Genomic DNA, 129,886 nt, shown 5'->3' on the forward strand with positions numbered 1-129,886 from the left:
AAGATAATTTTGCAAGGGATTTTTTTTTTTCTTTTGAAGAAATCTGATTGCTAGTTCTTAGAGTACTACAGAGCTCCAACAACTAAGTGAGAAACAGACTGAAAGATGAATTTTCAGGGAATGAAAATTCAAAAAGCAACAACCACACTTCAATTGTTGGTATAAGATCCTAAAATGCATCTTTATAGAAGACTGATTGCCTAGGATTTCAGTTAGGAACACTGTCAAGGAAAATGATTTTTAAATGCTTCCCCTTATAGGTTCTGTGACAGACCCTTGCAGTTGAGTTTTTCACTGCTCTTTCTCTTCCTCAGTATCTCTTCATCACTCATCCCATCTCCTCTTCACTGTGTGCTTTCTTTTGGGGGGGAATTTCATGTTTAGATTTTTTTTTTTTGGTCTTTTTTTTGCTATTTCTTTGGGCCGCTCCTGCAGCATATGGAGGTTCCCAGGCTAGGGGTCGAATCGGAGCCGTAGCTGCCAGCCTACGCCGGAGCCACAGCAACGAGGGATCCAAGCCGCGTCTGCAACCTACACCACAGCTCAGGCAACGCCGGATCGTTAACCCACTGAGCAAGGGCAGGGACCGAACCCACAACCTCATGGTTCCTAGTCGGATTCGTTAACCACTGCGCCACAACGGGAACTCCCTAGATTTTTTTAAAAGTATGCTAAAAATAAAATTAAAATACATTATTACTTAAATAATTTATTTTCTTGCATCCAGCTCACTCTTAACCCATTTTACACCAAGTTCTTGGTTACGTCCTGAAAAAGCAGCAGGGACCTGGCTGGAGAGTATATGAGTTAGGTGAGTATGCATGTAAATAACAAGATAGAGCGCTGGCCACACTCCACTGACTCTACAAGACAGACGTAGGTGTAACATGTCCTAATGATATTAATGTCCTGGAACGTCTAAGACAAATTCATCTTCAATAGGACTTAAAATTGATTAAACAAGTTAAATGTTTCCTCTATGGCAAATACTACGTAATAGAAGAAATCATACTCAATATATACATCATAAGTGTTGCCAGTCCACAAAATCTCTTATAAAATAGTTACTTTGTGGATTATATGAAGCAAATTTTAATGTCAAAGAGATAATTTTCAATCACTCAGTTTGCATCTGGGTCACCTAGCCTCCTCTTCTGTCAGAAAATCTATGTTCAGAGTAGGAAATGTATCTTAACAGTTAAATAGTAAATGTACATAGTGAGGTAAATCTAGCAAGAAAACTCAAGTAGTGTTTTCCAAAACAAATACAAGCGATATTTTACTTATCTAATATATTTAACCCTTTGATCCAGTAGCCTCCATGTAATAGCCTACTTTACCAGAAGTTGAACATATGTAGGTTTAATATGTTTGGGTTTCAAAAGGTAATGTGTTAAGAAGTTCCTGTTGCAGCTCAGGTGGTTAAGAACCCAACTAGTAATGATGATGCGGGTTCGACCCCTGGCCTCACTCATTGGGTTAAGGATCTGGCGCTGCCACAAGCTGCAACATAGGTGCTGTAACTATGGCAGAGGCCAGAAGCTGCAGCTCCAATTCAGCCCCTAGCCTGGGAACTTCCATATGCCCCAGTTGTGGCCCTCAAAAAAAAAAAAAAAAAAAAAAAGACAGAAAAAAAAAAGGTGCTGTTACGTCAAATGCCAACTCATAAGTTGATACATTCACCCTCACTAGTTTTACTGAAAGCTTTAACCTGATATGTGCAGTTTCTGAGAATGTCTTTGTTTAGTGTGGTTTGAAACAACTCAATCTTGGTCTCTCCTTGCTTCAAAATCCTTACAGAAAATTATTATAATAAAGTAGTTTTCCAAAGAATTGGGCTTATAATGCTTCCATATTTTTAACTTATAATTTGGTATTATTAAAGAATGTACTCTATTGATAGTAGCTTTGAAACTTTTTTGACTTCGACATATATAAAAATAATTTTACATTATAATTCAGTATACACACAGAAGTGTGTGTGCACGTATGTGTATGTGTGTGAAACAAAAGATATTCCATGAAGCAATACTTACATTGCATTTTGGCATTTTTCATTCTATTTCTTTAACTTTGTAAAAATGCTGAGAAATCCACACAACTGATTTTAGAATTCAGTGATGGATCTTAACCTGCAGTGTGATCTGTTTAGAGAAGGACAGCCTTACCACATCAGAGTAATCCAAGAATCAGACCTCAGTTTGATTACCTGATAATCTCAGCTTTGACTCAGGTGCTACCCCACTCTGAGAAACAGAGAAGGCTTATATTCTTTCCTGTTTTCTTTCTTCTGTAATAGTCTCAGATGCCACATACTGTAGGCAAATAAAAAACATGCCAAAAGATAAGATTGAGAAGCCATGTAGCATCAGTCACAGGCTTAAAAAAAAAAAAAAAAAAACAACTCTCATCTTGAACATAAAAATCTATAAAATTGGTAATTATGCCATCAGCAATCAAGATAAGGGAAAATATTGAAGGAGAAATAGTCCCACAAAAGCAAAATACATATAACAATCTGCCTCCCTCTAGACTCATTTTTTTTTATCCTCTGTCCTTCCTAATGTCAAATTTTTGGCTCAGTGGGTGGAATGTGGTTGCCTTCTTTGCCCTAATGTCTGCTTTCCTTCCCAGAAAGTTGCTTTTTTCATAGACACATGGCAGCCTTCCAGGCACTCTCCTCATCCTTCTCTAGCCCTCTCTGAATAATGGAAGCTCTTTTATTCATTCCAGGGCACTAGCTCTCACCTGACTCCTCACCACTTATCACTCACTCACAGCCCAAGGATTCCCAGTAAAATCTGGAGCATTCATCAAACAAAGGTACATGATTACATAGCCAATCGAGGTAAGAACAACACAAAAGACGTGTTTAAGATTTTTTTAAAATTTCATTACAGACAACATTGTAGTCTACTGAGTAGATATAAGTTGCTGTCCCTACCCAGCATAAGATAAAGACTTTATTTCATTTGCACAGGAATTAGGTGGTGTAATTGAGCCACAGGGATTCCCTGCCCCAGCCCTGGCAAGAGAAAATTCCTTTTAGTGATCTTGGCTGTTTAACTATACATATCACCTTGCTAGTGAGGCTGTGTCACTTTTAACCTTCCATCTCATCACTTGTGGTTATTGTTAATTATTTTTACTTCTCCTGCAATGACTCTTTTCCTGTTACTCACATGACCAAACTAAATACAAATTAAATTTGTAACCTAGAGGTGAGTAGAACCAGTTCATCAGCTTTCCATCCAAAAACATTGTTTTGGCATCTGCTATGTCATCTTTTTGAAAGTCATGTTTTACTATATCATCCCATCTAAAAAAAAAAAAGATGGCTAATTAACATTTAATATCAGGTGACAAAGCTCAACAGAGCAATAACCTGCTTAACTCTTTATTGTTTTCCCCTGGTTTTAACTAATAGATATCTATATAAAATTTTTTCCCAATATAATATAAAGGTATAAAGATAAAAGTGAAAATCAACCATCATTCTACCACCTAGAATAACCACTGAAAACACTTTGGTACATATCCATGGATATATTATTCCCATAGATATGTCATACACACATTAAAACAAAATTTTAGAAAATCTCAAAAGCAGTTGCCTTTGGGTGGTTGGACTAGGTATAATTATTTTCTACTTCTTTACATCTTTCTCGGCTTTCCACAGTTTAAAATAATGTCCATGCACTGGTTGCAAGTCATAATAAAAGAAAGTAAAAAACTGGAAAGACTAAGCAAGGAGCCACCGCGAGGAGAGAGGAGAGAGGTCATGTGGGCCGGATGGAGGTTGGGGCAGGCAGGCCATGGGCATGGGAAAGGAGTGCAGGTGGGACTGGGGCAGGGTCTGCAGAGGAAGGAAGCCCCAGCTAATCACCCCTAGTTCTCAGTTCCTGCTGTTGTTCTCAGAACTTTCACACTTGGGCAACTTTACAGTCACTTTCACATGTTTATATTTCCCAGGACTTTAGTAAGAGCGGATAAAAAGAAAATTACCTAAATCTTTTGCCAATGTCAAGAAGTGAGGAATAATTTATATGTTTTTCCTTCACTTCTGCCATTTGGATCACTATGAAAAACCTAGCTCATAGATAGGATGTAGCTGGCAGGAAAGATGTGATGATTATGCGTGCTCCCTCCATCATGCATGGAGAGGAGGAAGTGCACACATCTCTGCAGGGCTCAGACTGACTCCCCAAAGGCCACTATTTCAGTGCAACTCTGTTAAATTACAATCCTTCGCCAATCCCTGGAAACTCCCGTCTTTCCCTAATGAAGCATTCATCACCCTTTCTACACTGAATCTACAGCCCGCTCCCTCTCCTGCACCTTCATAATCTCAGCCCCATCCATCTCTTCCCTTTGTTTTACTTTAGGAGGGAGGCTTGTTATATATTGCTTGCATAATGCTTTAATCATGGATATGGGTTGCTTTACAGCTCCCTGAATGCCTTGGCAAGGACTCTATATAAATAAAATTATTATTATTAAAGTCAATTAATCAGAGACACAATTCACTTTTCAGTGCCTGACATCCTGAAAGCTTACTGATGCAGAAAAGACTTTTTGTTCGCCTCCAGTGTAACAGTATTTTGGGGAATCGATAATATAGAACATGGGACTATAGAGGTTCCTTAATTAGACTGCACTTTGTACATACATATGGATGCATTTCTTTTTGTTGACCTGTTAAGGATCAGTGATTGATCAGCAGTAAAATAAGATGTGCTACTGAGTAATTACGTTTAGGAAGTGCTGGTGAGGCTTGTCATATAATTTGCAAGCTATTTTAATTCATACTCAGCAGAAGAAGGGAGAAGCAGCTCCTTGAATAATTAGAATCTCTCACCCACCTCTATTTCTTTTGATAGATTCTGTCTGGAGTAGCTAATTATTTGATTTTTCTTTTGTAATTTTAGTAAACTTTTAATTAAAGCATACAACATCTATACAGAAAAGTGCACAAATCATAAATGACAGCTCAACAAATTTTGTCCATTTTTTGTGCAATGGAAACACAAAAAAGTACTACGCAGCCGACCATGGGAAGTGGCCTCAGCTCCACCAGGAGCTACAATGCCAACCATCAAATACACCACCACCTCATCCTCCAGCCAGAAGAGCTACAAGCACTAAAGCCTTGCCTTCGGCTCAATTCCACAATGTCTCAAGACCCCTCTCAGCTGTACTGCCCTCTCCTCCAGTGGCTTCCTCTTTACTGTATCCTCCTTTTCTTATTCCTTGAGTTAGAACTGCAGTTGCTGGCAGTTGCTGTGGTGCCACAGTGGAAACGAATCCAACTAGTATCCATGAGGATGCAGGTTTGATCCCTGGCCTCGTTCAGTAGGTTAAGGATCCAGCATTGCTATGAGCCGTGGTATAGGTCACAGACATGGGTTGGATGCCATACTGTTGTGGCTGTGGTGTAGGTCAGCAACTGCAGCTCCAATTTGACCCCTAGCCTGGGAACTTCCTTATGCCATGGGCGCAGCCCTAAAAAAAAAAAAAAAGAGAAAAAAAAAAGAACTGAAGTTGCTGAGTGCCCTCGTCGCCTCTCTTCCAATACCAGCTCCACCTGAACTTCCACTGCTCACCATCAGAACCTACTCCAATGAGTCCCACTTCACAACAGGGCAACCCTTGTTGGGTCTCCCCTTGTTGGTCTCCCCTTGCAGTGATCATGAAAGAACAAATGACTAGTTCTGTGATGCACAGGGTCTGTGTCCCTCTGATGCTTGCTCTGCTCTTTACTTACTTGTAATTGCTAAATAAAACAGATGTATATCTTTTATATATTTTTTAAAGCACTACCCACCTCAAGTGACAGAACAGCATTACTCCCCAGAGGCCCCCTCACACCACTTCCCAATATTACCCTCACTCAAAAGTAATCCTGACTCCTTTCCCAGATCAGTTTTGCTGTACTGGGACTTTCTCTGCATGTAATCATACAGGATGTATTCCGTATCTCTCCAGTGATTTGGTTTTATGGTACTTAGGTTTTTTATTTTTTAAGTCCCTGTGAAGAGGCAGAAATCATATTAAGGGCAGGGACTATAAAGGCCTATTAGAGACAGTTTTTGCTCTTGACAACTTTTCAGTTCTGGGTGGTTGAGGGAGACAGACTGAACACAGATGGAGGTGGGTAACCATCAGCGGCTCTGTGAAGGAAGACAGTGGGTCTCCAAGCAGATGGGGTTCAATCTCACCAGAGTGCAGTAGGTAGGTTAAAAAGACTTCCAAGACGTCTGTCTTCCTTTCTACAGCCATACCTGTGGCATATGGAATTTCCCAGGCCAGGGGCTAAATCAGAGCTATAGCCTTAATCCAGGGAGTGAGGCCAGGGATTGAACCTGTATGCTCACAGAGACAATGTTGGTCCTTAACCCACTGAGCCACAATGGGAACTCCCCAGACATCTATCTTCATATCTATTATAAATCTTAAATTTCCCTAGGGACCTAAAGACAGAGTAGGAAGGCACAGTAGTGTTGTTTGGACAAGTTATTCTGGAGGCCCTTTCTGGTGGTTTTTGGGCGGGGTCCTGCCTTTGCGGCTCATTCCATTCCTCCTCTCCTTCCTAGTTTTTCCATCTCTGTCCTCCTTTACTTTCCAGGTCTCTCAACTCTCCTTCTCCCCTCTTTCTCGGTTTCCCTTCCATCAGGATCAGGAGGTTCTCTTCCTACATCTGCTCTAGATCCTTCTCTCTTGACTGACCCTTGTTTCCAGGTGAGGGAAGGCAAAAGATGGAAGCCTCAGTGCTCTTGATGCCCACACACTGTGCTCCCTCACCTTTCCGCATTTAATTCTTTAGGGTTAGTGGGCTCAAGGCACTGCTGGTCGCTGAGGAATGAGCAGGTGGAAAGTAAAGGGAAGGATGGGTGTGGGTGGAGGATGAACAGATCCAGTTCAATCCATTCTTTCTGGTTTCCCACTTTGACTCCTGTGGTCAATTGAATTGAGTTTGGCTGGCCTGATATTTATTGTGCACCTTGTACCATCACCAAGCACTATTCAATTTGGGGTGCTGAGGTGGAACAGTTTTGTTTGAGTTTTGTTTTGGCTCCCGCAAGTCCATCTTTCTCTCTGAAAATCCAAAAGATGGTTTATGGCCATTGCTCGTCTATCGAGGGGATGCTGCTCTTGTGTCTCCTGCCAGAGGAATGCTCCCTGTTCTGTGTCAGTAGGAAACCATTTAAAACAACAGCAAGGGACTTGGACCTCCTGCTTCATCATTATGCCAAGAATCACCAGCCTCTATTTCCTTTTCATCTATTCCGACAGGGTGGTTTTTGTATTTTGCCCACTGGCTGCCTAAATTGGAAACTTGGCTAAAAATGAATTGGCTGACATTCAATCCAAACAAGAGAAGTGCTCAGGGTTAGTAAACTATAGAAATTGGAAGAGATACCCTGGTCCCTCTTTACATAGGATTTTCCACAAGGAGATGTTGGAGTGTCAGAGGAAGGAAAGTGACTACCCTTTGGCAAGGGTTAGGGTGTGTTAAGAGAGAGAGTAGCGGGTGATGGACATCAAAAGTCTTTGGATCCAACCATCTGAGTGACTGCATCAACTAACTGGGTGACCTTTGGCAAGATGCTTAAACTCAAAGCCTGTTCTCCAGTCTGCTGCTTAGGATGCCAATGCAAGCCTCAGAGGTGATGGGCTGCAGTCAGGATTATGCATGTGCAGGGCTTCCACAGGATCTGGCACAGTTCCCCTGGTGAGTTGTGTCTTTATCTCTTCTGACTGGGATTCTATTTTTAAAACCAGACGATGCTGATGTCAGAGTCCTAGGCTAAACAGGCAGATTTTTGAAGGAGCTAGATTTCAGGTCCAAATGATGTTTTATTTCAAAAGGGACATGGCTGAAACTCCAAAAATGTAGCTCTTCAGTTTGCATGCCTGATGAACAGATCTTACATAATGCCAAACGTCTATTAGTTCCATCACCTCCACAACAGATAATGTGTGAGGATCTTCTATCCTCCTAAAGAACTATCTCCTTGTGCTTCCTCAAGCTGGGAATTTCATTAAAATCTGGAAATAACCGATAGAGCAGCTTAAACTCTCATTGGTAGGTAAAACCCAATGAATAAGAATCATTATCATATAGACACTGGTAGAGATATTTAACAGGTGGCAAGGAATAACTTGCTGGGGTTGTTATTGTCTCAAAAGAATGTATGGGAGAATTACATGCATGTATCTTATATGTAAATGAAGTATTCTTTTTATGCCATAAAATATATTTATAGCCTATCTCGTACCTGAAATTATGTCTTATGCTAGAGTCAGAGATGGGAAAAGACACAGACCTATTCCAAAGGAGGCCACAATCCAGTGTTTGAATTCAGGGCTCATCTATGTAGTTTTTATAAAAAGAGAGAAAAATCTCATTGAGGAAACACATCTCTGAAGTTATAATGGTAAAAAAATAAGACTTGAGACCAAAACAATTGATTCCTTTTTTTCTTCTTATATGCTTGTATGCTTGTCCCCCATAGGTCAGGACACCTTGTTAGCTCTACCATAAAAATATAACGAGATGTCATCTACTTCTCATCACCTTTCCTGTTACCACCCTAGACCAAGCCATAATCATATCTCATTGGGAATAGCCTACTAACCGGAACTCCATCACACTCTATTCTAAACAAAGGGGACTGAGTGGCCCTTGTAAAGCATGACACCCCTATATACTCCTTGGCTCTATGCTTTGTGGTTTCCTATTTCACTTAGAGTAAAAGCCAAAGTTGTCCTAAGAGACCCAGCTTCCCATTCCTTCTCCAACCTCATCTCCAATCACCTCCCCTGGAGTACTCTGCTCCAGTCCACTGTCCTCCTTGCTGCTCCCTCACCCATCCTCCCAGCTACCCTACCCCAGGGTCTTTGCACTAGCTCTCCCTCAGCCTGGAGCATTCTTCCTGCATTAAGTGAAACGACTATGCCTTAGCATTTTCAAATTTTTACATAAACATCACTTTCTCAATGAGGCTTACACTTACCACAATATTGTATATTCTAAATGTGCTCACGTGCCCTCTCTCTCTCTCACACACACACACACACACCCCCCAACTCTGGCACTCTGTTACTCCTAACTTTCTAGCTTGCATTTCTAACATTGACTTACTGTTCCACATTTGTATAAGCTGTTTATTATATTTGTTTATTCTTTACCTCCTTCACCAAGCTGTAAATTCCGTTTATGTTATCTTGTTCACTAGTGTATCCTAAGTACTTGGATCATTTAACAATACATGTTTGTTAAATGAATGGACTTATTACATAAGCAGAGTAGGAAGATACCTTCGAAATAAAAAATGAACACTCCCATTTGATGCCTCAGACTTTTCAGGAATTGTGCATCTAATACAGAAACTGAAAACAATCTGTACTTCTATGCTCTAAATGAAGTTCTGCTAAGAATCCACTCCTTGGCAATGGATTTATTTACATAGTTCAATTTGATTTCAACCAGTGCTTCTAGATTATCTGCAGTGAGGCACCTTTTTTTTTTAAAGAAAAAAACCCAATCCGCAGAGGACCAATACTTTTAAACATTACAAAAAAAAAGTATTACTAGACATAAAAAATAGACATATAAGAATAATAAAGTTAATAAAAAAATATAATGTATTATTATTAGTTCAATGGAAATAGTTACTCTATCAAATTGCTATCAAAAGCCTGAGCACTTGCTCTTAATTTCTATTCTTTTTTTTTTGTCTTTTTTAGGGCCACCACCCATGGCATACAGAAGTTCCCAGGCAATAGGCAGAATCAGAGCTGCAGCTGCTGGCCTACACTATAGCCACACCACCACCAGATCCCAGCTGCTTCTGCAACCTACACCACAGCTCACGGCAATGCTGGATCTCCAATCCACTGAGAGAGGCTGGAGTCAAACCCGCATCTTTTTTTTTCTTTTCTTTCTTTCTATTTTTTTTTTTTTTTGTCTTTTTGCATTTTCTAGGGCCGCTCCTGTGGCATATGGAGGTTTCCAGGCTAGGGGTCTAATCAGAGCTATAGCCGCCGGCCTACGCCAGAGCCACAGCAACTCGGGATCTGAGCCACGTCTGCGACCTACACCACAACTCACAGCAACGCTGGATCCTTAACCCACTGAGCGAGGTCAGAGACGGAACCCACAACCTCATGGTTCCTAGTTGGACTAACCACTGAGCCACGACGGGAACTCCTCAAAGCCGCATCCTCATGCATACTAGTCAGGTTCATTACTGCTGAACCACAACAGGAACTCCTTAATTTCTATTCTTACCTTGTGGTGGGCAAGTAAGGACAGTTGCAGAAACATGCTTTGAAAAGCACCAGACTAGACTACTTCAGAGTTCACTCTGCACTCCCGTCCTCCCTAGGCTCTCAAACGCCCTTCCCCTTGTACCCCTGGGTGAAAAAGGTTGGCCTATGTGTTTTGCTAACTCTGTACATAATTTCTCTCTGGGGAAGGACTCCAGAGGCCTCCTATGAAATCTTTACACTTTCTAGTTTAAAAGAAGCCCAATGCGCTGAACTCTGAAACATAGGGATACAGCTCTATCTTTCCAAAGTCATTTATTCTTCTGTTGGGGAACAGCAAGGCCACTGTTTTTTCAGTTTATTTTATAGTTCATTATGCTGCTATTAAAAAACATATTTCTTAAAATGCAATATGTTTAGCACAGTGTGTACATTTGTATGGTACCTGAGAACTTCTAAAAATAAATCTAAAATTTCATCCATACGTAGGAATGTAATAAACGATGTATTTCACAGCAGTTAATAGTCTATTACCTGGATATGGTAAAAATAAGAATTTTATCTATTAAAAGAAGTGCAATCATTTTAATGCTGCTGAAAATGTTTGGGGGAGATGAAGATGAAATATAATTTGGAAAATAAAAAAGGCAGTAAACTCATATTTCCCTAAACATTTAAAAATCTGATACATGCAGCAAAGTTCACATTTCAGTATGTAGCAATTTCTCCCTTTAACAATACCCTGATTGAGCTCTTGTAAACTTAGCAGGCATTTGTTTTCAGTTTATATACAAGATTGCTCCATGGAGATACGTCCATAACATGAAGGCATCCAATATAGAAAATGACATGCAATGCCTTTATTCTTCCAGTTTAATTAATGCTGTGACAACCACTTGGCAGAGACTACAGTGGAAAGGAGGCCTCTGCAGGGAACTGCAGGTTATAAGCAGTAAGGAAACTGTCAAACTCTTCCTGGGATCCAACATACCAAAACCTGAAGCTTTTTTTGCAGCATCACTGGAGATAAATTCCAAGGAGAACAAGAAACATAAAAAATTGGGTTGTTCAGTCTAACAAAGAAGAAAGTTGATAATGATATAAGTTGTAATTTTTTACATATTTCAGATTTCTAGATAATGGTTTACCACCTTATAAAAAAATTCTGAAACTAATATAATAATATTACAATCAACTATACATCAATTTTAAAAATCCTAGTATCCATTCAAGCTATAAAAGTCCTCAATGCCCTGAACACTTTGCTTGAGAAATTCCAGTTTCTTTACTTCCTTCAAGGGGGATATTGAGTCCCAGCACAGAGCTGGGTACAGAGGTGAACACAACAAAGTCCAGGCTGCCATGAGTGAGCTGGAGGCAGAGAGTGACTGAACCACCAGATACAGGATAGGTGAAGGAAGTACGAGTGCCACTGCAGACAAGGGGTCAGGGAAGGCCTCTCTGACGTTTGAACTGAGACTAAAGGCAAAGTGCTGATGCAGGAGCCTGTTGTTGAGAAACAGCAAGTGGCCATTGTGGTGGGAGAAGAGGAAGCAGGTCGAAAGTGGCTGGAGGTTAAGTGAGAGAATTAGCCAGAGGCCCATTGCTCTTACAGCCCCAAGAGGGTTCTTGAATCTACAAAACAAAAGCCTCTTTCATATAACAAATGTTTTCTAATGGCCCTTTTTACTCTCTTACAATAAAAAATCCGTAAATAATATAACCTTCACTAGTAAATTAAAAAAATTAATATAATGCCCCAACTCCAGGAAGAAGTAGAAGGCTTACAATAAAATATTTCTCTCTCAGGCATACTAGAAACTGTAATGAATCAGGATCCTGTACCTAGACATCAAATCATTGTGAATGCGACAATAAACTGATACCAGAGTGTTGGGAACTCAATAGCATTATGTTGTTAGATATTTTCTGACATGATGAGTACTGTTTTTTTGTTTGTTTGTCTTTTTAGGGCTGCACCTATGGAAGGGCAGCATATGGAAGTTCCTAGGCGAGGGGTCGAATTAGAGCTGTAGTCGCAGGCCTACGCCACAGCCACAGCAATGCCAGATCTGAGCCTCATCTGTGACCTACACCTCAGCTCAAGGCAATGCTGGATCCTTACCCCACTGAGCAAGGCCAGGGATCGAACCTGCGTCCTCATGGATACTAGTCAGATTCGTTTCCACGGAGTCATGACAGGAACTCCTGGAAGGGTGAGTACTCTTACAGTGTTCTGAACAAAACAAAGTAAAATATCCCTTGAGGTATGCAACAGCTGCATTCTTGGATAATGAAGTGTGCGGCAAAAGCTTGTAAACATTAGTTTGTGTTTATGTGTAAAATGGAGTTAGGATCTAGACTTGGGTCACAATTAAGAGATTTTAGGACTTTCAAAGGTCTTGCTGGATACAGAACAATTTTTGCACTATGTGAAACTATGCTAAGCATTGCACAATGTCTGGCATTCCTGGACCCCACTCACTAAAGGCCAGTAGCACCTCCACATACTTCCCATAAGACCCCAAATGGATAGTACCATCTCCTTGGAAGCCACTGGGACAGACCATGACAGAGGCTTTGGATCTTATGAGAAGGTGTTGGGGGTTTTGAGTGTGAATATAGACTAGTGCTGTCCTACAGAACTTTACATAATGATGAAAATATCCTGTATCTGCCCCGTCCAATAACATGGCCACTAGCCACAGGTAGCTACTGATGGCACCACAAAGGTGTCCACATCCTATTCACCAACACCTGTGAATATGTTGGGCTTACATGGCAAAAAGGTCTTTGCAGATATGATTGAGTTAAGGATCTCGAGATGGGGAGATTATCTTGGATTATCTGAGTGGGCCCATATAATCATAAGGGTTTACGGGGAAGGGGGAAGCAGGGGTGGCAGAGAAGAAGATGAGATGATAGAAGAGGAGATCAGATTCAGAGGATCTGAAGAAGCTCTGCTGTTGGCTTTAAAGATGAAGGAAGTGCTAAAGCAATGAATGCTGGGAAATTCCCATTATGGCTTAGCAGAAACGAATCTGACTAGTATCCATGAGGACACAGGTTTGATCACCAGCCTCGTTCAGTGGGTTAGGGATCCAGTGTTGCTGTGAGCTATGGTGTATGTCACAGACACAGTTCAGATCCCACGTTGCTGTGGCTGTGGTGTAGACTGGCAGCTGCAGCTCCAATTCGACCCCTAGCCTGGGAACTGCCATATCCCATAGGTAAAGCCCTAAACAAACAAACAAATAAACAAAAAAACCTCCTTCATCAAACAATGGGTCAGAAATACAGTCACTCCTTCTCTTAATGTGAGAACAAGGAGAGGAAAATTCTGCAGAAATAGAATCAACTGGAATAATTACATGTCCTCCATACAAAGGCCCACATCCCTGCCCCAAGTATAACCTGCTTGGATAGCTACTGTTCCCCTGTGTGATGGTAGGGTCAATTCTCTGTTCTCCATTACCCAACATATACTCTAGCATTACAGTTTCTGGGGCTTCTTGCATTCAACAAATACATATTCAGTAGACTTGATTATAAAGGTACTGTCTATATATAGGCAACATATCTGAATTCAACAAAGATATGGCTGGATGATCCTTTAAGTAAGTGACTGCCAGATGGGGAAACACTCTGTGATGGATATTCCCATCTTTTTTTTTTTTTTCTTTTTTTTAATGTTCCTGTTGGTTGTTATTTGTATCAGTGATTTTCCACCTATAATGTTTTCTCCTGTCCATTTAATTTTTTAATTTTGTTGATGCTGACACTGATTTGTAACCAGAATAATTATAAATTGTCATGAATGTACCATTGATCCCACGGAGAACATTTATAAATCTACTTCACATATGAGTCCTAACCTAAGCCCTGGCTTCCAGTGAACACTCCTCAATCTTCAGCATGCTGCTACTGAACTGTACTTGTATGAAATTAATATTTTAATCAATACAATTCTATATGTATTAATTTATAAAAACAAGTTTAAGAAAGGCTTTTTTCAAATGATTTTTTAAAAAATAGAGAGCTAACAATTCTTTTTTTTTTTTTTTGTCTTTTTGCTATTTCTTGGGCCGCTCCCGCAGCATATGGAGGTTCCCAGGCTAGGGGTTGAAGAGGAGCCGCAGCCTCGGGCCTACACCAGAGCCACAGCAACACTGGATCCAAGCCGCATCTACACACTACACCACAGCTCACGGCAATGCCGGATCATTAACCCACTGAGCAAGGGCAGGGACCGAATCCTTAACCTCATGGTTCCTGGTTGGATTCGTTAACCACTGCGCCACAACAGGAACTCCTTTTTGTTGTTGTTGTTGTTTTCCTAATAATTCTTATAAGTCTGTGAATCTATAGATAGAAGGCTAGGATGTTCAGGAAATAATTTTCAAACTTTTACTGGGTTCTTAATAAATCCATTGCATTATCTCAGCAGCACCAGTCATAGATACTTAGTGTAGTATGCTGTGCTCGATGCATCTTTTCTTTCCTTTCACTGTCAGCATTTAAAACAGATTGATTCCCATGACAACTGAACCCCACAGGGTCCTCACTGGCTGCTCATGACTTACTAGAAGACTGAAAACCCAGTTGAGCTTGACTGCAGGTTCACGGGTTTCAGCAGCAGCCCCTCACCATAACCCAGGAGCATTTACAGTGGGGAAGAAGACGTCTGACTTAAGTCTGTCAGCACACCCGCCCCTTTCCCATACATGAACTTTCTGGCCTATACTCTCCCTCTGAGCTAATCAAAAGGAAAGCTTCAAATGAGAAACAGACCAGTTCCTCGTCACAAACATTTGTGAGCCCCTTCAAATACAATGTAATGCAAACATGTTAACTCTGCATTTGTCAAAAATAAACTAAGAGACCCTGAAATTGATGTTTGTGGTGTCTACATTCCCATTAGCTAGGATTTCAATGTTTATCTCATGGATTTAATCTGTGACTTATATGCAGTTGCAGAGAACACAGTACTGAAGATATACTGATCAACCTACTCTCACTAAAACTGTAGTTATGATACAATGGTACAGTATGGCTTGAGTTTGAAACCTGGCTCTGCATCTTACTTAGCTGTGCCAAGGAAATACCTCTTAATCGCTCCAAAGCTTTGGTTTCCTCATGTACCTCCCTGAACACTTACTGAAAATACAGCAGAGTTTTTAAAAGTGGGAAATTTAAACCTAGGGTTTTATTCTATTATTTTAAGCTTACTATTGATAAATCAATTTGAGAATAACTGACATTATAACAGTATGGATTCTTTTAATCCATACATATTTCTTTGTCATTAAAAATATCTGTCAAGTTTTGTAAATATTTTTCAGCTGAGGGTATTGTGAATCTTTTGCTATATTCATTTTTATGCTCTTAAATGGCATTTTCATTTTCCAGATGTTCATTGCTACTAAATGAAAACATATTAGTTCTAGTATTGTATTCTTTTATATTTTCTATATACACAAGCAAATAAAGACAACTTTACTCATTTCTGATCATTATAGCTTCATTTTATTTTCTTGCCTTACTGTGTAAACTTGGTATTATTACTTCTTTAAGTGTTTGGTAGCATATGCTAGTGAGGCCACCTAGTTTTAGAATGTGCTTTTTGGAAGAGTAATTTATAAAAATGATTTATTCAACAGGTATTTGAGTAAGTGTATTTTTTCTTATTCTATCAGTTTTGGAAAGTGATTTTGTTCAGTTCATCTAAGTTGCTGAATTTATTGGCATTAAGTTGTTCATGATATATATACTCTTATTATCTTTTTAATGTCCATAGTCTATAGTGATGTTCCCATTTTCATTTCTGGTATCATTAATTTGTGTTTCTTTTCACTTTTCTTGATAAGCCCTGCTGGAAGTTTGTCACATTTTCCCAATCTTTTCAAAGAACTGCATTTTGCTTCTGTTGATTCTCAGTTGGTTTTTTAAAAAATTCTTTTATTAATTTCTACTCTTTTTATTTACTTGAATTGAACTTCTAATCTTCTAGCCACCAGTTTAGATCTCTAATTTAGAATCTTTTTGTTTTTTAAATGATTTTTATTTTTCCATCATGGTTTACAGTGTTCTGTCAGTTTTCTACTGTACAACAGTGACCTAGTCACACATACATATATACATTCTTCTTCTCACATTATCATGCTCCATCCTAAGTAACTAGATATGGTTCCCTGTCCTATACAGCAGGATCTCATTGCTTACCCATTCCAAAGGCAATAGTCTGCATCTATTAATTCCAAATTCCCAGTCCATCCCACTCCCTCCCTATCCTCCTCGGGGACCGTTCTCCAAGTCCATGATTTTCTTTTCTGTGGAAAGGTTCATTTGGGCTATATATTAGATTCCAGATATAAGTGATATATCATATTTGTCTTTCTCTAACTTACTTCATTCAGTATGAGAGTCTCTAGTTCCATCCATGCTGCTACAAATGGCATTATTTTGTTCCTTTTATGGCTAAGTAGTATTCCATTGTGTATACAGACCACATCTTCTTAATCCATTCATCTGTCTATAGACATTTCGGTCCTTTCCATGTCTTGACTATTGTGAATAGTGCTACAATGAACATACGGGTGCATGCGTCTTTTTCAAGTAAAGTTTCGTCCAGATATGGGCCCAAGAGTGGGACTGCTGGGTCATATGGCAGTTCTATATTTACTTTTCTAAGGTATCTTTCTTCCTTTAAATTATACGCATTTAAAAGTATAATTTTTTGTCTGGGCACTTTAATGCAGTTTCTTAAATTTTTTGTTATTTTAATTACATCTAAGTTAAGAACATTAGTTTTCATTGTGATTTCCTTTTTGACCCATGGATTACTTAGGTTTTTGTTTTTTTTATGACCACACTTGCAGCAGGCATATGGAAGTTCTCCGGCCAGGAGCTGAATAAGAGCTGCAACTGAGGCCTATGCCACAGCCACACTAGATCTGAGCTGCTTCTGTGACCTATGCTGCAGCTTGTGGCAATCCCAGATACTTAACCCACTGAGCAAGGCCAGGGATCAAACCCACATCCTCATGGACAACATGTCAGGTTCTCAACCTGCTGAACCACAAGAACTCCACATTTAGAAGGTTTTGATTACTATCTAAATAATTGGGGATTCCCAATTACCTATTATTGTTTCCTTATTAAATACTACAGTAGGCGGAGAACATACATTGACTGCAGTGCTTCACAATTTGTGAGACTGTGATCCATTTTGGTGAAGTCTATGTGAATTTGAAAGGAATGTGTAACCTATAGTTGCTAAATACAGTGTTCTCTAAACTTTAATTTGGTCGAATTGGTTAAGTGTATTGTTTAAATCATCTATAATTTACTGATTTGTATACGTGTGTGTGCTTGTTTGAAAACTCAAACTGTAGTGTTAGGATTTTCTTTTCTTTTATTATGACTTTTTGGAGTCAATCCAATTGATGTTATCTCACGATAAGGCTCCTACAGTTCTGCCTTTTCTAAAGAGCCACAGAAATGTAATCATACAGCATGATTCTGGCTTTCTTTCACTTAGCATAGTGTACTTGACTTTGTCCATGTTGTTGTATGTGTTGGTAGTTCCTTTTCACTGCATAGCACTATTACATTGTATAAAAGTGCCACAATCTGTTTATACATTTAACAATTAATGGAGAGTTTCCAGATTTTTGCTACTGTTAAAACCACTACAGACATCAAATACTGTTGTTTCTCTGTTTTTGTTTTCTTGGTGGACAGAAGTTTGCATTCCTCTTGGATAAAACCTCAGGTTGTGTGGTATGTGTATGTTTCACTTTTTAAGAAACTGGCCAACTGTTTTCCAAAGTGGTTGTTCCATTTGGCATTGTCAGCAACACAAACACCATAAAAGAGTTCTGGTTGTTCTACATCGTTGTCAGCACTTGGTATTTTCAGTTGTGTTTGTTTGCCACCTTTAATTAATCTAGCATATGTGGGATAGTATTCACTGTGGTTTTAATTTCCATTTTCCTACTGATTAATGATGTTGAATGTCTTTCAAGTGTACCAATTTTGCATCTTTTCAATAAGGTATCTGTCGAAGTATTTTTAATAAGTTGTTCATTTTATAATAATTGAGTAGTGTGAGTTCTTTATATATCCTGGATACCAGCCCTATGTGTTTTCCCAATACGTTCTCCCAGATTGTGGCTTGTTTTTTCACTTTAACTGTGTCTTTTGAGGAAAAAAAATCTTAATTTTGATGAAGAATAATTTTTCTTTATATGGTTATAGTTTTTAGTTCCTAATAAATCTTTGCCTAACTCAAGATCACAAACATTTTTTCTTCTGTTTCCTTTGAGTTTCATAGTTTGAGGTTTTACCAAGGTTTTTGTTTTGTTTTGTTTTTTTCTTTTTAGGGCCGCACCTGTGGCATATGGAGGTTCCCAGGCTAGGGGTCTAATCAGAGCTACAGCTACCAGCCTATGCCACAGCCACAGCAACGCACAATCTGAGCCACGTCTGCAACCTACAGCACAGCTCACCACAATGCCAGATGCTTAATCCACTGAGCAAGGCCAAAGGTTGAACCTGCATTCTCATGGATCCTAGTTGGGTTCGTTATTGCTAAGCCACAATGGGAACTTAAGCTATTCTTCACATATGGACGTCCAATTAAATGAAAAGACTATTCTTTCTCAGCTGAATTAACTTGGCACCTTAGTCAAATGCCAAGTGATCATAAATAGGTTTTATATACTTACAGAATATAAATGTATATAATTAACTGATGTTTGACAAAGGTGCCAAGATAATTCATTGGAGTTTATGTTTCATTGATCTATGCATATATACATTTTTGTGGCCATGCCCATGGTATGTGGAATTTCCAGGGCCAGGGATTGAACTTGTGCCACAGCAGCAACCCAAGCCACAGCAGTGACAATGCTGGGTCCTTGACCCACTAAGCCACCAGGGAACTCCAATGCATATATACTTCTGAAAGGAACTACCTTAATCACTTAATCACTGCAGCTTTATATTTAGTATTGAAATCTGTTAGTATAAATATTCCAAATCTTCTTTTTGAAAAAATTTGTCTATTCTAGTTCCTTTGCATTTCCATACACATTTTCTAATAAGCTTTGTCAGTTTTTATTAAAAAAAATCATTCTGGAGTTTTGAATGGCACTGCATTGATTTATAGATAAACTTAGGGAGAAGTGCTATCTTAGCAAACATGAGTCTTTCAATTCATGAACACAGCATATATTTCCATTTATTTAGGACCTTGATTTCTCAAATCATTATTCCATAGCTTTCAATATACAAACCTTTTATATATTTTGTTACATCTAAGTATTTCTCCTTTTGGGTGCCACTGCACTATTTTTAAATTTCAATTTCTAATTTTTCATTTCTAGTATAAAGATGGTTTATATTAACCTTATAATCTGCAACCTTGCTAAATTCAGATGAGTTCCAGAAGCTTTTCCGTACACACTGTGGGATTTCTTACACAGTAAATCAGGTTTCCACAAAAGTGACAGTTTTATTTCTTCTTTTCCAATGTGTATACTTTTATTTCCTTTTCCTTGGTTATTCCATGGGTTAGAACCTCCAGGATATTTAACATACTTATCAGATATATGTTTAATATAAGTGGTGAGAGTATATTTTCTACACATATTGAGAGTAGACATCTTTGCCTTATTCCTGATTTTATAGGGAAAGCATTAAGTCTTAATATTAAGTGCAACGTTAGCTGTAGGTTTTTCACAGATGTCCTTTATTAGGTCGAGAAAGATTTCTTTAGTTATTTGCATGGAGTTTTTAAAGTGAATATATGTTTATATAGTTTTTAAGCTGAAGTATAGTTGATTTACAGTATTAGTTTCAGGTGTAAAGCATAATGATTCAGTATTTTTATAGGTTATACTCCATTAAAAGTTATTACAGGGAGTTCCCTTCGTGGCTCAGCGGTTAACGAACCCGGCTAGGATCCATGAGGATGCAGGTTCAAGCCCTGGCCTCACTAAGTGCGATAAGGATCTGGCAATACTGTGAGCTGCACTGTAGGTCGAAGACGTGGCTCAGACCCTGCATTGCGTGGCTGTGGCTAGAGGCTGTAGCTCCAATTCAACCCCCAGCCTGGGAACGTCCATGTGCCGTAGGTGTAGCCCTAAAAAGCAAGAAAAGAAGTTATTATGAAATAATGGCTATAATTCTTTATGCTATATAATACATTCTTGTTACTTATCTATTTTATACATCGTAGTTGATATCTCTTAATCTCATATCCCTAACTTGCCCCTCCCTCCTTTCCTTTCCCACTGATAACCACTAGTTTATTTTCTATATCTAAGTCTGTTTCCGTTTTATTTTTTATATTCCTTACAAGTGACATAATATAATATTTTTCTTTCTCTGACTTATTTCACAAAACATAACATTCTTTATGTCTGCACATGTTGCCGCTAATGGCAGAATTTCATTCATTTTTAAGGCTGAGCAACACTATATTATACACATACATGCATGCACATACACACATGCATGCATGCACACACAGTGGTGCACATGTATCTTTGGAATATCTTGTTTTTTCTCCAGATATATACACAGGAATATATGGCATACGGTAGTTCTGTACTATTGTCCATAGTGGCTGAACCAATTTACATTCCTACCAACAGTGTATAAAATTCCTTTCCCACACCAGTATTTGTTATTTGCAGACTTTTTGATGATAGCCGTTCTGACAGGTGTGAGGTGATAACTCACTGTTGTTTGGATTTGCATATCTCTAATAATTAGTGATATTGAGCATCTTTTCATGTACCTCTAGCCATCTGAATGTGTTCAGTGTAAATATGTCTATTCTGGTTTTCTGCCTTTTTTTTTTTTTTGTCTTTTTGTCTTTTCTAGGGCCACACCCAAGGCATATGGAGGGTCCCAGGTTAGGGGTCTAATCAGAGCTGTAGCCACCGGCCTACGCCAGAGCCACAGCAACGCCAGCTCTGAGCCGCATCTGCAACCTACACCACAGCTCACATAATGCCAGATCCTTAACCCACTGAGCGAGGTCAGAGACGGAACCCACAACCTCATGGTTCCTAGTTGGATTCGTTAACCACTCAGCCACTACAGGAACTCCTGCCCATGTTTTGATTGGGTCATCTGTTTTTGTGATATTGAGTTGTAATGAGCTGTTTATCTATTTTAGATATTAACCCCTTATAGGTTGTATCATTTTCAAATATTTTCTGCCACTCAGTAGATGTCGTTTTGTTTTATCAATGGTTTCCTTTGCTGTGCAAAAACTTTTAATTAGGTACCATTTGTTTATTTTTGTTTCATTTCTTTGGCCTTAGGAGACAGATCCAAAAAAACATTGCTACAATTTATGTCAAAGAGTGTTCTGCTTATGTTCTCTCCTAGGAGTTCTACAGTTTCAGGTCTTATATTTAGGTCTTTAATCCATTTTTAGTTTGTTTTTGTATATGGTGTGAGGAAATGTTCTAATTTAATTCTTTTACATGTAGCTGTTCAGGGTTCCCAGCACCACATACTGAAAAGATTGTCTATTCACCATTGTATAATCTTGTCTCTATTGTTATAGATTACTGACTATAGGTACAGGGGTTTAGGTCTATACTGTTTCACTAATCTTTGTGTCTGTTTTTGTGCCAGTACCATGCTGCTTTGACTACTGTAGCTTTGTATTATACTCTGAAGTCAGAGAGAGTGATACTTCCAGTTTTGTTCTTTTTTTCAAGATTGTTTTGGCAATCTTTTGTGGTTCCAGATGAATTTTAGGATTATTAGTTCTAGTTCTGTGAAAAACATCACAGGTATTTTGACAAAAATTGTATTAAATCTATGAAATGCTTTGGTAGTATAGCCAATTGAAAAATACTAATTCTTCCAATCCAAGAGCACACGGTATCTTTCCATTTCTATGTGTCATCTTCAATTTCTTTCATCAATATTTTATAATTTTCAGAATATAGATCTTTCATCTCCTTGGTTGTTTATTCCTAGGTATTGGAGTTCCCATCGTGGCTCAGTGGAAATGAATCTCTTATCCATAACGACACAGGTTTGATCCCTGGCCTCTATCACTGGGCTGAGGATCTGGCATTGCCATGAGCTGTGGTGTAGGCTGCAGATGTGGCTTGGATCTGGTGTTGCTATGGTTGTGGTAAAGGCCAGCAGCTACAGCTCCAATTCGACCCCTAGACTGGGAACCTCCATATAGGTGGGTGCAGCCCTAAAAGACAAAAAAAAAAGTTTATTCCTAGGTATTTTATCCTTTTTGATGTTATTTTAAAAGGGATTTTTATTTTACATTCTCTGATAGTTCATTATGAGTACACAGAAAAACAACCGATTTCTGTATATTATAACCTGCATCTTTACTGAATTCATTTATTAGTTTTAATAGTTTTGTTTTTTTCAGCAGAGACTTTAAAGTTTTCTATATAAAGTATACTCCATCTGCAAACAGTGACAGGTTTACTTCTTCCCTTCCAGTTTGGATGCACTTTTATTTTTCTCATTTGATTGCAGTGGCTAGGACTTCCAATACTACGTTAAATAGAAGTGTGTTAAACAGAAGTGGGGAGAGTGGGCAACCTTGTCTTCTTCCCAAATTTAGAGGAAAGGCTTTCAGCTTTACACCACTGAGTATGACATAAGCTATGGATTTGTAATAAAGTCTTTATTATGTTGATATGTTACCTCTACCTCAACTTTGATAACAGATCTTGTAATAATTGGATGGTGAATCTTGTCAAACGCTTTTTCTGTGTCTATTGAGATCATCATGTGATTTTTATCCTTCCTTTTGTTAATATGGGGTATCACAATGACTACTTTGCAAATATTGAACTGTCCTTGAGTTCCTAGAATATATCCCACTTGACCATGGTTTATAACCCTTTTTATATATTGTAGTGTTGGGTATGATAATATTTTGTTGATGATTTTTGCACCTATATTCACCAAAGATATTGACCTGTAACTTTTTGTAGTGTCTTAGATTGGTTTTGGTATTTCTTCTAGGTTGTCCAATTTGCGAATCTCTTACAATTTTTTGTATCTCTGTGTATTGGGTGCTATTTATCCACTTTCATTTCTTATTTTGAGTCCTATCTTTTTTTCTTGGTGAGCCTGCCTAAAGGTTTATCATTTTTATCTTTTCAAAAAGCATGATCTTGGTTTATCTTTTTTTTTTTCTTGGTCTTTACAGTATTTATTTCTTCTCTGATCTTTATTTGCCTCCTTCTGCTAACTCTGGGCTTTATCTGTTCTTTTTCTAATTCTTTTAGGTAGTAGGTTAGGTTGTTTATTTTAGATTTTTGTTTCTTAAATCTTTTTTTTTTTCTTTTAGGGCCGCACGCACAGCATATGGAGGTTCCCAGGCTAGGGGTCTAATTGGAGCTGCAGCTGCCAGCCTATACCACAGCCACAGCAACATGGGATCTGAGCCACATCTGTGACCCACACCACAGCTCACAGCAATCCTTAACCCACTGAGAGAAGTCAGGGATCGAAACCACAACCTCATGGTTCCTAGTTGGATTCATTTCCTCTGTGCCATGATGGGAACTCCAGATTTTTCTGGTTTCTTGAGTAAGGACTGTATTGCTATAAATGTCTTAGAACTGCTTTTGTTACATGCAAAGGATTTTGGACAGTTTTTTTCCTTTTTCATTTATCTCAAGGTATATTCTGATTTCCTCTTCAATTTCTTCATTGACCCATTGGTTTTTTAGTATTATGTTCTTTATTAGTCTTCACATGTTTGTCTTCTCCAATTTCTGTAACTGATTTCTAGTTTCATACTGCTGTGACTGAAATAAGTGCTTGATTTAATTTTTATCCTCTTAAATTTGTAGACTTGTTTTGTGGCCTAGCATGTAATCTTAGAGAACATTCCCCATACACTTGAAAAGAATGTGTATTCTTCTGCTGTTTTTGGATGAAATGTCCTATAGATGTCTATCAAGTCTAGCTGGTCTATTATATTTCTTAAGACCACTGTTGTCTTATTGACTGTCTGGAGTACCTGTCCATTGATGTAAGTGGGGTGTTAAAGTCCCTTACAATTTTGTATTATTGTCAGTTTCTCACTTTATATCTGTTAGTATTTGCTTTATATATTTAGGTGCTCCTGAATTGGGTACATTTATGTTAACTTGTGTAATATGCTTCACCTGTATTAACCCTTTTATCATTACATAACACCCCCCTTTTCCTTTCATTATAGCCTTTGTTTTAAGGTGTATTGTGTCTGATATTAGTATTGGTATCCCTGATTTCCTGTCATTTCTATTTTTATTTATTTTTTGGCATTTCAGGGCCACATGTGCAGCATATGGAAGTTCCCAGGCTAGGGGTTTAATCAGAGCTGCAACTGCCAGGCCTCACCACAGCCACAGCAATGTGAGATCTGAGCCATGTCTGAGACCTACATCACAGCTCACAGTAACTCCAGATCCTTAACCCACTGAGCAGGGCTAAGGCTCAAACCTGCATCCTCACAGACGCTAGCAGGGTTCATTACTGCTGAGCCATGATGAAAACTCCTTCTTGTCATTTCTGTTTGCATGAAATACCTTTTTCCATCCCCTCACTTTTAGTCTGTGTCTACAGCTCTGATTTTAGTTTCTTATAGGCAACCATTAGATGGGTCTTTTTTTGTTTTAGTCCAGTCAACCATTTTATGCCTTTTGATAGGTACGTACTTTCTGCCATTTTATTAGTTGTTCTCCAGTTGTTTCTGTAATTTTTTCTCTTCATTTCTTTTTGTTCTTCCCTTGTGTTTTGATGATCTTCTTTAGCAGTATGTCTGTGTTCCCTTCTTTTTGGTTTTTGTAATTTGTGGTGACCATGGACTTCATACATGTTGACCTCTATGAACATGCCTTAAACTGGTTCAAACACATTCTAAAAGAGCTATATTTTTTGCTCCCCTCCCCAACATTTTGTGGTTTTAAGGTCATATTTTACATCTGACATGCATGGTTTCCAAAGAGAAATCAGGTTTATGGGGGAATCCCTTACATATGATTCTTTAGTTTTCTCTTGCTACCTTTAGAATTCTCTATTTTTAACTTCTGCCATTTTAATTATGATACATCTTGGTGTGAGTTTGGCTTCATCTTATCTGGGACCCCCTGGGCTTCCCTACCTAGATATGTTTCTTTCTCTAGGTTTGGGAAGCTTAGAGCCAAAATTTCATCAAATGTATTTTCAATCCCTTTTTCTCTCCCCCTTTTGGGACTCCTATAATGCAAATGTTAGTATGTTTGATGTCATCCCAGAGATTCCTTCAATTGTTCTCAATTTCTTATTGTCTTTTTGCTGTTCTGATTGGGTGATTCCCATCCATCTTCAGATCACTTTTGTATCACATAGTCTGCTGTTAATTCCTTCTAGTATATTTTTCATTTTAGTTACTGTATTCTTTAGTTCTGACTGGTTCTTTTTTTATATTTTCTAGTTCCTTGTTAAAATTCTGTGTTCATCTGGCTTTTGTCTTTTTAGGGGCACACTTGAGGCATATGGAAATTCCCAGGCTAGGGGTCCAATCAGAGCTGTAGCCACCAGCCTACGCCACAGCCATGGCAGTGCAGGATCCCAGGATCCAAGCCACATCTGCGACCTACACCACAGCTCATGACAAAGCCAGATCCTTAACCCACTGAGCAAGGCCAGGGATCAAACACATGTCCTCATGGGTGCTCCTCAGGTTCGTGAACCACTGAGCCATGATGGGAACTCGCATCTGCTCTTTTCTCTAATTCTGTCACCATTCTTTTTTTTTTTTGGTTTTAGGGCCGCACTTGTGGCATATGGAGGTTCCCAGACTAGGGGTCAAATCAGAGCTACATCTGCCAGCCTATGCCACAGCCACAGCAACACAGGATCTGAGGTGCATCCACAACCTACACCACAGGTCATGGCAACACCGGATCCCCAACCCACTGAGCAAGGCTAGAGATCAAACCTGCAACCTCATGGTTACTAGTCAGATCCGTTTCCACTGTGCCACAATGGGAACTCCTCTGTTAACCATTCTTATTATTAATGCTTTAACTCTTTATCTGGTAAATTGTTTATTTATGTTTCATAAATTGTTTTTCAAGGGTCTTTTCTTGCTCTTTCAATTGAAGCGAATTCCTGTCTTCTCATTTTGCTTAACTTTCTGTCTCTCTAAAATGGTTACCTATTGCAGTCTTAAAGGAGTGTCCTTGAGTAGGTATGACCCTATACAGTCTGCCCCATCAGTGAGAAAGTTCTCTTTAATTCATTGGCATAGTTTTTTTAAAGAAATCATAAATGGACCTTGTGAATTTTCTGCATCCATTAAGTTAATCACACAGTTTTCTTTTTTAACCTATTTACATGATGAATTATATTAATTCATTTTGTGTTAAATCAGTCTTGCATTGCTGGTAAAACGTCACTTAGTCATGATATATTATTACTTTTATATACTTACTGGCTCTGATTCATTGATAATTTGCTGAGGATTTTTGTGTCTATCTTAATGAGGGATATTGGTCTACCAGTTTTCTTGTTACATATTTGTCTGACTTTGGTATCAGTATCATGACTGTTATCACGCTGGCCTTGTAAAATGAGTTGAAAAGTATTCCTCTTCTTTTTCCTGAGTTTGTGTAGACTAGGTATTATTTCCCCTTTTCGTAATTGTTATATTCTCTTATCTATTTCAATGTCTTTGAGATCAGTGGTTACATACTATAATAAAGTAATTTGTGTGTTCTTTTTTCTTGACTAGCTTGAGCAGAATTTATCAATTTTGCTTACCTTTCCCAGCAGTAGGAAAGTTTTTTTCATTCTTTGGTCATCTTTCTAATGTCTTACTTCTTCCAAAGAGCTAGCAGGACCTCATCTGCTGCTTCACATCTTTCTCATCTTCTGCTCGTAGTTGCTCATCAATATAATTTCTTCCCTAGAAATTCTACTGTATGTTGTTGAGTGAATGCATTATTTCATCCTCACTATATACATATTAGAATGATATTTACAGTTTTAATCATTAGATAGGGCTGTCAATCTTCCTCTATTCTGCCTCCTACCACTTTCTTGCTAGTGAATGACATTCTTCACAATGGGGGATTAAAAGAGAATCAGTGCAAACCAATCCATCATTTGGAGCCACAACTCCAAACATGTCCTCTACTGAGTTTAATTCAGTGGTGGACTTAGCATAATTAGGGTAAAAAATTTAAATACAAAAGATAGACAGATATTTACACACACACATACACACGCACACACACACATACACAGTTACCAAATATTACAAACTTAGATATACTTAGAAGGAACCTTTATTTTAATGAAGAAATTCAGCATATTATCTCTTAATTTTTACTTCTGAAATGGAGAGAAAGCAAATTCCTAGTAGTAAGACCAGCTCTAAAACTATGGGCTTTTGAAATTAAGTAGTATATTCAATCTGTGAACTTAGTATTTAGAGACCATTCTGTCTGGGCTAGGCATCATGCTATATCTAAATTTATGACCCACTCACCTCTTTCCTGTCATTTTTCTTTTTAATGTTGCAAGGACCATTTTAAATTTTAGCATTAAAGTTTAGTAATTTAGTATTTGCAATTTTAGTATTTAAAAAAAGAAAATTCCAATTGTATCATCAATCCCATCTTGCCATGGAAACTGAGCAAAGGTACCTTACAATTTAGAAGCAACACCCAAGGGAGGGGGTTTATCTTCTAGAGGAGCTCTGAATGCTCCTAGGCAGGAGCTCAATGAGTAGGAGGTTTCTGACCCAGAAGAGCTGGCCGTATTTCCTTCATATACACATTTCCCTTCTGTATTCCCAGTTAGACAAGGACAAACCCTCAATTTATATCTTCAGCCTGGGCTTCTACCCTGAACTCCAGACTTGTCTAAATGCCTCCTTGATATCTCCAATTAGGTAGTACCTAATAGAAATCTCCAAATTATCGCATGCACACCTAATTCCCTGATCTTATCTCCCCTTCGCACTTCCAGATGTTCAGGTCAAAACCCCTGGAATCATCTTTGACTCTTTCTTTCACAAGTGACATCCAATTAGTAAGTCCTGAAGACATTTCTTTCAAATTACATCCTAAATCTGACAACTTCTCACCACCTTTCCTGTTAACACCCTTATCTGAGCCACTCTTATCTCTCACTTAGATTATTTTAGTAGGTTTCTAACTACTTTTCTTGCTTCCATTCCATTCTTCTCTTTTCTTTATCTTTTTTTTTTTGTCATTTTAGGGCCACACCTGCAGCATACAGAGGTTCCCAAGCTAGGGGTTGAACTTTGAGCCACAGCTGCGGGTCTATACCACAGCAACAGCAATGCCATATCTGATTCACATCCATAACCCAAGCCATAGCTTGCAGCAATGCCAGATCCCTAACCCACTGAGTGAGGCCACAGCTTGAACCTGCATCCTCATGGATGCTTGGCTGGGTTCTTACCCTGCTGAGCCACAATGGCAATTCCACCCACTCTATTCTTAATATAGTTCCAGTGATTCTTTAAAAAAAAAAAAAAAAAAAAATCTAAGCCAGATCATGTGGCTCCTGTGCTCAAAACTCTCCCCATCACACAGAATAAGAACCAAGGTCCTTCAAGGTCCTGGACAATTACACATGACCTGGCAGCCATTATTTCTCTGATACCATCACCTACCACAGTTGCTTCCTGTTCTCCAACCACACTGGCCCCTTGTGCTTTGAAAGAATGGAGAAGAGACATGTGGTGGGGTATGGGTACAAACAACAGTCTGTCACACAAACTCTTATTTTGAATGGACATAAAATACACTCCATCTGCATTACATATTATTACTTTGAGCTTTAATTTCTGTGTGGTGATTTAAAGCATATTTGCAAATTATTTGACACTCTTCTAAGAAGAGGTTAAGTGTAATTCCTTTCCCTTTAAACACAAGGACTTAATCACTGTCTTAATCACACTACTGCAAAAGTGACACTATGAAACTTCTGAGGTTTGATTAGAAAAGGCCATGGCGCATCTGCTAGTTTTTCTTGGAATGGTGACTTTCAGGACCTAGTTACTATGTCATGAGGAAGTGGAAAGAGCACAAGGAAAGACCACGTGTGGGTGTTCAAGATAGGAATCATCAGCCTCCAGACATGAGTGAGGAAACCAGCCCTCAAGTGATTAAACTCCAGTCTCACATTGCCCCCAGGACACTACATGGAGCCAAGCTTTGCTCAGACTGCCAATTCATGGTCAAAATAAATGATTGCTGTTCTTAGGCCATTAAGTTTGCAGTGGTTTGTCATCTAGCAAGAGATAACTGGAAATCCATTTTTTCCATGCCATTTTTGATTCCTATTTCTCTAAGTTAGCATGTACTTCACTCCCCTCCTCCTTCCATACTTCAACTTTTGTCTCTCTTCCCTTACTTGAGTGTTTCTTCTGTTCTTTCTTCCATTTTAACATAATGGCAAACATTTAAAATAAGCAATTCTATTAAAAGAGACATATTGGCCATACATATTGGAGAAATGATTTTTGATGTTATATCTTTGAAATACATTGTTTTTCATTATGTTGATGTGGGTTCACATTTGACTACTTTTATGTAAGTCATTTTTCTAAAAAAAAACTGTTGTCTAAACATTTTTGATGAAACATTAATCTTAAGTCCTACCAGTTATATTTCACAGGCTGCTATGAGAACCATTAGTCTTCATCTGGTTTGTTGTACCTCAATATAAAAGACACAAAGTTTTTCTTTAAACTACAAGAACAATATAGTAACTAAAGTAAAGTAAATAGTAATCAAAGCTTTTACTTACAGAGGTTATCTCTGAATATTGCTAACTGGTGATTTTTACTTCTTCATGATTTCCAAATTTCTGCAGTAAACATGTGTTCCTTTTATAACAACCAAAAATATTTTTAATTTATGCATATTAGCATTTTTAAAAAGTTCTAAATTGTTTTATCTTTAAACAGGGGTGGGGTTCATCTAATATTTTTTTTTCTTCTTGTTTCTTTTCAGTTTAACCCAGAACTTTAATCATAAAAAAAAATTCAGGTGAATAGCCCATGTTAAAGGGAGCTGTGGGCAGTTCCAAAGTTTATTCTTTTTTTTTTTTTAATTAATTTATTTTTTTTGTCTTTTTGCCATTTCTTGGGCCGCTCCCGCGGCATATGGAGGTTCCCAGGCTAGGGGTCCAATCGGAGCTGTAGCTGCCAGCCTACACCAGAGCCACAGCAACGCAAGATCCGAGCTGCGTCTGCGACCTACAGACCTACACCACAGCTCACAGCAATGCCGGATCGTTAACCCACTGAGCAAGGCCAGGGACCGAACCCGCAACCTCAAGTTTCCTAGTCGGATTCGTTAACCACTGCACCATGACGGGAACTCCCCAAAGTTTATTCTTAAACTAAGCTAGGGAGTTTCGTCATAGCTCTCCTAGTCCAGTAATCTAAGAAAATTTCTTTTTACTGGTACATATTTTATTTCTCCCACATAACTTTAAGTTAACAGTATCACAATAAAAAACAATTCAATTATTTAGATCTACTTAATTCCTTTCTCTGTAGGTCAGTTCAGCTTATTATGTTTTTATACTCAGGGATTTGTAGCAGCTGCTTGTTCTATCCTTCCTCGAGCCATGTGGCTCTTTCCCATGTCTTTCCACCCACTCAATGACTAGGCTTCAGTTAGTCAAGGTTTTTGAATTAAAAAAAAAAAAAAAAAAGACCAATGTAGGAAAGAGAGGGTAGGAATTTCAGCATCCTTTCTCATGGATGCTTATGGGGGTTAGCACACCCCAGTTCCTCTAAGTCTCTCTTCTTTTTCAGCTGGATGAGTCCCCATAAACAAGGAGGGCTGAATGTTCCTTCCCAGAGAAAGTGAACCTAAAATGGGTTCAGAAATTCCACCTGAGCCAGTGCAATGCCTCTATTATTATGAAAGTTGGCCCAAAGTGATGAAATCATGTGTTTGGATTTTACATTCTCCCCAGCACTAAGACTCTAAGTGGTCTGACTTTTCCTTCTGGGACCAGATACCAAATGGGACTTAGTCCAGGTCTCTTAGTATCTCTTCATATACTGAAGGGAATGGGGTTTCTATGAACAGTGAAGAACTGTTACTTGAAAAAGTGAAGTTAACTTGCAGTTCTTTGGTGAGTGGGAAGAGTTTTAGTTGTGATGACCTTCTTATTAATTCATTTCAAGATGATTTCTCCCTTTCCACACACTTTTTAAAGAACTAATAAGACCTCTAATTCACTAATCATCTCTATTCTGATGACCCCTACACATTTATGTTTGGCAGTAACTCTGATCTCTACTTCAAATTTCCACTTGGATAGACACCTCCAAGTCCCATGTTCAAAATTGAACTTAGGATCTTCTTTATCCCATAGACTTAGTCCTCCTCTCAGGATTTCCTCTTTCAGAGAATGGCTCTGCCAATGCTGATAGCACCTATTGTCCAGGACACACTGTTGTATCTCCTACATTCAACAAAATGCCTCGCATATAGCTGACACTTAATATTGTCTTGAATCTGGAATACTTTTATGGTGAATGCCATTAAGACTCTCAACCTTCTCAAAGACCAATAAAATGGATTTATGGTTCATCCAAAAATTCAAGCAAATATTTTTTTAAAAAATTTTTTTAGGGCTGCACCTGTGGCATATGGAAGTTCCCAGGCTAAGGGCTGAATCAGAGCCACAGCAATGCTTGATCTGAGCTGCGTCTGTGACCTACACCGCAGCTCACAGAAATACCTTATCTTTATCCCACTGAGTGGGGCCAGAGGTCGAAACCACAGCCTCATGGATACTAGGCAAATTTGTTACCACTGAGGTACAACAGGAACTCCCAAGCAAATCTCTACTGCCTCTAAAATCCAGATTCTTTCTTTATGCCAAAGCTACCGCTATTTACTAAAACAGTTGAATGCCTTCTAAAATTCCCATCATTATTGTGCATCAACATGCAGTTAAATGAATGAATTGATTATAATTTTCTCTGCTCTATCAAATTTCTACTTCTCAAACTGTGCTTCATGAATGTGTCACTGCTGGAAAATGAACACTAACTGTGCATTCAGGGCATTTAACAGCAAATTTGAGTGAAGTGTTGATATCTTGATAGGAAAGATTTCTTTGAGCTCTACTAAGCATTTTTGAAGGCAAATTGTGTCAGCAGACTGAAATTACATGCAAAATTATCTAAACTATTTTACATATGCTAGACAGTCACACTTTATAGCAAATGAAGCTTTCAAAATGGAGGGTATGAAGCTGAATAATATCAACCTCTGGTTAATTACCTCCAATACAGGTCTCTACTCAAGGATAAAGGCATAAAATGCAACTGTGGTATACAACAGTGTGAGACTTAAGGTAAAAATTGGAGGATGTTATTACAGCCCCCCATCACACACATGGGGCAACTGTTATATTTTACCTACTATTTTACGGATTTATCAAGTACTTAATGTTCTACGGGATGCATTATTCCTGGAATTGGTCCATTACTTTACTGCTCTTTACATAGTATAAGCAGAGTAGGGCATACCTTGGAGGAACAAAGGAGGCTTCCTCTTATGCTGAGCTTTCTTTGCTCCAGATCACCTTAATCACATTAAACAGTTGTTGGTTAACTAAATCCGTTGGCAGTATACCACTAATTGTTCAGTCATCACACCTTGAGGGCAAATAATGTAATTTTCTCAGTCACCTGCGCTCTGATTTGACCATTCTCAGCTTTTGCTTTTGACTATTCAACAAGATCCTGAAAAATAAGTAATGAAATCTGCATGTGATACAAAACCCAGTAGAAAATCCTTCAGTTCTAAAAATAAAAATCCAAAGTATTGTGTCCATTTGAATAATCTGAAAATTTTCAACAAGAAATATGTCTCTTAGACATGGTTAGGTAAGAGAATACCTCCTCACTTTTTACTTGGAATGTTCCCACATTCCCTCACTTACTCTTTTTCTAGGCCAGAAATATTTCATGATAATAATAATAATGGCTAATTTACTGAGCAGTTACAATGTGTCAAGAACCTTATTTAGAGCAGGGTTTCTCAACCTTGGTTCTACTGACATTTTGGACCAGATAACTCTGTTGTGCGACATGCATTCAGGATGTTTAGGAGCATCTCAAGCCCCCGCTCTCCCAGACTCCACCCACACCCAGTATGACATCCATAAACATCTCTAGAAATTGATAAATATTCCCTAATGGGCAAAACTGCCTCTAGTTGAGATTTACCACCTTAGATATATCAATTTACTTAATTCTCTAAACAACTCCATGAGGGAAGTTCCACTTTCCAAGGTATAGGTGAGAAAAGAGAGGAACAGAAAGATTCAACAATTTGCCTAAAGTCACACAGCTCCCAGGGATACAGCCAGTATTTGATCAAGGTAGTCTGACTCCAGAGCCCTAACCCTTAACTGCTGCTCTAGAAACCTAACCTCTTTTTGACTTTTTAGGGCTTAAAGAAATGAGGCTTGTTGGATCAGCATCCCTTCCAAAGATATTTCAGGGTGAAGGAAATGCTTCAGCAATTAAGATTGATTTAGGAATTGAAACTGACTTGAAAGTAAGAGGGGAATAAGGTCGTCACTTATATCTGAGTCATGGTAACTGAAAGATGGTTTTAAATTGGAGGATTACCCACGTATAAAAAAAACTAAAAACCCAGAGCTTGGTAACTTTGTTCTTCTACCACCTAAATCATTTTTAGATCTAAGTAGAATAGATGCCGAGTATAATTTAAGCACCTCCTCTTAACGGCAATGTCTGGCCCACCAGCCAGCATAATTCTCATCATTAGATTCTCTCCTGTAATTGGAGATTTATATCTTCCAATTAGAAAATTCATTTGCAGATGACCCTTGTTAAAATGCTAATATCCATATTAAGCTCTGTTAGTCTTCGTTTAAATAAATTAATCAAATTAGTTAGTGAGTCATTTAGCAAGCCATTAGTAAGTAAATTACAAAACATAAAGTTCTGATGGCCCAGAGGCAGGGAAAATCTGGTTACAAGATGTTTTGCAGAGAAGCCACACATGGGGCTGGTAGGACCATGTGGGGCAGTACAAGATAAGCAAGGTGCTGGGCAGGCGGACAGGCTTCCAGCAGTGAGGAAGCATGGAGAGTCACTTACAAGAAAACTTGCCTCCTTTCTGTCTTCCCTAGTTCCCTATTATTGACAATCTCTTTTCCCATGCGTATTACAGAGCTCTTTTCTCAAAATGCAGATTGGTTCCAGGTTATCCTAGAAGGCTGCACAGCAGACCTGCCACTTTTATAGCAAACTTTGAGGGGCTGAAAATGCCCCCAAATGGCACTGCTCTTCCTTGAATCAGCTACTCAAATTTCTTTCCACTTGAATGATACATGGTTTTCTATGTGCAAGAAACGTGAGCCTGAATTTGCAATGTATATGGTTTTTCCATGGTCCTGGCTTCTCCAAACATCTTGTGGAAAACACAATTTCACCATCTTTCATAGGACAAGGGACAGAGGGTGAGGGTGCTCCTTGCTGTCTTAGGTAGGGAGGCAAAAAGGAATTTCATTCCTTCTCCCTCTACTTAGTATCTCTAAATAAATGCAAGTAGACACTCACTTGTTTTGATACAGAAAACATCAATCACTACATTAAAAGGTTTCCTATCTGGGAGTGCTCATTGTAAGAATTTTTCTTCAAAAAAAAAAAAAAAGAATAAATTGCAACTGAAATCTAAACTAGACTCTGTAATTAAGCAGTTTAAATCTGCTCAAAACAATTTTCAAGTATTTAAATGCTAACAGAAAACTTCTTCAAAAACATGAATAGATAAGGAAATGGGACTCAAGGTTCATAACTGATACAGCAAGAAAAATTTTTATTGTGGAACTATTAAAGGACTATGATTTTTAAAAAGAAAGCCATCATGCAGATTAAAAAGCTAGGCTGGGTGGTTAACTGCAAGAGTGACCAGATAAACCTCACCTAAGCATACCACAGTTATCAAGTAGGCTTAGAGATGGAAAGTTGCCCTACCTCTGATCAAACTACCTGGCCTTTTGAAAAATCAAGGTGAAAGATAAGCATATACAAACTTGCATTTTTAAAAAAAAAAAACAACTTCTATTTATATTTTGCAACTATCATCTTTTAAAGCCGTGGCCTTAGGAAAATCTGCTTTGGCAAGCGACTGCAGAGGCTCCTGTGGAGAGGAAGTGAAAAGACTGGGCTTATATACAAGGGCTGCTGGCACATTCAAAGCGCAGGGGATAGTTCACAGAGCAAAATGTAGTCCTAAGTAAATGGGTTTCAGGCAATTTCAGTGTTAAGATAACATCATTAAGAGTAGAACAGATTGTGCTCAAACCCTGCTGTTTATAATTAACACGTTCCTTCCAAATACTCCAGGGTCCCTGGTAAATAGTCTTCTGCTCACATTCACCCAGACCAATCAGAGTATTTTCATCAGATTCCATGCTGGGCCAGCACCTGTCTGGACAAATCCAATAGAGCCAAAGAACTCCTCTCCCTGGCCAGCTGAGTTGCTGGATGAACACAGCTTGGCTCAGTCACTGTCACAGTGTCCATATGGCTTTGAAGCTTGTTTTCACAAGAAATCATACAAGTATTTTATTATGTCAAAGTTCACCGTCCTATAAACAAAAACAGATAATATGTTAGCATCCTTGTTCCCTAGATTGCTCAGCTTTGTATGTATGATTCCGAGAAGCACATGAAAAATAATTCAAAATTAATGCTAAACAATCCTATAATGCTGTCACAATAGAATAGACATTAATTTTTAAAAATATTACTAGGAACAGAGTTTCTTTAAAAAGTTTTTTCCCCAATGCATAAAGTTTGCTTTTCTAAAAAAAGGGAACAAAATTAGAACTACTGAACATTCTGTATTTCAATTGTACTACAGAAAGTTTGGATTTCACTTGAAAGCTATTTTCTTTTGGTCTAATACCCAGAATAAAGTAATTAGAAATGCAGAAGTATTTAAATCTTTTTTTGCTTTTGAACATTGTTTATCTTCCAAAACACCTGTTTTATCATTATATAATGCATAGCTCATCTGTCCTCATTTGTAGTTTTCATTCTTTTCAGTCTTTTAACACTGGCTGACCTGTGTGTGTATTGTAACTAAATCTGTACGATCCAAGAATACAATACAACAAACAGACGATGTGAATGTTTATTTTTGTACTCTGATGGCAGGCAGAATAAAATAGCAGGAGACAGAGACATGTAATTATTTTCTTTTCTCCCAACTCATTCTTCACTATAAATATTCAGATTTGGAGGTTTATTATTTGAATAAATGGTCAAAATAATTAGATATAATGATCTAGCAATAAGTATAAAATTAAAGCCTTAAAGTATTCAATTCTGCAAAAATAATCATCCATGTAAGAATAGCCTTTTAAAGATTCACTAATTGCATGCTCTTATTTATTAAACCATCATCAATTAGTGTTTTTGTCTATCATTTTGTAATACACTTTCTAAAAAAGTTTCTAAGCAAATGACTGACATAGCAAATATTTTTTAAAATTTGGAATAAGGAACCATAGACATTGCTTATGAAAACACATTTTAAAATAGCTCAAATGAGATGCTATGGCTATTGTACCTAATGTTGGAATGAAGACTATTTTGTTTCAGTACAACAGTGCCTATCTGAAGAATACTAAAACTTTCCAAATTGTCTAAAAACACTGCTAAAACAATCCTGTTATCATTAGCAGTAATAAAACAATTAAAGATAGTTACTAAAATTAAAAAAAAAATCTCAGGTATAAAGACACAAAAGGTACAGTTGTTATATCATAGAGCTATTTATTTTTATGTGTTTTCCTTTCATTCAACTCTAGAAACACCCTCCCGCCCCCAATGACTAGTAACAAGGTATCACTAACAAATAATTTTTAAAAATTATGAAAGGATTTTTCATGATTGGTTGAAAAATTGTTTTTAGAGGATCTTAAAAGGACAGACATAGGCTATTTTTATCATAGGCAAAAAGGAGAATTTGTATATCCCTTCAGGCATATTTCCCCAGTATGACTTTTTTTTTTTTTTTTGGTCTTTTTAGGGCCATACCTGAGGCACATGGAACTTCCCAGGCTAGGGGTTCGAATCAGAGCTATGCCATAGCCAGACAACAATGGATCCAAGCCACATCTGCGGCCTATACCACAGCTCATGGCAATGCTGGATCCTTAACCCACTGAGCAATGCCAGAAATCAAATCCAAGTCCTCATGGATACTGGTTAGTTTCGTTACTGCTGAGCCACAATGGGAACTCTCCCACTATGACTCTTGGTCTTAAGGTTATAAACCTAAAGTGACAAGGTATAGCGAACTTAAGTTTTATTTATTTATTTATTTTATTTTTAGCATTGAGTGGAAAAGAAGAAGTTTAAAAGAAGTTACGAGTGGAACAAAATTCCACCACGAGTGGGACTAAAGGGCATTATTTGATAGACAATTACAAAGCCACATAAAATGATCAATACGAAACCATAACTACAATATTAAGAGGGGAAAGAACAGAGAATTGCAACTATGTTGTGATAGCTGAAAAGAAATGTTTGCATAAAAGACTAGTACTAGAATATAAAACAAATGAAAATACTGTGACTTGGTAGCAGTAGGGACTACTAGTGCTGAACAGTTTGTGCAATAAAACTTGCTTTATAGAATCTCCTCCATAATTTTTTTTTTCTCTTTTAGACTCAACTGAAAGTTGGCTCTTCCTGAAGGACCTAGCCTCCTCTTCAGCCCAGAATTTCTAATGAGATTATTAGACTCTACCATAGCCCAAGCAGTCCTGTCAGGTGGGGTTGGTATCCTTGTGCAAGAAGCTTTTCCTCAGACCACTCCACTAACCAACCTTTATCCCTGTGTCACCACCTCTTAGTCAGTGAACAATGCAGTACCCAGTTCAGTCTTCCTCTCCAACCCAAGATCTGCCTCAGCCTTGGTGATTTCTTACCTCCAATGGCCTTCTACTCTCATGGTCACATTCAGAAATGGTCCACCTCTAAATACAAATTCAGACAGTCCACTCTGATCCCCAGTCTCTCCCTTCAAGTGATCTGGAACACCTTGCAACAATCAGTTCATAAACCTTTTCACTTTTTCCAGATCTATAAATAAATACTGAGAGAATTCTGTGCCAGGAACTGAACTATTAGCCCTCTACCAGCTTTTCTTCCTTCCTAGCTTAGACTCCATGGTTTGTCACTTCAAGCATTCACTTGCTAGCATCCACTGAATTCAGCTGGCAAAACCCCAATCCTATGTGATTTCAATTACACCCCTTTGCTGTCCCAGTACCCAGCATATGGAATGATGCTGGAGATCACAAGTTTCACAGATTGGTGCCACTGTAAATTCAAGGTCAGGAACGTCAACTGGGCCCTCAACACTCCCAGCAAGTTGCTTTCCCTCTCAGCACTTTTTTCCATTCCCCATAGCAGCAATTTCAAATATCCCTATTATTCTCAAACTGCTAGTACTTCTGTCCTTAGTCTCAACTTTGTCTCCTCCTTTACAGGCAACATAGAAGACATCATATCAGACTTCTTTCAACTTCTTGCCACCAAATCTCCAAATTCAGTTACATCTAAATCCACTTTTTCCTCTCAATCCCTCTCTCATCTAGGGTTATTTCTTTAGTTCATGTTTCTAAATCCCATGTTTATATAACATTTTAAGGACTCTGCTTTAACTTAATATCTCTCTCTTATATCATTAACTCTCCCTCATTGCAAGTCCATTTCCATCACCATTTAAATATGCTCAAATCTGGGACTTTCCATTGTGGTGCAGCAGAAACGAATCTGACTAGTATCCATGAGGATGCAGGTTTCATCCCCGGCCTCGCTCAGTGGGCCAGGGATCCAGTGTCGCCGTAAGCTGTGGTGTAGGTTGCAGATGCAGCTCAGATCCTGTGTTGCTTTGGCTGTAGTGTAGGCTGGCAGCCGTAGCTCTGATTCAACCCCTAGCCTGAGAACTTCCACATGCTGCAAGTGTGGCCCTAAAAAGCAAAAAACAAAAAAACAAAAAAAACCTCAAATATTAAAAAAATAATAATCCCACACATGACCCCACAACATGTTTAGCAGGTAACAATCCTTTCTTCTTCTTTACAGCAAAAATATTATAGAATACAGGCTCATGAGGATAGGATACAGATCTGTTACACTTCTCACTCTACCCCCAAAACTTAGCGTAGTGATTTTAACAGGCAACATGATAAAGTGAATAAAAAGCATTCTATTTGCTACATCAACTTTCTTATAAGCACTACTTAATGCACTATAACCTGACTTCACCCTACTGTATCCCTGAAAGTGTTTCTGATAAAGTTACAACAAATGACTGCTTTATCATTAAATCAGATGGACTCTGCCTGATTTCTTGGCAGGAACTAACAATTTTGACCATTACTCCCTTCCCTTAGGTTTTTATACTTTTCTTGCATACACAACTTTTTGTATCACTCTTTTATCCACATAAGCTCATATCATGAGTATTCTCCTATGTTTTTATTCTTTAATATTACAATTTTAAATAACTGCATAATGGATTTTTTTTTAACAATATATAATAAATTACTGATCTAGTCCCTTATTTGGGATGTTCAGGTTGTGTCCTGTGATCTAACTGTACATTCTCTGCCACAAGTGTCTGGAACTAGGGCTACATTCTTGGGATCTCTCATCTCCACCAAACCTCAATTTGGCATGAAACTGCATCAGTAGATCCCTTCTTCTTGCTGCACCCACAGACAAGTCCACAATTGTTCCCTTTTCATCTAAAGTTTTACTGGTAATCACGATTTTTAAAATGCAGTATTTTGTACATTTAGCGGTTTAAGTTTAAAGCACTGTGATAGCTTTGAGGAAAAACAGCAACTGACACACAGTGTCTACTTGAAGCTTCACGGACTTACACTGTAGGAAGAAAGATGAGTTCTAATTATTGAATTAATTATTTAATGGAGTCCCCATTGAGGCGCAGTGGAAATGAATCCGGCTAGGAACCATGAGGTTGCGGGTTCCATCCCTGGCCTCGCTCAGTGGGTTAAGGATCTAGCATTGCTGTAAGCTGTGGTGTAGGTTACAGACGCAGCTCAGATCTGGCATTGCTGTGGCTGTGGCATAGGGCGGCAGCTAGAACTCTAATTCGACCCCTAGCCTGGGAACCTCCATGTGCCGTGGGTGCGGCCCTAGAAAGACAAAAAGACAAAAGAATTTTTTTAAATTTTAAAAATTAAAAAAAAATTACTCAAGTAAAACAACAAGCCTCAGAAGACATGGGGACTGAATAACTGAATGGTATGTATGTGTGGAGAGGGGGCTGAGGAGAGCCATAGTATGTCTGAGATGGTTTCTTCAAGGAATACATTTAAACTGAAATCTAAAGGTTAGGCAGCAGTGTGCTAGATAAAGGAAAGGAAGAGTTGGAAAGTGCTGCATATGCAAAGAATGGTGAATATGAAGAATTGTTAAAAGCCAGAGTGGTTAAAGTGAAAATACCTAGTGGAGAAGACATGTTTGGCAGGTCTGACTGGGCATAAAGGCAAGGGCCAGATCACTGGGGCCTTGTAGGCTACTTTAAAGATTCTATTTTTTAATCCCAAGAGTTATGGGAAACTACTGAAGACTTTTAAGTAGAAGGGTGACATTAAAATTGCTAACATCATTCTGGCTATAGTGTAGACAACAATTTATAAGGGGATAAGAGTTGACAGAAGATCAATTAAAGAGATGATGATGATGGCTTCATCTAGAGGGGTAACAGTACAGATGATAAAAGTAAATGAAGCTGAGGTATAGAGGAGGGACTTGACAGGCTCAAAAGGACTAATACTTAGATACGGGGAGTGCAGGAGTGGAACATGTCAAGAATGACTCCCAGGTTTCAGGCCTGGGCAACATGACAGACTGCAGTGCTAATCACTGAACTGGGGAATGCTGGAGGAAAGTTGATCACTGTTTTTGTTGGCAGGCAGAAACAGGGAAGAATTCCTGAGTTCAGTTTTGGAAATATATTGATATAGGTGGGAAACATCCAATAAGGGTCAAGAATCTTAGAAAAAAGGTCTGGCCTTTAAAAACTGGGGAGTAAGATTAGGATATAGATGGCTGTTGAAGTCAAGGGTAAAGCTAAAATTGCCTAGGAAGAAAATATAATATGGGAGAGAAAAGGATCAGCTACATTTGAAGGTCAGGTGGACAGGATAAGCTCGCAAATGAGCTTGTGAAGAAACAGCCAAAGAATAAAGATGAAAAGGAATCATGGGCTCTAGGAGAAGAGAGTTTTGAGAGAGAGCGCGCATGCACGAGCGAGCATGGTCAACAGTATTAGGTGCCACTGAGAGAAGAAATAGCATGAGGACTGAAAAAGGTTTCAGCAAAGGGAGGAGATGGAATTCAAAGCAGAAGTGGAAGACTCGCCCTAGACACAAAGAGGGACTCCAAACTACTGCAAAAGGAAAGAGAGAAGATGGGCATCAATGTATGTAGTTGAAGGCATTCTCAACTGATGAATTTTTGTCCTGTGAAACAGTGAATGTTGAACAGAGTGAATATAGACGTTAGGATTTGTGGTTTGAATAGAATCAAGAATCTAGGCTGAAAAGAAACCTATGAACCATGTGCTCAACTGTTCAATACATGAGGAAGAATGGCTAAGAGGCTGGTAAAAGATAATCTGTCATTAGGAGAAGAGTGAAATAGAGCCAGATTGCAAGAATCTCAAAGAAACCCACATTTTCATAAGAAATTGTGGGGAAGTAACAATCTACAAGTGGCAACAAGAAGAAAGGAAGGTACTTAAAGAGGATCCAACCCTGAGAGATTGAGGTTTGAGAAAACAGAGGCTGCTGCCGGAGATTAACTCTAGGGGAATAATATCTCCAGGTAAGAATCAAGTTTTCATTAAGATAATGAGGAAGCAAATTAGGGAAAGACAGAATAGGGGAGGAAGGGCAATGACGACAGGTTAAATCAGCACAAAACAAGTGTAAAACATCATGGGGATGAGAGGGTGGACGAGGGCAGATGTGGAAAGAAGGTGATCATTCTTTGGACCCTACCTATGGAAAGTAAGGAAAAGTAGAGAAAACACTTAACAAAGTAAGTGACAGAGTTTCCTAGCTCTATGTCCAAACTCCAAGCCTACAACTCCTGCTCCCTTCTGAGGTGGATGGAAGTGCACCCTTCTGGATGTGTCTGCTATCACTGATGCTGTGCATTGTAACACCCAGGTCAGTTTGATCTGCTGCACAATCCTCCTGTGGGACGTTCACAACCACTGTTGTCTACGTGATCATGATGGGGCACAACTCCGCGTACAGAGTAAAGATAAAATGCCTGAAGTAAAGACGCCTCATTCAAAAGGCATGCCTTTCAGAGGCTCTTAAGATAGAGAGCTTTTAATACTACTGTTTAGAAAAAGAAAATTACTGCTTTATGGTCATATTGAATACATTCCAAAAATGTTTCTGCTCAATTTCCTCTGTGTAATTTGTTCAGTTTCACCATAACACATTTCAAAACCCTCATTTCAAGTTTCAGCGTCTACATGCTATCGAAATTTGTCAAATACCTTCATTATAACATCACAGAACTTTTTTTCTTTTTTGACTGCATCCGCAGCATGTGCAAGTTCTCAGGCCAGATACTGAACCTGTGCCACAACAGTGACAATGCAGGATCCTGAACTGTTAGACCACCGGGGAACTCCATATCAGAAAACTTTTAATTCAGAAAAGACTTCAGGACAGGACTGCCAACCTGTGGGCCTCAGGAACTCCAAGTAGTTGTAAAATTCATCAGAGGAGATCTGCAAATCCATACCCATGTCAAGCACTGGTTTCAGGTGAATAAATCATGTTCCATGCCTATATATTATTAATTTTGAAATATATGTACATATATTCATGATTAATTTTAAAAGGATATTAAAAGGGAATCTTCATATTTGAAAAGGCTGGGAAAGCACTGTCTTATGGGTTATCTTGTTCCACCTACCAGACCACCCACGCATTACCTCTTCTACTATGAATCCTGACAGATTGTTATCCAGCTGCAGACATAATGGTTGGAACATTTTCCATAAAGGCAAGTATACCTCCTCTCCATGAGGAAACTCATTACATTTTCAGATAGCTCTGATTTTGACAGACATACTTTCTTCTATAGAATTTCTAATGCTCTAGAATTACTGAGAATTAGTCTCATCCATTTCGCACGTGACAGTCCCTGAGGTACCTGAGGTGGTTACTGGATCCTTCCTAAGGCTTTTCTCTCACACCTCGCCCCTCACTCAAGGATGTGACACCATTCCTCATTCGACTCCTCTCCTCCTGTCCCCTCAGCACGTACGCATTTGCCAATCCCCTGTCTTAAAACTCCAAACACAGCACACAGCACACCAGATTTGATCTGCCTGTGGTAACACAGTACACTTATTACGTCCCTTGAATGAGACACCAAGATTTTTAAAACCTTGTAGTCATCTAAAATACAAGGTCTCTTCCACTGTGTTTTAGTACATATGAGCTTTTTTTTTTAACTGCGATAACATCATTTTATGACATTATATAAGTTTCAGGCGTAACTGTATTTCAACTTCTGTACACACTACAGTAAATACGAATTTAGAGTCAACTATCCATTAATCTTACCTTGCTACTATAGGACAATTATTCCAATCTGTCAAGGTCTTTCAGAATCTTTATTTTTGCCATATAACATGTTAGCTAATTCTCCCAATTTTAGGTCATTTGTAAATGTGATGAGAGGGTTTCATTCTATAGTGAAACTTATTCATTCTTGGCACTTACATGAACCTTCCTTGCTGAAATGGCTAATGATGTTACATTAGGAAGAAGACAAATTTTTATATTTAATGTATCATTTATATAATTCAAGACATTTTACATTAACAATTATTCTATGCTTACCTAGCAACAGCTCTGATGAAGTCTAGAGATACTGTGCATTTGTATTTTGGTCCATCAAGTTGATCATCATGGCCAACCAGGGTTAACAGCTGAAGGGTCACTAAAGAGGTAATCTAAAAATAAGAAAGCATCTTTATGAGAAAACTGTTTAATAAGCACGATGTCCTTGTTTAAACATTTTTAGTTCCTTTGATAAAGATATATAACTGAGTTCACAAGAACATCTGCAAAGAACATGACTATTTTGAAATTTGTATATACAAACTTATACGTATGCTCAAAGTCCTAGTTAATTAACAATCAATCTTTAAAGAATCCACTAGAGATAGATTTGTTTCATTAATAACTCACACAGATGACTGCTAACTTTAAAAACTATAAACAAAGTACATTCCTTCTCTACATAATAAAAATTTTATGAAGCTTCCATCCAAATACCTCAGAATATCAAATGCGCACTCCCTTGAGAACTGAGCAGTTAAAATGTAGCAGTATACCTTTTTCAGAGTTGGGAAGCTGACTGAACAAGAGATAAGAACATACCCTTCAGACATGGGCTTTGTCTTGCTTTAAAACTGACTACCAATTAGGTAGTTTAGGCACTGCCAGGAGGTGTAATAGTGGCAAAATTATAAGTGCATTTGGACAGGTCAAAATCAAAACACAAAATAACTTCACATTCATAATGCCAACAAAAGTATTAAGTGCTCTGAAATCCGAGAAAGACAGCTGACCCAAGAGCTGAAATTCTTTGCCCATTCTCTTCTTTTAATTTCTCATTCTATCTTCTACATGCCAAGAGAAAAGAGGCCAGCAATGGCAAGAAGAAAAGATCTGGAGACTTGGTGATCTGTAACTGCCAGCAGCAATTTAAGAGGTAAGAGTTATAATACCCATAATACCTAATCCTATATCTTAGGAATTAAGAATCCTCACTTATTTTGTGACCAATACTTTGCATATGCAGTAAACATTCTGAGTAATAAAAACAATCGTAGTAATTGTGATTTGCTGGTACCAAGTACTTATATACCGTATCTCATTTATTCCTCATGATCCTAGAAGGTGGACGTTATTATTCTCATTTTACAGATGAGCCTTAGTGATTTTCCTCAGGTCCCAGAACTGGTATTAACTGGCTCAGTAAGAATTTAGACTTAGAGTTCATGCTAACCCTATTATGCTACACAGACTCTGCTATGTTTCCCATTACAATATTTTTCGGCTGCACCTGCGGCATATGGAAAGCTCCCAGGCCAGGGATTGAATCCAAACTGCAGCTGTGACCTATGCCAGATCCTTAATCCACTATGTCAGGCCAGGGATTAAACCCAAGCCTCTGTAGCAAACCAAGCCATCACAGTCGGATTCTTAACCCAGTGTGCCACAGCGGGACTCCTTCCATCACAATTTTAAAGGGAAAACTGTTATGCAGTGTTCAGTCAGCTGTCATCACTTTACCAATATATATATATATTTTTTTCTAATTAGGGCTGTATCTACTTCACATGGAAGTGCCCAGGCTAGGGGCTGAATCAAAGTTGCAGCTGCCAGCCTACACCACAGCCACAGTGGGATCTGAGCTCCATCGGCAACCTACACCACAGCTTGAGGCAAAGCCATATCCTTACCTCACTGAAAAAAGGCCAGGGATCGAACCCACATCCTCATGACACTAGTTGATTCTTAACCTGCTGAGCCACAATGGGAACTCCTACCAACATTTTTTAAATGAACAGATGAGTAGATACCACAGTATTTCATATATAGAAAATGCTATATTTAGTAAATACGAAGCATTTTTTCAATTAGTAAGACATTTGGTATCAACACATCAAAATATGAAGCTCTGCATTCAAAAGGCTAAGACTTTAATTTCTAACTCAATATCACAAATTAGGTTATGCCTTAAAATGTTTTATAGATCTTCTATGTGTTGAATAGTTATGTATGTTGCAGCTATTGTATGCTATTCTATTTTTATTAGATCAAGCTTATTTGTGTTAGTGAAATCCTTACATACGTCATTATTTACCTACTTGAACTATAGAAATTGAGAGAGGTGCTAAAATTCTCCCATTATGATAAGTCTGTCCTTTTCTTTGTAATTTTTAGTTTTTGCTTTTATCTTTGAGTCTATGTTATTTAATGTAGACATTTAAATTTCTGCTGGTAAATGAAACCTTTTCATTATTATCTAATGGTCCTTTTTTTCAATAAGGCATTTATCTTACCCTACAGTGTGTTTTTTCTAATATACCTACATCCACATTCTTTGAGGTGGTTATCTTTTTTCTTATGTTATTTTTCATCATTTTACTTTTAGTTTTATATTTTAACTTTAGACATAAACAACATATACTGATATTTTCTTTTTGTAGCTAGTGTGACAATCTTTACCTTTGCCTAAAAGCAAATATACTCCATTTGCTTTTATTGTAATGATATTCTAAATGGTTATTTATACGATTATGTCAGCTTTTCTATTTGTCCTCCTAATGTTTCTCATTCATTTCTTGCCCTTTATTGAGCTGAACTGCAGTATTTTTTTCATTCTCAAAAGTCAAAAAAAAAGTCTCAAAAGTAAAGGCTTTAAGAAAGAAAAAAAAAAAAAGGCTTTACTTCTGAGACTTTTCATTTTTTGTTTTAGTCTACCATCCTGGAAGTAGTTTTATATTCTAATTTAACTCTAATTTCCATTTTGATTTCGTCTTTGGGCCCCAAGCTATTTTAGAATTCTTCTTTAATTTCCAACTCATGAAGTTTCTCTACCATTTTTTGATTTGCTTTTTTAGGCGAGGATATCACAGGATGTGGTCTGTACACTGGTAATCCTTTGAAACTGGATTCTCCAGAAGGAAATAAGACATGCCTTCCACTGTGGCAAAGAATAAAACTGACCAGTGCTCACCCTGCCTGTCCCAAGAATGTCTCCAGCTGATGGCAAGGGAGTACAAAACATGCCTACAAAATGGGATGACCCACGAGTGGCAAACAAGGTGGGGTAAGATAAAACTTTTCACTCTTCTTTATACAACCACTTATGTCACATCCCCCATTTTGCTCTTGGACTGCAAAGCCTAAAATATTTACTCTGTGGCCCTTTACTGAAAAAGTCTGCCAACCCCTGCATTAAAAAAATTGCTATATTGGGATGATTAATTTAACCAATGTAAAAATCACAATGTTCAGTGACTTGTCCGAAGTTCCGAAGTGATGAGTGGAAAATGGCAGAAACTTACCTGACTATGATTTAGGTCTCCTAACTACACTTCCTAAACTTGAAAAGCATGACTAAAATGTGATCACAGCTGAGAGAGTTAACTTCTAATAAGCTATTATAATCAACATTCAGTTGCCTGAATAATGAATGTGTTAAAAAGAATGGGGATGATCTGTAAAAAAGGGAGTGTTCAAGAGAACAGACCTGGCAGTATGCCTCCAGCAATAGGACTAAGGGCTCCTTGCCCATTAACTTGTAAATCTGGTACATGCTGTAAGTATGGGCTCACTGTGGAGGTGATATTGTCCAATTGTCACTCTAGGTTTTAAGATCATGCAATTATCTCCTTCCTGCTTCCACCTGAGTCCACTCTAATTCCATGCTTAATACTGGAATTTCAGCAGATAGAGAATATAGTTTAAGAGAAAGAACTATAGGTCTTCGAAATTAGGAAGGCCTATCTTCTGCCCCTTATTAATAATAGAATTCAGATTAGACACGTAAGGTAAATCTCAATTTTCAAAACTAAAAATCCTAATAATAATACATCAACCATGGGGGTATGCTCTAAGTCTGTATTTATAGGATAACTAAAAATTAGCGTAAGGTCCTACTGCAATGCATGGTACAAAGCAACTGGCCCACAAGTTATACCTTGTATGTTAACAGGTATAAATTTATACCTATTTAAGAAACTAAGACTTTAATTTTGAGCGTATTGAGATGATCAGTAAACTTAAATATTCTATCTGATTAACATCTCTTTTGTTTCTTTTTTTGCTTTTTAGGGCTGCACCTGCAGCGCATGGAATTTCCCAGGCTAGGGACTGAATCAGCTACAGCTGCTGGCCTGCACCACTGCCACAGCAACGCGTGATCTGAGCCATGTCTGCGACCTACACCACAGCTCATGGCAATGCCAGACACTTAACCCACTGAGTGAGGCCAGGGATAGAACCTGCATCCTCATGGACACTAGTCAGATTCGTTTCTGCTGCATCACCACAGAAACTCTTAACATTTTTTTCCAATAACTAGTCTGCTTAACAATATTTATCAATAAATGGGCATTGTGGCTTAAATATTTGTGTCTTGAGATTTGATTGATAACATCAATTCTAATATCCCTGAGATACTGATCGCCTCCAGGAAAACCCATAAAACCAAAAACAAACCCAAAACTTAAAACTGAAGGGTCAGTTCCTGATCTACAGTTAACCACCCAAACAACTGTGTTGAGTCCTGACTCTCCAGGAAGTTCCACCATCCCTCACCACTGCTAATCCCTACTGTCACTGAGCTGCCTCTCACTTTTTGTTTAATTTTCCAAACTGCAACAAGAAAATTTTAAAATTGTTTTTAGTACTTGCAAACAACAGAAGTTCTGAGATGTGACACTGATGTGTATGACTGAACATCCACGAACACAGACTCTATCTGAAGGAAAACCAATTCCTTTATTTTAAATGATTATACAAATTATGATAAGTGATAGGAAAGGTTTTAAAAAATCAACACAATTAATGAATTGAGGGGAGTTCCCATCGTGGCTCAGTGGCTAACAAATCCGACTAGGAACCACGAGGTTGCGGGTTCGATCCCTGGCCTTGCTCAGTGGGTAGGATCTGGTGTTGCCGTGAGCTATGGTGTAGGTCACAGACGCGGCTCAAATCCCACGTTGCTGTGGCTCTGGCTTAGGCCAGTGGCTACAGCTCTGATTAGACCCCTAGCCTGGAAACCTCAATATGCCGAGGGAGTGGCCCTAGAAAAGGCAAAAAGACAAAAAAACAAAACAAAACAAGAAACTAATGAATTGATAGTATTTGCTACCCATATGGAAATTTAGTCATTAGACATAGACTTTCTCTGGGGATAAAAATTCTTACAAGGTAGTATTGTTGTTTGTCAATAAATTTCCATCTATATTTTAGAAAGCCTTTGCTAAAGATTGAACATGAGAAAAGAGCCAAATTTTTAAAGCATCTTCTATGATTACTGTAAGGATGAACCATCAGACATAAAGTGAAAATGAAAAAAGGAAAGATCCTCTCAATACACAGTACAGAATTAAATGCTTCTTTATACCACCATTTTTAAAACTTTTACTAGATTCACTGACCTCACCGAAAGAAGCATTTTTGTTTTACTGCTTATCCAGTTTCTTATGCCACAGTTCAGAAAGGAGATTTCAATTTCATTTCAGGTATCAAAGGGCCTTGTTACTGTTCATGTGAAGAAAGTAGCAACCCAGGCTTACTAGAAACTAATCATATACCTCCTCTCAAAGTAAGCTACAAATGAGTGGTATTAATATAATGACCTACTATATACAACATTTCTTCTTTTCTTTTTTTGTATTTCATCTTTTTAGGGCCACACCCATGGCATGTGGAGGTTCCCAGGCTAGGGGTCTAATCGAAGCTACAGCTGCCGGCCTATGCCACAGCCACAGCAACTTGGGATCCGAGCCGTGTCTGTGATCTATATCACAGCTGATGGCCACGCTGGATCTTAACCCACTGAGAGAGGCCAGGGATCAAACCTGCAACCTCATAGCTCCTAGTCAGATTCATTTCCACTGCACTGTGACGGGAACTCCATGTACGACATTTCTTAAATCATTAGATATATTTACTGAAAACCTATTCTGGATCAACCAATTTGGCATATGTTTAAGTATCCCCCATTTCATAAAATAACTAAAGGTATACTCCCTTCTTTCCTAGGGTTTAATCTCCAAATAGTATAAGCATTTGCAAATATCAAAACTGTTGTGTATTACAATAGAGATGTAAAAAGAATTTTTTTTTTTGTCTTTTTGCCATTTCTTGCGCTGCTCCTGCGGCATATGGAGGTTCCCAGGCTAGGGGTCCAATCGGAGCTGTAGCCACCGGCCTACGCCAGAGCCACAGCAACACGGGATCCGAGCCGCGTCTGTGACCTACACCACAGCTCACGGCAACGCCGGATCCTTAACCCACTGAGCAAGGGCAGGGACCGAACCTGCAACCTCGTGGTTCCTAGTCGGATTCGTTAACCACTGCGCCACGACGGGAACTCCTAAAAAGAAAATTTTTTATTATCACTTTTATTTTTAGTTTGAGAGTTTTAAAATAGATACTAGATAAAAAGTGAAAGATCTTGTTTTCTTGGCTAATTTTGAATTAGGCATTAAAATGAAAAGACAGGGTCCAACAGCTGATTAAATAATTTAAATACCATAAGATTTCTTCACATTTTAACTGAGGGTAAGGAAATAACAGAATGGGGAAGCCAGGTGATAGAAATAAAGTCAAAGAGAATCCAAAGCAGCCTATACTGATATTTTCTAGCTGAAATTACTTCAATTGTTAGTATTCATCTCATTTAATATAGAGACAATACCTAATCAAACTGACAAGCTTTTGCACAGCAAAGGAAACCAAAAAGAAACTAAAAAGACAACTTACAGAATGGCAGAAAATAGTTTCAAACGATGCAATGGACAAGGGCTTAATCTCTAGAATATACAAGCAACTTATACAACTCAACAGCAAAAAAAACCAACAACCCAATGGAAAAATGGGCAAAAGACCTGAATAGACATTTCCCAAAAGAAGATATACAGATGGCCAACAAGCACATGAGAAAATGCTCAACATTCCTGATTATTAGAGAAATGCAAATCAAAACTACCATGAGATACCACCTCACACCAGTCAGAATGGCCATCATTCATAAGCCAACAAATAACAAGTGCAGGAGGGGGTGTGGAGAAAAGGGAACCCTCCCGCACTGTTGGTGGGAATGTAAATTGGTACAACCACTATGGAGAACAGTATGGATGTATCTTAGAAAACTATACATAGAACTACCATATGACCCAGCAATCCCACTCTTGGGCGTATATCCGGACAAAACTTTCCTTAAAAAAGACACATGCACCCGCATGTTCACTGCAGCACTATTCACAATAGCCAAGACATGGAAACAACCCAAATGTCCACTGGCAGACGACTGGATTAGGAAGATGTGGTACATATACACAATGGAACACCACTCAGCCATAAAAAAGAACAAAATCATGCCATTTGCAGCAACATGGATGGAATTAGAGACTCATACTGAGTGAACTAAGTCAGAAAAAGAAAGACAAATACCATATGATATCACTTATAACTGCAATCTAATATACAGAACAAATGAACGTTTTCACAGAAAAGAAACTCAGAGACTTGGAGAATAGACTTCTGGCTGCCCGGTGGGGAGAGGGAAGGAGTGGGAGGGATTGGGAGCTTGGGGTTAACAGATGCAAACTATTGCTCTTGGAATGCACTTACAATGAGATCCTGCTGTGTAGCACCGCTGTCTAGATACTAACATCGCAACATATCAATGGGAGGAAAAATTATGTATACATGTATGTGTAACTTGGTCCCCATGCTGTATAGTGGAAAAAAATAAAAAAATTTTTAAAAAAGAGACAATGAAAAGTAAAACTGATTCAAGGCAAAAATGATTCATAAGCTATTAATGCTTTTCTTAGTAACATTTTATGTGCATATATGAGTAAAGTTGATGAACAAGTAAAAAAAGTCCAGTTACCATTTTTTTAGAAGGAAAGAGCTCTAAAAGACCTCAATAGACATTTCCCCAAGGAAGACCTAAGGACGGCCAGCAGGCACATGAAAAAATGTTCAACATCTCTAGTTATTAGAGAAATGCAAATCAAAACTACTATGAGGTACCACCTCACACCACTCAGAATGGCCATCATTAGTAAGTCTACAAATAACAAATGCTGGAGAGGGTGTGGAGAAAAGGGAACCCTCCTACACTGTTGGTAGGAATGTAAATTGGTACAACCACTATGGAAAACAATATAAAGGTTCCTCAGAAAACTAAATTTGGAACTACCATTATGATTCAGCAATCCCACTCCTAGGCACATGTCCACACAAAACAATTCAAAAAGATACATGCATCTCTGTGTTCATCATCACAATAGCCAAAACATGGAAACAACCTAAATGTCTATCGACAGATGAATGGATTAAGATGTGGTACATATATACAATGGAATACTATTCACACATAAAAAACGACAAAATAATGTCATTTGCCACAACATGGATGGAACTAGACTCTCATACTAAGTGAAGTAAGTCAGAAAAAGACACCATATGATATCACTTATATGGGGAGTTTAAAATATGGCACAAATGATCTACCTACAAAACAGAAACAGATCATGGACCTGGAGGACAGACTTGTGTTTCCCAGGGGGAGAGGGAGGAAGTTTGGGGTTAGGAGATATAAACTACTGCGTATGGAATGGATAAGCAATGAGATCCTGCTGTATAGCACTGGGAACTATACCTAGTCACTTATAATGGAGCATGATAATGTGAGAAAAAAGGATGTATGTATGTATGTATGTATGTTTGTGTAACTGGGTCACTCTGCTGCACAGCAGAAATTGATATAACATTGTAAATCAATTATAATAAATAAAAATTAAAAAGAAAGAATGGGAAAGAAAGGGAGGGGAAGGAAGGAAGAAACAAAGAAAGAAAGGCTCTCTTAGTAACAACAAAATGCAGGACCTGAGCTCCTTTCTCTCATAAAATGAGTTGCTAGAAATCCTTACTACGAAGGGATAAGAGAAGAGGATGGACGGCTAAGGAATAATGGGATCTTTGGGGGAAAGAAAGGACTGCTGAAAATCAAGACAAACTCATTATCCTTCTCAGTTTAGAAACAGGTAGGAATGATGATGAGAAAGTAGGCCTGAAATTTTAATGAATAGAAGGCTATATAGAAAAGAATTAACATAGTCTCCTATGGCAAAATATATTCATTAACTTCACTTCTTTCTATTTTTCTACAAGGGATTCATCTGCTAAAGTAGGTTAGTAATAGTCATTTGAAACTGACACATTAATCTCCCTTTATTATTAAAAATAGGTTTCTTCCGTAGTTCTTTTTCTTTTAATATAGAAAACATTACTTACTTTGTCACCAGCATTTCCTCATACTATTTCTTACAACTTCTATTTTCCCATGACTCAAATACTCTCACATATTTAATTCAATTCTTCAATCCAAATAGTAGGCTAAATTTACACTTCTTCCATTTTTTCATAAACACAAAATCCATCATTAATCTAGTTAAGTTAGAATTTCAATATTTTCAGATACATGTTTTATTACTTTCACTAAATTAGTTATAGCAAATTATCAAAGGCAATGAAGTTGAAACAGATAGGTGAATCACTTTCAGTTTTACCAAAATTCCATGGATAAACTAATCACATAAACTATATAAAGAATATAGTATAATTTTCAGATGTAGCAGTCAAAAGACATTTCCAAAATACTAGTAACATGATTGCTCAATTTTGGGGTGGGGTGGGGGAGGGTCTGATATAGGAAAAGCTACTACACAAAAAAATCTTAAAAAAAAGGGAAACAATTAAATTGTAATGTGATTTTTCACATTAAAAAAATACTAATTTCAGAAACCTTTTATTCCTTGACTTACCAAATGAACAAAAATAACATACAAACACATAATTTAGGAGAACATTACAGAAAGCAGTGTACAGATACCAACAATTTACAAGTACTTCGCCAGTTTATTAAAATAATGCCTGAGTAAATTGAAAAAAAAAAATAAAGTACAAAGATTAACTTATGGGGTTAACATTTTGAATCTCAAACATATTCTTTATGCCTAGATAAAAAATTCTGGAAAAAGTATGTGAAACTTTTGGAAAGTTATTTCTACAATTGTATAGTACAAGAATATCTACCTTTTCCTCCACTGCTGAATCCTTAAAATTACCTATTTTTTTCCCACTGCATATCCATGAAAATCTTGAGGTCTTGATCTAGGTACTGTGCATAAAAAGATGAATACGATCATGGAAAATACTGATTTACTTCCTTGTCCAACATTAAATGTCCATGACAAAATGATGAAGTTACATCTTCAGGCTGGCACTAATGCCTAAACAGTTTGATGTGATCACTAGGAATACAGCAGGTCTATAGACAGTGAAGGTACTCAGGACCAGATTCAGTTTTGCATGTGAACATGTGCAATCATCAGACAGAGGTGGAACCACAGTCCTTCCCATATGCTGCAGCAGCCAAGGATTTAGTAACAAAGAAAACAGGTACACAAGAGTCACTACTGTTGTTAAGACCCTAAATGCAAAAGGTGATTTAGACTAAGGCTCTAGTTACAGCAAATAAGAATAAAGTGGAATATTTGCAGCCAATAAAACTAATCTTTTAGAGGTATTTAATCTTTGTTGGGGAAGAACTCTCTAAAATAATGGCAAAATATATTTGACTATTTTAAAATCTTTTTTAGCACTGTCCAATTTACAGAAGGCTTCTCACATAATTGAGCTTTAAATAACCTAGGAACATGTTTCATAAACAAGTCTAGACAGAAGAAAATATATTTCTTAAAAAATACAGGAGGAATTCTGGTCCAGATAATATGGCACAGATTCAGATACAGTTCTTCCCTGCTAAGTACAACTATAAATCCTGGAAATAACCTAAAAATTACCAAAGGACTGTGAAAAGCAGAAAGAGGAAGACAGACTGCTTAAGGACTCAAGACTGGAGGAATAACCTAAAGGCAGGGAGTCTTACGACTCCCCAACTAACAGCACGAGATGATCCAAGTCCACCATCTCCTGACCCCCAATCCAGAACAGAAAGCTACCCCGGTAGGTATATTTCTTTGCTGGACTGAACAAGAATCCTGCCAAAAAGAACTGCCAATTTTAAGTTCTATATCTGGCAAAACCACCCCTTGTGAATGGAGTGGAAATAAAGACATTCTCAAAAGAAGGAAAACTAATGAATTTGTCACTAGCAGACCTATCTTTAAAGCATGGCTAAAAAGAGCTCTTTAGGCAAAAAGGAAGTAATAAAAGAAGGAACCTTGAGCATCAAGAAGAAATAAAGAACAATGGATAAAGTAAACTAAATCCTCATGAGTTTTTTTAAATCTTATTTGATTAAAAACTGAGAGCATCTGATACTCAAGACAATAGTACTTAAAAAGTGAGAAAGTTAAAAAATTAAATGGCAGTAAGGTTATATTTCATTGGAAATAATAAAACACTGATACCACATGTAAAACTAAACACGCAACTACAGTATTACCACTGTAACTGCACGTTCACATAAAAACCTGTACATGAACATTCACAGCAGTTTTGATGGTAATAGTCAAAAACTGGAAAGAATTCAGACATCCTTCATTGGGTGAATGGTTAAACAAAATATGGTACATCCATATCGCTGAACACAACTCAGTAGTAAAAAAAGAATGAACTACTGAAACATGCAACAATTTGGATGGATCTCAAGGGAATTAATTATGCCAAGTGAAAAAAAGCCAATCTCAAATGTTGCACACTGTTATGATTCGGTTTATAGAAATTCTTGAAATGTTAGAAACTCAAGAGGTGGAGACTAACGGTTGCCAGAGACTGGGGTAATGGGTGGAAGGGAGGTGGGTTTGCCTACAAAAGGAGGGGTCTTTCTGATAGTTGAACCAATATATATTGACTGTAGTGGTGAATGCACAAACACACATGGGACAAAATTTCACAAAACTAAATATACACAGACATATACTAAAATGAATACATGTAAAAGTGGAAAATTTTAATAAGATCAGGAGATTTCATCAATGTCAATTTCCTAGTTTTAAAACTGGGTAAAGGGCATGTGGCATGAAAGAGCCCTTATTATTTCTTATAACTGCTCAAGAAGCGACCGCAACTCAAAAAAGAGTTTAATTAAAAAATAACCACACTGAAATATGGAGGGCTTTGAGAAAGACCTTATAAACAGCCAGAATATATTTTATCTCAAAATATTTATGTACCTATGAAGCAGGTACTTAAATCTACTCATAGAAGAATTTTTAAACTTTATTTACAGAAATTTTAAAGAAACTACTTGATAAAATACGGCTCAAAGTAGACAAATTTGAGAATATTATTTCAATACTGATATGACACTGGGGTGAGGCTATATTTTAAGGTTACAGACTACAGATTTTCCTACTGAAAGCCAGATGATTAGCTGTGACTTGTGGTTCAGCCACAAAGAGGATTTGTAGCTACTGGTTTCATGCTGTGAGTCCATAAAAGATACCACAAAGTTGCTACAAACCTGGGGCTAGTACAACTTATTACCTCCTCTAAAGCACAGGACGATTACAGCAAAACTATTATGTAAACCCTAACCTCAGTGTTCTACATTTTCCCAAATTCTACTTTTTGTTTCTATTCTTTTTAAATGGTCAAAGTCTTATTTTTGTTTGGGGACTAGAGAAACCAAATGCACTTTAAACTTACTAATTACCAAAGTGTTCCAATATAAAAATTATTATGAAATAAAACTGTGAGCTAGCCCATTAGAACTGGAAATGCTGGAGATCAATGCTTTGTTTTACAGATGAGAAAATAGACTTCGGAAAAGGATGACTGGTATTATCAGTCCCTGGTCAGTCACGCCAAACAAATTAATATGCTGGACACATTAGCAGATGTTTCAAATTATCCAATCCGCAAAGAATATAAGACATATACCATGTTAGAGGTTTATAAAAAAATGTTTTAGAGATGTATGGAATTTGTTATTGAGTCAAGGTTCTATAGATTAGATATAGACACTGACAGATCTATATCTACAAGCTACAGACAAAAGCATTGGACTAGGCACTTTTTTTTGGCCACACCAGTGACATACGGAAGTTCCAGGCCAGGGGTCGAATCCAAGCCACCGCCGTGACCTGCGCCAGAGCTTCGGCAATGCCGGATCCTTAACCTGATGCACCACAGCTGGAACTCCTGGACTAGACACTTTAATTCCTCCAAACCTTACAACAACCCAGCCACGAGTTAGGTACTGTAAATAAACCTCTTTTTCCAGAAGAGGCTCCAACTTGAGAGAGGTTAGTAAATATTCAGGTCACCGAGCTAACAGTGGTAAGAACACTAGATCTGAATACCATCTGAATCTAAAGCCTATACTCCTTACACTACCCCAAAAAAGGAGATGCAGAATATAGGGAGGAAAACATTGTATTGAGACAGACTAAGGAAAGCTTTATGAAAGGCACCGAAAGGAAAAGTGAGTAAAATGACAACTCTGCAAGCATCCCACAATGAAAGGGGATATACTATGAGTCTGCTGAAGGTTGGAAACCCAGCAGCAAAGGCACTGCAGATAAAAGAGAGAAAAAAACCTCAAATGGAATTGGAGCAAAAAGAATAAAGAAATATCTCAATAGAGGGAAATGTCCTGCCCTGAGGATATAGGTAATGGCCTTGAGAATGAACAATTAATAATCCTGTGAAAAAAATTATCAGATATAAGAGGTTTGATGTCACCAAAGTAATTATTAATGTGGAATTTATCAAACTAACGATGTGTTAACTTCTCATAAGTCGAATTAAATATTAGATACACAGTTACCTTTCAAGGTTTAATTTTTAAAAGATAAATAAATTAGAGTGGAGACAAAAAAGCACAATTTCTTAAAATCTGAAATTATTAGATAACAGTAAAAATGGTATCCCCAAAGCAAAATCTCCTATATCTTTGGGAATTAAAGATAATTTACAAAAAAAAAAGTTCTTGACTATAAAACAAAATTATATATTTTAATAGGTGAATAAATTAAAAGTTACGATAAACATTCAAATTTTTAAAAGCAAAGGTATGAAAAGGTCTTTCCTAAAACACTGTAATTGTTTTCAAGAAATGTCATTTTAGTTACTTAAGTAAATATAAATTTCTGTGGGGAAATTGTTACCCTCATTCTTGGTTTCTATTACCTATGAAGACAAAACTCTTTTGCCAGTAATTTTTGACTTTAGGGAAGTATATACTGTTCCCCATAGCTGTTTTTCTTGTCTATTGCATCAAGCTCAAATTTAAATGAGTCAAACTCAATTAAATAAAAAATGAGCCTAAAAAATGGGCTTTCTTTTTCAAAGTGAGGATTTAGATTTTGTGCTAGGAAATACAGAAGTTTTTCAAAAAGTTGTACTAAAAGTCAATCACTTTACTTCTAAGTTTTAGTTTAAATTCAACTTCTAAGTTGATGTTTCTCCCTAAAATATAAATTCTGGTTTTTAGTCTTTGGTTTAAAAATAAACAAAACTCCTAAAAATCTGAAGCATCTTGCTACCAAAGAGAATGGTATTTCCCTTTTACATAAAAAACATACGTGTATTTTAATATGTAGCATACTGACACTGATTACTTTACTGTTTTACTTTAGCTTTCCACCTGATTCAAAAGCCAAAGCATATGTTTCCCTCTGACTGGCACCTATGTCATGATGGAGGCATTCACAAAGAAAAATAAAGAATAAAAACCTCCTTAAACACAAAATAATTCGCATTGTTAATGTCACTGTGCAATATTTGCTTAGTTAATCACTGCTCCACATATCAGGATATTCTTTGTTCTCATTCATGTAGGAGATGAACTGATTATTTATGTCCTAACAATAGGAGTTCATGTACCACAGGGAGGATTTTTTTTTTCCTTAATCTGAGAGGCAGTCACTAACAAGCTTCAGCTGGAAGTGCTTGATGTTAAACAGTGTGAACCTGTTCCTGGGCGAATAAACTATGTTCTTTCTGCCAACAGAAGGAAATCAATTTACAACTGTAATTAAATTTTAACATGCTCATTATTTTTGTACTTTTATAGGTGGGCATATGTGTCAACCGATTTGTGAAATATCCTATCCTGTTTGTCCTGGAGAAGTTTTAAAATCTGAAACAAACATTAAATTATTTAAATTAAAAAAAAAATTAACATGTGATACATCAGTGTATGAGGTCCACAACAACCCAACAAGCAACACGTATGATCTGATTTCAGGCAATGTGGTAATACATGGACATATGGCAGATATCAACAAAAGAGTTCAACTGACATTTCTGTACATATAATGTAGAGGTGAGTGCAGCAGTGTAAGAGAGGCAAATACTCTCAAAACCATTCAATTTAAAATCACCACTGTGAATACCGTATTGTCATCTTCAAAAACACTCAGATAAACAAAAAGTGGCGTGAACATTTATACTTAGAGGAACTAAAGATAGTGCCTCTAGTCTCTGGAACTTTTTAGCATACAAAGGACTGCAAATCTTTAGTACCCAGGAACACCTTAACTTGATGCTTAAAAAGATGGGAACTCATTCAATGAGTGAATCCCATGTTCAAGGCACTGTGCAAGAGACATACAAAAGAAAACAAGGTCTATGCCCTCAAAGAACTCAAAGTATCAGGGGGAGATAAACATAAAATAGCAATAACACAATAGGAGTGCTACCCTAGTGATATGTATAAATCCGATTACGTTACTTTAGAAAAGGTAATGACTAATAGGAAAAGTGAATTCCTTGAGAAATGGCTTTTGGGGTGTAGGCCACAAAGCATAAAAGAGGACAGTATATGCAACTATACAACAAGAAAAACAGGTGTGGTTTCAGGGAAGAAACAGCTCACTGTAAATGGTGTACAGGATGAATAAAGACAGTGGTAGAAAATTGTGCCAGTATTTGAAGGGCCTCACAAGAAATGCTATGGAATGCAGACTTGGTTCTGTAGATAATGCAACTCACTAAAAAAGTGTAAACAGAAAAACAAAACTGTATTTATTTATTCTTTTTTTCTTTTTTTTTTTTTTGTCTTTTTAGGATTGCACCTGTGGCATATGGAGGTTCCCAGGCCAGGGGTCAAATGTGAGGTATAGCTGCCGGCCTAAGCCAGAGCCACAACAACTCAGGATCCAAGCAGTGTCTGTGACCTACACCACGGCTCATGGCAACGCCAGATACTTAACCCACTGAGCAAGGCCAGGGATTGAACCTGCATCCCCATGGATCCTAGTCAGGTTCATTACCACTGAGATGCGATGGGAACTCCCAAACCATATTTATTTTTTAAGGTTTTTGCTGATGACTGTATGCAAGAAGAATCTGAAGATGTTTGGTGACAGGAAGACCAGTTAGGATGCTGGTGGAATGGTCTAAGAAATAATGAAGCTCTGGATTTAAAGCAATGGCAGTGGAAATTGGAAGAAAGGAGTAAGTTTGAGATATCTGTATTTAGGAGAAAAAACGGACCCAGACCAGGCTTGTTGAACAACTAAGTGAAGTGAAAAAAGAGAGGATTCAGAGACAATTTTTCCATCTAACTAAACTAAAAACCAGAAACTGCCTTATCTTTTTCTAGTCCCTAACATTGTACATGCCACAAAGCATGTGGTTAGTCAAGGATGAACAAGTGAATGATGAGTTTTTAAACTTAGCTAAGGCTGAAAAATTACAGGAAAAGGTTTTGGGAATAACATGGTTTTGGATATACCAGTGTTGATGGATATAGCACATTCAGGTATCACTGTCAGTTGGCAATTTGGGTCCAGAGCCAGAGGAAAAGGACTAGAAATACAAAGTTCAAAAGTTATCATACACAAAGAATCTGAAGCCAAAGGAAAGATAAGACAGTCTGGGTAAACTCAGTTCCCTTTCTTATTCCTAATTACTGAGAATTCAACTCTGCACCACTATTCAGTGCGGTCAAGGTGTGGGAGCAATTAGGTTCCAAAGGTGGCTTGGAACTAAGGACCCTAAATTTCTCTTCTAGGGGAAAGGACAAGGGCTTGGTACAGCACTAGCTCATGAAAAATGTCTTACAATAGGCAGGTGAAGCCAGTCTCCTTCAAAGGACTCCAATTAGTTGTGAGCAGACAAGGATTCAAGACAGTTTCTCATTAGAAACCCCCTTAAGCATCAACATTTCCTTTAATCAATTTTTATAGAGTATTTTAAAATGTAGCACACATTTCCATAATATAGATTTTTCCAAAGCATTTAACTTCTAAACTGTTCTTATTAAAACTCCTCTCAGAGCTCCTATTGTGGCTCGGCAGAAACAAATCTGACTAGTACCCATGAAAACGCAGGCTTGACCCCTGGCCTCGCTCAGGGGGTTAAGGATCTGGTGGTGCCGTGAACTGTGGTGTGGGTTGCAGACGAGGCTTGGATCTGGCATTGCTGTGGCGCAGGCCAGGGGCTACAGCTCTGATTCGACCCCTAGCCTGGGAACTTCCATATGCCATGGATGCAGCCGTAAAAAGATGAAAGGATAAATAAATAAATCAACTCCTTCTCTCACCAAAACAATCTAGTCATCAAGTTCTAAGATATGCATTTGCCTATACAGTCACTATATTAATAGTATAGATTTTCTAAAATAGGCCTGTGCAAGTATATCCATAAACTTTTCTGTGTAGTTTCAGCAAAAAATTTGAAAAGTAAAGTAAAATTTACTGATGTTGCATATACTTCCTTAAAAATGTGAATAAAAGGTATACATTGAGTATATTTTTTAGATGCAATTCTAGGCTTTAAGAAAGATAGTTATAAAATATTGCCCATAAAAATAAGGTACCAAGATATTATTTTATTCAACAGTTGAAAAGTATAATTTATGCAATTTTTCTATCCCTTAGGCAGTATTTTACGTCTCACCCTTAAGCGATGGTTCCATTTTTCTAGAGTTCAGTAAAAATACCTACTCTTGGGCTAATATATTCAACAAAGGCAAATTGATTACACTGAGGAAATTTAACACCAGAGTGAGGGAAAACAGAAGACTAGGGGTAAATACTGTCCTTTTACAAATGAAAATGAGAAAAGATTTTATCACTGGGCAACAGAGTAAAAGATACTTGTTCTTTTTATTATCCTTGGTAATCCTTGGTAATCCTTAATATTAGTATTCCTTACAACAATAGTGCAGCTAGTGAAAATAAATCAACTTTACTCTCTCCAAATATGAAGCACCCCAAAACGGTTTTCAAAAAATCTCCTGAAATAGGCACCTAGTGCAGAGTAGTCTGATGGCAGAACGGTAATACAACCACACCAAAGATAGCAGGAGATTTTAGAACCGAAATTTACTGCACCAGTGAGACAGAGCATCAGAACTATGGTTACGCCTCTTGCAGTCAGAGAAGAGCCCACCACTGTCAAACAGCACTCCTGACAACCTATTCATCAGCAAAGCGGGCATTAAGTAAGGCTTGTCTTTGGAACAGAATGTCCCACAACGTCTGTTGTGGTTAAGAAAATAAAAACATAGTAAAATTATTAGAAAATGCTAGCACTCGCATATTTCCTGTGACTTACATAATTCAATGGCATCAAGTATTTATTTCAGTTGTATACTATAGACACTAGAATGCTGCTAAAAGTCAAATGAAACACAGAAATTTACAAAGGAGAGCTTTTCACATTTTCTAATACTCTAGTACCGTGGGAATTTGTTTTTTTGGTGAGCTGTCCCTTCTGTTCACCAATTTCATAATCTACAAAAATAATTCTCATACTCAAATCACTTGATAAGAACAGATTATAAGCTAGATTTTAGGACATTACATCTTATGCTTACGAGGTTCAAATTCTTATCTAACAATATATGCAGTGGATAGTATCTCATCAACTACGATCTCTGATGTTCTGTGACATTACTTGATAAATATAATTACTATTAAAAATATAAATCAAACAAGTGTATCACACAACATAATGTTTTAAGGCAAAGAGGTTTTATAATTTAAGTCTATGAAATAAGTTATTTGGTTAAAGTGCTTTTGGTTAAAAATCTCTAAAAGTAGTTTGAAATATTGTACATAAAGGAGTGATATAATGAGTGTAACTTTTAATCATAAAATATTTGAAATAGAACCATGTATCTTTTTAAGAAAAGCCACTTAGTTTATAATAGGCTCTGCATAAAACATTTTTTATTGTTCATAAATTAACAAGTTTCAAGTTTTAACTGAGATATTTGACACCAATGTCAAATAAATTTAGTTATGACATAGGTATCAAACAATCATGCTCCATACACTAAGTTCAAGGCACATCAGAAGGAAACATCCAACAAATCGGTTTGTTATTTTACTTGGAAGACAACACTTAAATACCTGTATTATCAAACATCAGGTACTAGCAAAGTGAAAAATCCTACCTTTATATATTCCCTTTAAGAATTTAAGTTTAGTTTTCACTTCAATTATTTAAGTATTAGTTCCTTCAGCATGTATGTCCTTCCAGTAAAAATCTGTCTAGCTCTTATCTGGCAGCTGCACCCAATACTAACGAAGGGCAGTGGGAGCACAGACCAACTACTATAAGGTCTCTGAGGGCCCGAACTGCATTTTCTTGACTTCCATATTCTTTATACAACACAGCCTGGAACATAATAGATCTTTAATAAACATGTGTTAAACACATTTTTAAGCAGAGAAAGAAAAACTTAATTCCAATTAGGGGAAAAAAAATCAATACTGACTCTGAATTTGAGATGTGAATTATTTTTATTTTAAACCTTTTTAATTAAATAAATATGGGCAAAATTTTTTCACTTTAAAAAAACTGAAAATTATGTAAGTTTTTCATATACCTACCTACAGTTAAAGAAAAATGCCAAAAGCCTGGTTTTGGTTGAATAAATGTTAGCTGCCATAAAATGTATAGCAAAAACACTCCTACAGCTATGGTAAACTAGAGATGAAGCATCTGCTTCCAAAAAACTATCAAACATAAAATAACTACATCATTTTGCTTTCTGATTAATGATAAATTCATCTGGAAAATACCAAAATAATTAGTTTAAATATATCCTGTATCATAAACGAACACTTAAATAAGCAAAAAGCACAAGGTTAACTAAATGCTACTATAGTTAATGCAACCCTTGTCGGGAAAGATCAAATTGATTCTGACTAAAAAATAAAGCTGATGTAAAAAAATATAAGTCCAAATATATTCCAACATATAGTAGCATGATGTGAGTTCAAAAGGGAAAAAAAAAACAAAAAACAGAAAAGTATATTTTTGAAAACAATGCATCTGCACATTACTAACTTTGCTCCAAAATGCCATTTATACTCTTTAAAATGAAAACAAATTTTACAAGGATATTTTAACTTAAAATTTCTTATTAAATTATGTACAACTAAATATGAAATGATTCAGATATGAAATACTAATTACTGATAAAATACAACTTGTCAATCTGGTACAAAGAATAGCCAGAACTAATTTGTAAAGAACTATGCTCCCTTTATTTTTCAGTTGTTTCTTCATGTTAATTCAGAGCAAACTCTTATAATAAGCAAAAAAAAAAAAAAAAAATTTAAGCCTCCCAAAGTGCAGAATTACAGTGAATTATCTTCAAAAGTAATTTTTCAAAATGCTAACTATTCAATGAAAATCAATAATATGTGATTAAGTATATGTATAACTGAATGTCCTTAATTTTTTAAAGATAATTTTCCTTTAAAAAGTCACTTTAGAAACCCACAACAATAATTTCAGAAATAAATTCTTCAGCAATTTTATCCTCTGGGAAAAAATAAAGCAATATGGCTTAATATTTTTAAATAAATTATATAGATGATAATCTTAAAGAACTGTATGTACTTCTGGCCATAAAAAAGAACAAAATAATGCCATTTGCAGGAACATGGATGGAGCTAGAGATTATCATATTAAGAAAAATAAACCAAAGACGTCATATAAGATCACTAATATGTGGAATCTAATAAAAAATGATACAAAAGAACTTATTTACAAAACAGAAATAAACTCAAAGATTTCAAAACCAAACTCATGGTTAACAAAGGCGAAACACTGAGGGGAGGGATGAATTGGGAAGTTGAGAATGGCATATGTACACTACTATATACAAAATTTACTGGTAATAAGGACCAATTATATAGCTCAGGGAAATTTATTCAATGCCCTGTGATAGCCTATATGGGCAAAGAATCTGATAAAGAATGGTTATCTATGTATATGTATGGCTGATCCACTTTGCTGTACACCTGAAACACACTGTAAGTCACCTATGCTCCAATAAAATTTATTTGTAACAAAGGAACTGTACTCCTACTGCCTTCACCTAAATATAAGACTATGGAGGGGGTGCGCAAGGTTGAGTAAGAGAAAATACAGAAATATCGAAACAATGAAATAAATCATTCAAAAGTTTCCAAATAAATTATCAGTTTTCTTTAAGATATAAAAGATAAAAAGCATAGCTTGGTTTTAATATACTTTTGAAAAAACAAAAAAGACAATTCAATAACACTTTTTTTTTTTTTTTTTTTGCTTTTTAAGGCCACACCTGCAGCATAGGGAAGTTCCTAGGCTAGGGGTTGAAATGGAGCTACAGCTGCAGGCCTACATCACAGCCACACCAACCCAGGATCCGAGCTGCATCTGCAATCTATACCACAGCTCATGGCAATGCCGGATCCTTAACTCCCTGAGCAAGGCCAGGGATCAAACCTCTATCCTCATGGATACTAGTCAAGTTCATTACCGCTGAGCCATGGCAGGAACTCCCAATAACATTTCTTTTAAAGACAATACATGGTCTTCAAAAATGTATCTGATCAACTAATTTTTGAAGGTAATACCTACATATGCTTAAAAATGGTAGAGTTTATCCATTCTATCCATACTGAGGGAAGAAAAAAATGAAAACATCACAATTAATGCCTTTCATTCACTAAGTTTAGGTATATATAGAAAGGCTACATTTATTTTATTTGAATGAAATTTTTTAAATGACTCATGATCATGACTGTAAAACTGTACTAAATTGAACAAGGGTAAAATTAAAGAAAAATTTAAAAACCATATAGTTCAATAAATCTGAGCATTAACGTACTGTAAAATGCTAAAAGCGTTACTATTCTTTTACTTTTTTAAGGGACTAAAAAATTAATGAGAATTTTATCTAAAATTTAATAAAGACTAAAGAAATTCAGAAGACTGCCAACTAAAATATACTACTATTATTCACACTATTCTGAATTTGACGATTATTCTGAACTGGACTTTTAATGTTAGAGATTCTTAAGCTCCTATTTTCATAACTTTATTATAGAACAGATTTAAACAACTGATGGAGATAAACTTCTGCTTCAAGAGAATTTTGAACATATATACCATATTTAACCAATTTGTTATATGAGAAAAGTACAAATATGTAACTGATAAACCAAGCCATAAGATAACCTATTACTATAAAACAAGTCCTTAAAACAGCTGAAGATAGATAAAATGAATAGAAAAACAATACTGTCTTACACAGGCATATTATAACCAATAAAAAGCAATTTGGTTCCAGGTGGAAAATATTCATATAAAACAATTCCTTAGCAATTTTACTTACATTTTCATGAAAGTGCATACAGGTGAGCGCACACACACATACATCATTAAATATATTTGGGAAATTTCATTTTATTCTAATAAACCAATTAATACACAGCTTTCTCTAAATATCAAAGACAGTACTAACAAGTACAAGCTAGGTTTCCCTGCTAGTCTCAAAACTAGAATGCAACAATATTGCCATCTAGTGTTGGTATCAAATAAGCACCTCCAATACAAACTCACTCCTATGGGCAGGCATATAGTTTTGATGGATAAATAAAAGGATTCAAAACAGAAAAAAGTCACTGAGAGATAATGGGAAGAAAAAATTTAAGACGTGGGAGAAATACCTTTCTTCTGGATGCAATTTCTGCCACATTTTGTTCTTAAACACAATATGGTATTTGATTTTCTTTGATACTCCATGGGCCAAACAAAAGTAAAGGTCAACTTCCAGGGATGTTACAGTCAACCTCAGTATTCACGTGGAATTGGTTCTAGGACACCCCCCACCGCCCATTTAAATACCAAAATCCCACGATGCTTAAGTCCCTTACATAAAATGGCATAGTATTTGCATAAAACCTATACACACCCTCCCATGTATTTTAAACTTTCTTTAGATTACTTATAATACCTACTACAATGAAATGCTATGTAAATATTTGTAAATGCTTTGTAAATAGTTGGCTATGTGGAAAATTCAAGTTTTGCATTTTAAAACTTTCTAGAATTAAAAAAAAAAAAATTTCAACCCCTAGTTGCTTGAATCTATGGATGCAAAACCTGCAGAAATGGAGAGACCACCTCTGACCCAATCTCTGTGTCCCAAATGGAATTATGGAGATCAGGTTCTAACTGATTTCTCATCAAATAAACATGAGCAAATTCTTTTAAAACAATGTTTTAAAAATACAAAATTTATCATTTTGATTAATGCTAATGAGAAGAGGTAAAGAATAAAAAGACTGAGGTTGTTAAAGTTGAAAACAATTTAGCTTCATTAAAAAATAAAGACACATTCTGGGCTAAAGTGTTAAGTACAACATTACCGGCACTGCTGAAAACATAAAGACGGTGACACTGTGCATCTATAATTAAAGCTTCAGAGTAGCTAGTAGACCGCTAAGTCAGCAGCCTCTCATTACTATGATTGTTGATTCCTATCAACTTAGATCTGCTGCTAGGAAATGCTATCAATGTTAAGTATAATACGTAACCGTGGGGTTAACAGATGCAAACTATTGCCTTTGAGATCCTGCTGTATAGCACTGGGAACTATATCTAGTCACTTATGATGGAGCATGATCATGTGAGAAGAACGTATATATGTACGTGTGACTGGGTCACCTTGCTGCACAGTAGAAAACTGACAGAACACTGTAAACCAGCTATAATGGAAAAAAATAAAAATCATTAAAAATGTTAAATTGCATAAGGTGTGAATGCGGGGGTGGCAGTATTACTACTGGATCACAACTACAGTGACTGCCACCATTACTACAATACAACCTCGCTCACCTTCAACTAAGCAGGTCTGACACTTCACAACTGTGTCTTCCTGTTTCCTAGTCCCACAATTTTGGTCATATTATCCTCCCTCTTGGAGCTTTATAATTCCTATCCATTAGAAATAAAATGTCAGCTAATTTTACTTTTATTTTTACTTTTTTACTTACTCATTTTCTCAGTTTTGTACCATAAACATGTATCACTTAGAAATATTTAAAGAAAAAAATCCTACTCATTCTCTGTAGGCCAGCTCCACGTTTCTTTCACCTTTTCTGTGAAGTTTTCAAGTTCTCTCCTCTGGCTCAGTCCAGAAGTGATCTCTTTCTATTCTAAACTCGGCAGAGTTTACTTCTCTAACTATCTAGCATCCACTTACAGCCTTACAATACTATTTTTATGTACATGTTTTGTTATTCTCCCAGAATAAATTATAAGCTCTCTAAAAGAAAATAACCCACATTTATTATTATTATTATTTTTGTATCCCACTAACATACCTAATTTTAAACACGTGATGCAAAAACCTTTCTGCTTTATTTAGAAGCATTGCCCACTTCACTTAACTAGACTTTAATTCTTAAAAATTCACCTGCTTTGTCAAAATGGTAAAGTCAATGAACCTCTCTGAGGCTCAATTCTTTACAATAAAGGTCATAGCTGTCTACTTCATAGTTACTGCAACAGCAAAAACCAAACAAAAAATTCATGTATTCTATGTAGAAAGCTATTAATACAATGTACAGTTTGACTAAAAATTTTTTCCACATATATATCCTGAAATACAGATTAAAATGGAATTAGAGTTTTTAAATGATTAGCATCAGGGCTACCATCTAACTACCCACCTAGCTATTTAAATAATCTAATAACTGACTAGACTACCTTTCTTTTAAAATGTAGTAAATTGTAGATACAATTTTCTATAAAGCTGACTTACATAAAAATCATCTAACTTCAATGTTGAGCACATTGAGAACACAGCTATTTTTGGTTTTCAAAAACTTCTTTAAATGAAGACTTAAAAGCTACCACCATGCCTTAGATTACAAAGTCTAACATCCATTCAGGGACCAAATTTATTTGTAGTGAATTAAAATGGAAATGCTATTATTTACACGTTTTCAATCTAAAACTATAAACATAAAACAAAACGCTCATTAAACATCTGCAGTGACTTTGCTTTTAAACAAATACTAGTTACATCATTTGTTTTTTCTTCTATTCACTCACGTCATGTGTTAAGTACTGTTTTTCTGGACCATTCAGGAAATCAACTGTGACTCTATCTTTAATAAATAGGTTTTTCTTAAATGTCACCTAAAACATTATAAACACTTTATAAAAGAATTGTCACATTTTCTATTTTTATGCTACTGCTGCCATCTAGTGAAAATTTTGAGAATTTAGTCATTGTGGAAAATATACCATTTTTTTAAAAATGCCTGTCAACCTACAAACTGTACATATGAGGAAATAAGAACATTATGGATTATTTTCTTACAAATTTAAAAAATTTTATTCATTAAATTATATTTCTACATAATTCATTAATTTAATCATGAAGCCCCTTTTAGCTTAAGCAAGGTAACTATAATAATTTTTAAACAACTTTATTGAAAAAAGAAAAAGACAAGAAACATCAAGTTGTTCTTGTCATTAAGTTATATCTAAATATATGCAAATTCAGCGACACCCTCAAAGATTATATATCTGAAATTTCAATTACTTACCAAGGACACTCTTCTTTATACACTTAAAATAGTAACATATGCTGACCAAAAATCTATATACCTAGAACTCTAAGAATCACACTACCTGAAGAATTCCATAAAGATGAAGATGATATACAATAATCTATCATTAAGCTTACCTGGGAAAAGATATTGGCTGTTGGAGCAACTCTGCTGTCCACAATACTATATAATATTGCTAATAATCTGTCTAGTGGAAACGGTTTTGGTCCGAGGAGATGATTGCTTGTCTGTAAGAAAAAAGAGCATGGATTTTCTTCTTCTAGCAGAGCACTCACTTTCTGTACTATAATTTACCAATAACATATTTACACTGTGCATAGCTTCCCAAAGAGGCTGGTAAATCTAACTTGTAGTCTCCAAGTTAAAACTTTACCTGATATGACCATGATTTATCTTTTTACATTTTCTTCAAGATGTTCTGATTTAGCATTAACAAATATTAAAGAAAAGAACTCACAAGTCATGCAGTCTGTCCTGAGCATCACCCCATATTGGCGTTGTAACCAGATGTTAAGTGACTTAGCCAAGTCATTTGTCAAGACAGTGCACAACCAAAACTAGGGTCTCGGCTCGAAGCCCTAGATCAGAACTTACTAACTCCTCATCATCCCTCTTTGTGCCACTGCCTGAAAAATGTACTTGTTCAACATTCATAGATTTTAAAAGGTCAGTTTTAATAAAAACTAGCTTAGAAAATGAACTCAGTGTTGTACACCATGTGAACAAGCTGTCAGTCTGAAACAATGCAAAATTTATTCAAGTTTTAAGACTGTAAATGTTCATATTTGTCTATAAAGTCAGGAGTACATTAATTACTTGTCCTTAGATAATTGCGTGCTCAAGGGTCTGCATAATTTGATAATTTTATTAGATAACTTTAGTAGCAATATAAGAATTTAAGTACTCTATATTAGCAAGGGCAAATAAAATGAGACGCTCTATTTACATGCATGAGAATAATTATTTCTTTAAAAGAATGACTAAGTAAAAAAAACTATTCAGAATTACAAAACAAAGTATTTACTTCACCTATTTATAACTAAAAGATAGTTTCAAATCATCTTCCAGGTCTTAAAGTTTATATGCTTTTCTTACTAAATACATTTAGAAAAGAGGTTATACATAACACTGCACCCACCACCCAACTTTATCATACTCAAACATTATGCAACACATGTAAAGAAAGCATTAGATCATGTTACAGAAAAACTGAAGCTCCCTTGCCCCCTCCCACATTCCACTCTTCCTTTTCCTCCCTAGAAGGAACTACTACCCAGAAGTTGGTGTTTTTATCATTTTCATGACAATTTTTATACCACTACATATGTATCCATAAATAATACACAACATTATTTGCATGACCTGGCCCATATAAATAATTTTGGACATTTCACCCTATCAAACTTTTTCCCTTCAACATTGTTTTTGAGATTCATTTTAATACATATAACTCTAGTCCATTTTTTTTTGTCTTTTGTCTTTTTGTTGTTGTTGTTGTTGTTGCTGTTTCTTGGGCCGCTCCCGCGGCATATGGAGGTTCCCAAGCTAGGGGCTGAATCGGAGCTGTAGCCACCGGCCTACGCCAGAGCCACAGCAACGCGGGATCCGAGCCGCGTCTGCAACCTACACCACAGCTCACGGCAACGCCGGATCGTTAACCCACTGAGCAAGGGCAGGGACCGAACCCGCAACCTCATGGTTCCTAGTCGGATTCGTTAACCACTGCGCCACGACGGGAACTCCTCTAGTCCATTTTTATTTATTTTTTAATTTTTTTAGGGCCACACCCATGGCATATGGAGGTTCCCATGCTAGGGGCTGCATCGGAACTACAGCTGCTGGCCTACACCATAGCCACAGCCACAGCCAGCAGGATCCGAGCCACATCTGCAACCTACACCACAGCTCACGGCAACACCGGATCCTTAACCCACTGAGCGAGGCCAGGGATCAAACGCACAACCTCATAGTTACTAGTTGGATTCATTTCCACTGCGCCACAATGGGAACGCCCCATTTTTAAACTACCTTACAGAATTCCATTTTATGACCACTATCTGCTTTAAAAAACTAATCACTATAATTCATGACAAGGAATACTATGATGGTCAATCCTGTACATTTCTCCTTGTGCACATGTGGGAATTTCTCTGTGGGACTGCTCAATTAGAGGGCAATGGATAAGCAATTCCTGCTGTATAGCGCTAGGAACTATTTCTAGTCAATTATAACAGAGCATGATAATGTGAGAAAAAGAATGTGTTTATGTATGTGTGACTGGGTCACATTGCTGTATAGTAGAAAACTGACAGAACACTATAAACCCCCTAATGGAAAAAATAAAATTAAAAAAAAAAAAAAAGAGAGGGCAGAGAATGCTGTATGTTCCTCGATGTCATTTCTTCTTAGGCACTTAGGTAGACTACATGTCTCACAATCTCCTACACTTAGATGGAGGCCATCTGATTGAGTTCTGGCCAATGGGATATCAGCGCAAGTGATGCAAGCTACTTCCAAACCTGGCCTTTCAAACCAGTGGATCCTTTAGTCTTCTTTTCCTTTGGGGGCAACTGTGGAGGCCACCATGTTTTACTTAACATCACTATACAATGAAAGAGGACTGCACAACTCATATTAAACTGTGTAGTGTGCAATACATAAAACTTTTGTGATGTTAAATCATTGAGGGATAGGGAGTTTGCTTTTCAGTACAGTACTGCCCAGCCCATTCTGACAAATACAAAGTACATTCACATGCTAACTTTATTGGATATGATGAACCTGCAAAATACACAGGCTCTTATTCTTCCCCATTATCACAACACCTGGAATTATCAGACTTTTTTTTTTTTTTTAATTTTGCCAGTCTTAGAGTGTAAAATATTATCCCACTGTTGTTTAAAGTTGCATTTCCCTCACTAGTAAATGAGGCCAATACTCATGTCACTTTTGCTAGACATTCAAGTTTCTATTTGTATCATTTACCCATTTATCTACTGGATTTTTGCCTTTTACTTACTGATTTGTATGTCTTTAAAAATCCTAGATACTGGAATTCCCAACGTGGCGCAGTGGAAACAAATCTGACTAGGAACCATGACGTTGCGGGTTTGATCCCTGGCCTTGATCAGTGGGTTAAGGATCCGGCATTGCTGTAAGCTGTGGTGTGGGTCACAGACATGGCTTGGATCTGGCATTGCTGTAAGCTGTGGTGTGGGTCACAGACATGGCTTGGATCTGGCATTGCTGTGGCAATGGCATAGGCCAGCAGCTACTGCTCCTATTCAACCCCTAGCCTGGGAATCTCCATATGTCGTTGGATGCGGCCCTAAACAAACAAACAAACAAACAAAAAATTAGATACTAGAGTTCTCTGGTGGCCTACTCTGTCACTGCTATGGCTGGGTTTGATCCCTGGCCGGGAACTTCCGCATGCTATGGCCGTGGCCAAAAAAGAAAAAAAATCCTAGATACTAACCATTTGTCAGTTGCATGAGTTCAAGAGCAGTGGTTAATATCATGGGAGTCTTTGAATTCAGAAAGTCCTGGAATTTGATGCTGGTTCTACCATATTAACTATGTAATCTTTGGCAAATTAACACAAATTTCTCTTTAATATTCAGTTTCCTCATCTAGAAAATGATGATGATAGTAACTACATTCATTTAGGTCACTGTGAGAATTAAGCACTATCATATGCAGAGATTAACAATGTTTGGCTTATACTGCTATCATATATCATATTACATGTTTTCCTTTTCTACACAAATGCCTTGAAAACAGAAGATGTTTTATTTACCATTTTCATCCCTAGCACCTGGGGTTGTTAGTTTCATTAGTTAAATAAATGAATAAATGAAAGAATAATAAATGAAATGGTGTTAGAGGGAAGAAAGAAAAAAAATAAAGATAAATGTTGCGACATCTCAATGGAGTTGGTGTCCCTGTGCTTCATAACACTTAGCAATGACTTTGAGGTTAGTAAATATTACCTAACTTCCTAAAGTGTTTGGACTAACATGGGCTGCAATTCAGGCTGAAAATCACATTGTGAAAGCTGCTGATACTTTTCTGATTTTCACTTTTTAATTTATAATCAAACACATTTCCAATTTAAAATTAAAGTGTTCTAGCGCCATGTAGGGCCTATGATATTTACCTTCTTCACTGGACTGATTTTGTGTGCTATAAATGCAAAACGGCTTCCCAGCTAGAGAGGAAGTCAGAGTGTGAGAAATACCTCACTAGATTCACTACAGCTCATTAGAGAGAATAAAGGTCTGTACAAGTGGAAGAAAGAATCACAAAAAGAAACCAAACAAATTTTTGCAGATAAAATGCAATCAAAATTGGTATCAGATCAAATCAAGAAAAATAGAGACAGAAACATAAACTTACAGTTATAAATATTTACACTAGGAAAACTAAAATAGAAACAAAAGAAGTTTAATTGTGGAAAATGGAAGTATGGGTGAGAAGAGGAAAAATGTTTTTTCACATAAACTAACTGGCAAATAATGTGGTATCACGCACCTGTATTAGTGGAATTTAAAAGTAAAATCTTTAAGAAGTATCAACCGAGGATACGGAGAGAAAAGGAATTATACAACTGAAGATACAGAATAGATTTAAAGCAACTGTTATGATAATTATTCATGTGGCTTATTTTTTAATATGTGATGCCCTTATTAAATGGAGAGCTTCAGGAAGGCAGAGACCATGGATATTTTGTTCTCCACTATGTCTGTGGCATCTAGCAGAGTGCTTGGCATAAAGTAAGCATTAAATCAAGATTTTAAGAGAAGGAAAAAAATACAAAGAAAGTAGCAAGTGTACACAAACTTTAATAAATAAGCTCTGATTCTAAAATGACATGAACTAAAGACAAAAGAAGCTACTATAAACGTCAAATCTATAAGAACATCAGAAGAACTAGAGTTCACCTCGAACTAGACACATCTTCATGTTATCTTTGCTCATATAGTTCCCTCTGCCAAAACTGTCTACCTAGATTTGTACAAATCCACTCATTCCACAAGGATGTGTCTAAAGTGCCAGCTCTTTCACAGTCCTCAGTGATCAGTATTCATGTATTTCCCTCCTCAAAATTCATAAATGATATTTTCTTTCTCAAGAATAAGGCCTAAGGAGTTCCCATCGTGGCTCGCCAGGTTAAGAACTCAACTAGTAGCCATGAGGATGTAGGTTCAATCCCTGGCCTCACTCAGTGGGTTAAGGATCTGGCATTGCTGCAACATGCAGTGTAGGTGGCAGACACAGCTCAGATGTGGCATTGCTGTGGCTGTGGAGTAGGCCTGTAGCTGCAGTTCCTATTCAACTCTTAGCACCAGGAACTTCCATGTGTACATGTGCAGCTATAAAAGGAAAGAAAGAAAAACATAAGGCCTAAAATTCTTAGCTTTCTGTTCATTCTTTAATTTTCCTCATTCATTCAATTTATTCATTTGTGCAATAAATACCCACCAAATGTGACCAAGTACTAACATTCAGAGATGAATAAGTGGGCTTCCTTCCTTTTAGGAATTGGTGAGTGAGGAAATTCTTCCACAATTGGGCCTCAAGTGATTTTTCTCTCAAACTCACCATACACTCCAGCCAACTGTATTTCATTATTTCTTTTATATACACCTTTTAATTTCTCACCTCTGCCTCTTGGCTCAAATCACTTTCCCAACTGGAACATCTTCTCTCATCTTTGCAGGTCTAATCCTCACCTTTCTTGAGTGCTCACTCAAAATATAAGCTCTGCTACAACTCCTTCCTTCACTACCCCAGGCAGAAGTACCGATCTTTTTTTTTTTTGCTTCTCAGGGCCGCACCCTTGGCATATGGAGGTTCCCAGGCTAGAGGTTGAATAGCAGCTACAGTTGCCGGCCTACGCCACAGTCACAGCAACATCAGATCCACGCCTGGTCTGAAAACTACACCACAGCTCACGGCAGTGCCGGATCCTTAACCCACTGAGCGAGGCCAGGGATCAAACCCACAACCTCATGGTTCTTAATCAAATTCGTTTCTGCTGTACCACAGTGGGAACTCCTTTTTTTTTTTTAAAGAAGTACCAATCTTTTAGGACATGAAGTAGCTACACACAAGAGAGAGGGTACAAAATCAATGACAGGCCTATAGTAAAAGCCTAATCAAAGACAGCTCAGGGAGACAAAAAAAAAAAAAAGTCTTAGGGAAAGGGCACACTAGAAATGTCTTTTCATGCTAAGCAAATGTATTTGGTAAGGAAACTTGCCTACCAAACTCCTCCAGAGGAGGAAAAAAAGTCTTCTCTGAGACTTTTAGCTAGCAGCTAGAACTAATTCTGATGTGGGGGCAGAATACAGAGTATCTTTGCAGTCTAAAAACCCCCAGGCTGAGAACTGATTTTCAAATGATCCCAGGTTACTGGTGTTCATAAGTGCTTGCACAGAAGTAGATGTAAAAAACATTTCTAAAACTCTCAAAAATTCTAAAGATTAAGTTCAGCTAAAAATTTAAAATAATAAAATGTTCAGGAAACAGGACAGTTATGTGCAAGTCTGCAAAAAATAGAAAATGTGGAAGACTGACAAGGACTTCCAACACTGAAATACACAACAGAGTACAAAATAGGTTTTTTTATGTTAAAGAAAAATAGGACTAGGAAAAATATTAAAGTGAGCAGGCCGACTTGAAATGAACCAGCAAAACCTCTGAAGATTATCAATAAGATTACTAAAATTATAAAACTGATGTAATAGCAGATTGATTAGACAAAGCTAAAGAGAAAATAAGAAGAGAGAACTAAAGAAATTACCCGGAATATAGCACACAAAGATGAAAGGGATAAAGACTATGAATGACTTAACAAACAAAGAGAGTAGTGTGAAAAGGTCTATCATATGTCTAACCAGTGTCTCAGGAATGCCAGAGACACTGGTTAGAGAAGCTAGAGAGAACAGAGGAGAGGCAATACTGGAAAAGTTAATGACTGAGAATTTACCAGAATTAAATAAAGGCATCATTATTCAAAGTTAGGATGCAAAAATAATGCCAAGCAAAAAGAAATTCAACCCCAGATACACCACAGTGAAACTGTAAGGACACTAAAATAAAAAGAAAAGAGAACTTGAAAGCAGCCAGAGGAAACAGAGGAATAACACAGGAATAACGGACTCAGCAGGCTTTTTAGCAGCAATGATAAAGCCAAAAGACAGTAAAACGCCCTCAATTCAGAAGTGTATATTGAGCAAAACTGCTTTTAATAATGAAAGTGAGAAACAAAATTCACAGCTTTTTTAGTGCAAAGTCCATAATTCTAACTTCTTTATCTTCTGCCAACAGAAGCCGTAGTGGTTTAGACATACAAGAGATCTGTAAAATCCTTTCACCAATTTCAATCTTGCCCCACACCTTGACCTTCAAAGGTGCTTAGTGCTTCTAATTCCTAAGCTTTTCCAGATTCCTCAAGTTAAAATAGCTCGCCATGGGGGTCAGATTTCAGCCCTCTTACATCTGCTTAGTCATCTGGGTATCTATCTACTATTCAACTCCAAATTGTATACATTTCTCATCTGCTTGGTTCTTAACAGTTTACTTTTTAAAATTATTTAGTATCATCTTTGTGGGTTATTCCAAAGGTGAAAAGAGGAAAGCCAGCAAAATTTAATAAAAATTCTATGGTGACCTTTTCCGTGCATTAATTCACAAAAAAAATTTTGTCAACTCACTTCTATCTCTAGTGCCAGTTTACCTCAACTGTGCCCTCTCAATCATTGTATTCAACATAATAAAATCCTACTGCAACATCATAATGGTACCATATCAGTACAAATACTTATATCTGAATAATACAATTATGCATATACACACTTCTTATAATATCCTAAATTCATAAGTTCTTTCCATCAGAGAAATTACAATGTAAATACCTTTTCATGTTTCTTTAGAAAGTTGGTTTTCTTGATTTTCCCATGATGCTGCAATTAAGGAAAATAATTTTTTAAGATGAAAGATACAGTACTCCACAAAAACAGAAAGAATAATTTGTTTAAAATATGTCACACATAATGCTAATTATGTATCTTAGGCTTTATTATTTTATTATATTTATTACCTAAAATATCACCTTAAAATACCAACATATTTTAGGCTTTTTAAACTGTATCTTGCTTGTATGCAAGATTACTTTTGCATGTAAAGAAAGAGGTTTTAAAATAGTGATACTTGTATTGATTTATTATAGCACATTTATTTCTATAATGACAAAACTTTCAAAGATAAATGGATTTTTATTCATTCTGTAAGATAGCCTGTCAATCTGCATAAAATTGAGAGCATGAAGTTAAATAACTGGGATTCAACAGTGAGGAAAAAAAACCAGATGCAGCCCTAGCCCTCTTGAAACTACTAGTGGAAGAGACAGGCAAAAAATAAATAAAAATGTTTTATAATATAATTAATAAATCAAATTGTACATTGTTTTCACAAGAAAACAATCCTAAAATGATATTTCTCCAATTAATGTACATGCATAGAAGCTCTTGAATGTTCTGGATAATGACGTATGGAGTACTATAGTAAGGGCTTTAGAACAATAAAGCAGTTACTAGCCATAAAATTATTCCCAGCTCTCATATTTTTAAGAAACTTTTATTTACATATATATATATATATATATATATATTTTTTTTTTTTAATGTAGAAGTATTGCCTAAGGTATACCTGAAACTACCTATTGCAACCATTTGGTCTGTGATCTTAAAGTGAGAGATAGAGAATAAATGATTAAATAATTAAATTATAAATGATTAAAGGGGGAAAAATGATTAAAGGGGGAAAAAAAGAATATTGAAATTTAAGTATACAGAGATTGGAGAAGAAGAAATTCTAAGATGGAAAAGCCAAGGTAAACAAAAGCTTGGAGAGTGAGGTGGAAAAACAGCCAAGTTCTAGAAACAGAAAAGTTCAGTTTGACTAAACTTTTTTATTATCAGCTTGTAACTGGGTTTTAGCAAAATATATCTGGTTAATCTGGTTACAAGGTTATTTTTTACCTGGTTAACGAGGTTATTTTTTACCTATGTGACACGATACCATCGAGCAAATGGCTGTATGGAGAAGACCATACAGGGCAAATGAGTTCATCATGGAGAAGGAGGGTTTGGTGAAAGGTGATGGAGATAATGGCTCATGCATCCCAAAGAAACTCTATTTTGAAGTGTGTTGAAGTGTGTGGAATGCTCCATTGTTAGACAAAGCTGTTAGGGCCTCTAGATTTTATTATCAATATTCTTTCCAGGAAAGACACATCTGTTTTTTGCTGTCATTTTCACACTGTATGTCTTTGAAGATTCAGCAACCAATGCTACCTCCTCCACAAATCTTTCCTTCCTCAACACTTCCCTCCAAGTTGTTTATTATCATATCTCACTTACTAGACACAAATGCAATCACTTTTTAGCTTCTCTGCTCCAGCACTGTCCCCATCCCAAAAGTGGCACTCACCCATCCCCAATATCCTACAGTAAATTCTCAAAGAACACTGCTAATTGGCAAAGGGAAAGAATAAATGATTAAAGGAAAATAAAGAAATAAATAAAATCTTTAAAGAATGAGTCCTAAATATGTATTTAGCAAATGCAATCTCTTTTGCCAATCTCTGTCCTTTACAAATTTACAGGTGTTGAGGAATTTCAAAATATTCCCTAGATCTTCAAAATTGAGTGAAAAGAAATAATGATTACCTTAAGGAAAAACCTCTTGTCAGTTCTTGCTGGATTGTAAGAAGCGAGGTATGCAGCAATTAGAATAAACTTAGAGTAATATGGAAGTTCCACATGAGTATATGCCGAGAGACCTATACAACGAAATAATTTTATGAAGGTATATAACAGGCTACCATTAGACTTTAAGTATCTCTTTTCTTTTCCTTTGACTTCCATATGGTGTCCTCTAGTTAAAAGATTTTAAAGTGCCCTTAGCTCAAAGTGCCAGAATGATGGTGGCAGACGTGAACATTATTATTAATGATATGCTGTGCTCATTCTATTTTTTTTTTGGCTCCTCCTCTTCTGAAGTCTAAATCCTATTCATCCTGACCTGCAATGCCCATTCTCCATTAAACCTTCCTTGATGCTCCCCTATCACAACAAAACAAAATTTGTCTCTACTGTGAATTCCTACTTCGTGTATTTACTTGTGGCCCACATAACTTTATACCTTATATTAAGAGCTAATTAAACAGAAGTTACATTTCTTACATTATAGTGTTCATTGAAGGAGCCATGGCTAATATGTTCTTTTTGTATCCCCACATTACCTTGTACAAATGAACTAAATGAATAGATAAATAAAACCTAAGAGTCAGTCAAGCAGCAATGATTTTTATGGAAGGGGAAAAAGGAATCTGATATTCACTAAATATCTAGTATGTGCTAGGTGCTTTACTTAAGCATCTCTGAATCTCTGCAGTAACTTAAAGCTCGAGTCTTTCCATTTTAGCTTTCTGAAGACACCAAGTTGGGCTCAAGGTCACACAGGCAGTTGAACAAATTATTGTAGATTTTTTTAAATTCCAGCATCTATTCCTTTCCATTATATAACACATAACTGAAAATCATTTAGCATCTCCAGCATTTAGAAACCAAAATAGAATCTCAATGCCACTTCATTTCATACCACTTGGCCCACCACTAGCTACTGACTCAACTGTTTAAATAAGAATATTTTTTAAATTTATTTTTTAAACATAGCATTTTATTTTATTTTATTTTTTGTCTTTTTAGGGCTGCACCTATGGCATATGGAGGTTCCCAGGCTAGGGATCCAATGAGAGCTGTAGCTGAGGGTCTACGCCAGAGCCACAGCACCACGGGATCTGATCCACATTTGTGACCTACATCACAGCTCACTGCAGATCCTTAACCCACTGAGTGAGGCCAGGGATCGAACCTACATCCTCATGAATGCTAGTAGGGTTCGTTAACCACCAAGCCATGACGGGAACTTCTAATTAAGAATACTTTAGGAGTTCCCGTCGTGGCGCAGTGGTTAACGAATCCAACTGGGAACCATGAGGTTGCGGGTTCGGTCCCTGCCCTTGCTCAGTGGGTTAACGATCCGGCGTTGCTGTGAGCTGTGGTGTAGGTCGCAGACGCGGCTCGAATCCCGCATTGCTGTGGCTCTGGCGTAGGCCGGTGGCTACAGCTCCGATTCGACCCCTAGCCTGGGAACCTCCATATGCCGCGGGAGAGGCCCAAGAAATAGCAAAAAAAGACCAAAAAAAAAAAGAATACTTTAGATACCTACTTATTTAAAATAAATAAATAAATAAGTTGGCCCTTAAATAAAAGGAGAGGGAGAGTGTTAGGGGCACTGAAACACCTCTCCTATGAAATAGAAAATCTGTATATAACTTTTGACTCCTCCAAAACTTAACTAGTAACAGCCTACTGTTGACTGGGAGACTTACTGATAATAAAGACAATCAATTAACACATATTTTACATGTTTTATGTATATCTACATATATTTTATGCATTCATGACATACCTTATTTCCTTAATTTTTCTGATATTTTTCTAGGCTATGCAGGTCATCTGTTTTTGTTTTTTTTTAATTGTTGTGTATCTTCAAATAATTTTCCAATATATTTATTGAAAAAAAAAAATCTGTGTATAAGTGGACCCATGCAGCTCAAATCTGTGCTGTTCAAGGCTCAACTGTTGTTCTACTGGGATAAACCCAGAGTAACGGTTTCTTTGAAGAAAACAAAAGCACAAAGCTTTCAAAATATAACCACATGAAATTCATCCCCCAAACTACACTAACATAAAATTGAATTTATTCCATAAAACTTATGAAATCCATACAGAAATAAAATTGTGTTGTTTTAATATAAGCATTTAAAGAAATATAAACAGCTTGGTTTTCACATGATATAATTGAACATAAAACTGGTATTCAAACTTCACTTCCTCCCACTGCATTAGTGCATTCCTTAAAAGAAAATCATTAATTAAAATATCATGGTGGCTTGTAAATTCTCTTATGCAACACTACTGACTGACACTATCTTTAGTGCTAACTTTAGTGTCTTGATTATTAGTAATCAATTAAAGAAGAGTCTCTGGTAATTGTCTCAATATTTCCTTTGATACCTTTCAGTTGTCCTGGATCTATGTCATCTTTCTGTAGCTTTTCCCACTGTGAACTGAAAGAAAATGAAAGAGCAATAAAGGATGGAAAACACAAAATCAATACACTGTACTTAAAACAGGACCCTAGAAAAACTAATTTTAATTTGACAAAATAATTTCCTTATAAACAAGATAAATAACATATACATGTTTGTACCTCTACAAAATCACTTAGTACATAACAATATAAACGAATGCATCAATACACAGATGTTGACTTTTTAAAATCTCTCTTCCTCTATTCATAATTATAAAGCTATCAAAAAGCACCAACAAATAAGTATCACCTACCACTCAATAAAACTCCCAATATTCTAGTTATCATATTAAATACAATTGTTATAAATGGTAACAACTCCTACAGTAAGTATCATTACATCAAAAAACTAAGGCCCACCGTTAAGTTGCCTAAGGATATGTTCCCCAGCCAGTCAGTAGTGGCACTAAGAGCTGAATCCTTGTAAAACACCTGCAGAGTTCATGCTAACTCCAGGCCCAACTGTGATCTTACTTGCATTTAAAACTATTAAACAGCCCTAAATATTACTGAGAATAGGGAAGTGATATAACAAATCAATTTCATAGAGAAGCACATAACAATGAAGGGCAAAGACTGCCCTGGCAACAGAAATACTGGTTGTATGACCCTAAATAAAGCAATAATCTCATTATAAAACTAGGCAGTTAGACACAAGGATATTCAAAGACCCTCTACAACTCTCAAACTCTCTTACAACAGCCCTTAAAATACTAATTTAAGGAAGTTCCCTTGCGGCAGAGCAGGTTAAGGATCTGATGTTGCCACAGCTGTGGGGCAGGCTGCAACTACAGTGCAGGTTTGATCCCTGGACTGGGAATTTCCACATGCCGTGGACATGGCAAAAAAAAAAAAAAGACACTAATTTAAAAATTAAAGCCGGGGGTTCTCATCGTGGCTCAGCAAAAATGAATCTGACTAGGAACCATGAGGTTGCGGGTTCGATCCCTGGCCTCACTCAGTGGGCTAAGGATCTGGAGTTGCTGTGCTGTGGTGTAGGTCATGGATGCGGCTCGAATCTGGTGTTGCTGTGGCTCTGGCACATAAGCCAGCAACTACAGCTTTGACTGGAACCATAGCCTGGGAACCTCCATATGCCATGGCTTCAACCCTAAAAATCAAAACAAAACAAAAAATAAATAATTTTAAAAACCCAGATCAGAACAACTAAATACCCCAAATTAACTGTGTATATTTTTTCAAATCTTCAAGCGCAGCTGAAAATCGTAGGAATATAGCAATGTAAGGAATTCTAAAGGCTACTAATGTATGTGGAGAACAGACCTACTTCAACAATCTTACTTTCCAGATCAATCATTTTCCCCACCTTATAGCTAAACAGTGCTTCACAAATAATAAGGCACTTTCACATTCATTTCTTCTTATAAATGCAAATAAAAATAAATTTGTATCAGTTACAATGTCATATAACCAGACTTCGAGAGTTTAAATTGGTAAGATTTTTTATATGGCAATTACCAATTTAATGTTATTTAAACTTTCAAAGGACAACCAGGGGAAAACTATCTTCAATGGGAAGAGAGAAAAATAACATTTACTTAATGTCTATTACGAACCCAGCTCTTAACATACTCCACTTAATCCTCATAAACTTACAAGACAGTATCACTGCTTTTTTCTTTTTTTTTCTTTTTTAAACAAATAACAAGACTGAGATCCAGAGAAATAAACTAATTTGACTAGGGCTGCAAAGCTTCTAAGAAGTGGAACCAGCATTTCAATTGAGACCTGTCTGATAAAAGAAGTCCATTCGTGTTCTAAATAAATATATATGAACTACCAATTTCTAGAGGTGATGCAGAGTTATGGCAGTTGTATTAAGTAGTTGTATTAGTTGAGGTCACATGGGTTAGAATTTTAAGATGAACCAGGGAACAAAGTTGGAGACTTTTTCATAATTTGTCCAAATTCCTTATAAAAGCTACAAAACATATATTCCCAGTAACACCTTGCAGAATGAGGATCTAGCCTTCTATAGCTCTATTCTCCTTTTTCTTTATTCTGTTTATCACCATTATTTAATCTCAATTAGAAAAATGAGACACTGCTAACTCTGAAGATGCAGGAAGGCGCCATAAGCCCAGGAATGCGGGTAGCCTCCAGATGTGCCAAAAAGCAAACAGATTCTCCCAAAAGCCTTCAGAAGGAACCCAGCCCTTTTAAACTTCTGATATCTGGAATTGTAAGAATACGTATGTGTGGTGTTTATGGTGATTTGTTACAGAGTAAGAGACTAGAGACAATCTCAGAAGTGACCACTCCGGGTTAAATAAAAAGATGAACCTTTTAATATGTACAGTCAAGTCTCTATTTTACTTCTGGAAAGTTTTGTTGGATTAGAGTTTTAGATCTTAATTCAAACCCATTTTTCTCCTATTCTTTCTTCAGGAACTCCAAGTATATATCATCGTTTCACATTTATTGCATTCTACTTGATTATTTTTACCCCTTTTTTAGTTTTGTACTTTTTGTTGTTTTTATTCTTCTCCTCAACATACTTTACTGTATTCTCAGTTGAATATACTCTCCTTTGGGTATCTTAAAATTTCATTTTCATTTCTGAGATGACTGCTTTTGTTTGAATTTCATTCCTGAGTTGGTCAACTTTTGTTTCGCATCCTCTTGCTCTTTGCCCATTTACTGAGTTGTTGAATTTCTAATTTAAGGTATTTTTTTTCGTACCTGAAAATGCTTATTTAAAAATTTTAAATTAAGTTGGAGTACTGTGTTACAGTATTCCTTTGCTTTACTTTGGGTAGGAAGGGGGAAATTTTCATCAGCTAAAATGTTTTCATTCACCTTTTCTGTTTCTTATAATACCTTTGTAAGACTTTCTTATCTTTTCTCTTCATTTTGAAATGCCTAATGTTTGCCTGGATCAGGGTAAAGGTTTGGGATGGCTTAATAGAGTCTTAAATCTGAAGTGCTTTCTTTCACCTGCGGGAGTTTTTTTGATGGCCTAGCAGGTTGAGGCTCCCGTGTTCTCACCACTGTGGCTCTGGTTGCTACTGGGCAGTGTAGGTTCAATCCAATCCCTGGCCCAGGAATTCCCACATACTGCCCGTATGGTAAAAAAGAAAAAAGAAAAAAAAAAGAGAGAACCTGAAATAAATGTTGCAACTCTCATTTAAAAAAATAAATAAAATGTTTTCATCTGCAAGAAAGAAGTGCTATTTCTTTAATACAGTGCTATTTTGAGAGGGAAGGATTGCTGATTGCCTGATTTTACCATTCTCTTTTTGTCTGATGAGGGCTGTGGGGTGTTATCCTTAATTTCCACTCACTGCTTCCGAGACACCATGTCCTTCCAAGTCATCTGCCTACCCTCAAAAACAGTACTTTCCTAAGTCTGCCTTGTTAATTCTTGTCCTACATAATCTTGAAACACTTTCTTTTGATGCTCCAATAGCCAGTGCTGTAATCCTTTGGGTCTCACTTAGATTCTCAGTATTTTCCCACTCAGAGTTGGACTCTCTTTCTGGAGGTGATTCATCTGTATTTCCCCACTACAAGTCAACACCAACCCCTGCCCCCACTGTCCTCTCCTCTTTTCCTCATAGTCTTTGCTTAACTTTTCAGAGTTAAGCAAAGAACCTCAGAGTTGGCTCTGCTGGTTTCGGTTGCTTAGAAACTGAAGGTTATGGTCAACTCTGTATACTGCTGGCAAGGGTTATGAATGATTTTATTTGTTCCCCTTGTTGACCTTGTGGAGAGACCTGGATTTAGGTGGCCATCATTATCCTATGGGAAACTAGAAGTCCTTTAATTACATGTAAGAATCATTTTAAGACACATCCACATTTTTCTACCTTTAAAAGATCAGATCACAAGCTTTTCTACTGTGACTTCCAAAAATCCTCATCAAATAACTCTTTATCATTAAAAAGAGGAATAACACTATCTTTGTAATGTTTCTACTTACTCAGAAACTAAGTTCTTATAACAACCTAATTAAATCAAAGTAGTTACAGAATAAGGTATTCATGAAAGAAATATGATAACAAAATTGATTAGAAAGTGAGGAAAACTGGAGTTCCCATCGTTGCTCAGTGGTTAACTAACCTGACTAGCATCTATGAGGACACAGGTTCGACCCCTGGCCTCACTCAGTGGGTCAAGGATCCTGCGTTGCCATGAGCTGTGTTGTAGGCTGCAGACGTGGCTCGGATCCTGCGTTCCTGTGGCTCTGGCATAGGCTGGCAGCCACAGCTCCGAATGGACCCCTAGCCTGGGAACTTCCAAATGCAGCAGGTGTGGCCCTGAAAAAAGACAAAAAGACCAAAAAAAAAAAAAAGTGAGGAAAACAAAAGTACTGATATTTTTACATTTCCTATGTTGCTTTGTAATACAGGCTTAACCTAATATCTATAAGGCACTTTATTATTCACAAATCATTTTCAAATATATTACTGAAATCATCTAAAGATTCTTAGAGGAGGTTTAGAAATTTAAGGTAAATTGCTTAGACCACATAAGGCAGAAAATAGCTAAGATAGAAATCAAAACCATGTTCTCACTACACTATGTCTGTGCAACTATGTCTCCTGAGTAGTTTCATTACTATGAAATTCTAATAATTGACAAATGTAGATTTATGACTTGATTTATACATTTAATAATTAATTTTTATTATACCAAAGAGCTAACATAAACATGAAAAACAAAGTTGAAACTGATTTTCCTATAACTTTCCAGATTTAAAAAAATTAGCAACTATTAGAAATATGTCTTGTGCAATGCACTGGCTGAAAATTATTTGTCCTTCTCAAAATGATAAGAAATGATTGAAACCAGTTTTTTCCCCATGTGAGGAAGGTAAAGGAAGACATGTATACTTTAGTGAATATCACAAATAAAAGATACAGAAATAATAAACATACTACATAGAAAATTACCTTGATATTTCCCTGAGATAAACAGTCTGCATGGCTTTCTTCAAATGAGGTTCAATATTTCTCCAGAGTTTCCGTGTATCACGTTCACTTGCTACTCCAAAAGGGAAAAAATTTCAGTAATTTAGATCTTACAGAAATTTTTTTCAAAAGAAATACTATGATAGTAAAATTATAGTTACCTTCTCCTTTAACCACAGGTTCGCAATATTTAGGAAAATTAAGTATTGCCTGTAAACGAAGGGAAAAAAAGAGAAGAAAGCATTTTATCACCATCAGAAATTATTTTTCAGGAGTTCCTGTCATAGCTCAGCAGTTAAAGAATCTGACTAGGAACCATGAGGTTGCGGGTTTGATCCCTGGCCTAGCTCAGTGGGTTAAGGATCCGGCATTGCCGTGAGTTGGTGTAGGTCGCAGATGCAGTTTGGATCCCACGTTGCTGTGACTCTGGCGTAGGTCCGCAGCTACAGCTCCGACTGGACCCCTAGCCTGGGAACCTCCATATGCTGTGGGTGCGGCCCTAGAAAAAGACAAAAAAAAAGAAATTATTTTTCAAGTAAATTTTTATTAGATTTCAGGCAATTTTACTTCAGAATAATTGCACAAGTAAAATTTAATTATAGCTTATTCCTACAACAATAAAACCATAGTTATCAACAATAATAAAACATGTAAAATATTCCTTAATTGGGTAAATCCTGCCTATGTATTAGCCTCTAGATATAAAGTAGTGTAACAACGCATAATTTGTAATTTTAGGTCAGAATTATGTCACAAAGGACCGCAACACATACAGTAAAGTACCTCTAGCCCAAAGAATTAACCTATTTTTTTTTTCAAAGTCTGACCATTCTCACAAATTAAATGTCATCTAGTTCAGTTCACCTCATATTATGTGATTGGTAGCACCACCTATGATTATTACAACTTCAATTTCTTAGCATACCAGGCATACTAGATCAGAATCTCTGAGGATGAGATCCAGGAATCTTAGTTTTAAAAAAAAAAATCTCTCCAGGATTCTATGTATTCTAAAGTCAGAAAAACACTAACTAATCATAATTACTTAATAGTTTTCCATAAGTCAACATCAAAATTCTACTGAATGTAGTTTAAGTAACTTTATTAAAACATGCTGCTGCAATTTTTTAATATTAATTTGGTCACAAGTATGTCACAGTGAAATGATTCAATAATAAAAACCTAGAGGAAAGACTGTATATAAATGTGTAACTATACAATCTCAAATTAGGAAGATAAGAGAACTAAGAACCAAATCCTTGAAACACTTTTTCGTATTTTCTTTAATAAAAGGTAACTGTTTAAACCAGAAAAATCTTTCAAATTCTGCTAATATTAAGTAGAGAGAGACCAACTTTCCCAGATTTCAGATTTTTAGTTCTAGGTACTGATTAATAACGCTAAAATGTCACAATTTTAGCAATAACTGGTAAATAACTTGGCTGAATGAAAATATACTGCTTTCTTTCTTGGTAAAAACATTAAAATATATGTTTCGTCATATGTTAGGCCAGCAGCTACAGCTCTGATTAGAACCCTAGCCTGGGACCTCCATACACAGTGGGTGCAGCCCTAAAAAGACAAACAAACAAACAAAAAAATCTAAAAAATCTAAAAAGAGACTATGTATCAAGTTACTTAGTGTTACTGGTAATATCACCTAACATCATTATATATATTTTTATTTACAAGCACTTAAACAGTATATTTCATTTTATACCCATAGAAATCATCCGGGGTATATATTCTTGGTCCCACTTTAGAAATGAGGAAACTGAAGTACAGAAGATTAAGTATCATATTCAACATGACACAACTGGTAAGCAGTTGAGTTAAGGTATTTTAATATTAAGTCCTCTGCTCATTCTACCATATACACTTCAATTATTTGGCATCCCCTTCTTAGTCATTATGTCATAGTCACAGGACCAAATCAAAAACAGGCATCAGAAATTTGGAGCTATACCCTAAAAAATTACTAAGCTCTGGATGAGCAATTCATTTTTCTGAGTAATTTCTAAGAAAATTATGGTATTTGGAGGGAATGTTTTAAAATACAGCAAATTTAATGTGATAGCTTTTTTTTTAAAAAAAAAATCATGCTAAACTAAATTTTAGAAAATAAATTTTGCAATTCATATGAGTGTAAAAATAACTTCTTCAGCTGACCCTCCTAAAATTATAATCACTACTTCTTTAGGAGATCATAAGAATTGTCAGAGAAGACAAACCCAAATGACTAGTCACTGTAGTACTTTACCTCCTCTTGTCCAGAGTTAGCTTCCAAAAAAATACTTTAAAAAATACCAATTCCTAAAGCAAATTTAAATTCAGACACAGAAAATAAGCCCCAAAAGAAACTTCTGTAGGTGATTTATTAAATTCTAAAGAAATAATGCCACTTACAAACTTCAAAACAGGTAAAAGTGTCCATTTGAAGGGAAAAGGAAAATGTATCTTTATTATCCTATGTTCTACATATGCAGAAAAATAAGAACATTATACTATTTTTTCCTTTAATGCTTAAAGATGATTTCTTCTATTTGTTAGTAGTAAAGTCTTAAACATATTTCAAGCTTCAAGTTTATGAATACAATGTAACAATAACAATAAAAAGCGGCAACATCAGCCCTAAATAAAATCATTCCTCAGTGAAACCCAAAGGACTTTATAAAAACCCATTTAAATTTTATATTTTCTTTTCCTACAAACAGTTTCCCTAAATAATTCTTCCTTCCTGTATTTTACAATCTACTTTGAAATGGCTGCCAGCACAGATTCCCACAGGATTCAAGGACATCAGTGCTAAGGAGTAGTAACTGTAAGTTATTTCCCAGGAAGGACAGTGGATGAGAATTCACTCCCAGCTCCATTTCATCCAGGGACTATACAGTCCCTCTCTCCTCTGCCCCTCTGCTGTCATTTCCCTTGGGCACCAGGAATCCCAACACTTAATGATGAAACTGAACTAGAGCAGTGTCTTTTGTTCTTTCCCTACTCTGAAGTTGCTTGAAATCAACAGCTAAATCATAAGAGGCCTAAAATTTAAAACTTCCAAAAACAGGAGTTCCCGTCGTGGCGCAGTGGTTAACGAATCCGACTGGGAACCATGAGGTTGCGGGTTGGGTCCCTGCCCTTGCTCAGTGGGTTAACAATCCGGCGTTGCCGTGAGCTGTGGTGTAGGTTGCAGACGTGGCTTGGATCCCGCGTTGCTGTGGCTCTGGCGTAGGCCAGTGGCTACAGCTCTGATTCGACCCCTAGCCTGGGAACCTCCATATGCCGAGGGAGCGGCCCAAAGAAATAGCAAAAAGACAAAAAAAAAAAAAATCCAAAAAACTGCTTTTCACATCTCCTTTCTGTTAACCTTCATTATAATTTTAATGAAGTGCTGCATTTCTGCCATTAGAGAAAAGAGAGAAAAGAGAAAGGAAGAAATTAAAAAAAAAAGAAAAAAACCACTCCCAAGGAAATATGAAAAGACACAACTAAAGATTATTAAAACTTCCTGAATAGGTCAAAGTTTGTCCTAACCCACAGACTTCTAACTTCTCATGGTATACTGGCCTCAAAAGGCCTTATCCAAATTTCGAGAATAAATTTTCAGCTTCTAGCCTATCTCACACCCTTTACATATGAAAAAATACTAAAAGATGTACTTTTTTTCAAGTAAAATGAGCACTCACCAGATGTCGGAGCTCTTTCAAATCTCGGCAGACAGTGTAGAAAACTCCAAGAAGAATATTAATGTAGGCAGCATAGAAATCAGCAGAATATTCTGGAGGATGATCATGGGACAAGATCTTTTGAAGGTTCCCTGTTCACAGGACATAAATGAACAGAAATGATTGACATGGCACCTTAGTTACATTTTATAACAAAGATTTAAACAATAAATACACAGGCTCAACAATTATAAGGAATAATAAAACAGTTACAAGATTGGAATGGAAAAGTAATACAAGTTTTGAAACTGAGGTAAAGAAAATCTAATGTTCTTTAAAAAAATAAATAAATTAAATAAAATAAATTTAACTTCACACTAAGCAATGACACCTAAAGAAAAATCTCAAGAAACTTTTAACAGGCAACATTAATATCAAGGGCAAAAAATAATATGGATTCTAGTTCATTTTTCTGCCAATTAGGTAAATCAACTACATAAAAACAAGGGGTACTACATAAACTACCAGGAAACTGGAAAATGCTCTTCATTTTTTCTAAAATGAAAAGAACTCATGAATTTCTTAATGAAAATCTTTACTCTGTCATTCCCTTTTTTATAAAACACATTTTCTTCTACAACTTTGGTATCTTTATTTCTGTCTTAAACTCTTTATACAACATCACGTTTAGAGACCTAAATTTATATTTTATCCTGCTAGAAATACTGTATTATAGAAGCACAGTTAAAACTAAAGAAACAAATTTCCCAGTTACATTATTCAAAATTTCCCAGTTAGAGCACATGAATCAATTGATCATTCACTCATTCCTTATTGCAATTCCCTCTGACTTCTTGATGCAATGGTCTCTTTATACTTCTCAGTTAAGAGCTCACTGAATGTAACTAATACTTTAAGCCCAATTCCACAGAGTTCAAGACATTTTTAATACTTAGAAGTGATAATTCTTATGGGATATTCTGATCATGTCAATTTCCTTTTGTCTACGGACCCATTAGGTAATTTTTTTAACCATGGATATTTTGCCACTTACCATTAGCCTTTGATTTTAACTACGCGATTTTCCATCACAGTCAGTTAGATATAGGTACGTAACAATATATATGGAACAGCAGCACCTCTGGAGGCGATTCCCACCTGGCACAATGGGTTAAGGATCTGGCATTGCCATAGCTGCAGTGTAGGTTGGACCTATGGTTTGGATCTGATCCCTGACCTGGGAACACCATACGCTACAGGGCAGCGAAAAGAAAAAAAAAAAAAAAAAGGCAATCGACCAAAAAAATTAGCAAACAAAAGCCTAAAAAACATTTCTTTTCTTTTTCTTTTTTTTTTTGCTTTTCAGGTCCACACCTGCAGCATATGGAGGTTCCCAGGCTAGGGGTCCAATCAGAGCTACAGCTGCCGGACTACGCCACAGCCACAGTAACATGGGATCTGAGCTGCATCTGCGACCTACACCACAGCTCACGGCAACATTGGATACTTGACCCACCAAGTGAGGCCAGGGATCAAACCCACAACCTCATGGTTCCTAATCAGATTCGCTTCCATTGCACCACGACGGCAACTCCCTGAAAAAACATTTCGAAGTCTAATTTTACACCTAGGATGTTATTCTGAAGGAATTCCAGATAGAGGACTATTACTACATCTGCATTTTTATAACAAAACCACTGAAAAAGGTATACCAAGTCCAAAACTTGACGTTGGAATCCATGTATCTTCACATTCCAACATCGACTTTAAAATTAGTATTACTAAGCTTTTTAAAGCATAAATATTGGTACACTAAAAATTTCTAAAAGTTACCCTAAAACTTGGAGACAAAGATATATATAAAAGCTGCTAAGTAACTGGGTAGATGGAAGGAAAAAAGGGAGCGGGGGAAAGGAGGGAAGGAATCAATCAATGGTCAGACAGACGAACATACATAGGCAAAAAAGATGGTCTCTAAACACGTGGATGAGGAAATCTGGAAAAAAATTAAGTCTCCAGCTCAGACTGCACTTGGAAGCTCCTCTTACCCTAGATAGCCATTACAGGTGACCCTCAGTGCCTCATATGAAAGTTGATTAGATGTGACCAATGACCCATTTCAGTTCTGATTAAAGTCTTCTAAGAATTAGAATTCTCATTGGGTTGCTATAAAAGTACACCAGACGCTCAGTTATAAATTACTGACAAAATTTTAGAATACAACTCTACATTAAGGAAGCCATGCTAGGGAGTTCCCCTTGTGGCTCAACGGTAACAAAACCAAGTAGTATCCATGGAGACTCAGGTTTGATCTCTGGCCCCATTCAGTAGGTTAAGGATCCAGCATTGCCATGAGCTATGGTGTAAGTCACAGATGCAGCCTGGATCCCACATTGCTGTGGCTGTGGCAGAGGCCAGAAGCTGCAACTCTGATTCGACCCCTAGCCTGAGAATTTCATATGCCATGGATGGGCCCCTAAAAAGACAAAAAGAAAAAAAAAAGGAAGTCATGTCAACTCTAACAGTCTAAGACTATTCAAAGTTATTAAAAATCCCATCTCTAACAGAAAGTTGAAAGCAGAGTACTAGCAAGTAATAAAGTGAAAGAGAAAACATTTGACTGGTCTCCCATTGTCTTATATTCTCACTATCAGAGTGTGGTCCAACACACCAAGAACAGCCATTTCTAACTTGGAGAGGGACTTCTGCTTCTAGTTATAAGGGAGTAAGAAGGTCCAGAAATACTCTCCCATAATAAACAAATAAAATTGCATAAAACAGAGGAAAACAACTATGTTCAGACATCAAGCAACAGGCAATAAAGGACTGTGACACATGAGTAAAAGGAATTAAATGAGATGAGTCTTAACCACCAGCCAGGCCTTCTAACTAGAGGTAATTTTAGCACTATATTAGAAGAGAGTTCCAAAAGGAACCCCTTAATCTCAGTGAGTCGAGGAGGCAGAGATCAGAGTAGAGGGAGCTAAGGCAGCTAGAATTTGCAGGCTAGAGTGTATGAGAGAAGTTGTAAGTCAAACAATTTCCAGAGTTTAGACAGGGCTGTAACTTCATTTTGACACTGATAAGATGGACAAACTGCTAAACACATGGGACATTCAGCAGAGAACCAAAAAGCAGAGAACCCAAAAGGACTATGTCTTAAAAGTGGAGCTAAAGTTGGCCCTGGAATAAAGGCTAGACCCTTTCTCCAAAAGAGCTTAAAAATAACCTCAAAAGGGTCAAACATATTTTCAAATGATTTAAGTGCTTGCCAGAAAAAAGTTCAACATGCAACATGAACTTTAATATCGTTCAATCAAAAATTACTAAACACATGAGAAAGCATAATGGATACCCGTAATAGAGAAAAATTAGTCAAGAGCAACAACCTCAAAATGAAAGCGGTAACAGAATTAGTACACAAGGACATTAAGACAACTATTAGAACATGCTCAAGGATAAAAGGAAAACAAAAGATGATGAGATCTGTCACGAAAAATTCCACTGAATTGGATTAACTACAAATTAGACACATAGAAATTAGACACTTATAGAAAGACCAGTGGACTTGAAGACATAGGAACAAAAATTTAAAAAAAAGACATTTAGGAAAAAAGATGCAAAATTTAAATAAATAAATAAGAGATTCAGCAGGACAGTATCAAGCAGTCTAACAGACTATATGTCTAGCAGACTACATGTAATGCAGTCCCAAAAAAACATTGAAGGAGGTGGACAGAACAAAATATTTGAAGAAATAATGGCTAAAAATTTTCCGAAGTTAAAATTGTACACTCATATCCCCAAAGAGTTCAACAAATTTCCAGCAGGATAAATAAAAGATATTTTCCACCTTGCCTTTTTATTTCTGTAAAGCCCCAAGTAATAATGTAAATAATATAAGGTCCAAATTACAAGGTTTATAATAAATGTATGTGTAAAATGCAGGACAAAAATAGCACAAAGGCTGTAAAGTAGAAAATCATAAATTACTGAGATTTTCAGGTTGTTTATCAGAGCACAACTTATCCTGATTGACGCAAAAACCAAACTAAAAATCTGATCAACTGCACTATAATACACCTGGAGAAAAAAATGTATTACCAAAACATGAGTAATGTGCATGCAGGAGAGACCAGAAAACAAGAAATCCAAACTGGGCCCCTAGTGATACTCTTGACAGGAGAATGTGTCTTAAACAGTAGATTCCATCGAGAGATGATGTGTATTTCAGCTTATGCCTGAATGACTTAGCCACTAAGATTATCTTTTTTGCCCTGTTTCCATGTTTGCTTATTCTGACTATAATCTGGTTTAACAATTAATGCTACCTTTTTGAATGTCTTTCTGTGTGATTATGGTGCTTCTGAGTTATTTTTTAAAAAGCTGTTATGTTAAAGGCCCAAAGCTTTAATAATCAAGTGAACTTGGCTCCCTATTTTATGCTTTTCAAAAAACTATAGCCTACACTCTCTAAAACTGGCAACATCACTTTATTTAATTATGTCCTCAAATTCTCTCCACCTCTGCTTTGTATCCTTAACATTTAAAAAATATGTAGGAGTTCCCGTCGTGGTGCAGCAGAAACAAATCCGACTAGGAAGTTGAGGTTGCAGGTTCAATCCCTGGCCTCGCTAGGTGGGTTGAAGATCCGGGGTTGCTATGAGCTGTGGGATAGGTTGCAGACACAGCTTGGATCCCGAGTTGCTGTGGTTCTGTCATAGGCCGGTAGGCCAGCGGCTACAGCTCCAATTAGACCCCGAGTCTGGGAACCTCCATATGCCACAGGCGCGGCCCTGAGAAAGACAAAAAGACAAAATAAATAAATAAAAATAAAAAATATGTAATCAAATTCTACAATTGACTATAGCACACTTTAATTTTGGTTTCACTAGAAAATCAGTATTTTTTTTATAATTTTCTTAAATTCTAAATAATTTTTCATTCTTCAACCTAAAATGAGTCATGATAAACTTTAACATCTTACAGTGATGACATAAGTACAAAGAAAGTTTTTAATGAAATCCTTTTATTTAATTTTCTTCCTCCCCTTTTCTCCTTGTGATCTTCATACAAGGGGAGCTATTGAAAATAAGGACTCCCTTCACCTATTTTGGGTTGCTTATTTCTATCTCGGTTAATTAGCTAAGGCAGGAGGTGTTATCTGATTGCTGTTCTTGTGAAAACAGGCAAAAATGTGTTGATCTTAGTAATAATGTCTATATCTGATTAGTTCAGAGGGATAGTGTTAATGAGGCCAAGATCAAGGAAGGATATTTTTCATAGCCTCTAACCACTTTACGCTTTACAGCTATAATCTTTGAATCAGAAGTACTATATTTGTACACTAATAGAACAGTATTCATCTACAAAATTACTGAGCAACACATAAAGCTATTGTGTTCTTCCAAAGACAAATATCATCAGGATATATGAAATTTAAACACAAACCAAAAAGAAATAAACACAGGGTGAGCAGGTGCTACTATAAGAGCTACTGCAATGAAAAACGAGATTTACAAAATCAAAACATACACTCCACACAGTACTTAACTCAAGTACATGGTATATAAAAATTTCAGTACAATTTTAACATGCTTTGCCAATCTAGTCTGATTCTTACTTGTTATAATCAAAATATATATATATTACTGTACTTAAAAAAGAGTGAAAATACACCTTTAGCACAAATATGTGAGAAAGAACTGCTCATTCAAAAAACTTTTATAATTATACAAGAACAGCCTCTCACAGTTCCAAAATAAAACCTCTGTGAGTGAATATAAGCAACATTTTATTTTTGACTGGCAGCAAACCTGAACAAATTAAGACATTAAAGTATTCCCATTTGAACATGCTAGCTCATCGTTCAAACAAGAAAAACTATTTTACTGAATATCATTTGTCAAAAACAATGTTTTCAAATTTACCTATGCTATAATCAGGGAAATACAAGACAAATGGCTCAAAGCATCCAGTATTTGGACGAAACTTTTCCCAAACAATTTCGCTCAGAAAGATAACAGTCACATTTCTGTCAGTCTGTAAAAGAAATAAAAGTAACTCTGCATTAAAAAATCTTAATCAGAAGAGTAATTCCGTTTGAATTTTTTTCAAAATAAATCCAGCAAAGTTTCAACATATAACAAATTATCTGCATATTAATAAGCCATATTTAGAAAACCCAATCAAGGAACTCATCCTTGTATGCAAATTTTCATAATTATTAAGAATTTCCATAAAACTTTTAGGTTAACAGACAATTCAGTTACCCATTAAAGGTTACGGCAGTCACACAAGGACTTATTTTATAGAAATTAAGAAACCCATCTGTTTGAATGATTTAGACAAGATTCCATGGGAATTTTCAAAGAAATCATAAGCTTACAATCAATAAACCAAAAAAAGCAAAACTTAACATCTCATTATTACAATGGCTACAGCATCCAGAGAAAAGAAAATGAGTTGAAAAAGATGTTGACTATACATTAAAAACACGAACAAGTATAAGTATATACACACCAATGTTAGGTAAGTAGACATCTTTGGAAATATATTTAGAAATTGCAATTAGTATCCCAAAAATAACATTAAGAGAACAAGCTCAGAAGCTCCCACTGTGGCTCAGTGGGTTAAGAATCCAACATAATGTCCACAAGAATGCAGGTTTGATCCCTGCCTCACTTAGCATTGCCACAAGCCACAGCTCAGATCCAGTGTCACCAGGGCTGTGGCATTAGGCCTACAGCTGCAGCTCCAATTCGATCCCTAGCCCAGGAACTTCCCTATACCACAGGTAAGGCCACAAGAGGGAGAGAGGGAGCGGGGGTGGGGAGAGAGAGAACAAGCTCAATGTGTATGCTATCCTTCTAGAGAGAGGCTACAAATGTTCTATGATGCATGCGAGTCAGAATTTATCTGCAGACAACTCTGCATTCTCAACACAAATTTTAATTTTCCCAATGTTCTTTTGGACACCTCCCAAACTAACAAAACAGACATGACATCTGTTTTGTTCTGTAACTATACTTAGGATCCAATCTCATGTTAATTACACTATAATTTGATGGTGATTTACTATTTATTGACTTCTAACTTATGTGTAATCCAATTTTCATTACTGAAATATACTTCTCACTGACCAAGATAGCTGAGTTCAATAAATTAGTAATTCCACAGAAAATGTAGCATCTTTATGAAAGAGAGAAAAAGATTTTTACTTTCAAATGCTCTTTTTGTCTTATTATTAAGAGTCCCTAAATTTATTTCCATAGGGATAAAAAAGCATATTCTAAACACAATTTTGATTTCAAAGCAATGAGTTTTTGCTTTAAAATGATTATCCAAAAGTATTTTATAAACTCAGCTAAAAAAATACTTAGCAGTTAAAAAAGTAGAGGTTATTTATCAGTCTGAAAGTATTTTAAATTGGTAATGTTCTCATCTGTTCTCATCTCAAAGTACAAGTGAAAGTACTTTCAATGTACAGTGATATCTATCACAATTTAAACTTTATTTTACTCTAGTAAGTATTTAATATAAAAAAGGGAAATGCAAAGTTCCCACTGTGACTCAGCAGGTTACAAACCCTATTGGTATCCATGAGGATACAGGTTTGATACCTGGCCTCACTCAGTGGGTTAAGGATCCTGCGCTGCTGAGCTGTGGTATAGGCCAGCAGCTGCAGCTCCAATTTGACACCCAGACTGGGAACTTCCATATGTCACAGGTGTGGCTCTAAAAAGAAAAAAAAGTGTGTGTGTGGGGGGGTGCTTTTGCTATATTTCTCTTAAATAAAATAGGCATTTAAAAATTAGCCATATTTTCAGAAACATCAAAACAATTTTCTGATGGAGTTGAGCTTACTATGAATCTTTTCATTTTCTTCATATAGCTTCCATAATTAAAACTAAGAAAAAGTGAAAGGCCTAAGTACTTTGATGGGGTGCATGAACATGATTTCTGGGCACAGGAAAAAATAATAGGGTAAGCTGCACTGGAAGGGTGAGAAGACAGCAAGAGCATACTCTGATAGCAAAGAGGGAGTCCTTGAGCAAAATGGGAAATAGTGGATGAACATATGCAAAAATATACAAAGACAACACAACATAACAAAACAAAAGGAAAAAGAGAAAGAGACCTCTACTTAATGAGGATGGGTCCCCAGTATCAGTAGTCAAGTACCAAGAGTTAATCAAACTGAGAAAGGCTGGACTGCATGAGGAAATTTCCAGGATAAGTCACCAAGCCTTATTCTCCTCCCGTCCCCTCCACATCTTCCCCCCAAGACTATTAACAAAAGCAGATTTTAGGAGTTGCCATTGTGGCTCAGCAGAAATGAACCTGACTAGTATTCATGAGGCTATGGGTTAGATCCCTGGCTGTGCTAAGTGGACTACGGATCCGATGTTGCTGCAAGCTGTGGTATAGGTTGCAGATGCAGCTTGGATCAGATGTTGCTGTGGCTGTGGTGTAGGCCAGTAGCTGTAGCTCTGATTCAACCCCTAGCCTGGGAACTTCCATATGCAGCAGGTGCAGCCCTAAAAAGCAAAAAAAAAATCGGACTTTTAAGAGTCAGCCTAAAGCACACAATATCAGTAGCAGTCAGTTGAGAACTCTGGGCTTTTCAAATTTGAGTAATGTATTTAACTTTTCAAAGGTGGAAATGCTCTAGATACTGTCTCCCCAAATACTTATTTCATTTTTATTACAATGTTCCTTAATATTTAAATAATATAGACATTCAACTAAGTAATCATAAACTATGCTCAAGGCACTTATAAAATTATACAATCAAATATTTTCATTTGTAACTTAAATACAAAACTATAAAACTATTAAAATGGAAATTAACATTAATTGAATATGATGAACATTACTGTTTGGCTTAAACTAAATCTTTGCTCACTCCATGAACATAGTACTAACAGGAAACAGCCACGGTCCTTTTGTGTTTAGCATTCCTGGACCAAGTGTTATTGGTGAAAATTGAATGCCCTCACCAATTTCCTTTCTTCAAACTATGAAAACTACTACCCGTTGTTGCCATCATATTATTATTTGGCTTTCACCTGACACATATATATGGTAGGTCCATCCCTATTCTTTTCTCATTAGGCCATGACAATTAGAACAGTATTAATATTATTCAGTGCCAACATAATTATAAGCTGAAACATAAAACTGGTTCTGAAAACTGAGTGGCCATGAAACAGATCATTAGATGACCCAGAATAGACATTTCATTCTTTTTCTAGATTAGTTCAAACTCCAGCTCCCCCAACCATTTACTCTAGCAAAAACCTAAAATCTTTTACTAGAAAGCAGTGTTAGTCACTTCACAATGAAAAATAAAAGCTAAAATAATCAAAGAATAGGTGTAACAAATTACAAATTGCTTAACTTTGAAAAAATCCTCCACTTCACTCATAAAAGAAAATGCCTATCAAATTTTTATTGAGATTATTTCTCACTTATCAAATTGGCAAAATGAAAAATCTAACAAAGATCTACTGATTAAAAGACTCGTACATCACTTACCAATTCTTGCAACCTAAGAAACCCAGGTAAAAGATTTGCTTCCATATCTCTTAGATACTCTGCTTTATCTAGAACCTTATCAAAAAAAAAAATGCAATGTCAATTTCAAAAGCCCTTTAACATTTACATAGTATAATGCACAATTCGAGATTTAAACTTTCCACATTTAAAAAAAAAGTAACTCATGAATTAATTTTTAAATGGTATTTATAATTGTGGAAGACATTTTAAATAAGTCAAGTAAGTTAAAAAAAAGAACTACTAACATGCTTCAACCAAATTTCTAGAGAACGCATCACTGTTATACTAAAAAAAAGTTTATTTTAAAGATATACCATCAAAAAGATAATAAATTAAGATGCTTTAAGGACATTTTCTTAGGTATACAAGAAATACAACTATGTATATATTTTATTTCATCTGATAAAAAACAAATGTCTACCAAGTACAGATAATTACAAAGCTTTCTGACCTGAGAGAGAGAAGAAAATTTTCAACTTCATCATGTAAAACTTTTCTTGGGGTTCCCATTGTGGCTCAGCGGAATCAAACCTAACTAGTAACCTTGAGGACACAGGTTCAATCCCTTGCCTCACTCAGTGGGTTAAGAATCTGGCATTGCCGTGAGTTGTGGTGTAGACCGCAGATGCGGCTCAGATCCTGCGTTGCTATGGTTGGCAAATGAAGCTCCGATTCAACCCCTTAGCCTGGGAACTTCCATATGCCGTGGGTGTGGCCCTAAAAAAATCAAGAAACAAAAACCTAAAAAAACACTTTTCTGCAGTTCCTGTCGTGGCGCTGTGGTTAACGAATCCAACTAGAAACCATGAGGTTGCAGGTTCAATCCCTGGCCTTGCTCAGTGGGTTAAGGATCCAGCATTGCCGTGAGCTGCGGTATAGGTCGCAGATGCGGCTCGGATCCCTCATTGCTGTGGCTCTGGCATAGGCCAGCGGCTACAGCTCCGATGTGACCCCTAGCCTGGGAACCTTCATATGCTGCGGGAGCGGCCCTAGAAAAGAACACTTTTCTTCCTTCAACTTTCTAACTGCATGTTAACTAGAAAACTGATCATGTTAAAAAAGATTAAATTTTTGTTCAGTGTTATGATAATGCTACTGGGACTACATTTATTTAAGGTACTTATATTTGAGATATATAGTATATATACATACTACATACATACACATGTACATGTACCTAGGGATAACATACATACATATATATATATATATACACACACACACTCACACACTATATAGTAGATATATATAGTATATGGAGATATGTAGTATACACAGATATGGGTAACATAATATGATGAAAGAAACAATGGATCAGGTATGGATGACAAGTCTGGCCACATGTTAATAACTGTTGAACTGTTAATGATAATTACTGAAGTGATGGGTTCACAGGGGGACATCTATTATTTTAAAGTTTAAAATACTAATAATAAAAAACATTTAAAAAAAAACCTGCTTCAAGAGATCATCCATTAGTCCATTAAAAATTCAAGATATTAAAAGCACTATCAAAATATTTATTCCAACTTTTGTTCTTACTTCTTGTTATGGAAATTTAAAAATATACACAAAAGCAGAGTGATTATTACCATGACCTCCCACATATACTTCACCCAACCCCAAGAAACACCAACACACAGTCAATCTTGTTTCTTCTATCCACCTTCACTTTTCTCCTCTACCATTTTGCTGGATTATTTCAAAGTAAATTCCAAACATACTATTCCATCGGTATGCTATCAGTATACAGCTGTTAAGAGATAACAGGATTTAAAAAAAAAAAAATGTTAACTATAATCTTCTATGAATCTTTCTGCATTTACTGGAGGACATTTTTTCTAGAACTTTCTCTCATCCATCATTTAGCGACCCAGAAATAGTTCACATAGAACAAGAGGGATTTAAATGATGGATTCCCTTTGAGTACTAGTTTTCATGATAATGAGTTTCTGCCTGTATTAGCTTTCTGTGGTTGCTACAACACATTACCACAAACTCGGTGGCGTAAAATAGACGAATATTTTATTCTCTCACAATTCCGGAAGCCACAGTTTGAAATCAGTTTCATTAGGCTAAAAACAATGCACTGACAAGGCCACACTCCTTCCAGCAGTTCTAGGGCAGACTCTATTCCATGTCTCTTCTAGCTTTTGGTGGCTGCCAGCACTCTTTGGCTATCACACCAATCTTCAAGGCCAGCATCTTCAAGCTTCTCACTCTGCCTGCTTCTGCTCTGTTACCTATCTGTCTGTGTGTGTGGTATAGTCAAATCTCCCCTGCCTCTCTCCCATATGGACATTTGTGACTGCATTTTGCATACCCATAAAATCCAGGTAAATCTCTCCATCTCACCTTAATATTCTTAATCATATCTGCGAAGACCCTTTTTCCAAATGAAGTAAAATTTACAGGGCCCATTTTTCAGTCTACTACGGCATCCTAGTAAGTTAAACTCCTAGGATAACCGAGCCGAGGTTTTTTAGGTTTTACTTATCTGTCTAGTATCATTATGAATTCATGGATTTCAACCTAAAAAATGTGCTTCCTTCTGTTAAAGTCATTATTCTTTTTGATGGTCAAATTGTCCTCTTTGGTCAGCTGAAGTCGCTTTCAAATTGACTTCTGTGCCTTTCTTTTCCCCACAGCTTTATTAGGGTATTACTGACACATAACACTGTGTGAGTTTAAGGTCTTGATTTGATAATTCTGTATTGCAAAATGATTACCACCTTAGTGTTAGCTAATACCTCCATCACTTCACATAATTATTATTTCTTTTTGTGGTGAGAACATTTAAGATGTACTCTACTCTAGCAACTTCCAAGTATTAATACAGTACTATTAACTACAATCACATCGTACATTAGATGCCCCAGAACTTACTCATCTTCTAACTGGAAGTCTGTGCTCTTTGACTAACAACTTCCCTTCTCTTCTATTCCCCTCCCACGTCTCCTGTAACCACCATCTGACTCTGTTTCTATGACTTTGGCTCTTATGGGATCCACAAATATGCAAGATCATACAGTATTTGTCTTTCCCTGATTTACTTCACTTAGCATAACATCTTTAAAGTCTATCCATGTTGTCACAACTGGCAGAATTTCCTTCTTTTTCATGGTGAATGATATTCCAGCGTGTGTGTGTGTGTGTGAAACCTCTTTGTTCATTCATCCACCAATGGACATTTAGGTTGTTTCCTCACCTTGGCTATTGCGAATAATGCTGCAGTGAACATGGAAATACAGATAACTTCTCTTCGAGAGCCTGTTTTCATTTCTTTTGGAATATATACCCAGAAATGAGATCACTGAATCACACGGTAGTCCTATTTTTTAATTTTCTGAAGAACCTCCATACTATTTTCTGTGTTGGCTGCACCAATTTACATTCCCACAAACAATGCACAAAGGTTCTCTTTGGGTTCTCCATGTCTTTGTTAACACTTAATGTCTTGACTTTTTTACGACAACCATCTAACAGATGAGAGATGATAGATTATTACAGCTCTAACTTGTAACTCCCTGATGATTAGTGATGGTGAGCACCTTTTCATGTACCTATTGCCCACTTGTATGTCTTCTTTGGAAAAATGTCAATTCATGTCTTCTGACAGTTTTTTAATTGCATTATTTGGTTTTATGCTATTGAGCTGTATGAGCTCCTTATATATTTTGAATATTAACTTTTTATCAGATACTTGATTCACAGATATTTTCTCCCATTCCATACTGTTTTTTATTTTATTTATTTTTGCTGTGCAGAGCTTTTTAGTTTGATATAGTCTCACTTCTATTTTTGGTGTCATATCCAAAAAAAATGTTGCCAAGACCAATGTTAAGAAGCCTTTTCCCTATGTTTTCTTCTAAGAATTTTAGTTTCAGCCTTATGTTTACATCTTTAATCCATTTAGAGTTAATTTTGTGAGTGGCATAATATAGGGGTCCAATTTCACTGTTAAGCATATATTTACTCCGTTTTCCCAACACTATTTATTGAAGAGGCAACCCTTTCCCTGCTGAGTGTTTTTGACTCCTTTGCCAAGTATCAACTGAATCTATATGAATGAGTTTATCTCTGGGCTCTCAATTCTGTTCCATTGGTCTATGTGTCTATTTTTATGCCAGTACCATACTGTTTTGATTATTGAAGCTGTATAGTTTAGTTTAAAACCAGCAAGTGTGATACCTCCAGCTTTGTCCTCTTTTCTCAAGACTGCTTTGCCTATTCAAGGTCTTTTGTGATTCCATACAAATTTTAGGATAGTTTTTTTCTATTTCTGTGAAAAATGCCATTGAATTTTGATAGGGGTTGCACTGAACCTATATATATGGCTTTGGGTGGTATAGACATTTTAACAATAGTAATTCTTCTGATCCACAGCAACACCAGATCCTTAACCCATTGAGCCAGGCCAGAGATCAAACCCATGTCCTCATGGATACTAAGTGGGTTCATTACCACTGAGCCACAACAGAAACTCATTATTAGTAAATCTTACTGCAAATTACAATCATTTAAATTTGGAATAAAATTAAAACGCAGGGAATATAATATTATTTTCCCAAATAGTCCAAATTGTTTTGTAATTGTTTTAATGAAGACAGCTTGAAACAATGTAGTAATCAACTAAAGATATTTCATTCCTAATTCATTTAAATAAAATAAAGCTAAAATTATTTACTGTTAAAAAGATACAAATCAGTTTCTCCACTACGTATTCTAGGCATGCAATTTTCCCATCAATTGCCATCTAAAAACTTTCAAGTCCAGGACACAGATTAATTCAAATAAATTGGTCCATTTGTATGCCCATTTTAATGCAAAACACAAAGCTGAAGCTGTAAAAGTTCATTCTTCTGATGTGATATAGTTATCCCCCTGTAATTAATGATTTTATGGTATTATAATAAATGATCCTTCAAAAGCAATTATCAAATAACTAATATTCAAAAAAGTTAAAATTTTAATTCAGATCCGAACATTTCTTAATAATTAACATGAAGGTATTCTAATAAGACTCTTTTTTTGTCCCTTTTTTTTTTTGCCTTTTCTAGGGCCGCTCCCACAGCATATGGAGGTTCCCAGGCTAGGGGTCCAATCGGAGCTGTAGCCACTAGCCTACGCCAGAGCCACAGCAACGCGGGATCCGAGCCGCATCTGCAACCTACACCACAGCTCACGGCAACGCTGGATCGTTAACCCACTGAGCAAGGGCAGGGACCGAACCTGCAACCTCATGGTTCCCAGTCGGATTCGTTAACCACTGCGCCACGACAGGAACTCCCTAATAGACTCTTGATTTGTAAGCTTGTTTACTGATTTGAAAACATTCTCAGTCATGTTTTTGCACTATTTCCTAAGTGCTGAAGCTTACCAATTCATATATTAGCGGAACATTCTACAGATTTACTCTAAATAATGTTCTATGCTAAATACCTGTAAACCTTTCCACCTTTAACATTTAGTCAACTGACAAATACTTACTGATTGCCTACTTTGATGTATTAGACCTAAAAAATTAGCTGGGCCTCCTTATTCCTCATGACTCTTTGTAGAATACTGATTCTCCCTCCTACCTAAAGACACTGAGCTTTGAAACGCTGCTTGTTGGAGTCACCCAATACTCTGGGGTCATCTGTCCTCTTTCTTTAAGTATTACAACTTCTATCACTCTTTTAATGTAACTCCTATATTTTTTGGATACTTTAAAATCCACATAAATGACCTCCTTCTGCTATGGCTGACTCTTAGTTCCTTCAATCTCTCCCTCCACCAATGATCTTACTGCCAAATCCTGCCTACTCAAAGATAAACTTATTTTCTACATTACCGGTTTTTCAAGCATGGTCTGTGGCCTCCTGTGAGGCTATTTCTGACACCCTTCAAAGGAGGTAGGTGAGGTCAAAACTATTTTCATAATGACACTCAGATATTATATGCTTTTTTCTCCACTAACAGTTGCACTGATGGTGCAAAAGCAATCTGAGTTAAACTAGAGATGCTTTAGCATAAATCAAGGTGATAGTGTCAAACTATATTAGCAGTACATTCTTCACTATGTACTTGCACTTAAAAAAAAAAAAAGAAACTGGACTTTTGTTTTTTTTTTTTTGTCTTTTTGCTATTTCTTTTGGGCTGCTCCCATGGCACATGGAGGTTCCCAGGCTAGGGGCCTACACCAGAGCCACAGCAACGCGGGATCCGAGCCACATCTGCAACCTACACCACAGCTCACGGCAACGCCGGATCGTTAACCCACTGAGCGAGGGCAGGGATCAAACCCGCAACCTCACGGTTCCTAGTCGGATTCGTTAACCACTGCGCCACGACAGGAACTCCTGGACTTTTGCTTCTAAGATGGAGTAGATGTACCTTTTCCTATTCCTCCTAAGTAAAACTAAGAGTCTTGAGTATTACATATAAAACAAATAGGGCTCTGAAAGATAGAAAGAAAAAGGCAGACCAGAGCTAGTGACCTCAGGACCAGAAGAATGACAACTCACTTTAGAAGGTGAATTTTCTAAGTTGTTTTTTTGCCTCACATATCCCAGATATGGAGCTGGAGAAGCCAGGAACACAGAAAGGCCAAGGAGCATATACCATAAGAGCCCCAACAAAAGCCTACTTCCTCTAGCCAAAGGACCAGGAAAGGGGCACCTTAATGAAACTTCCAGGATCCTACACTCTCTAAAGTTCCTATCTACATCACTGATCTCTGCTGTCTCTTCACTGTTATCCCTCATTTTTTCATCCCCTAAACAATGGAGCCACAGTAGTTCCTGGACTCAGTTCTTTTCTCATCATTCTCTTGGTGACCTAATTCAGTCTCATAATTTTAAATATACTACCAATATGCTCACAAGCCTAATGGTTATCTCCATGGTAGACCTCTCTTGACCTCGGACTTAACTGTCCAAGTGCCAACCCAACATATCTACTTGCACTTAAAATGCCCCAAACCAAACTCCTAACCGCTCTTTCTCCCCCCCCAAGACCCCACCCACTATAGTTTTCTCCAGATAATGACAACCCTATCTCTTGAGGTGCACAAAAATTTGAGTCATCCTTGACTTCTCTCTCTCCTCCTCTACACTCAATCTATTAGAAAATTACGTCAACTCTGCCTTCAAAATACATCTGGTATTGTCTAGAATATTACAAATGCTTCATAACTACTTGCATTAGTTTCCTAGAGCTATCATAACAAAGTACAGGGTGGCTTAACCAACAGAAACTTATTATTTCGCCATTCTGGAGGCTAGAGGTTCAAGATCAAGGTGATGGCAGGGCCATGCTTCCTCTCACGCTGCTAGAGAAGGATCTATATTAGGCCCCTCTTCTAGCTGCTCCTAGTCATTTGGCTTGTGACAGCATAATGCCAATCTTTATGTGGCACTCTCCCTAAGTATGAGTCTGTCTCCAAATTTCTTCTTATTATTAGGAAATTGGTCATATTGGATAACGGGCCCAATCTACTCTAGTATGACCTCAACTTAATTAATTCAACATATGAATTTCTGGAGGAAACAAATCAACTCACATAAGTCTGCAAGCTTCTGTATTGTTGTCTTCATTTGCATGTCAGCATTACCATTCTCCCACTTATTTACACTATCCCAGCCAAAACGGCCTCCCTGATAATCTTTGAGCATATTCGAGACATGCTCTAGTCTCCTTTGTACTCTCATGTAAAGCTTTTTGCAGGAGCACTCTTTTTTTCAGGTATCTTCAAGGCTTGCCCTCTCACTTCCTTCAGGTCTCAACTCATTTATCATCATCTCAGTGAGATCTTTTCTGCCTTCCTCAGAAAAATAACGACTCTCTCCTGGTCACCTGATTCTCTAATTCCCCCTTACTCTAATGTATCACATCTGACATACTACATATATTAACTTGCTTAGGTACCTGGCATATAGGAAACATTCAGTAAATATCTGAATAAATAAATGAACAAAATTAAAACATGGAAAGAATAGTTCTAAACATTTAATGAGTTGATCCTTAGATGTGGTCCATTCACTGAGTTTATTAACTTAGCTGTTATGCAAAGGGATTATATGAAAATTTAAAGTTTAATTTCAACTGCAAACATAATCATTTTTTTTTTAAAAGGTTGGGGTATTATTAAAAAACCATGGGAGTTCCCGTTGTGGCACAGCAGAAACGAATCCAACTAGTATCCATGAGCATGTAGGTTCCATCCCTGGCCTCACTCAGTGGAAAGGGGATCCTGTATTGCCATGAGCTGTGTGACGCAGGTCACAAACATGGCTCTGATCCTGCATTGCTGTGGCTGTGGTGTTGGCCAGCAGCTATAGCTCCGATTCAACCCCTAGCCTGGGAAATTTCCATATGCTACAGGTGGAGCCCTAAAAAGCAAAATAAATAAATATACTAATGTAAATCACATTACATATTTTCAGCTGTCTGCTAGTTATTTTCTCATTGATGTAACAACTATAATTCAAACTTAGCCAATCTAAAATCAAATGATTCATCTTTCCCTACAGATCTACTGCAAACACAACTGACAAGTTTGACTTTTGCTGTCTCTTCCATTTATTCCTTTCTGCATCTTTTGCCCCAACTCTAGTCCAGGCTCATTTCCTCTAATGGAAGCAGTTACAAGAGCCTCAAAACCATCTAGCCTATGTGGTTCACCCTCCTCCACCCACCTATTCAATATGCTTTCACAGCAATGTTTCTAAAGCATGTTTGTTGCTCTAGTCTTCAATACTTCCTCTTACTGCTTAAAAAATGAAATAAAGCACCTTAGTATGGTTTTCAAGACACTCCATGACCTACCCCGTCCACCTTTCTAGTCTTTTTCCTTCCTTCATACTTTATAACCCACTAAGACCAGACTATGTGGCATTCCTTGGCCTTCATTCCCATCTGCATGCCTTTGCCTAATTCCCTCCACCTGAAATTCCTCTTCTTTAGTATCTTTCTAATAATACCCTAATCACTGTTTTAGGTCTATCTCAAATATTATCACCTTATGAAGCTGTACCAGATGTGCCTGGGTCGGTGCTTTGTATCTAATGGTTATCACTTATCACATTCTGCATATAGTCATATATGAGTATGTCATATATGACATTTCTTAGATTAAAGAAATATATCTACAGCCTCACAGACAGAGAGCAAACTAATGGTTACCAATGGTGAGAGGGAAGTGGGGAAGGGCAAGACAGAAGTAGGGGACTAAGAGGTACAAACTACAAAATATAAAATAAATAAGCTGCAAGGATATATTGTACAGTACAGAGTATATAACCAATATTTTATAACTATGTAAACCTTGAAAGTATAACTTAAAAAACTGTGAATCACTATGCTGTACACCTGAAATTTATACAATATTATACATCAACTATATCTCAATTAAAAAAATACACCTAGGAGTTCCCATCTTGGCTCAATGGTTAACAAACCCAACTAGCATCCATGAGGACACAGGTTCGACCCCTGGCCTTGCTCAGTAGGTTAGGGATCCGGCATTGCCATGAGCTGTGGTGTAGTCACAGATGTGGCTCAGATCTGACATTGCTGTGGCTCTGGCATAGGCCAGAGGCTACAGCTCTGAGTGGACCCATTGCCTGGGAACCTCCATATGCCGCAGGTGCAGCCCTAAAAAGACAAAAAACAAAAAACAACAACAAAAAAATCCCAAAAACATCTAAAACACTTTCACATCTCATAAGCACCTTGAACAATGCACTGTACATAATAAGACTCAAAACAAACATATAGAAAGTGATCTAATAAATCAGATTTCAAGTAAGAGACAATATAATGAAATTAAATTACTTACAATATATACAGTCTGATCTTTGAGACTTTCAGCTTTGGTTATTTGTTTAAACAAGCGAACAAAGTCATTAAATGTTTCACAAGTTATTTCAGCAGAATAGTCATCCTCTGAAGAACTAAGATGATTTAACTTGTTTAAAATTTTTTCCAAAAGCAGCCTCAAGGTAAAGCACTCCACACAATTCACAAAGACATGTGGCAGCTGAAAAAAAAAAACAAAACAAAAACAGAAACAAAGTGTAAACAGAAAACACAACATCTGCTGGATATTCCCCATTCGCCCTTCTAAATCTCTATCTCACCATTCTCTACATTCCTCTGTGCTCTAGGAGGCTGACCACTAAAGACTGTATCACCCAGACTCTTTGTTTTCTGGCTCTGGTTGTACTGAGTCAGTTAGAAGAACCAGGAGACCAAAGGAGGTAGGGTAAGAGAAAGAAACTGAGTGTTTATTCCCTTGACCCCCATCCCCACCCCTCAGTGACCCACAGTTTGACAGTAACACCACCTTCTACCAAAGACTATACACCTTGAGTTGGGCAGCCCCTCATCAAAGACTAAGGTTCTTGCTGGAGTGCGGTAACAGTTCCTTCCTGTGGTCTATTCCAGTCTGAGGGAGTTGGGTAAAAGCTCTCACTGTGTCACAGCCCCTTATTAATTCTTTTAACATTTTTTCAACAGTGGTAAAATAGTCCCTTCGCTAAACTCACTTCGGTAATTTGAGTTTTATTTCCCACAGGGCTTCAAAGCAAACTTGCAATTTCCTCTAAAGAATTCTTACAAAGAAACCCAAGGACATGATAATGTTAAAATTCTAATGGGAATTTCATACTTATAATTTTAAGATAATATTTTTAATAGTAAACAGACCCAGGTCAAAAAAAAAAAAAGAAGAAGAATTTAAGAGGGAGTTCTCCAATGACCTAGTAGGTTAAGACTCCGGCACTTTCACCACTGTGGCTCAGGTCACTGCTGTGATGCAGGTTTGATCCCTAGCCTAGAAACTTCCACATGCCATGTGTGTGGCAAAAAAGGAAAAAAAAAAAAAAAGAGCGCGACAGAACCTGAAATAAACGTTGCAACACTCATTCAAAAAAAAAAAAAAAAAGAATTCTAAGAGTTAGAAACCATAATAATCCTCTTATGAGGATTGAAAACTAGCTTTTTGTTTAGAAACTTAACAAAATGGAAGTAATTTCAGATGTAACAAGAAAACTAAACTTACAGATACAGCGTGTCTTCCAAATAAAATCCCCAAAGCAGTGCAGATCATTCAGAGGAAGCTTGTGGCATCTGGCACAAACAATGGAACCTACGACTATTTTTAGTGATATTCTGTAATTCTCACCCAATAAGGAGGCTTTTCTTTCTCAGAGTAACAGTGTAACTCTAAGGCTACATTACATTTACTTAAGCACAATTTCACTAGCATTTTCTGACTTCCTTTACCCCCATTCCTTTATGAACTAGAGTCTACAATATCTCCATTATAGTGTCTTGCTAACCGCTATCTGTGTGTTATCTATAACCTTTGCTATAAGCATATTCTAAGTCTCTTCGTATACCTGTACCTGAAGAAGTGATGATAATCATTTACTACAGTGATGCAGTAATGGCAAAAATCATCATGCATTAAAAAATGAAATTCAGGGAGTTCCCGTCGTGGCGCAGTGGTTAACGAATCCGACTAGGAACCATGAGGTTGCAGGTTCGATCCCTGCCCTTGCTCAGTGGGTAAGGATCCGGCGTTGCCATGAGCTGTGGTGTAGGTTGCAGACACGGCTCGGATCCCGCGTTGCTGTGGCTCTGGCGTAGGCCAGTGGCTCCAGCTCCGATTCGACCCCTAGCCTAGGAACCTCCATATGCCGCGAGAGCGGCCCAAAGAAATAGCAAAAAAAAAAAAGAAATTCAGCCCTTAAATAGGGAACTGTCATATTCAGTTGTCATGCTTTTATACAATACAGGTATTTTTGGACAGTTCGTGCAAGGAGTTACAAATGCAAAGGTAACTGAGCCAGGACCTTTCACACTCAGGTTCTTAAGTCTGGTATGAAGCCCAGGCATCAGTATTTGGTAATGCAAAGGCAATCTTCAGGATCGAAGGCTAAAACCCACAAGTTGAAACATGCCAAGAAGTGTGCTACGGGTAATCTCAGGAAACTCAGTTTCACACCAGAGAAACACGAACATATATCAGAGCTGAAAGGGATAAATATTATGACAGGTTTAAGCATAACAAAGGGGCATCTAACACAGACTAGAGAGTTAAGAAAGGCTACCCAGAGTATAAATAGAAGAAAATCTAGCAAAATAAATGAGCACTTCCCAAACAATAGCCAAGGTGGAGTGAATGAGTAAAAGAAAACCATTCCAAGCAGAGGGAGCAGTACATGCCAAGGGTTGAAGGTAAGAGACAACAAGAACTCCAAGTAGTCCAGTATGTCAGACAAAACACCAAAAATCCGCAACTCCCTGGTGGCCTAGCAGTTATGGATTCCACACTGTCACTGCTGAGACTTGGGTTGGATCCCTGGCCCAGGTCCAGATGCTCAGGCCCAGCAAACAAAAACAAAAACAAAAACAAACAAAAACCCACGCATACTCTGAGTTAGAGCTTAGGACTAGGGGTAGCAAACCACAGCCTTCAGGCCAGCCCCCTATTTTGATATATAAAGTTTTATGAGAACACAGCCATGCCCGTTCAGATAGATACTGCCCATGGCCGCTTTCATACTAAGGTAGAGTTGAGTAGTTGTAATAAAAACTACATGGCCCACAAACCTAAAATATTTACTATCTGGCCCCTTAAAAAAAATTTGCCCATCCCTGGCTTAGGATATGAAAGAGGGTGTGTGGCAATAATCAGGAAAATAGCAGCTAACCTTTACTGAGAGCTTATTATATACTAAGTATTGTAATAAGCACTTTTCATGTATTACTCACCGAATTCTCACAATTCCCAAATTTTGTCACTATTAGCCTACTTTTCAGATGGGGAAAGCACTAAGGAGTGGACCCAGAAGAACATGAGTTTGTCAGACTCTATCCCAAACTCCTAGGCATTATATTATCAAAGATAAACCAAATTCAGCTCATAAAGGGTCTTATGTATCAGGCAAACACCTGGACATTTTTCTGAAGATCTAAGGTAAGGATTAGCTTACAGGATGAAGAAGAGACCAAGCTTAGGAAACCACTATAGAAGTAAATGGAAGAAACAACGGTGGTTCAAACTCAGATAGCACCAATGGCTATGATTAAAGCTACACAGAGTCAAGATTAATGATTCAGAATCAAGAGGAATTTACTGGTTCAATTTACTGAGAGTGAGGATAAAGAAAGAGTACAGGGGAATTCATGTCATGGGGTAGCAAAAACAAATCCAACTAGGAACCATGAGCTTGCATGTTCGATCCCTGGCCTCGCTCAGTGGGTTAGGGAGCTGGTATTGCCAGTGGTATAGGTCACAGACATGGCTTGGATCTGATGTTGTTATGGCTGTGGTGTAGGCTGGCAGCTGTAGCTCTGACTGGACCCCTACCTAGCCTGGGAACCTCTGTGTGCCACAGGTGCAGCCCTAAAAAGTCAAAAAAAAAAAAAAAAAGCATAGAGCAAGTTGAAACAACTGTGTGAATGGTGAGAGGCAAAACACAAAGAAGGGTAAAGATGATATATTTAGTTTTGTATTTGTAGAGATTCAGACTTACTAGTATCAATATTACAAATATGTACAATGAAAAAGAAAGCTTTTAATATTTTAAAGAATTTATTATTCTGTTTGTATTCCCTCAATTATTATCACCCAATGAAAGTTAGAAAGGGGAATTTGGCTCAACTTAAAAAATACTTTCTAAATGGGCAAAAGACCTGAACAGACATTTCTCCAAAGAGGATATACACATGGCTAGCAGGCACATGAAAAAATGCTCAACATTACTAATTATTAGAGAAATGCAAATCAAAACTACTATGAAGTACCACCTTACACCAGTCAGAATGGCTATCATTAACAAGTCCACAAGTAACAAATGCTGGAGAGGATGTGGCAAACAGAGAACCCTCCTACATTGTCGGTGAGAATGTAAACTGGTACAACCACTATGGAGAACAGTATAGAGATACCTCAGAAACTAAACAAAGAACTACCATATGATCCAGCAATCCCACCCTTGGGCACATAGCTGGACAAAACTTTCCCTGAAAAAGACACATGCACCCATACGCTCACTGCAGCACTACTCACAATAGCGAAGACATGGAAACAACCTAAATGTCCATCGACAAATGAATGGATTAAGAAGATGTGGTATATATACACAATGGACTACTACTTGGCCATAAAAAAGAATAAAATAATGTTATTTGCAGCAACATGGGATAGAACTAGAGACTCTCATACTAAGTGAAGTAAGTCAGAAAGAGAAAGATAAATACCATGTGGTATCACTCATATCAGGAATCTAATTAACAGCACAAATGAACCTTTCCACCAAAAAGAAAATCATGGACTTGAGGAATAGACTTGTGGTTGCCAAAGAGGGAGGGGAGGGATTGGGATGGATCAGGAGTCTGCAAACTATTGCTTCTGGAGTAGATAAGCAATGAGATCTGCTGTATAGCACTGGGAACTATATCTAGTCACTTATGACAGAACATGATGGAGGATAACATGAGAAAAAGAATGTATACATATGTGTGACTGGGTCACTCTGCTGTACAGTAGAAACTGATAGGAGCTCCCGTCATGGCACAGTGGTTAATGAATCCGACTAGGAACCATGAGGTTGTGGGTTCAATCCCTGGCCCTGCTCAGTGGGTTAAGGATCCTGCATTGCCTCCATTGCGGTGTAAGTCACAGATGCAGCTCAGATCAAGTGTTGCTGTGGCTGTGGTGTAGGCCAGCAGCTGCAGCTCTGATTCGACCCCCAGCCTGGGAACATCTATATGCCACAGGTGTTGTCTTTTAAAAAAAAAAAAAGAATAGAAAAAGGTAAACTAGACTAACCATCTCCCAGATTCCTTCTATTTCTACGAGTGAAAATCAATAAACACTGAGTTTGAGGAATTCTTACCTCTAAAGTTTTCAACAAAGTTTGTGTTACATAAGTCTTTCCACTGGCAGTATGTCCATAAATAAAAATGGATGGAAAGCTGAAATGATGTCTCTACAAGAGAAGAGACAAACATCAGTTTGTACATACAAAACAAAAAATAAACATTTATCAAATTGTGAGAAAGTTTTATGTGGTACAGTAAAAGAGTCAATCCAAATTGTTTCAGCAGTAAACATTTAATGGATTCATCATCACACTTTGAACTTACTTGAACTACACTCTATTCTCTTCTGAAATTTCTGGAAAATGATACATATCTATTGGTATTACATACTATATATGTATGTATATATGTACATAAGCTTTTTATTAAATTTTAGATTTGTATAAATGCTTGTGTTTTCAAATTTATGAGAGATTTAAGAGATTCTTCAAGAATAATCTTGACCATACTCCACTTTTTTCACAACTCCTTCTTTATAGAAACTAATCTAATTCCACAGGATGCAATTTCACTCTACACTTTAAAGCTTTGAAAACTAAGCATATGTAATCACAGGATTAGAAAGAACTTCAAGAGCCCTCTGTTCTTAGGAAAGCTTACAGAATACTTCTGAATTATGCATACTACATTTTTATTCTAGTCTAAATGTATACATTTCATAAAATAAAACGATGATAAAATCTACAGAGCATATATTTCAAAATACATATTCCCAAGTACATTATGAGTCAGCTACCTAGAGAAAAGTAAAAATTGTCGAACTCCCCTCTATTAGTCTGGTCAAATGCGTTTCATTCATTCAATGAACATGTACTAGACACCTACAACATGCTGAAAACCATGATGCACTGATGAGTACAAAAATTAGCTAAAGACAAAATCTGCTTTGAAGGAACTCACAGTCTAGTGGGAAGAGAGACATTTAACAAATAATCACAAGAAAACTGGATAATGCAATTTGCATGAAAAAGTAAAATTTTTATCTATGACCATTATCTACAACAGTACAGTTGACCCTTGAACAACACAGGTTTGAACTGCATGGGTCCCCTTATACACGCATTTTTTCCAATAAATATACTGGAAAATTTTTTGCAGATTTGCAACAATTTGAAAAAACAAAGATGAACCAGGTAGCCTAAAAATACAGAAAAAATTATGTGTGCCATGCAACATAAATATGTAGATACTAACATATCCTTACACAGGCATAAAGTGGTATTTCAAATAAAATTGTGTTAATTCTCTGTAACTTTGCTTTCAAAGGATTACATTACCATACACACCATTTGGTATGCATGTGACTCCCAACCTCCTCCTCCTTCTCTCTCCCTCCCTTCTGTAACTGAAGAAACTGTGTATCAGCCTATCATCACAGAGAAGCGATTTTTTTAAAAAACTTAACAATGTGTCTCCAACACTGTATTGTAAATGTGAGGGTAATACTGTATGCCAAAAACTTTATAACAATTCATTTATGAGTATATAAGTAGGTTACCAGGAAGCAATCCTATCCATTACAGTAGGCTACATAAAGCAGTCACACTGTTGCTGCTTTGTTATCAATGCATGAATCATTACACCTGCAAGTATAAAATTTTTTTTCACATCACCTTTTCATTATTTATTTATTTATTTATTTATTTATTTATTTATTTTGTCTTTTTGCTATTTCTTTATGCCGCTCCCACAGCATATGTAAGTTCCCAGGCTAGGGGTCCAATCGGAGCTGTAGTCTCCGGCCGACGCCAGAGCCACAGTGACACGGGATCTGAGCCGCGTCTGCAACCTACACCACAGCTCACGGCAACGCCGGATCGTTAACCCACTGAGCAAGGGCAGGGACCGAACCCACAACTTCATGGTTCCTAGTCGGATTCGTTAACCACTGCGCCACGACGGGAACTCCACCTTTTCATTTTTGATGTTGAGTTCTAGTAATACGTATAACTACTCCAGTGTTTTGTATTATTAAGACAGTAATGACGTAGGTACTGACAGACAATTCATTTTATAAACAGACAATGTAAACTCAGGGTATTGATAAATACAGTGGAGTACTGTAAATGTATTTCTTTTGCTTATAATTTCCTTAACATTTCCTTTACCTTTTTATAAGAATACAGAGTGTAACACAAATAACATGCAAAATATGTTAACTGTTTATCAGTAAGGCTATCAATACTTAAATTTGGAGGGAGTCAAAAGTTACATGCTGATTTTCCAGGCCACAGAGGGTCAGGACCCCCTAACTTCATGTGGTCCAAAGGTCGACCATAGTCACAAAGATTATTACATTCCAGCCACCAGGTTACGAATGTCCTTTTTACAAGACAAATCAGGAACTCATATTTATACAGGAAAATACTATCTAGTGGCATATGCCTATGGCAACTTCAGCCCAAATACCAAAGAGATTAGTAACAGATGTTTTACTGTATGAATTCTCAAGTTTATACAAAGCAATCTTATAAATTAACTAGCTCAAAAATTCTGTACCCAGGTTCTCATTGTGGAGCAGCGGGAACGAATCCAACTAGTATCCATGAGGATGAGGGTTTTTGATCCCTGACCTTGCTTAGTGGCTTGGGGATCTGGCACTGCCATGAGCTGTGGTGCAGGTCGCAGACGCAGCTCAGACCGATTCCGCTTGGCTGTGGCTGTGGTGTAGGCTGGCAGCTGTAGCTCTGATTCGACCCCTAGCCTGGGAACTTCCATATGCTGCATATGTGGCCCTAAAAAGCAAAAAAAAAAAAAAAAATCTGTCACAAGAAATAAATGTATGCTTGCTGAGCATCTCTGCTCTCTGAATACTATCTTTCACAAGACATTTTTCAGGACACTTTTCCAAGTTACACAAAAACCCTCCTTTTCTGGAATCCGGCCACAATTTCTGCATCCCTTATTTGGTGTTTAATAATATCCCACCTAACATCTTTTCTACTGTAACCTAGAACTGTACTGAAGTCTAACACTGTTATTTACCTTTTCACCTTCATAAACCTAACATAAAGCATAATAAGCCAGGATGCAGCACAATGCCTGCAAGAGAGAAGATGCTTAGTAAATACTTGTTGAATATATAAATGAATCTGCTTAGAAATATAAACTTTCTTATATCTGCTTTTTACAGTTCTTTGCATCTTTTAAACATGATTTTTGTCATCTACACCAAATCAATACTACGCCTCTCTATTTGCCAGTATTCTGGAGCATTGTTTGTTTGGAGAGATTGTGGGTTAAAGGATCTGGCATTGTCACAGCTGCAGATCAAGTTCAATCCCTGGCTTAGGAACGTCTACATGCTGCAGGTGCAGTCGTTTAAACAAAAAAAAAAAAGGTGGGGGGGAGCAAGCGAACCAGAGGTGTGGGGGTTCCTGAATGTGACCCTAAACTCTCACCTACACACCTTACGGATGAGAGCCAAGTGTGATTAATTCCAAATCTTAAAATTAACGAGCCTGAAGGAAAAGGCTCACTAAAGACCACCAGGGTATAATCAAAATTAGATTTAAGTATTGAAATGGTGAATGCTATCTATTATGGAAGAGACTCCCTAGCTGTGCTCATCCAGAAGAAACATTTAACCTCTTCTCTTAGGCAGCACTTGAACTCCTAAGTCAAAAAGCCTAGAATAGACCTCTTCAGGGCTTTTACAACGCTGGAAACACCATGAAATTTTAAATCTCAAGCGCTGCGCTGGCCCTCCCTAGTCTTGACGACCACCCATTCGCATAGGTCCTACACCAACTACCTCACTGAAACTTGGGCACTTATATTTAAGTAACACTCCGCAAACACTTCTGTTGTATAAAACCCTGTTCAGTGGGATAGGAAGCAACTTCCAGTAGCTACTCTGGACTAACACCCTCTCAAAGCTGTGGCATGTGTAAAAAAGAACACGTTGGTGCCAGAGAGCTCTAATGCAGGCCGGTCCTTCCTGGGCAGTTTTCCTCAAAAGAGACTTCTCAGAAGTTATCTGAGTGAGAAGTGGGGTAGATCTACAACACCCCCTCTCCCATGCAAAGGATGGTCTAGAACCGCCCCCCCCCCCCCGACTCCAACAAAAATTTAAAAATTGGAACATGTCGCCGGACCACAGAATTGTTGCCTCCGGAATCTGGAAAAGAGAGTTGGACCACAATACCTCTCCAAACAGGGACTGCAAAGTGGACACTTGGGACTCGCGACAAAGCACCATGTTTTCCAGGTGAGGCATTCTGGCGAGCACGAGCAAACAAAGCGGCCTGTAGCCCCCTCCCCGTCTGCGCAGAGGTCTCAGCGCTCCCGCCGGAAACCAGACTCGTGGGCTTGTGGGAGGAGCCGGCGTGGCCGTGCGTCGCCATGACGTCAGCGCGCAAAAGGCCCGTCGGCAACGCCGTAGTCTTCTCAGCGCCAAGCGCTGGGTGTTGATGTTTTGCGCCACCGGGCAGAATGGTGTTGCAGAACCTGCTTCTTTACGCTGGGCTTCTCGGGTGCGGCGTCTTGCCACCCGATGGTCGCGAGGACAGTGCAGGGATGTGCGAACAGAAAGCGGCGGAAGGAGCTCAGGAACCCTGTGGGCTCCCAGTGAACAACGAACCTGTGCCTTTGGTTTTCCTGTTTTGCGGCCCCAAATTTAGAAACTTTTAAGCCCTGGGAGCTTTGTCACGTAGCCCCACCGAGGAGGGGAAGGCGGTCGCGGAGGTAGACCCGCCTTCTTATAGGGGCAGGCCGAAAGCGGGCTCAGAAGACCGGTAGTCTCAAAATCTGGATTTTTTTCCCCCTGATGAGAGTGTGGGAAATTAATGGCGTTTGGTGTAAAAAAGACGGATAGAGTTGAAGAAACAGCTTGGAATTATTACTCAGTGCAAGCTACCAAACAGATCTGGAAAAAAAGCCTTTCCCTCCTAATGGGAGGAAGTCCCTTTGTAAGTGGGTGAGGGAGACAAGAGTGAAAAACAATGCTGCTTTTAGCATAAGGCTTTCCATTTATTTGTGGAATTACCTACTGGAAACCAAACACTCTAGAAGATTCTGGAAACAAAAAGATACAGAGTTAGGCGTTCCCTGGTTAGGCATTCCCGGTTAATGATTGGTGTTATCATTGCTGTGAGTCGGGTTCAGTCCCTGGCCTGGGAACTTATGCAGGTGCTACTGGACGCAGCCAAAAGGAAAAAGAGATTTAGAAAGAAATGTATGATGAAAACAGGATTTGAAGCTGTTGGGTTGGGCCACTGACTCAACTACTTCCAAAGAGATCTTGAAAGAATTGTTGACCCATTCATTTTGAAAATTAACTTCCTTTTCTATAAAAGAGTGATAATAATAGCTGGGTTATTGCTAGGGGTAAAAGATTATATACTTAGTGCCTGATGTAAAATGATTTAAGTCATGGGCATCATAATCAGAATCTTGTGTTTGTAATAGCCAGAAAGATCTTTTGATAGTCATGGTGTCTAACTTACCAGCTAGTCAAAATCAAATTTTAACCAATTCAAGTGCAGTTAAGTCCTTTAAGACAATTATAAAGGGTACAGTGGGACCATCCATCAAATCTTTCAATGTTTCTTCCTAAGGGAAGCTTCTCACCTTGTGCTTCTCGTCTTTAAGCTCACGTTCAGCCTCCCTGGCCTCCTTGCTTTCTCTGGACCATGCTGAGCCTGCTCCAACTTCTTGTGACTCTGTCTCTGGCAGCTATTTACATAGCATTTACATAGTATTAGATATTATAAGTAATCTAGAAGTGATTTAAAATACATGGGAGGATGTGCATCAGTTATACACAAATACACCATCTTTTTATGAGACTTGAGCATCTGCGGAGTCAATCCTCATGAACAGTGAGGGGCCACTATACTCATATTGATTAGTTTTCATAGTAATCATGTTTGGAAACAACCCAGGGATATTGAGTGATTAAAATACTTACCTATTTTATCAAGAGTAAGAGCCATAATACAATATACTCTGAAGTATAACTTTTTATTGTGCCAAAATTGTGGAACAACTCTATTAAAATTATACCAAAATATAAAATGCAGAAAAATGGTGTAAATTTAAGGAAAAGTTGACATCCACCACTATAGCAGGAGATTTCAATGGCATATTTCTAAATAATTCTTAGGTTTAAGCAGACAAAAATAGTAAGGATATAGGAGGTTTGAAAAACACAATCAACAAGCTTGATTTGCCAGATACACACCTTTCCAAGCATATGCAGCACATTTACTTAAGTTGACCACCAGGTAGCAGGGTATAAAGCAAATATAAACAAATTTTGAATGATCAGTATCATAGATCATAATTCTTATTGCAATGCAATAAAATTAAAAGTCAATACTTAAAAGTTTAAAAATGTCCATAGGTTTGAGAATTCAAAAACATGCTTTTAAATAATTCCAGTTAGGTGGCACTGGTACCAAAACAGACATACAGACCAATGGAACAGAATAGAGAACCCAGAAATAAAACCTGACACCTACAGTCAATTAATCTTCAACAAAGGAGGCAAGAACATAAAATGGGAAAAAGACAGTATTTTCAGTAAGTGGTGCTGGGTGCTGGGAAAACTGGACAGCCACATGTAAATCAGTGAAACTGAAACACACCCTCACACCATGCACAAAAGTAAACTCAAAGTAGCTTAAAGACTCAAATACAAGACAAGACACCATCAAACTCCTAGAAGAGAACATAGGCAAAACACTCTCTGACACTAACTTTACAAATGTTTTCTTAGGTCAGTCTCCCAAGGCAACATAAATAAAAGCAAAAATAAACCAATGGGACCTAATCAAACTTACAAGCTTTTGCATAGCAAAGGAAACCATAAAAAAAAAAAAAAAAAAAGACAACACAGAGAATGGGAGAAAATAGTTTCAACAAGTGCAACTGAAAGGGCTTAATTGCTAAAATATACAAATGACTTAAGCAACTCAACAGCAAAAAAAGCCAACAACCCAAATGAAAAATGGGCAAAAGACCTGAATAGATATTTTTCTAAAGAAGATATACAGATGGCCAACAAGTACATGAGAAAATGTTCAACATCACTAATTATTAGAGAAATGCAAATCAAAACTACCATGAGGTAGCACCTCACACCAGTCAGAATGGCCATGATTAACAAGTCAACAAATAACATTTGTGGAGAGGTGTGGAGAAAATGGAACCCTCCTGCACTCTTGGTGGGAATGTAAATTGGTACAACCACTATGGAAAACAGTATGGATGTATCTTAGAAAACTATACATAGAACTACCATATGACCCAGCATTCCCACTCTTGGGCATATATCCGGACAAAACTTTCCTTAAAAAAGACACATTCACCCATAAGTTCACTGCAGCACTATTCACAATAGCCAAGACATGGAAACAACCTAAATGTCCATTGACAGATGGATGGATGAAGAAGATGTGGTATGTATACACAATGGAATACTACTCAGCCATAGAAAAGAACAAAATCATGCTATTTGCAGCAACGTGGATGGAACTAGAGCCTCTCATACTGGGTGAAATAAGTCAGAAAGAGAAAGACAAATACCATATGATATCACATATCTGAAATCCAATATATGGCACAAATGAACCTTTCCACAGAAAAGAAAATCATGAACATGGGGAACAGACATGTGGTTGCCAAGGGGGAAGGGGAGGGAGGGGGATGGATTGGGAGTCTGGAGTTAATAGATGCATTTGGAATGGAGAAGCAGTGAGATCCTGCTGTATAGAACTGGGAACTATATTTAGTCACTTATGATGGAGCATGGTAATGTGAGAAAAAGAATGCATATATATATGTGTGTGTGACTGGGTCACCTTGCTGTACAATGGAAAATCGACAGAAAACTGTAAACCAGCTATAATGGAAAAAACAAAAATCATTGAAAAAATAAAAATACGTTATACTTACAAAAAAAAAAAATTCAAGTTAGGAGTTCCTGTTGTGGGCCAGCAGGTTAAGCAACCAACATAGTATCTGTGTAGATGCGTTTCAGTCCCTGGCTTGACTCAGTGGGTTAGGGGTCTGGTGTTGCAGAAGGCTAAGACATGGGTCGCAGATAAGGCTTGGAGCTGGTGTTGCTGTGATTGCCTAGCCAATGGGCTAGACGGGCAGCTGCAGCTCAGATGAGACCCCTCGTCTGGGAACTTCTATATGCCACAGGTGTGGCCATAAATAAACAAATAACTCAAGGGAAAATATCAGATTTCTAAAAACATATAACACTAGCAATAAGAAATAGTTAAATCTTGTAGAATGCATTTTATAAGAGGGAAATAGAGACTTAAAAAACTAGAAACTAAAGCTGAATTCAACTTGACAAAAAAAAAAACCCAAAAGTACACAAAGAAGGAAAAATAAAGATTAAATATAGAAAATTATAAAATAGGCAACAAATATCAAATAGGGAGAATCAATAAAGCCAAGTTTGTCTTTTAAAAAAGTAACATACCAGAGGTACAATTTGATAATAAGTAGAAATGTTTTCATAAATAAATATGCAGTTAAAATTATAGCGAGAATAATATTGAAAAACTTGATGCTAATAAACTTAGTCTTACTGTCTCAGTGTTTGTGTTCCCCGCCCCCCATCATATATTGAAATCCAACTGCCCAATATGATGGTTTTAGGAGGTGGGGCCTTTGGAAAGTGATTAAGTCGAGAGGGTGGAGCCCTCCTGATAGGATTATTGCTCTCATAGCGAGGATCCACAGAGCTCCGTGCTCCTTCTACCCCTTGAGCATTTGGTTGAAGAGCAGCAGCTGTGGAACCAGGAAGAGCGCTCTCAGCAGAGCCTGAAAATGCTGGTACCTGGATCTTGGACTTCTCAGACTCCCAAACTGTGAGAAATGGTTTTCTGTTGTTTATAAGCTACCCTGTCAGTGGTGTTTCATTATAGCAGTCTGAATGAACTATGACAGTCGTTTGAATGATTTGTTTGTGTTTTTTTTTTTCAGTGTTCTTGCTGCACACTTAGCTTTTGGCCTTTCCCACTTGCCATTCAGAAGTGGTCTCTTGCCACATTCTTACTTCTCCTCCAGAAACAGAATGTTGCTTTTTGTGACTTAGTATCTGCTTATCTGATTGGTGGGTGAGAGAGTGTCTTTGTCCATCTTGTCCTGCTTCAGTCTTAGGCAAACTCTGGACATCAAGAGTGTTTTTTTCCTCCGTAAACCTGTACTCCCCATAGCAGCTGAACTCTTCAGTGTGTCTTTCGAAGATCTTGTGTGGGAGCATATTTTCTGCTGTGCTTCTAGGAGGAGAGGGTTTTTCCTTTCACCCTCCTCCCAGATGTAGGTTCAGGCTTAAGACTTTTTTTTTTATAGAGAACAAGGGTCTAAGCAGGGCTTTTTGTTCACTTCTCAGTTTCTGACATTTCTCAAAGTTCTTTTCCCGTCTTTGTGGTGGGCATCCAGTGGAGTTCTGAGGAGAGAAGCCTATGAGGGGGTATGGGCTCCCCTTCTGTCTGTGGCTCTGCATTGGCCACAGTCGGCCTTTAACAAATTATCTAAATTTTTGGCTGAATATTTTTACCTGCTTGTATGGCACCTATCTTTTCCCCAGCCCCTATTTTACCACAGGTGAGTTGGGTCTCCCATCCCATCTCTCCTGCAAGGAGCCTACTTAGTTTTCCTGTAATCTTCACTCACTGATGGGTTAAAGAAAAAAAAATTTTTTTTTGGTTTATCCAGCTTTTTGTTGTTGTTAGGGTAGATGTGATGCTCTTTCCAGATTTTTACAATCTAGATAATAGTGGAACACAACTAAATATTTTTTAAACCCAGGCAGTTCCCTTGTTTCATTTCCCTTTTTACTCATCCTTTCTGCCCTTGGTTTGAAGCTTCCATCTGAAAGTACTTTCATTATTGATTCAGGCTGCATTTTCTAGGCAGCCAAACCTAACACATCTGCCTGTCTTAAGTCCAAGCCCCAATGCTATATAACACCCCCAATTTTCTCAAAAAATGTTCTTATCAAGTCTCATAGGAATCTATCATTTACACTTGTTATAGCACCTACAACTATCAACTTTCTGTTACAGGTACTTATGCCTATGGTTTTTTTCAGGCAACAATTAAATATGAAAATACCCAGATTCATTTATTAATTCCTTCATTTATTAATCTAGCATTTATTGAGAACCGATAATGCTGGAGTGCAGTGGGATGCAGTGTGACCTAGAGAGACATTGTACCCATCCTTGTGAAAAATTGGAATCTGGCAGAGAAGACAAGCAGTGAAGATGTAATTAGACCCTTATTGAGTGCTCCAACTGCCGAGTCTCATTAAATAATAATGATTAATATAAATACTTTAAAAATGAATGAGTGGTTGAACAAATGTACGAGTAATAATCCCTTACCCACATTTTTTCCCTCTCTTCTTTGTTACATTTAGCCTAAACTATAATGTTTCTTATGGTCCCTATCACATTACTTGAGAAGTTCACTTCTTATAGCCCCAGGAAATATTTTGCACAAAACTCTTTCTTTGATAAATGCTCAAAAAGGATCTCTTTCTAAGCGTTGGGTTTTCATTACAGGACCACAGTATTCAGTGTTTTATACTATCTGAGAACTACTAACATATATTAAAAGTCTTTTAAAAAATTTCACTGAATAGGACAAATATTTTAAAATTCATCTCTACTCAAATTCACTTCAATGACATAATTTAAAAAATTATACCACACAAGAAAAAGAAAGTAATAAGGATATGTAATGAAACTATATTCAAAAGTAATTTATGTCATGAAATAAAAGAAAATCCAATATCAGAGTGAGATTAAATCAATATTAAGTTGAAAAAGTAATTTTGTTAACTTTTCCACTGCAATAGCCAGATCCATTATTTTTACATTACGTTTTTTTAAAACTTTCAATATTGCATTTCTGAGGAGAATTTATTGGACAGGGTGATTTAACACTTCTTAAAAGACATTATATTTGCTTTTACTAGTGAATATTCATGATTACCTTCTTATTCAAAAGACTAATAATGAAACATAAGTTCTAGAGTTAAATAGACTTAGAATCTTGGCTCCAACACTCATTAACTGTGACCTTAGGCATATTAGAAATTACTTTTCTAAGTCTTTTTTTTTTTTTTCCTCATCTCTAAAGTGAGGAAAATAAAAATAAAGCCTACCTCACAAGGTTCACTTTCCTTTATCTTCAAGAGGAGATGATCCCCACCCACACTGAACATCCCCAGCAGCCTGGCTGTCCTTCATTACAATGCAAGCACCACAGTGAGAGGCAAAGATATTGCTGGCTTTGCTTTATGTGTTCTCCCCAGTACCTTGAATAATGACTAGCATGTATGATGCTCAGCTAATATTTATCAATGAAAGTTACATGATGTGTTTAACACAGTGCCCAGCACAGGACAAATACCCAATATATACTACGATTATAATTATTTTTTGATGAATCAGCCTGACCAGCATTAAACTTATTTGTCTACCTGCTGCCCCCATAGTTGTTCCATCTCTGTAAATTGGCATTACATTTTTTCAGTTGCTCAGGCCAATAGTTTTTTTTTTTTTTGTCTTTTTGCTATTTCTTGGGCCGCTCCCGCGGCATATGGAGGTTCCCAGGCTATGGGTCTAATCAGAGCTATAGCCCCCGGCCTACACCAGAGCCACAGCAACGCGGGATCCGAGCCATGTCTGCAACCTACACCGCAGCTCACAGCAACGCCGGATCGTTAACCCACTGAGCAAGGGCAGGTACTGAACCCGCAACCTCATGGTTCCTAGTCAGACTCGTTAACCACTGCGCCACGACGGGAACTCCCAGGCCAATAGTTTTAAAGTCATATTTCTTTTCCTTTTTTCTTAAAATCACAAATCCATCATAAATCCTGGCTATAACTTCAAAATATGGTTCTCAGTCACTCCTCCATGAGTGTCCAGAATTTCTACATGTCTTGTGAGCAAGAGGCTAACTGCCCTTTTTCCAGGACTGTCTATTCCAGGGTGTTGAGCTAGCCAACAGCTATCGAAGCCATAGTATCTCCCTCTGGGGCAAAGGATTTCTTTCTGGTGTAATAAAGATAATCTCTCAGGAGTCAAATTCAGGTGTATTTACTATCCATTATAAAAGGTCCAGGTTCCCCATGTTTAGGGTTCCCTTTGATGCAACAAAACCCACTGCCTGTGCAGATGTTATCTGGTCTGTAGAAATCAGGGCTTGAGCAACCCACACCAACATGCTGGGACTGGGACATAAAATCAAAAGTGCACATCATAGAAGACTTCCTGAAGAAAATGATATGATATAAATACTGAAATAGAATTAGGAGTCAGCCAGGTAAGTAAGAAGAATGTGTAGTGTTGCAGTGCTAGAAAGAGCATAAAAACATTAGAAAAGCTGCAGGTGTTTGAACAGAGCCAGGGCATTGGGTACTAGGTAGAGAGAAGGCTGAGGGAGAATATTAAAAAAAAAAAAAAACTTGGAGAGGTAAGAGTGTCCTGGGTATAAAAGGTCATTTAGGCCATAACAGAGTTTAGATAGGATCTCGAAGATTATAGGGAGCCATTGAAGGATTTTGAGCGTGGATTTTTTACATCTCAGAAACATCACAGTGGCCACAATATTGAGAACAGTATTAAACAGGCAAGATTGGAAACACAGAGACCTTTTAAATCTCTGATTTGGGAAGCTGGTTTAGAGGTTTTTAAGAAATTCAAATAGGAAATGGCAGAAGGAAGGTCAGTTAAGGACTGAAATCTTGCATGGATTGTGATGTTTTCAAGTTTCCCATCTGTAGATTTCAAATAAAAACTGCATTAAACCATAAAAACACTTGCAAGGAAATTCAGTTATGTTCTGATACTTCCCTGTGTTAATATGGTCTTGTCTGATAGATCAAATATTAAAAACTTCCCCCATTTTTTTCCTTTTTAAAAAAATTCCAAGTGTTTTAGAGAAATTAGTGATCAAATATCTAGAAAAACTTCCTCCTACTTGTCAGGATGTAAATTAATTACTAGTTTGAACGACACAGAACATTAAGTGACAGAAATCAAAGGGTTCTTAAAGGCCTTTTTCCATGTCTTTTTAAACATTTTTATTAAATAATAATCATATATTATGTACACACTGGTTTCTCAGTTCTTTACTGGTGATGTTTCTCTCTTAGAACTGTTTCATGATTCTGTTAGTGAAGCCCTTCCTGTTACAGAGATAACTCATAAAATTACATCCATTTACTCTTAAACTCTGGACATAATCTGGTCACTGCTTCAATGGTGTTGTGGTGAGGGGTGGGGGAAAATTAAATGCCTCTTGCTTTTATATTTAAGATGACTGACAGTGAGAATGTCTGAGTATAACTTTTCCTTTCTAATTTGGGGGACTGAAAAGTAGACTCCTCTACTGTTTATTGAAAATATCATGAAGTAACAACTACGTAAAAATTCCCACAACTGGGGAAGATAAGATTTTTGAAGAGCATCTAATGTTTCAACGTCTTCCTCTTGCAGTGACATATTGAATATTTTTTAAAAACAGGGCAGGGCAGATCTTGGTCTTCTGGTGTCCATTCATCAAGTTCATCTTTTCCTCAGGTGAGGGTAAATTCTTATATGACAAATAGCCAAGAGGCTTGGCCACAAGGTGGGAGTTTTTGAGTTCCCCGGGACCCCATACTCTGCTGATGCCCCAATTGTGCCATGAATTAGATAATCCAACATCAGAAAGAGATTATGAAGAGAAATACAGGTTAGAGAGCTATTCAGATGGTAGAAGGACAGATTTGTTTGGATGAAGAGAGGGGAAAAGCAAGAATGAGTGTCAGTATACTGAGCAGAGGTAGGGGTCATCACTGCTGTGAGAAATACTTTGGGGAGAGCTCAGGGAGGAGAAGGAAGAAGAGTTCTGTTTTGGGTGGGCAGAGTTTGAGAAGCCCGAGAGGCATCCAAATGGTGATGCCCAGTTGGTTAAATGGTTCTGGAGTTTAAAAAACCGCTTAAGCTAAACACTCAGATTAGAGAGTCATTAACATTTAAATGGCTGTTAAATTCAAGGACTAAGTGAAGTCATTCAAGGAGCATGGATAGAATGAAGAGATAAAAGAAGGGAAATATGAAAATCTGAAAAACATCTACATTCAGAAGTGCGCAAAAGAATAGACTAACCAATTGAGAAGGCAGCCAGAGAGAGCACAGGAATATTAGCAGTGAGAAAAGAGGTGTCATGAAACTAAGAAAAGTTCACAAAAGAAGGAATAATCAGCAGTGCCAAATGCTCCAGAGGTCAAATGAAACACACATTGGGATCATGTCACATATGCTGTTCTGTAGGCTGTTTTTTTTCTCTTATGTTAGGCAAGTGAGGAGAAAAAGAGACCTAGCCATGTGTTTAGGGAAAGAGAAGGAAATTTATTAAAGGGAAAGGAGAGGATGACCCTCCCTTGAGAAGAGCCAGCTCCCTGCCTTTCCGGTGGGTCCTTCTTATACCCCAAGGATGGGAAATTGGGTGCCCTGAAGGGGTGGTGGTGGTTAGTTTACCTTTAGCCTGCAGCTGGGCTCTGATGGTCTTGAGAAAGTTGGAGGTGTCCTGT

At 37.2% G+C, this 129,886-nt stretch overlaps 1 protein-coding gene and 1 long non-coding RNA gene across 2 annotated transcripts in view; both read right to left on the reverse strand.

Annotated features, from left to right (window-relative positions):
- Positions 1–2,291, reverse strand: part of LOC125112043 (uncharacterized) — a 6,605-nt gene extending 4,314 nt beyond the window's left edge. Inside the window, exon 1 of the long non-coding RNA XR_007131021.1 lies at positions 2,210–2,291. This is a non-coding gene — a long non-coding RNA (uncharacterized LOC125112043). The remainder of the gene's footprint in view (positions 1–2,209) is intronic.
- Positions 2,292–35,410: 33,119 nt separating this feature from the next.
- Positions 35,411–119,665, reverse strand: ORC5 (origin recognition complex subunit 5). The gene is made up of 14 exons (XM_047753141.1): positions 119,477–119,665; positions 115,344–115,436; positions 110,273–110,473; positions 100,429–100,503; positions 96,819–96,930; positions 90,910–91,040; positions 87,388–87,436; positions 87,209–87,299; positions 82,217–82,269; positions 79,802–79,914; positions 77,987–78,034; positions 70,181–70,291; positions 44,293–44,405; positions 35,411–35,955 (listed from the first exon to the last, which is right to left on the reverse strand). The coding sequence occupies exons 1-14, from the start codon at positions 119,546–119,548 to the stop codon at positions 35,910–35,912; spliced, it is 1,308 nt and encodes a 435-aa protein (XP_047609097.1). The 5' UTR covers positions 119,549–119,665; the 3' UTR covers positions 35,411–35,909.
- Positions 119,666–129,886: the final 10,221 nt, after the last annotated feature.

The sequence above is a fragment of the Phacochoerus africanus genome, chromosome 11 (genome assembly GCF_016906955.1).
Source record: "Phacochoerus africanus isolate WHEZ1 chromosome 11, ROS_Pafr_v1, whole genome shotgun sequence".
Lineage (NCBI taxonomy): Eukaryota > Metazoa > Chordata > Mammalia > Artiodactyla > Suidae > Phacochoerus > Phacochoerus africanus.

Excerpts from the sequence above, each read along its gene's own strand:
- ORC5 (XM_047753141.1), bottom strand. The coding sequence starts at position 119,548 with ATGCCTCACCTGGAAAACATGGTGCTTTGTCGCGAGTCCCAAGTGTCC. Across the intron at positions 100,504-110,272 it reads AAGATCAGACTGTATATATT|GTTCTAGATAAAGCAGAGTA; the intron begins GTAAGTAATTTA and ends TTTTTTGATAAG. Across the intron at positions 96,931-100,428 it reads TTCTTAGGTTGCAAGAATTG|ACTGACAGAAATGTGACTGT; the intron begins GTAAGTGATGTA and ends TTTCTTTTACAG.